The 144,179-nt window shown below is 37.7% G+C and overlaps 1 protein-coding gene across 1 annotated transcript; it reads left to right on the forward strand.

The window, feature by feature from the left end:
- Window positions 1-12,023: 12,023 nt before the first annotated feature.
- On the forward strand, window positions 12,024-82,838 carry SH2D4B (SH2 domain containing 4B). Its single transcript, XM_026080448.1, has 8 exons — window positions 12,024-12,303; window positions 25,820-25,979; window positions 27,073-27,220; window positions 37,762-37,906; window positions 46,501-46,708; window positions 49,992-50,119; window positions 78,083-78,303; window positions 81,194-82,838. The coding sequence occupies exons 1-8, from the start codon at window positions 12,120-12,122 to the stop codon at window positions 81,284-81,286; spliced, it is 1,287 nt and encodes a 428-aa protein (XP_025936233.1). The 5' UTR covers window positions 12,024-12,119; the 3' UTR covers window positions 81,287-82,838.
- Window positions 82,839-144,179: the final 61,341 nt, after the last annotated feature.

Genomic DNA, 144,179 nt, shown 5'->3' on the forward strand with positions numbered 1-144,179 from the left:
AAAGGAGTTGCTTGTGTTTCTAAGACATAACTGGGTAGTTCACCAGCCAGTGGTTCAGCTGAAACTCCCAGAGGTATTAAAGTTTGAGTCCCTTTCCCTAGTAAATAAATCACATTTTAATCAGTCAAATCAGAGGGACCAGGTCTATCTCTGTAGTCATTCCTAAGCTCTCCATATAGTTAGCATAGCAAACTGCCTTCTGGATCTGAGGCTAAACTAAGTCCCCTGATGCCTTATGCTTGCTTCCATGAACTGATCTACTTGTTTGCTCACATGAGGAATAAAGGATCTCTTCCACCTAACAGGCTTAGTCAGGAGATAGTGGCATGCCAAAAGGAAGACCAAGCCCATCTTCCATGGAAAGACCAGCCTTGTGGGTAACATGGAGAACTGTGCTGCTGACTTCAGAGGCACACAGAGAATGGTCGTAGCCAGCCTGTCCTGGATATCAGAGTTGTGAGAAAAGGACTGGAAGAGAGACAAGGGAAAAACAGTGAGTTTCTTTGTAATCTGAAGCAGAAGAGTTAACTGGGATCTCTGAAGTTTGTGACAGTGTGAGTAGAGGAGGTCTCTGAGCTATTCAGTGGTGCAGTTAGGGCAAGTGGATGAACAGACAGGACCTATTAGATCTACTAGATAACTACTAGTTTGGGGTCTAGCAAGTAGACTGTGGTGTGAGGTATCAGAAGTCTGAAAATGTCACTGGAGCTGAACCAGTGATGTGCTAACAAACTATGAGGAGCTCCAGTCATTCCAGCTGTAATGGGAATGTACCTGCAGGCAATTGCAGGCAACCATGAGTGACCTTGAACTGGAGACTAACCATTACAGGCCTAAGAGTGACCAGAAGAACATGAGTGTGCCCATGACTGGAGCACATCTTGATAACTGAGGTGCAGCATCTAATAGTGCTGCTCTCCTGATTTCCAGGGACAGCTGAGAGCAATCTGTCATTCAACACTTTGCAGAGAATGAGAGATCTGTCCTGCAGGTGATGCATGCAGGTGGCAGTGAGAGAGGAGGGAAATGTGAAACAGTGCTAGTACTTTGTCTCCCATGTGGATGGCAGACTTGCTGCCCAATAGTAAGATGAAGAAGTACTGATAGATATCTAAAATGAGCATGTGAAAATAATCTTGTTTGACAACTGAAGATAACGTTATTTTGGGGAATCCCAGAATATTCCCTTGAGGGCATGTAGGTGACTTCCTGCTTGAATCCATTGTTACTCGAGAATGGCTAGAAAATTTGGCCAAAATACAGTAGGCATCTCTTGGCAGGAACTAGCTGGGGATTTTGCAGAGCAAGAGTCTCTGTAGGAAGGAATTTCTCAATCACATGAGTAGTTTAACCATTTTGTGGCTATGTAATGTAGTATTTTACCTGTGATATCTGAGTCATGTGGAATACAGAGCAGGCTTGTCTCACAGTTGGGAGAGAGGAAATGTGGGGTGCTGCAGTGATAGTACAATCCTCTGTTGCCGTGAGAGAAGTGGGGAAGAATCTAATTGAGCTGCACCTCTTTCTCAGCAGGTAGATGTGCCAAGTGGGTGGAGCAGTAGCTTGTGTTTCTAAGACGTTTCTAAGATGTAACTGTGCAGGAGCTTAGCACAGGAAGCAGCAGTAGAAACTTTGCAGAAGCTTAGAAGAAAGGGAAAAATAAGAGCTTGAAGCACAGCATTGAGTGGAACTTGTTGGAAAAGAATGAGGAGTTGACTGTTATTGTTGAGGATACGGTGAGAGAAGAGAGGATGAGGAGAAATAGAGCTCTTCTTACCTCTCATGTCCATCATAAGGGAGTGGCACATTCATATTGTGAAACTTGGATCTCTCATAGTTTCACACATAGCTCTGAAGAGTATATTTTCTTTGTCATGTGAATGGAAGACAGCTGTGAATGCCAAAGCTGCTAAGGCTTGTGTTGTGAAAATGAGTCAGCAGGCTTAATCCAGGTCTTGTGGGTTGGAACTGTGAAGATTAGAGTCAAAAAAACAAGTCAGTTTAGGCAATGTCCTGGGCTGTTCTTTGTCCCGTGGTCTCTGACAGGAATGAAGATCTCAAAAAGGCTATGAAGTAAAGGATGTCCAGAATATTTCAGGTACTAGCTTTTAACACTTTGAACAGCACCTCAGTGTCAAGACACAGAAGGTGCTGAATATGACCTGCAGCAGAAAGCTAGGGATCTTTTGTGGCAGAAGTTTTGCCACCTTAGGGAATGGGCAGCAAGTAAGGCTGAAAATTACAAAGGACTTTAAAGAACAAAGTGATACCAGAATGTCTGTGGATTTATCTGCCTGGCTCTTAACAACAAGAAAAGATTTTTATGGCTTTTTATGGTGAAATATAAAAAGCCAGAAATCATCCAAAGCCTATTGTTACAATTCAAAATGGCAACTAGCTTTGTCTAGCTGGATTGCTGATCCAATCCTGTTTAAAAAAAAAAGTACTGTCATCAAAAAAAAGTCTTGCACAGCATGCATGCAGAATAGGCTCTGCCTTTTGTAAATCTGTAGGATTTTATTGTGCACCAAGATGACAAGAATAAGAAGTGGCTCAAATGGGCAAAATGCTATACTTTGAAAGAAAATCACTTGCATGATGCCACTAAAACAAGAGATTTTGTACATAAAGCTGATGAGTCATTTAAATGATTAACAATTTTCCTATCACTGGCCTTCAATTACACCAGTAATCAATTTAGCTGCCATAATGCAGTGTCTGATATGATGTGAAGTTGATATGATATGACTGCTGCATTATGCATAATGCAGCTAAATTGTACCAGGGAGTATATTAAAGAAGATTAGCTCTCACATGATACTTTTTGATGCATTTACAGTGAGATGGAAGAAGGTGAATCTACTGAGCATAAGTTAATATATATCTGAGAAAAGAAACTCACATAATTTAGAGTGTGATATCTCTTGGGTAGCTTATTGTAATGAATTTCATTGAAAATATACCCAACTCTGGAATTACTTCCTGTAGCAATTAGGTCATGGAATCCAAAGGACTCTTGAGCTTTGCAGATACACAAAAGGAATAATTCACGTAAAGAGGAATATTAAATTCCTGCTAGTAGATACATATCTGGTAATTTTATGCAGACAGCTGGGTCTTGGAAAAAGTATATGCTGAGGGGCAGGGGAGAGAAGAGCTGACTATGCCAGGATTTTGATAATCTTAAATTCTGAGGTAGCCGTATGTACTTAACAGTTTCATCCTAGGTTAACAGGTCATTATAAAGATCAATTAGGGAGGGTGGATAAGTAAATCAATAAAAAGATATGTAGAGCCTTAAGAAAAGCCTATTGATCAGGAATTGAAAGGCAACCAATACTGATTTGAAGAGCCATGGATGGCATCTCTCAGCTACAGAGACTTCTGCCAAGAAACAGATGGGCTGATGTATTTTGTACTTAGGCAGCATGAAGCTGAACTGCAGCGTTCCAAGTAAGCACATGCTGCGATTAGTACAGTGAGGCATAACACCAGGATCTGACAGGAGAAAGAAAGTGTAAATAGGAGAAAAGGGGCAGTATATTCTGCATATCTTTGAACTAAGAAGTTCCTTGGTGACTGTTGCCAGTGGGCCTTTTAGTCTATGTTAAGGCTAGAACAGATCCCTGCAGACACTTAGGGAGCTATAATTGCTTCCTGAATAGAGCCTGCTGTCTGCCAACCAAGTACACCCCATTCTTAGCTGAAGGTCTGACCTGAAGAGCTTTGTTAATGCTTTGTAAATGAGATATAACTCCAAAGATGCAATTGAATTAGACAGCACAATCCAAGTGAGAGGACTGTGGAGCACTGAGAGCTCTGTTCCAGTTAACTGCAGTGTGAGTCTTTCCTTCCTTTTTTTGCCCTTCTCCTGTGAGGTATACTTTTGCAATGCTAGTATTCTGGAAAGCTAGTTGTTGCTTGCAGCCCTATGTAACATGTTTTTGCAAAGTAACTGCTCAAGGAGTCTTGACTTTCTTCTGTTTGGTTTACTTAACTAGCTTCACCCTGAATTATTTTTTTATGGTGACTATTTCATTCCGTATAGGAAAAATATATTATGTGACTTGCCAGCTCTTTGATGCATCTTGCTATTGTGAGTGAGTGTTTTAATAGCAGTAAGTATTAAGTATGTAATGTTCTAGTTTGGATTACATCCATGCTACAGAAAGACTGAAATTAAAACAAGTCTGTGAACTGGACTTAAGAAACAAACTTGTATTAACCTCAGACTTTTGTAATGTAGGTCAGAATTTCAAATATCCACTACCATTTGGAAGAAAAATTGGAGTGCTGCCCTTTCTACCCAGCTTCTCAAATCTTTGATAAACTGTGCTGAACCATGAAGACATCTACAGGCTCTAGTGTAATCATGTGTACAACAGCTGTAGCACAAAACACAAAGGGATAGACCTAAAGTAATCTTGCTGGGTGGAATTGCCACTCTGCTAAGCAAAAATAATCACTGATGTGACTTCTTCCGAAGGGCAAGTAGTGTTACAAAGTACAGAAATAACCTTAGGGTAGTAGGATAATGACAGATCACTCTATAGTTTGCAGTCCTTGACTTTAAATACAACTTTTTTGGGATTAGTTCCCATCCCTTTTCTTTCCCTATTGTCAGCACTACCTATCTTTGGACTTGCCTAATTTTTTTTGGGGGGGGGGGGCGGGGGAGGGAAATGCGGAGTAGGGGAGACTTAAATTTTGAAAAAAACAGCTATCTGATGAGATTCTTGTCAGTGTAAAACAGCATTTCACCATTTAGATCCCAGCTTGAGATCACTTCACTTACAGCTATATGACTGACAGTATGATAAGACATCTTTTCTCATTAATTGGTTTGTAGCTCTTCTGCTGCAATTTGTTTCTTTAAGTTAAGAATTTTTAATCTCTATTTCATTCCTATTTTACCATACAGAACTCGAGTTTTCTTAACTTTTTGGATTACGGCAATGCCTAGAAACATCAGTCCTGAACTAGTATGGACAAGAGGACAAACATGCAAAGGCAGTCCATACTCCAAAGTATTTCACAGTCTGATTACTGATACTAGCCCCATATGGAAAAGGAAGTCCTGGAAAATCATATCCACATCCCTGCTCGATTTGATGCTTTGTAATGGAATTGCAGCTTCAGGGGAAAGATCTGCTTGTCATTCTGATCCCTCTGCAGATTGTGCTGTCTACTTTTAGCCAGCATTTTGAGCTTGTCCTGAGTCCAAGCTCATTTTAGCCCTTAGAGGGAGCCACAGACTTGACTATGGAACTGGAGGAAAAATGGGCAGGCTTTTTTGCACCCTATGTAAGAGAGAGGAAGTGGGGAGGGAATGGTTCTGAGTTGTTTTTTTCCCATTTTTCTAATTGACAGCAACGCACAGATCAGACGCAAGACTGGTTTGTTGTGGTGAGTGCTCTAAAATATTTGCTTTTCTAGTGACAGATCTGTGTATTTGTCTGTGTTTAGAAGGCCTTGAACATCGTCAGCTCCCTCCTGCACCATTCAGTTGCAGATTCCACTGTTCTCATTTTGTTGCTGACACAGCAGGACTTGAAAAATTACAGATACTGTAAACACCCCTCCCTTTTGGGAAAAATAAAAAAAATAAAAAAAGATTAAAAAAACCACACAGAAAATGATTGAGGCTATAGAGTGCACAGTCTGAAAGAGATACAAGATTGCCATGTTTTCTGTTTATTATTTCTCTCTTAATTTCATCCCCTCCTTTAGGGAGAGAGGTATATTCTCTCTCTCCCCTCCCTCCCACCCCATTATGTAGGTTGTAGCAGAATATTTTTATGTAAATGACACAGATAAAGTAGGTTATATGGCTGTGTCATAAAATCTGAAGGGAAATGCAGTTCTGCCGGTTCAGCATTGCCAGTGAGCTATTCAGTTTGGGGAGGGGAGGATGTGCATGCTCGAAAGAAAGCAGATGAGGAAATGAGCAAACCTTGGCCAATTAAGCACTTTCCCCTTGTCTTAAAAATGGAACTAAAACGGTTTCCCTTGTTTTTCCTTCCCTCCTGTTCCTCTTTCCCTTCTCCAGTAGATGGATTCTAGTGACAGTGCTGAGGACTGCTTGCCCGGAAAGTTGCTGTAGTGGAGACTAGGACAGAGTGTGTCTAGACCCAGAAGACCCTGTTAAAGATTAAAGGAAACTCCAGTCTTAAATTTTAGACAGTTTTGAGCTCCTTGCTGAGAAGACTACTAATCAGAGAATCAAGTTGTGTGGCAGTTGTTGTGAGGTGACAACTGCCAACCAAAAATGGCACTAACAGTAGTCTTTATTTTGTGCATAGGGTCTTGAGATGCAATGTCTTGCAGTAATGTCTTCAGCTCAGTTTGAACTGGTGAACCAGTGTAACTAAGATGGAAGGGCAACAGATAGCAATGGAGCATTCATTGTCCTTCTCCTAAACAACTCAAAATACTTCCCTGAAAGACTGGGAAGACAAAGAATGTCCACAATCTGGAAGTGGGCACCCTTACTTCAAATTTCCCTACTCTAGGGAGTTGTTAATTCATCCCTATCTTAATCAGGTCTGAGAAAGGAAAGGAAGAGAGAATTCTATTTTGCAAAAGAAAGTTTGCTTTCTGACTTTTGGACCTCATGGGTTTTCCAAACTTTCTCAGAAACCAAGAGAGTTAGACAGTTTCTTCATGATAACTCAGACTCTGTATATTCATTTGGAGTATTTAAGAAAAGGTGAACTGTGATGAGAATGAGTCCAGTTGGAGAGGCTGAAAATCCAGTCATGGATTTGCCTAGGATGCCACTGGTAAGACTTCATATAGACAATGGGATCACTGAGATAGCCAAGAGAAGAACAGCTATTTTATCTCCGTAACAGGACCATGTTTTCAATGAGGAGAAAAACTCATATTTTAATAGACTCTTTCTCTCTCTCTAACAGGATAGGCTTAGAATCAGAAATTCTGTTCTCAGTTATGCAAGAAAATCTGTAACCTCTCCTCATTCTTTTTTGACTTTATGGTGAATTAAAGGAGTTTCTTTGAATATTTGGCTGTCAGATGTGTCTCTTATATCAAAATCTGTTAATTATTACCCTGAGTCATTATAGAGATCCTCCTTCATAGAGGATTCAGGGGTCTAGCTTTCTCTCAGTGAAGAGGGTGAACAGGAAGCAAGGCTGTATAGATGCCTGTCTCGCTGCTCATCTTCACACTCTTATGTGTGTTCGAGGTTAAAGTATAGGTGTGAAAACAGTCTACTTCTAAAGATCACTAAAGGTCAAACGTGAGGAGGGCATTATCATCTAAAATGATGCCTCCCACAGGGCGACAAATGCGATGTGGAAAGTAGATGTTTTTACACAGTTATTCCTTCATGCTGGATAAAGAGTCATAGCTAGTCAGGAAGGCTTTTACATTTGATGTGCCAACTGAGAAAACTGGCTTCTCAAGAAGCTTCATCGCAGAGGGCAGGAAAGCAAGTGGAGAGGCTTGGAAATAAGCTGGTGTGGCAAAATGAACCAGAGGGAGAATTTTCCTGCAGTCCATCCACCCATGAGGGTTATGACAAGGGGGCAGAAGACTGTTCTGTGTAATCAGGTTTTTCATTTCTTGCAGTGTACAGTCTGCCAATATGAGTGAGGTCATTTGGTTGTTTTCTAATAATTTTTCAGAGTATTTTTTCAGAGAAGTGCGCTTCTGAAAGATTTGTCAGATTCATCAGAGGTTTGAGATATTGCAGTGGTGGTTGCTGACTACACTTCAGCTGAACCGAATCATCTGACGTGAGTCAAGGTTTCAGAGGTGCATATCTCTGTCACAAGGCAGGATTGGTGCATGGTGAGTGCTGTTAATATCTATTGCCCCTTAACACTTTGAGTGAGGGTATGGGGAAGGTGGAGCTGCTGTCACATTCTTTCCAGTCCTGCAGGGTGCTCAGCATAGATGCATTGGGTGTTGTCAGCTCCTTATGAAGCCAACAGGCTAGGTCTAGTTACCCAGATATTTCATTGGCCCAAAATAGTCAAAGTTCATACTTCTGGGAACACTGTCTGTCTTTGCTGATAAGTGGAATGTCAAATGGCTTCTCAAGCATTCCTACTGCTTACTAACATGACTGAGGGTTTTCTATACGTTTGGGACAGCAGCTAGGTAACCTTGTGCTCCTTCCTTTTAATCCATTCCCAAACTGTTATCAAATCAAATGTTATTTAGCAAGGAAAGGACTAGTGAAAACACTTTGTTCTTCCCATTGGTCCTCTGATTTTTTCCACATCATAAAGAAACATAGGCTTAGAGCAAACTTAGCTAACAGGGAAAGCAAAGGGAGAAAGTTGAATAATGGCTGCCACCCATGTGGGAGTTCAAAGTCCCATTGTTCTGTGGCAGAATATCTTTATCCTGGACAAGAAACCAATGGCAGATTTTATGGGTCCTTCTACTTCTGTTGGATTTTGGCTTATGTCAGAAAGACGACTACTTTATCTTCCTTATTTCTCCTTTGCTACTTCCCACCTTTTTATTTTCTGGTTAATATTTTTTGTTACAATCCAAAGTAGGAAGGCTACAACAGAGCAAATTGATTAAAATCATTCCTGTGATTAGATGGTATCAATCCAATGTTTTTTAACAAATGATTTTTTTCATAAATTCTGCTTTATCCCTTGGTTACCTTTTTCAGATATTTTGGGTGAATAATCTTCTAGTCATGGGTTATTCATAAACTATTCATTTCATCTCCTTGTTCCTGCTATTTTTGTTGTGTGATTATTCACCAAACATTACCAGTAGTTGCCTGAAAAATTGTTTATATGCTGTCTTGTATTTAGGGTCTCCTTCCTGAGCTACTTCTGCAGCTAAATGCAGCTCAGTTGGCTCTTGCCTCTTGTCATGCTTAAATGCACATAATCCTTGATGAAGAGTTTGTTCTTTGCACTGTGATAGCTTGTGATCAGGATTTGATTTCTGTTCTGTGAAGTCAAATAAAATAAGAAAGATGACAAATGGGTAGAACAGCAAAACTGCTTGCCCTGAAGCCTTTGCAAAGGCGAGTCTTTTTCAATTAGTGCCAAAATGTGAAGCCACAGTTCTAATATAATTGCATAAAAGGAGAGAAGCAAAGGCCAAATCCCCCAGGCTCTCCTCTTTCTATACCTGACCAAGTAAAATAGAAGAAAGGAAGAGTAGTAAAGTCTTCCTTCCCCTAGGTGTTCCTTGCCACACTTTCTTTTAAAAAAGGTGGGGGGAGGGGAATTAAAGCATTTTGTTTTAGGAGACAAAACCTCTACATAAAAGAGACCCTGAACTGCAGAGCGTGCATGTGAACCTAACTCTGTAAAGCCCAAGTATGATGGGATCTGAAATTCTGTTTTGGCTGAACTGGAAGGGGCTGTAGGCATCATTCAAGTAGAATCTTTGGATTCATGCTTCCAGGTGACAGAGACTTCTCCTGAATTTTAGTTTAGGTCAGAGTTATTTTCTGCTTAAATTAAGGTGATAGGAGATGCAAAAAGCAATCAAGTTCCTTTTAAATGAATGTGTGGGTTTACATAAAACAAGAATAGACAGTTTAGGGCAGAGTGTTGGCAGAGTTGAACTCATCATCCTGCTTTGCTCTATGCTTCCGTGTTCTTGGTTGGTTCACTTAATTTTTGGGTCAGTTTTCCTATATGGACAGGCAATGGAGATGATAATATTTCACTTTTTTCAAAATAATGTTATTGGAAGAGATGCATTAATAGGATATGTTTTTGAATATGAGGATCATGGAACTCATAGAAGAATTTAAGACACATACATATCCATAAAACAGGTTTATTCTGTGGAAAAGTCCTATCGTGCAATTGTAGGATGGTGTTGTAACAAGCATGCAAATGGTCTGTATGGAGCTGATACACAAAATATATATATGGCAATTCCTACTTTCAGTTTTTTGTCTGACTTTAGAATTAAAGTAAACTCTTGTTAGCAAAGCCTGTAACCTCTTAGATTTTGGGGAGGGAAGGTTGGGAGTTGGTTGGGTGGGTAGGGCTGCTTTTTTTTTTTTTTTTTTTAACTGTAGCATTCATGTCATTCAGTCACACGCAGGAGACTGATACTCCAGTTTGTTGAATAGGCTGCCACCACCTGAGCTGGGGAATTAACTACATAAGCTAGTGGTGGAAGAAACCTGTTACCTACTGGCTAAATGTGGTTATTAGGTCAAGTGTTCAGATTTGTATGTCTGTGTGTTCTTGCCCTCTTCTCCTTCCATCCTTTTCCTAGAGGAAGGAGAGCACGCAGAGTCCTAGGAAGAGGGGTCCTCGATTTGTGTGCGTCTGTGCTCAGGAGCTGGGATGAGGCCTGGGGACAGAACTCTCTGTGGAGGCAGCTGCATGTTAACTGCCCTGATTTATTTCTCTCTGCAGTAAAAATGTATTGTTTTAGATTATATACTATTGCCCTAAATACTGCCATTTAAAGGATAGTTATGCGTACAACTTTTCAGCTTTAGAACTTTTCATTTCTGGTCTCAATGTGGGCATGCAGCAGGAAGAAACAATATTGTACTAGTAATGCAATACTAGTCCATTAAGTGAACGGGCTTCTCACCTGTCATATGCACATTGGTAAGGTACTGTTGCTGGTGAAGGATGAGGATGAGTATATTAGTAAATTGCAATACCTTATGTGAAAAATGATATAGGTGAATGATGGATGGACCATCTGTTTTCACATTCTCTGACAGAGAATTTTGTGCTACTACAGAGATCACAGGTGAGCTATCTTCTTCCTGTTTCTGAAAACTATTAGCTACAAAGGAGGGGAAAGAGGGTGACTCTACTTTTTATTCTGCTCCACTGCCCTCCTGTAGTCTTGCTTTGAAGGGCCTGGAAGTGGCGCTCTGATCCCTCTAACCACACCATGCATTTTCTCCATATACAGCCAACCCCACCTTCCAGTGCCAGAAATGAGTGTAGAAGAGGTAAGTTGTGTAAACATCACACAGTGGGATACAGCTCAGCTTGCAAATGTATGTTTTCTTAAAGCTCAGAGTGGCCACATCTCTATTCTCCTCAGAAGATGGCCCACTTCCCACAAAGTGACACTGCTTCCTTGAGAAGCTGGGCACATGCCGAGAGAAAGCTGGCTCTGGAATCCAGCAGATTTTTTTTCCCCCCACATAATTAAGTGGCTGTTGGCTCTGGTGGTGAAATAATACTATTTTACTGAGTTCAGTAAAACTCTATTAAATAGTGAAAGGTCACAATTTGCTTGAAGAGCAACATTGTGTCTTTCTCCAATCAAAGTGGAAAATGAATTAACAGCAGGACTTATAGTCCACATGAACTGCTGAGAACAAACTCTTGTTTAATTAATATTAATTTACTATTTATAAAGTGATAATGAGATTCTTGTGGTTTTTGTTGCATCTGCTTTTAATTTTAAAGGCATTTTAATCAGTTTGCTGAATGACCATATTTGTAAGCACCAAGTAAGTATGACCTCTGATATGACCTACCCTGTTGAAACTAGTTAACAGATTAGATTGGGAAACTACTTTCTCTCTCTTTCACTGCAAACTACTTTCTCCTCTCTCATCAGAAGAGATCAGTTCTCAAAGTGACATAGATATTGTTGGTATAGATGATACTTTTAACCATGACATCACTTCAAACCCCAGGACAACACTTACACCCTTGGGAGTGCATTAGCACTGAAGGGGAACCATTTCAGCTGAAAGTGTGAGACTTTCTTTGCATTGAATTTTCTTCTACTCAAGGGAACAAAGATGATGGGTTCTATCAAGAATTCCCTATTTTTACCTGCTTGCAGTCAGGAGGAGTCAAGTGACCTATCATTTTTTTTCTCCTGGCCTTTTCAGGTTTTTCTCCTTATCCTTCCCCTTTCCTCCCCCCTCCTTTCACTTGACACCTGCTGCTACCTTTGGTGGATGAGATAAGCAGAGAACTCTGTCACTGTAAGACAAGAGGAGCAGACAATGCCCGTGAGAAGAGAGACGGAGCAAGAAGAATCAAACCTCTACTGGGCAGGCAGGCGTGGGAGAGCTTCTTTGCAGGTTGCTTTGTGGAGTGCTGTAGGTGGGATTTTATCACTGTAGCAAGCATAGTTGGGAGTGGGCTTATCTCTTTTTTGGAGTCACCATGCTGCAGCAAATTTTGCGCGATATGTACATTGACCCAGAGCTCCTGGCAGAGCTGAATGAAGAGCAAAAGCAGATCTTGTTTTACAAAATGAGAGAAGAGCAGCTGAGGCGCTGGAAGGAGAGGGAAGAGAAAGCACGAATGGAGGAGGCTATGCTGAGAAAGACAGCGAGGCGCAAACAAAGTAAGCTTTGTGATCTCCTTCTGTACTTAATTCAGGAGCTAGGGGAGATGGGCATGCAACTGGCTGTGATGCAACATGCATCTGGAAGAGGGAAGGGTGCCAGCTGTCCCCAAAGGCAAAAGAGTTTGAGACAGCAAAAGCATTATGTTCCTGCTCCTTCTCTCTCCAGAACCAGGCTGTTTTTTTCTCTGGGGGAGTATTTAATGTGGGAATAAGGATAACAGGTTTTTGAAGGGACTCTTTCAGACAGGAGTTGCTGTTCCTATTCTCTCAGTGGCAGCAGATCCACAAAGCCCAGTTCTCCCCTCCACCCCTAAAGCTTTTCTCTTCACCTGTCTTCCCCACTCACGCACCTCAGGCAAAAAACCAGTCCTGCTTATGCTGTTGAGGTTCCTTAAATTAGTACTAAACATTTCCAACTGGCTCGAGCAGAAGATGAATTTCAAGACACCTGGGTTTATTTCCTGATTCTGTCACTGCCTCTCTATGTGATCATGAAATTGGGTTTGTTGTGAAGGGCTGGTTGTAAGACATACATAAGAACAGCCATACAATGTGAGACTAAATGTCCAACTGTTGTAGTATATATGCTCCAAAAGAGGATGTCTAGGGAATGGGATAAGAGCAGGGCAAGCATGTAAAAACAAAGAGCGAGTTGGGTTTTCAGGCAACATGTAATAAATGTAATTATGGAACTCATTCCATAGGATGTTATGGATGCTAAATATTTGTGTGGGCTTAAAAAGCAAATAAGCAAAATCATGGAAGAAAGCATCAAAGAACTTCTCCCAATATCATCACCAAGCATCTGGTCTTGGGTCCTAGTGGCTTTGACTAAACAGAAATATTTATTTCCTTGCTTACTGTCACCTCTTAGTAAGTGATTTCCTTGGGCTGAAGTTGTTAGGCTGATGCAGGATAGGAAACAGTTTATCATGGCTATGTAGTTGCAATGATTCCTCACTCAACAAGGAAATGTCGCAGAGATATGTCAAACAGTCCTTTCCCTGTGAAGTACCAAAGATCTTATCCTATCTTTAAATCTACTCAAGCCTGAAAATTAAAACTGACTAATAATTTTGGGTAACTGATTTTGAGAAAGTGCCCTAACAGCTGTGTGATTCTGAAGTCAGTACATAAAGTGTTGCTCATATTAAGGCACAACCACAGTAAGAGAGTTTACTTGGAGCACCTCAGTAAAGATGGATTACTGGACTCAACTGAGGATTGCCAGACTACTTCTAAAGTTTAGAGCCTGTGAGCCTTACAAGGTGCCAAGTATATTCCATTAGGTAATTAACGATTCAAGGACTATGATTAAACAAACATGTCTTTCAAAGCAAAACTAGGCTTCAAGACTCGCTTGAAGCAAGAGCCTTTGTGAAATGACTCTAGAGTAAGCTACAAGGGTAGCCTTGATATAAAGGGGAAAGTTTAGAACAGTCTGGTTAGCAGTAATAGGAGCTGCAACTGTCCCCTCACAGATGGCAATGCAGAAGCAGAAAACCTGATTCTGTTTAATTTCTATTTTCTTCATGGTAGTTTTTGCTGTGAATGGCTCTCTCCTAAGAAGGATCGTGTCAATATTGCTTCTCTCATGCAACGCAAAAACCTTGTTCATTTTGATTGATTTGTAGCTGAGAGAAAATTAAAAATGCAGTTCAGATCCACATACCAAAACAACATTACAGTGCTGAGGTCTGTATTATGCTCATTCTTTGAGGAAGACAGATGCAGAAGAATCTAACTGCAAAAATATTTGTGACAATTTGTCACAGTGTTGACATCTAAATTTCCATATATAAATTATACATTAAACCTGTTCAGCTTCCCAGTACAGGAGACCATTTCCTGGGTAATTAATTTTCTGATTTATAAAAAATAAGAAAAAGAGAAGAGCAGCAGGGTAACCTATAGATTATATTTGCTCTGACATAAGTACTCCTACATACACAGGGAGTAAAACTACACAATGGCCAATTTCGATTTTACATTTTCCCTTCTTAAATTGCTAATTTAAGGTACCCTTTAGGATTGACTTTTGTCCACTGCTAAAAACTTTCCACTTTCTTCAGAACTGTATTAAAGAATGGATCTTAAAGAGTTTTTTTCTTAGAACTATTGTAATTAAATTTGAAAGTTAGGCATTTGATTTCACTGCAAATATATTTTGACTTTCATGGTTTGACATGGGCCATTGTTACAAAAGATAACTTCCATCTTTTAGGCATGCTGGTCATTAACTGTATAGATACACGTGACTGATTTCTGTTATGCAGTTCTGTAATATAACAGTAAATGGTTTCACCTTGAAGCTAGTTTCATGTAAAAAAAAAAATGTATTGTAAGTCAACCAGAAATGATGGGTGTAATGCAGGAAAATGTGCAAAATTCTGTAGTCTATATGATTCAAAGGGTCAAAGTAGATGATTGTAACAGCCCTTCCTTATCTTAAAATATATGATTTTTTTTCCTAAAAGGAATTTGCATCAACATTTTTTGGAACTTGGTTGGAATTGTTTACAGTCTGTATTTTCCATTGGTGCATGAAGCAAGTTTTTAACCATTCTCACACTTCTGCATAGCATAGAATATGGTGTATTTTTCTTCCTGTCCAAAATTATTGCCTATCAGGAAATCTGGAATAATCATAATTATATGTTCTTTATTCCTTTGAGTCTAAGGGTTTGGGGCAGTTTCATCTGCAACTTGTTGGTTTTGACTCTCTACTTTGTGACACAGGTTTTATGTTGGTGTTATTTTGTTGAAGTCAAGAATTGCACTGACTTTATAGAAGTGTTACAAAGCAGAGAATTAAAGGTTTGATGCTTTGTAGCCTGACATGTAGGAGAAAATAGAAGTGAGGCTTTAATACCTAGTCCTAAGTGTGCTGAGAGTCAGGATTAACCAAGCATAGATACCTGCTGGCTTAGTATATAATTTTTCCAGTTTACAGAATGTATATGGTGTGTGATTATGACGTAACAAACAGGTAAACTGATTTTTTAGTAATTTAATCTCAATTAGTGCTATAGACCTATCTTTCATATCCTTCCATTTTCCTCATGTTTTGAATAGCTGCTTAATCAAATTCCATTTTTCAGTCTTCGCCCCATGACTTTGGGATGAGAGAGGGGGAGATGCCATAGAACCAGAGGGATTGGTGATAATGGGCATTCCTCCAATAAAAAAATGCTCCAAGGAGTGCTTGGGCCCATTCTGGGGTCATATACCCCGAACCAATACTGGCATAACTCTCCACCAATTCGAGAGTGCACCCGGTGCTGCTCGTGCCAACCCAGTGGCAAAGCAGAAGGGGTAGATTCTCACGTGTTGCAGTGAGCATGAGTCCAGCTGTGATTTCCTGCAGTGACTTGAGGATGAAGGCTCCAAAATCACATAAGTTCTTTTGAGAGTTTTCCATGAAACCAGTGCCCAAATCGTTCAGACTCTCAGTTGGGGTAAATCAGTGAAAACAACTGTGTGAGGCGAGGAGCAGTCACGCGTACTGGAGAGGCTTCTCAGCACTGTCCATCAGAGTGGAGCCTGCGTGGGCTGGAGAAGAGCTTTGAGCCGGAGAGGACTTGGCTACTGCAGACCGTCGGACTGCCCCTTGCAGGGTCCCTGTGTGCGTCTCACCAGGGTGAAGTACTCCCGTGTCATCTGTAGCTTGAGAAGCCTTCTGATCTAAACAAAGCAAGCTACGTTGAATGACTAACTTCCACGTGCAAGGTTTAGATGTGTTGTCTCATAGAAACCACAAGTGCGGAGTTGCGGGGGAGAGTGGCATTCATAGGTCAGATAGAAGGAGTGGCCTTGTTTTGGATTTGAAAATATCAGTAGGTTTAGGGAATGTCTCTCTGCGATACTTTTTTTTAATTGTTTAGAAACTAACTTACGAAGACCTCAAATCTACAGTGATTTTATAGAAGTGCCACTGAACGCAGATTGTCTGTGAATGTCCTATTAAAAACAATGATATTTGCTTTTTAGAAAATAAAAACAAGCCCAAAACATGAAATACAAAGATTTAAGTGGGTGAGAATGTTTAGCCAGTCAAATAGTGTAACAGTCTATGTAATTAGTTTTATTTTTCATTAAAAAAAAAAAATCATATTAGCCTTTTTCAGTAGTTGCTAAATTGGGCTTGCTTTTACATTTGGATTGTTGGGTTTGTGTTTTGAGCAAAGGTCAAAATTGAAATTTGTCAGGTTTAGCACCACTCAGTGCTAAAAAATTATTTCAGTTTGGGGAAAATGAAATGTTTCCAGATTATTCAACAATTTTAATTTCCTTCCCTTCTTAAAAACACAAATCAGTATCCAAAAGGGAACAATATATCAACAACATTTCTTCAGAATGAAAAGTTTCCTTTAGAAAATGTTGAATGAGCTCCTCTGGCATTTGTCATTTGTTCCTATCCTACATTTTTGGCTGAAAATGTTAGTAGCACTTGAGTGTTGTGTCCTCCCAAAACTGCAGTTTTTAGTGAATTTGTTCAAAGTTAAAAAGTATTTCCTAGCTTTAATTAAATCATGACTACTAACTTGTACTGAAGTGAATAGAGTTCTTAGAAGTTAGATTTCTGTCTCCAGTTCATTTACAAATGACTCCTTGGGCAGGTCTTTCAGGGGCATATTTTCATTTTAATATACCAGGTTGCCTTTTCCTATTGTGCTAGAATCACTAAGGGAGGTCTCCAAACTTCATGATCCTTTTGGGATTTGCTCAGAGTTCACTGACAGACAGCTTTGCAATTTGCAAAGAAACATATTTATTTGATTAGGCAGGAGCCCTTTAACCAGTATGGCTGAGCTGGAACTAAGTGAAGGACCCTGCCAGTTTGGATTTTGACTCTTGCACAGCAACCAGAACTGTCAGAATACCCAAAATGAGATTTCAAAAACTATTGAGCATTAGGTAGCTGAAGCACAGTGTTGTGGGAGGGAAGACGATGTTGATCTGCTGCTACTTATCCTGACATTTATTCTTTGGGAACTGCAGCTCATGAAGTTCAGACAGGAACTCTTTGTAACAGTTGCACGCTTATTCACCTGTCCTTAACAAGTGTAGCTGGGAGAAAATTAGGTAGGTTTATCACAGCATGGCTAGCAAGTAATTTCTTTAAATGACATTCATGTTAGAAAATCGTTAGAGAATAGATGAAGCTACTTGAAGGCTAACAAACATCTCAGCTATCACAAGTGGATAGTTGGAGGTTGCATCGCTGTTACATGGGAAAGCTAGTGTTTGTGTGTAAGGGTAGGTGAGTGTACCTGCAGTGACAGTGTTTTCACTCGTCTACATTTTTGAACACAAAAATGTATTTTCTATTTACACTAAAGCCTCTCCATTCCCTGGTAACACTTACCTAAGGTTTTATCTCCTGCAGCGACATCTGCTCTTGCAATTGCCCACTGTCTCTTTCTCTGTATCATTGCAGATGGGTCAAAACAAAAACGTCATGCTTGAGTATTTCCAAAATTTCTGTCTGAATTTGGTCTTGAATTCTGCAGAGACCCATCTTTTGTTTCCAAATCAGATACATCTGAAAATGTAATGAAGAGAATATTAGGAAGTTTTTAATAATTTTTATTAGGGGACTGAGCCAACTATTTTGAAGTCATTGGAAAGTTTTAATGTAACATTCACAACCTATATAGCAGCTTGTGATACTATGCAGTTTTGTTAGGACTATAAATACCTTGGGGCCAGAACTCAGCTGCTCGGAGTTCATGTTTCGTGCAGCTGTGGACTGAGGTATGCTTAAACGGTAGCTTCTAAACTGCCTTTTCACTCCTCTGAACCTGGGGCTAGAAAGAGCCCCCCAACCACCATATGACCTAAATACATGCCAGATGGAACAAATCCAGGAGGACTTTTCTGCCTTCCTAGGATTAACCATAAGTCTGTGTTTTTTAGTGTAATACCGTGCCCTGCAGCTGACTTCTCTTTTCCGCAGAAAAGCGAGAGTGGAATATTGCTGGCTACCTGGGCCTTACTTCACCCGAGGTTGCTCTCGCACATGCGTGGTCTGTAGTGCTCCTGTTGCCTGCGGCACCGGGCATCGGCCGCTTCCTGAGGAGGCTCGGGGCCCCTCGAATGAAGGGGTTTCTGTGTTTCTTTGCTATGTTGTGTTGCTGAGCCTGTCTAAACACAGTAGCGTTAGGTAGGCTTTCTTCTGCATGCCAATGCTCTAGCCGGAAACCCTCTGGTAATGATACGAGGTTGTGATTATTTGCAAGTTCATGAATACTTGATATGGAAAGACAGCAGTACTGCAGCTGAGGACAGAATGGGATTTGCTCAAGCTAATTCAATATTTCTTGGCCAGTTTTGCTGGTTTTTCACATAAATGACCAAAACATTCAAAGACAGAGGCACTGGGTTTTGCTAGCAGGATTTGGAAGATATGGGAAAACTCAGCATATTCAAGTAAGCAGTGGATTTAGCAAGGCACTGAAGATGGTTTGTTAACCTTCAACTTCCACTCCTGTGCTGTGGTGCTGGAGTATTTCCTTGCAGTGGTATAGTTCTCCCTGCCTTGGTGGTCCTGTGTGCCAGATAAAAGAAGCAAGCGCAAATCTGCCTTAGGGAGTCTGGTGCAGGAAGGGATCTATAGTTACCTGTATCATTCTGTGACAGAGAGCCCTTATCCTTTTCTTTTGAGTTTCCATCTATCCCTAAAGTGGCCATGCAGACTTGTTTTTGTTCTTTCTTCAACACTGGGAAAAAGCTGGATGCTTTGTGATAGCGCTGTGTGAGAAACCAAGCCTCGTATATAGGTTTTACTCTTTGTGAAAGACTATTGGAATTGGGAATCAGAAACCATAGTGATATGTTCTTGGGTGGGGTGTTTTGTTTTTTTTTGTTTTTTTTGGATAAAGGGAAAAAGATTCGAACGGTACTGAGATGAATGAATTCACAACGTTGCACTTTGATCTGATACGTACCTGCAGTCTTTTACAGTGAAAGGGAAATTAAAGTGGACAGACAAGAGACTACCTCCAGACTGTGGGTCATGGATTTAGTACAGTCTCTTTAAGAATAAATTCTGGATATTATCTCCCAGTTGAAAGTGGGAAAATTATAAAATTGATATTAATTGCAGTTTACCTTGGCCAGAGAGCCAAGAAAATATTTGGGGCATATTAGATGGAGACCAAATGAACGCTACTTTATTTTTGTGTTTCTGTTTTTTCCCTCTTTTGTTTGCAATCTGCAAACCTTGAAAAAGTACCATGTGATACTGCAAACGTACTTACCTTTGTGTGTTAGGTACAGTTATCTTTGCCATGTTTGTTAATTACCATAGTCTTATTTGAATAACTGTTTCCTCCCTTAATGTTTCTTCTCTTGCAGTCACTCTTTTATTTGATCCTGCAGGGGTATATTGCAGCATAATTATTTCCATGGTAACAGACTGTAATTCCATAAACATAAGATTGAATTCATTATATGATCAGGAAGCAGCTGAAGAGCTGTGAAGGCTGATTTTTTCAGCAATGCTGCGATCCCATAACACTTACTGATAATTAATGCAGCTGAATTTCTCCCTCTGTGAATGCTCCTTTAAATAAAAAGGCATGCAACACAGTGTTGAAATCACATGATGCATAAATGGAAATTTTGGGGGAGTGAAATGTTGGGGGACTGTTTGACACATTTAGAATTTTTCCCTATTGCAGTTTGTTTTAAGGATTGGTTTGAAGTTAGTGATTTTTTGGAATGTATTCTTGGAAGAGGTGGGTTTATGGTCCTCTGACTATTAGCAGGGGCAGACCACAGAATTAATTATAGTGAATCTTCAGTTTATTGTGGGATTATGCTACTTTCCACAAGCATATCATCATCACCTAATTATTCTATATAAATTTTAATGGAGTTACAGAAGTTAATGTTATGAAAAGTGCATTCTGCCCTTTTAATGGTTTCAGAAATGTTCACAGAAACATTTCCTAGGTTTTGCTCCTTATAAAGAAGTGAAATTGTGTATGTTTATAGTTTAACAAAAGATATTAAATAAAATGTATATGCAGACTTGTACTGGGTAAGTCCAAGCAGCTGAGAGCAACCTAAAGCTCACAACATCCTCATTTCTGTCCTAATCAATGTGCTTCCAGTGCATGTCCTGCAGCTAGTGAAACTCTGAATGGAACCTCTTCTATCCTGCAGACTATCAAAATCCAAGCTTCAACTTGAAAGAAGACACAAAAATCATTCGTTTGGAAAGTCAAAGATAAAATCTCATGCAAGACACATTGTGTTTAGACCAAAGTATACCAGATATGCAAACTCCAAAAGAACAAAAAAGTCCCCCAGAAGCTACGGCTTATCTCTGGATGACAAAGGATGATCAGCTTGTTGTCGTGATAGTGAATGCTGATACAGCCTATTTCAAATGCAGAATAAATTTCAGGAGCCTTCTAGTGCAGAGGAAAAAAAAGAAGAGGAATATTTTCTAAAGAAAGGGTCAAACGATATTTGTAAGACTATGGAGCTTTCCAGCTAGTAAGGAAGGAGAGTCAACTGCTGTTGCAGAAGTCTGTAGCCTCCAAGTGAGACAACTGTGTTGGGAAGCCCAAACCTCAGGGTAACAAGATTATTCATGGAATTAGCAGACTTTTTTGAGAAAGTTTAAGCACACTGAATGCCATTCCATGTTTCTGAGACTATAAATCAGTGATCTTTTAATTTTCTCAATTAACACTTGAAATAACCTCTATTATTCCCTGTGATACAAAGGCAGTGGGGGTTATCAGCGCTCACTGATGTTTTGGCTGGACTAAGCAGGCAAACTGTGGCACAGCTGGGAGGCTTGACACCAAATCCGGCCTCTAATGGTGCTTGGAGTAGTTCCCTTGCAAACGCTGGAGATGGATAACAAATGGGAATTGTCAGGGATGCTCTGGCTGTTAAAGCAGTGACGAATGAGCCTGGAGGAAGGAAGCTGACTCCAGCAATATTCCATTTGCTGCTGTTACTGTTATTTTTAAACCACTTTTAATTAGGAACATGTGTGAAAATGAAGCCAGATAAAACTCTCATAAAAAGAAAACTGTGGTTCTCCTCCTCTGTCCTGATCAGCAGAGGCACTGACAGGCCTAGATTTTTTTTTGTGTGTAATTCCATTCCATTGTATAATTTCCATTCCTAGTCACAGTGTGGAAATTTGAGCTGATTAAGGTTGAGGCCTGACTTAGCTTAGGCATTGAATACAGGCAGGATTCCCCCTTCCCATGCACCTTCAGATGGTGGTCTTCTTTCTTCTGAGGCGGCTGGTGGGCGCTCATATTTTCTGGCAGTGTTCAGCTGCAGCAGTGAGGATACGCTGTCTACATGAGGGCTTTCCTCAGGGTAGCTCAAAGGCAAAGAGCAGCCTGTGGTGCCCTACAGCACAACTAAGGGTTGTACTCCAGGTCGGTGTGTGTTTGTGCGTGTGTATGAGACTGGCAGGACCACTGGTAGAGATTAATTCTTATGGGTGGGAGCCTTGATTTCACTATTGCTCTATACAGCCTTGTTTTATATTTTCATTGCTGTTACAGAACTGCCCGTATAAATACAAATAAGTAGAAAACATGATTTGGTGTTGGTATTATTTTTGATTGCGTGTGTCTTTGTCTGTATGTGCAATTTTGCATTACTGTTACTTCAAGCTGTAGATGCCCAAGAAAATTTTTACTGTGATCCCTTTGTGCTGTGAATTTTGGATGCTTCATTTTGTATTTGTCTGGTACCAGGAGAAGTATCCAATTTACTGACCTCAAAGCAGTATAGATATGGTAGGATTTGGGGGAACTTGGTGAAAGATACTTGTTCATAGAGGTGAAGAGAATTGAATCTGGCAGAAATAATGTTGCCTTCTTGTGATGCTGCAGAGTTGTTTTAGATAAATAACTGGTAGAATACTACAGCTGAAAATTATTGGTCTGTAGAGATAGAAAAGATGTGGTAAATTCTTTAGTATATTTTCCTGCTAAAAAGAGGTTTGTTTCTAGAACACATTTATTTCAGCTTGTCCATCCGGACTAATTTTGGTGTCCGCTACTTTCTAGTAGCAATTACTCATAGCCTGCCACAGTCTATCCAGGAAAATAAAAGTAGTTTTGTGGTCAAGGCACTAGATTGGGATTCAGAAGATTTGATTTTATTTCCTGACTCTGTATTAGGTTTTGTGAATAGGCTCAGAAGCCTGCTTCTGAAAAAGAAAAATGAGGTTCCCTTGCCTCTGTTTCACCTAGATTTCAAGTTTGTTTAGTCAGGACCTGTCTCTTCTTTGAGACTTAGTTGAATTTTTCTAATTCAAAATTGTTTTATTTAGAAATAAGACTTTAACAAAATATCTGATTTTGCAGAAAAATGTAGTGCCTGAGAGGCATCTTAAAACATAAACTATTATAATCACCACTCACAGGTAATTATTTTATGCTTGAAAAGCAGACAACATGAGCATATGAATAGAACAATATTAAGAAAATGATTTTTCTGTACCCTCAGCTCAGTTCTTGCAATTGGTTCTACACTTTGAAAACGCGAGTCCAGTAACATTAGCCTAAAAGACCTGACGCTGACCACTGTGAACTTGATTTCTGCAGGCTGTAAGTAGTTTTGTGGCAGGAATTCCATTTTCAGTGTCAGATTCTCTCTCTGGGTTATTTCTTTTCCTGTCCACTCATCAATTTTTGGATATTATTCTTTGCTAAGAAACTACCCAGTTTTTTGATCACATTGTACAGTAAAGCCCATCTCCAGCTTTATGGGGAGTCTTAATGATGTAGGTTTAGGGGAAATTTTGCATGGGAGCCTTGAAATAAAACAGAAATGGTGGTTGGATGTGGAAAAGCATTTCTCTTGTTCTAAAGAAAGAAAATGAATAAGGGCATATGTGCTCAGGTTGAACTGGTTTAAAATTGGACATGTGGAGAGTCTGCATGTTTAATGATGAGGCTTCACATTGCCAGATTGTTTGACAGTGCTATTATCTTTCAACTTGAATTATGGATATTTATATAGTAGTGTACTATACTGTAGTGCACAGTAGTTAGTGCTGAACCAACAATGTACTATACTAGTATTTTCAAAAAAATTTATATATCTAGTGTCTATGGGTTTAGAAGAGAGATCCATTGTTTTTTTAAAAAAGAGAACAATTTCTCCTGATGTGTTGTCTAAAAATGAACTATTTGTTCACAAATAGTTCACAAATACAGGCTGGGTAGTAATAGATAAGTTGGGTTTCTGAGAAACATATTCATAACCCTTTGGTACAGAAGACCTGGGTGGGGGGGGGAGATGAAAGTTGTATGCTCACTTGAAAAGGGTGTTTTTCATTCAGTCTGGTAAGTTCACAGATGAGCAGAAGTGGTGAACGTATCTCAGAACAATAGAAATAATTTGTATCTTCAAATTATGATACAAATAAATTAACATGAGGCATGTTGTTCACAATTATTTCTTTAATTATTAATTATTTAAAGAATTAAATAAGAGAGTGACTAGGATATGCAGATTCCTCCCAGGAATGGGCTCTCAGTCCACCTTTAAAACAATAGTTGCCTTTGCTCAGGTGAGGACAGGCATCCTTGGGAAATAATCCTCTACTTCTCTAGAGACTTTACCATGAAGTGCAATGGGTGAAAACCTTGGCAGCATATAGCACTGAGGCCGGTCAGTTCTTGGCAGACTGTCTTCAAATGCCGTATCTGAAAAACAGCGTGAATGTTGTGCTAAGGCAGGAACACAGAAACATACAGAAAAGAGCAATAAAATGCATTCAGATATATATCCCAAGCCATAATCTGATAGTCTGTGAAAGTCAGAGTAAATGCTTTTGAGAGTTATTAAAGAAAAACATAATTAGCTTAAACTTTCTCCCCTTGAAGTCAGTACCATTAGGTCAGCACTGGGAATTCTTAAAAATCACATTTTCAAATATGATGTAGAATATTATCTTTCACTGGGAAATCTGATATGTTTGTTGCCTTCAGTTCATATTGCCAACACTTGTGAGTGTGGGTTGGCACTGGCCACCCCTGCTGTCAACAGCCCTGCTCTGTTCCCTTCTGTTGTTTCCTCTTTTCAGTCTGGAATGTCAAAAATGCCTTATTGATTGTACATCAGGAAACTTGATCTGGTTAAATGGATATTGTCCTATTCCAGAACAACGGATAGTTGAAGATGAGAGTAGCTGAGCTGATGGTAGCAGAGGAAGATACAAAGAGCCTGGAAGCAAAGACTAGCCATTCAAATAGGAACAGGTTTCTTTTAACTCTTAGAGCAACATCCAGCTACAGAGAAAACTACCTAGGAATCTCTCAATGTCTTCAAATGAGACATGATGCCTTTTAGGAAGATAAATTGCGGCCATGCACAATTTATGGGCCTCAATATTAGGGTAAGAGGGTGAAATCCAATGGTTTGTGAAATACAGGGAGTTAGATGACCAGCTGATCCTTTGTGGCCTTTAAAATGTGTTCTATAAAATAAATTCATCGTCTATCTTGTCAATAGTCTTTGTGGTGGAATCTCTTTTTGTGAAGAACAGTTTTAACAAATAAGCAAAAAAAAACGTTAAAAATGAAGGCAAAATGGGTATTTATACTGATTCCTCCTTATGATTCTCTAAAATGCATAAAAGTATCTGTGAGTTATATATATAAAAGCAGAAGGAAAAGACCAAGCCACACGAAAGGTTAAGTAGAGTATATGACTATTTAAATGTGTTCACATAGGATCTAATCTAGTGCCCTTTGTAGTCAGCAAGAATCCTTTAGTTGTGCCTTGGAAATGAAGGGCTCATAGCTCACCAAACATAGGCTATTTTGTAAAGAGCACACAAGCTTTTTGGTGTTTTGAAAATCACTCTGTCAACACAGTAACCATAGATTTTTTTTTTTGCATGGTTTCTTTCATGAAAACTGAATCGGAAACTTTATCTGTATCAGTTGCCTACTTGGACAGAAAAGCTTCCACAGGGTGAGTGGTTTGCTCTGAATACAGAGGCTTTCTGAAACCCCTTCTTCACAGAACAGGAGCAGGGATTTCCTGCATTATTTGGTGGTGGTTAACGTGAAGTCTCTGTGCTTGATACACTACATTCTCTGTGCTGAGGCATTGCTGGTCCCATAATGTTGCTGTCTCTTGTTTTTCCATCTCTTTTCCCTCCTTATTGCTGAATCAAGCAGGAAAAATGCACTTACAACAACGAAAAAAGGTTGTAATACCTGAACTCCAGGTAATGCTTGTCAGAACGAATAATTCCTTCGTGTATTCTTGTGGGGCAATGACTCTCTGAAGACTGTAGGATCTACAGCTTACAAACCTTTTTTCCACTGCCAGCATGGTGGATTGGTCAAATCTGAAGACTTCATCCTAGCTCTTAGTCCTGTTTTACTCTGAATTTTAAATTACAGGCAAAATGCTTCTAATATTGCAAATCTCCAGCCAGTTCATCTGTACTTCTGTGAGAATTTGATCTAGTACCTAAGGCTTGTTGTTTTGGTGTTTGTTGCAGGTAATGGCAAACATGTGCAGTGGCTACATGGGAAGGATGGTGAGGTCTGGGTCTGGGTTATGGGAGAAGCCCCAGGTGACAAGCCGTATGAACAGATATCTGAGGAGCTAATAGCAGAGCGAGCCAGGCAACAAGCACAGAAGGAGGCAGAAGAACTATGGTGAGGATTTAAGAATCTGAATTCAGGGTCCACTTGGCATAATGGGAGACATGACCTTGTAGAAAGGTGGCAGGTAATGGTGGGTAAACTGGTAAGTATATTTTGTGAACATTTGCTTTCACTTGTTTTGGACATTTTTCAGCACATGAAAAATCAGAAAGCCTCTTTCACAAAAAAAAGTGATGCAAACACTCTTCTTTTGGGGAGTTTTACTAAACTGTTGACCAGTTTGTAAATAAATAAAAATGAAGCAATCTGGGTTTTAGCTGACTAAATTAGCAATACTTGTTCTGTCACATATCTATACCCACAATGGGGATCTTCTACATAAAATCCTTTTTGCAATTGGTTTTGTTTGCATGTTGTTTGTATTAATTCTTATCCCAGCAGTTCAGAAGCTGATTACAAAAACTGCTGTGCTGGTGTTTCGAGCAGGGCCTCTTACAGCTCTGGGAGAGATTCAGAAGCGTTTTGGTGCTTGATATTGTTGAGAAGTAGGCCACCTGCCTGCTGCACTGCCTTTTGTAGTACAGCACTGAAAAGTGGCAGTTTAAGTGACAGTTTATTCTGTATTATTCCTTTTCCTATCAGGTGCTGCTTGCTTTTAGTGTTTACATATTTAAGCTGGGATTAAACACTTCAGCCTGTATTCTGTGTTCCTCTTATGTCAGGGTTAATAAACAATCTACTGTTAGAATTTAGCAGACGTTTTCACTGATATTTGAAACACAATAGATTCCTGTTCATGCTTTGCCAGGTGGACAGAAAAATCTGTTTTCAGGCCGGGAAGTAAATATATAGGGTATGGCTCAAAGACATCCCAGAAGTACTTCTCTAATTTTTGCTCAGTCATTAGTGCTATTTTAATTAGTCATTTTCCAAAAATTGAAAATGTTTGCTTTCTGGATAGTTTCGTCAAACCTGATTTGTGTAGTTCACTTGTTAAATACGTTTTAATTCTTTCATTGTATATTTCCATGAAGTTATGTTATTAGTTGCAATCAGTACTTGTGCACTGACTAAAGATTAATTCTCTTTTTTAAAAGAATATCAATTTCTACAATTATATTTATTTTCAAATCCTTTTCTGAAGGAGGCAAAAGGAGGCAGAAATTACAAAAAAATTCCGGGATGCTATGGCTCAAGAAAAAGCCAGAATAGTGGCAGAAAAATGGAAAGTAGAAATAGAAGATCGGAAAGCAGCCAAATTGGTGGAGGAAAAAATTCAGGAGGAACTGAAGGTATGTGCAGAATCATACTTAGGTTTTTCAATAGTGTTTTTGTATGGATTCTAAGTTCTTGTAACCTGCAGTGTACATTTATTAATAAGCATTAAAAAACAGTGTTGTAAATTTTTTTTATCCTGGAATATACAAATAGCTACATTGTGTTCACCAGTACAGCTGGGTGAATGATGTGAAAAAATCACATATCTCATTCAAAAGTGTCAGGACAATCAAATTGGTTATTCAACTAACACATTAACAGAATTGTTCAGTCAGCTGTACTGAATGAATCATACTGGGGAAAAATGTACAATTGTGAAATGTGTCTTTTTAGGTCAGTTTACTTGAAAATATTTAGTGTGTTTTGGATGAGCTGTTCATGTATTTAATTTTATATTTCTGTCACTACTTCCTTTAATATAATGAAGGGCAGATCCTTCTCTTATTCAACATATGAGAAAAGTCGAGCTGGCTTTGCTAGAAGTTCATTTGCCTGATTTTTGTCAGCTTATGAATTTTTCATGAGCTCGCAGTACTTTAACGTTTATGTTCTTACAGCATGTTCAAATGTACTTATTTGAAATAAGGTTTCTTCGCATGCTCTTGTTGAAAATAACAATTTGAAAACAAAACAAGAAAGGAAGGCCTCGGCGTCTTCCATTTTCATATTACTTTATGAAGATAAATTATTTAAAATTCATAAGACAAAATATAATTGTTTTAATGTGTAGAGAAGTTATCATAGTCTTCTGAGCCTGGGAGGTGCACTGTGGTTCTGCACAAGATTGGTGCATCTGGATTCCCATGGAGAAAGCCTGTAGCAAAGTGTGACTCGGAGGAGATGTGCGTGCAGTAGCTTCCCCCGCGTGCCTCTCCCCCGCTGGCGGGTTGCTGTGTGGTTCCTGCCTTCCCGGGCTGGTGATTCAAGGTGTGGGAGCCGCCGAGAGAATCCCCCCATCCTTCCGTGGTGGGAGCAATGCTGAAAACCGCAGTGCTAATTTATGTAGGACTTGATTACCAGCTAGAGTCAGCAAGTTGCTTGTCGTTGTATACACTGTGGGACTGGGATTTTGAGGGTGGTTAGGCAGCACAAAGCAAGGGCAGTTCCTGTAGCCTCTTCTGCACAGAGCTGTTGATTTCCCTGTGTGCAATTAATCTGAATTCATAGGAGAGAACAGGGCCCTTGAAATTTGATGTCAATGAGTAATGAAACTATAGCTTTCAAGTGGTTGTATTAATATATGAATAATGAGTGGAGCAACTAATTAAACTCTCCTTCCTCTGCTATCCAGAAAGCAAAGTCCTCTTGAACAAAGACCTGTACAGGCCTGCTCACTCGTACCCCTGGGTGATTTACAGTTGATTTACACTCGATGGGGTAAATGTCCACAAGTTCACTGTCGCTCTTGTGTTCCAAAGAGACTTTTTCAAAAAGCAGAGCGACTAACTTTTAGTCACCAGCAGTCAGTGCTATTTCAGTTAAGGAAGGCTAGTTATTCAGTTGTTGATACAATTTGAAAGGAATGGCATCAAATTCTGCCCATTTTTTATATTGACGGAAAGGTAAAATAATAGTAATCTCTGTTCCCACTGTTGATCTGGGACTGAGGAGGTATCTTCTACCAGTTGTGTGCAGGATAGGAGCTAGACTCACACTGCTGTAAGTAGGGTGAGAATTTGGCTCAGTTTATATTTTAAATTTAAAATACTAAGCTTTGGCCAGCTCTTCTGTAGCCCTATTCAGAATGTTGCCAACATTTTTATTTTACAAAAGAAGTAGAGAGAAATTTTCTTCTGTTATTTCTTATAAATCAAACATTTGAAGAGAATATTTCTAAAAACTTAAATGGACCAAATTTTTTTAAGACAAGACCCAATGGAAATTAACTCTACAGCCCCAAAGATGAATTTAGAGACATTATGCAGCAAGAATATATATGTATATTTTTTAGAATATTCCTTTATTGAGTGTGCTGCCAGAACTTACTGTGTTAATAGAATGACATCCTCTAATTAAATGAATTTCTGTCCCTGAGTCTGCAATTAAGTCTATACTTTGGGCTCTGTTAGGAAGGACTTGGACTGACTTAGGAGCCCACCAGCACAGATCCAAATACAGGACTGGTCCCCAATACTATACCACCACACCTTTGCTACTCAGAAAAGAAGCTTATCTATTACTTGGTCTGAAAGAGACAGGGCTGTAGAGTTACTTAAAAACAATAATGGGATTTGAAAGACAAGTGACTCTCAAAGGCTAATACAGGGGAGTTGTTAACCTCTCTGTCCACTGGCTTATTTAAGGCTCACTTGGCTTTGCTCTTCTGGCCCCTTCCCTCCCCTGCCTTTACTCCTTTTATAACTTCTATTGTGTAATGGAAGAAGTACATGAAATATTTATAAGCTGAGTGAGTGGAAAGGTACCCAGACAGGAAGAAAGGAAAGTTATACTTCTGGCATCTACCTCCAAGTACAAAAAGTGTACAAAAAGAACTAAGATGTAGGGAAAAAGGTGAATTGGTGAATCTACGCATGTGTGACTGCAGTCGTTGAAATCTTGAAGAAATGTGCCTTTCATGAATGATTCAGGGTGTGGAATGAGATGCAGATCAGTTAGCAAGCCCACTTTAACAGGTTTAAAATATTTAATGCATTGGTAATCATCCTTCTGTGATGATGACCAGACTATATTTAAAGCAGCCTCCAAATTGGGAAATGAAAAGCTCAGTCTTTGCTTATGCTTCATCCTCTTGAAGCATTTTGACTTGGAGATGAAAAGTCTGTATCCATTCTGCTGATGTGTTTAATTTCCAACCATATTGTATCACAGATGCTCCTTTTTAAACCCCTCTTATTCCTCTTGACCTATCATGGGACTTTAAGGCTGTCTGCACTAGATAAATAATATCTCACATATCAGAGTGAATGATGATCTCTGTTTCCTTTCCTATACTATTGGAAAAGTATTGCATTCCTTGATATATCTTAAGCAGAAATGCCTTTAATTTTTATGATGCTAGAATATGAATGTTGATTGCTCTATTTTTGCAGTTTAAGGACAGCTATTCTTTTATGCATCTATTGCAAAGGACAAATAAGAGAGCCAATTACTGTCATTAATCTTTTTGCTAATTCACAAAGGCTATGGGATCTATGGGATCATAGACATCATTTCCTGCTGTTATCAGTTGCTGTCGTTAAGAGTCTTAATGTGCAGAGCTAGGGCACATTAAAGGTGTGAGCGTCAGCCTGCCAGGGGAGGATGGTATCCTTCAGCTACAATTAGAAATAACAGAGAGATAATCTCTCAGCTCTCACTTCGTGTGTTCGCCTTATAGCAAGAAAATATTAATAGTAAAGAACTGTCTGCATGACAACTTCAGATACCTGCCAAGTTTAATTATATAAGCACAGTTGACAGTAAGGCTAGATTGTTTCTTAAAACCTTGTTTGAGAAATGCAATATATGTTAACCAAAAACTTCATAACAACTTTTAAAGGCATTGTTTTTCTTCATGCATCAAAAATATTTAGTGGGAGTTTTAATGCCAGTGATGCTAAGGAGAAATAATCCTTATTACCTTGATAAGCAACGAGAGAGTGACAGAGCATTACAATTTCCTTCCACAATTTTTTTGGATGCAAGTTTATGGCCTTTATTCCCAACTGGGATGGTGATGAGCGGGGGTAAGCTTTCTTAAGGTATAGTTCTAAGAGTTTCTATGTCCTAGCTGTTTAAGGTCTCATCAATGAAGACAGGATTAGAAACAATCTTTGCAGAGCAGAGTAATTAGTGCTCCAGTTCAGGAAATCATCTCTAATAAGGACAGCTTATGTCTAACACTAAGAACACTCTTCAGTCCCATTGATCTGAATGAGCTTTCAACACATGCCTGAGTGCTTTCCTGTGCATGACAGTGCTGTGGACCTGATTCTTCAGACAATTGCTGCCAGCTGTAAAGTTAAGGAATACAGTAAAATGTTAGCATTACCACTTACAGTACTGTGGGCTTCTTATGATAAAGCAGTGAGCATTCTGTCCTGATCTGGCAAAAACCCTTGTCTCCAACTGAATGTCAAGCACTTGAGTGGGCCTGTTGTTATCTTTAAGCGCAAATAAGTTGTAAGTTCAGATCTGTGCTTTGCTGTGCCAAGAAAACACTGAATTCTCTCCCAAGGACAGCATATTCACAATCCTAGAATATGACAATAGCTTCTTGCTGGGATTCTGCACCAAATCCATTCCAGCAGTTCATCAGTTGGGTCCGTTCTGTTGCAATTGCAGTAGTTCAGTAATATTTCATTTTGTGTTCTTTTGGGAGATCATAGTTCAGAAGTTTTTTTAAAGGAATTTTCTTTTTAATGATGTTGGAAGTGAGGCAGCTGTTTATTTTCTGCTGGGAATTAGGTGTTAAGATTTTCCTATCCTACATGTAAGGAACTGTGATACCAATTTTAAGGCAAAATCTTTTTCCCAGTGACATTGTTAATGATTACGCTGCTGAAGTTATTGTCCTTATTCTGGATCTCTAGTAAAAGCTACTAAAGCTCTGACATTTTTCATGGGGAAGTGGGAACATCTGAGCCACTAATGAGGATAGTTTACATTTCAGGTATCCTAACTGTGAAAAGTTCCTAAAATTCAGAGACAAACTCTGAGGTGAGTAAGAGCAAGTTAGATCTTCACTGAGTTATGGCAAGTTTCCCAAGTCTGCTCCAGCACATAATAAATCTCAGATCTCTCCCAATCAGTAATAGCTCCTACCTTTGTTTTGTGTCTCATCTAAAAGAGGGTCTTTGTGAACCAGATTGTGATGTTACTTGCCTATCTGAGCCATGGGTGAATAGCATGTTTTGGGGCGTATCTGTGACTGAAACGTGACTTCTGCAGGAAGCATGACTCTTCCTTTTGAGACACTGGTAGAAGAGATAATAATAATATCTCTGCAAACACTTTTCATTCTGAGGCAAGTGAGAATTTTCTCAGGAAAAGGGTGGAAAGGGGTTGGATGTATTTCTGCTGATATTCACACTCACAGCTCTGTTGGAAATTGTCAAGTGGGTTTGTGGAGAAGTTGATCTCTGAAGTCTGTCCTGCTGTGTCAGCCTTGCTGAGAGCAGGCTGTCTGAGAGCCAGGGAACCTGGGATTTCCAGATTCCCTTTTTCAGAGCCGGAAGTCCTGAGACTTGGATCAGAAGACAAGCTGTGCTCTCAGGTCTGTGACCCGTAGCGTGATGTCCACCCTGGCTCAAAGGTGATTGCTGATGGATCTCAGGAGGTTCACAGTAGATACGACACAGCAGACTAGCATCAGCTCTCAGGGGTACCAAAGACATTTGACAAAAGACCAAGATGCCTGACAGCCTGCTGAGGTGTGGAGGGAATCCTAGACATCCTTTTCTTCGGAGACTGGTAACAAATATGTTGTGTAGGTTTTGCCCTAAGCAGGGTGTCAGTCATGCAGTTGCCCCCCATCCTGTAAGACTCCCCAAAGGATCCCCAAGAGCCATGGCAGCCAGAAGCTCTGTTTTCTATTGGAAAAAAATGAGCTATATTTTGGCTTTTCCCCAGTGCATTTTTAAATTTTTTGTGGCAAATTCTGAACACTGACCTATTCTCTCATTTACATTGGACTGAAACATTAGAAACTAACCATAGCTAAGATTAAATATTATTTAGAAATGGCTATAGCAGAGCTAGCAAACATTGTAAGACCCATTTACAGTAACAAGTTTGTGGTAAATGTTCAACTGCCAGAGGCTAGATAAGATCGTTTAGCATGTTTGAATTCTCCAGTGGAATTAAAGCTGGAGAGGATTACTGCTGCCTACTGAACTGCCAGTGTAATTTGTTGCAGCAGGTTGGTATTTCTTGGCAATTTGCAGCCAAGTACTGAATTGTCATCTTCCTAATTTTTCCAGAAGACCTGAAAGGGTCATGGCATATGGTACGATCTCTCTCAACTGTCAGGCAGAAGGTGATATTTGTGGATTATTATAGCTTTTTGCTTTCAACTCTGATGTGCAGGATTGGGTTCGTATGGAGAAGGAGATAAACTAATTGCTATTATTTTTCCAGGGCAGTAAATATAGAAAGTTCAATTGTTCGTTTTAAATACAAGCACACCCTTTTGGTACCCCTTTTGGTATCCCTTTTTAGTGTTGCACAATATACTTGGACATACATCCATGCACTAATCTGAATAAATATAATTTGCTTTCCTTTTTAAAGCAAAAATAATATAAAAAATCGCAAATTCAGATCACCACCAATGTGGAGTGGTGGTTATTTTTTAGTTATTTCTTCTTTGATTTAAAGCTCCTTGTTCCCTCTAACAAAAAAAAGATACAATTTTCTTACTAGGCATTACTGCTTTCCTTTAAGAACTCAAATTCTGCCTGAATTCTATTTTTTCTTTTAGACACTTGCACCTTTTTACTACAAATGCTTCAACAACAGCTGTTTTACAAAACAAACCTGTGACAAATTTCTTGTGTAATTCAGGAAAGCTGTTGTCAGGGTGTAGGGTTTTTTGTTTTTGTTTTTTGCATATTAAATTTACCCTAGTAGTTTAAGATGTTGAATAGAAAACATTTTGATAACCTGGGATTACCCCTATGCCTGCCTGTTCTCCTGAAGGGATGGCCTAGATGTATTTGATTTGTAGGCAGCGAAGCTGCCTCAGAAAATGTTCTTCCCATAAGAATAAAGAATAGCTAATATCTTTGTCCAAGCTGCTTGGAACAGAGTAAAGCCATTTACTAACAACTGAAGTATGGAATCCCTAATTCAGTATGGAATATGTAAAAAGAGAATTTAAAGCTTTTTTTATTATTATTCTGAAGAAGTTGCTCATTTTGAAAACAGTGCTTTCTAAAAGCAGTGACATTTCAAAAATAATGAATGGTTCACTCAACTAATCTTTCTAGGACTCAAGAGATAATAATGAGAGGATGACGTTAGAAATAATCAAAGGATACTAGCATTATAACATGAAAAATTGACTGAAGAACAATGCTAGGCTTTTCTTTCTCGGAAATAATAAGAGCAGCCTAATTTATTTTTCATCATGTGTGTTATGGAACTATTATTCACTACACAGGCACATCATTATTAATATCCAATATTTCAGGTCTTTTGATTTCATTTCATTATGATTAAGGAGATGGATCCTCTGCTGGTGTAAATTGGTGGAACTCAGCTGAGCTAAATGGAGAAATGTTGATTCATGTTGCTGAAAGAAATGGAAAAACAGTTGAATTCTTGCTTAGGGTGGAGATTAGCATTTGTTCCATTTTCTCACTCTGAAGGTGGTGATTGCTTGTAATTAGTAAATTGCTTCTTTTCGATCTTTTTGAAATATCAGTGGACAAAAGTACTTAGAGTAGTGTCAGCTGGCTGGCTGGCTGATACTAAGCAAACCATCCCTGTGAAACTCAAGGCATCTGTCCTTGTTTATTCACACTCAAATTTAAACTTCTATTTCCACATTCTTGCGAATAAAAGTTGTCATTCTTCCTTAAACATGCCATTGTGTGATCCATGACCAGAACAGCAAAACAGTCCTGATTGCTGCTGCAGCTTCTGGCCCTCACTGAATTACTAGGGGTCACAAATGACGTACAGCAATATTCTTGGGAAAGCTGTCTTCTGAAAAGAATTAAAATTGTCATCTTTTTAGTTGCAAAACAGAGGCTAATGACAGATGACTTTTGCAGAGCTGGAGAGAATTAAAAAAAAACCCTTCCTTTCCTACAGTGGAGAATAAGTTGTTTCTGTTTCCCAGGCAGGCATTCCAGACACCTGTTTCTCCCCTGGGAAAATGTGTATACAAGTCCCTGTTATGGCTGCTAAATGACAAAATCATTGTTTGGAGATTTGTATTATTTCACTGGAGTTGCTTTTGGTATTTGTCTCCAGGCAGGTGTTAAAATAGGACACACAACCTTCAAATGAGTACTTTTCCAATGTATTACAAAATGAAGCTATTTACTTGAGGGAAGGGTTAATCAATTAATATATACCTTTTAATTAATATAGATTTTAGAGTAGTTCAGCACTTTTCAGCCTAAGATCAGGTGGCCAAGTTATAACAAATGTTTTTACATAGCGTGAACTTTCATGTAAGCAGCATCTTCAAGTACTGAACAGGAATCTGCATGTGTAAAATTAGGAATGTGAGTTTCTTTTTGCAGGTTTATCATCAGGAAAACTCAGTGCTGAAACAGGAAATTTTGCAACCCTATCTGTAAACAGTAATTATGGTTAAATTTCTATCAGTTCATAATAAAGCTATGTCTTGCTTGGAATTACTCTGGAAATTTTGTGAATGCAGATGGCAAATGTGTGTGGTGTTCCTGTCTGTCTTCATGTTCCATAATCACACTGCTTAAGGTTTTTTCCACAATACAGACAATTTTTGCCTGTAGGTGAATGCCAACATGGCACAGCAGAGCCTCAGATATGTCCAGATTGAGAATAATCCAAAGGCCACATCACAAAATATATCACCCTGCCTTTCTCTCACTTGCTTTAAAATTTCTCATCTGAATCTATGTAAATAAAATATTTTGTATTCTTCTTGAGCCTGATTCTGCATTGCTTTCCAACATTAATAACACTATTGAAGGGTACAAAGCAGAGCTAAAGTATTGCCAGATCAAAATTATAGCAGTTTATAGTCAGCTAGTAATTGTGTAGATTAGAAAACATGACTGAATGTAATGGAAGGTAGGTCCTGAGAATCGTTACATGATTAGCTACTGATATTTTAAATGCATCATAAGAAAAACTTGGCAGGTTTTACCATATGATTTGTTGTGGATCTCCTGAACCTGCAGACTGAGTTTTAGAAAATACCAAATACTAGAAGTCAGTCCCATTTTTAAAACCGCTCCAGTCATTTGCAGTACTTAATAAAATAGACTGTGTATTGCTTTGGTAATTCTGTCAATCCTGCTGTGATGGAAATTACAAAGATGTCTAGTAAGTTACATTTATTTTCAAATTTATAAAGTATTCCCTTCCAAAAGTTCAGAGTGCATGAATATGATATAATAAAAAGGAAGCTAAATATGTCTAATTCCCATTTGAAAGAAGGAGTAATCTTATCTGAAAATAATTTTCAGTCTTTACCTTACACCACATTTTAAGAAAAAAAATTACTTGTGCAAAGTCTGTAGTTAAGAATCATTTATTTGCTCAAATATTAGCTCAGCTGATTGATAGGACATGTTGGTACATTTGAGCAAATTGTTTTCCAATTTAGTCAGGGTTTTTTCTCTGTGCTGAGCTAATGCTGGTCCCACTGCAATGAAACATTAAAATCCCTTCCAAAAGGAGAAAAGTTAGGACAGTGCAAAGATCTTTTGAAATCCCACCTTTGGCCTTTAACAGACAAGAGCTATTTAAGGAAGACAAAAATATCTCCCACTAAACTGCTAATGCAAAAAGGAAAATGTCACCAGATTTTATTTGCCTGGATGTCAGTTGCTTGACCCTAGAAATTTGTTAGGATTAACATTTTACAACAGCTCACATCTACTATGGGCTTTGGTTACTTGTTAGTTTAGGTTAGATAACTAGGTTTGTAATTCAGGATAATTTTATTTGGCGACTTATGACAAAATTCATATGAAGTTTGTTATCCAAAAGGGTATAGTGGTAGTTTCATTATAAAAGGAATATAGTTATTAGTGAAATCTCTTTCATAAAAATGTTCGCACTGCAATACTCTTGAACATTGCATGGAATTCAGTTTTGTGGTCTTTTCAGTTAAACTGAACAATTAAATAAATTTGCTTCTCTCCTGCCTAAGGAAAATGGAAAATTTTAATAGAAAATCAGATATGAATTGCTATTCCTGCCCTAATCCAGCTCTTGTGTTATTGAAGGCCAGCTGTAGAGGCCATCTTTATCAGACTTCCATCTCCATTAAGGTTTTATCAGAGGGGAACTTTTTTGTTTGCTCTTTTGGCTATGTTTTGTAAAGTGATCAGTATGTACTGAAGGATCTGGCTTTTCTTCCAGAATGTAACGATCTTGATATTTGGAAAACATTATTCTCTTTGTTGGCTATGATGACACATGGGCGACAGTTGCTAAACTAAGAACACCAATAAAGCAGTTACTGAGTTCACAGAGCCTTTAGAAGATATGTGTAATATTTGAGTGAGAGCAGTATCTCCAGTGGGGAGCACACATGGGCTGAAAACAAGAGCACTGCTTACAGACTGTAGGGTAGCACCAGCTCTGGTACCACATAAATAAAATATATTTTCCTTATAAACTTCAGGTCTTAGATACTTATGTGTCCCTTATCCTCTGATATCTGTGCATCTCACAACATGTGGAATACCTTCCTCAAAAATTCCTGAAGAGGTAGGGAACTTCTCTTCAGTCTATCTGTGACAGGTAAAAAACACAAAGCCAAAAGAGACAGTGATTTGTCCAAGGTCACATAGCTGCTCTATGAGGGAAAACAGCTAAAGCAATGTCCTAACCTTTGGCCCATTCTTCCACTTTAGTTACCTCTGTTTTACTTCATTTTGCTTAGAAAAGAGAGGAAGAGGAAAGACAAAAAGGTGAAGAGCAAATACGGCAGCAGGAGGAAATCCGAGCAAGAGAGTTGTATTTGAGCCTCAAGCAAGCTCAGCAGCATAGTCAACACAGTGACGATGACCAGGAGTGGGAAGAACAGTGTAAGTAAAATTACCTCCACAGTATTGACATATTTTGAAAAGCAAATAAAAGGAGACCTATAGAGTGGAAAGGGGTGTTGGCACAAATGTCTTCTACCCAGAACAGTGAAAAATGATATATTATTTTGCAGGAAATTACTAGTTTGCTCATACAACTGGAAGTTGCTGTAAGTTTACCAATTTTACTTTCTTTTCTGAATAAGAATCTATGCTGATGCCTTAGAAGATTTTCCATGTACCAGTGATAGTGACTGAGTTTATTACTTTTTGTCTAATTTAAGTTGTTAGGTTTTGGCTTAGCAATAATAATTTTGGACACACTTGTTTGGACAGCTTGTCCTTAGCTATCTCTGAAGAGGTAAAATCTGTCTTTATCTGTATTTTAATTACCTCTATATGGTGATGTGACCAAGCTATAATATCACTACTCAGATAAACTCCCTTCATTTCAAAGGATTACTTAGACTGTTGCCCTGAAAAAGTCTTTATAATGATACTCTCTGTGCAGGTTCTGTTCCTTTTTAGCCACCCTGAAATTCTGTATTAATATCACTATTGTGATTAATTTAAAAATACATTAGTCATCTTCCAAAGCACATAAGGAGCACAAAAATATATGTGTGTGTGTATATATATATATATATATATATATATATATATACACACATACACACACACACACACACACACATACATACTGCAGATAAGTAAGGGTCCACCTACCTTATTAGTAAATAAGGTTTACGTAGGTTACTGTATAAAATGCGAGTCTACTCCATCTGGAGTCTACTGTATAGTTGACTTTAAAGGTATGAAATTTCTGTTAGGAAAAAGAATTGTGCAGTTTTGCTGAGAGAAGAGTATGTTTTATATACCTCATCTATATTGATTTGATTACTCTGCAGAAAAAGGAAATATAATGTTTGGAAAGCTTTAGCTCATGTGGGGATATTGTGTTAATTATATATAACAGAGGTTAATCAACTAACACTAAAAATGGAGTTTTAGGGAGCTGACATTAGTACCTGTGTTGCATGAGATACCTCATGAAGCAGGAAAAAATCTTGCTGTAGTGTTGCTTCTTTCCTGACAGAAGTAGAAGAAATGCATCAGGATATGTGATGAGTTTATTTTATAGCTTTAGTCATCACTTCAGGAGTTCCTGAAGACTAATTACTGAAGTCCTATTACCTGCCATTGATGTGGTAGTGAATCATTCAGTACAAAATGAATTATATCTGTATAAGATACACTGTGGCCGTTTCACAAGCTGATAGCAGGCTACACACATTTTTGATCAATAAAGCCTCTGTATATTACATTGTCAGTAAAGGGAAGGTAATTATTCCCTGGAGAATTATCTAAATCCAGGTGTACCTGTTTATTCTGAAAGAAAAAGTGTAGATTTCTGTAGTTCAGATGTTTAAAAGCAGAGTGGGTTGAGGGAAAAAATAGCCATTTAGTTTTATAGAAAATGAGGCTTTGTCAATTAACATCAGCTGGCAACCTGACACAGAGGATTGTATGATGTACTTTAGCATTTTTCAGATGGTAGCTAAAGAAAGAAAATGCATTTGTAACTATGATATAAAAAAAATCCGCCCTATCTTTATACAGAAATCGGTAACAAATTCCATAAACTTTACTAAAAATACCATAAACAGCTGTCATTTTCATACTTTAGCAATTATTTTTCTTTCACACGTTGAAGAGGTAACTGAGGTTTTAAAACTGTTTTCTCAGTTTTTTCAAGGAGTGCTGGTTGTAAAGGACAGATAAGAGAAATGCAGTAGCAGTATTGTGGGAGGAGTCAGAGAGAAAAGCAACAAGATATGAAAGGTTTTGACCATGATTTCTGCAATGGCATTCTTGGTCTGTCAAAACACTTTCAACTATATCATCTGCTGACAGGTATCATCTACAACCATTAATTTTTCTTGTGTACACATTTTTTGGACGACTTTGTGCTCTTTGAAGGAATTCTAAGCCACGGCCTCATGTTCTGTCAGCCACAGTCTGTGTGCTTCACTGCCTATAGACATGTCTGCTTGTCGTCAAAAGGGTGACTGGCTGGCACTCATGTAATTCTGAGCTATCTAGCCGGGGCACTATTAATAGTGCTGCTGTGGCAAAACAAGCTCAGCACTTTCTAGCTGGCTGAGACACGGCTGGGTTTTGCAGCCTGCTGTAAGTTCTGTGCTGTCAGGGTTTATGCTGTTATCAGTAATTGATTTAGCATTAAACTATCTGCAGACTAATAGCTAGAGTGTATCACATCCTTGCTCTTGTGCTCATCTCAGTGTCTCAATTTATCCCAGTTGGTCTGAGGGCTTAGAGTGGTTTTCCGTTAGTAAATGGGTGTGACAGTTTAAGATATGAAGATGAAGCGTTTCATGCCTTAGCTCAGACCAGTTCCTGCACCGGTTTAGACTATGCCATCAGACTTCGCACTGAACTTCTTGAGCCATGTTCACAGCTTCCTCAGTATCCTTAAGTTAGCTGAACAAGCCAGAACCGCCAGCAGACAGGCAATAATGAATACCTGGAAGTGGGAACATCTTAAACTGCTATGAAGTGAACGAGGATCTTAGGTTCACCAGACTTTTCACTTTTGAATTCAGTTCCAGATGGTTATTTTTTTCTCCTTTTTAAGGCAGTCTTTTCATTTTGTCTTCAAATATTCCTTTGGAACGCTGAGAGGAAGTTTAGTCAAGATAGGCAGAGCTGTCAATTCATCATTTTTTCCAAGCAGTAAATAGATGCATGAATACATAAGAGAGGTACAAGCAGATGTAATATTAACATCTTTGTCTCTACACACCTGCGATGAAAACCATATTGCACATTAGGAACAAGGCCAGGCTCCTTTGTGTCTTACCTCCTTGAAGTCAGCCCTTCATATTCAACAGTGCTGGGGTCAGTACTGAAGAGGAACAGCAGTGCTGGAGTAGCTATTGTGGAGAGCAAATGTGGCAATGATATTGATGACACTACTAATTTATTTAGTAGATGGAATTTAGAATGTGATGAGGGTTCATCTCTCCTCATCACGTTATCCCTCAGCTGTTTATTGCCAAGGCAATAAGCAGAGCGTTGCTAATATTAGTTTGTGTTGTTCAGTTCAGTTTGCTTCTGCGGCTTGCCTGATTGTGCCAAATAACAATAAAAGCCCTTAGAACTGCTGTGTTAATTGAAATACACAATTTTAGTGCTTTTTAATATACTGAATGACAAACATGGAATAACTTGAGTAATCAGTACTACAAGGAAAAAATTGATGCTGGAAGAGTAATTATACACTTAGATTTCACATACTGGATATATGATAGGGTGTTTTAGAGGGCAGTTATGAGTTAATATGTGGAGCAAGTATATTTGTTGGCAAATGAGAAGATGAACAGTGGAAAAGATTGATTCAAAAAGTCCACTGTTCAAAGCTCTTATTCTGTGAAACTGAGAAGTGAGAGCTAAGGCTAAACTTGGACAGAGGAGGGCATATATTTTGCTTAGTTTTGGACCTTTCTACAAGTTGTTCCATTTTGCAGGTTTCTAGAGCATTCAGTAAACAATACCAAATGCCACAGTGTCTACGTGTGACCTCCCTCCTTTGTATGAGAGCAGAAGAGGGATTTGCAAAACCTAAGGGGAAAAACTGTAGCATAGCTATTCATCTGTTTGAATATTGCAAAAGGCATTTTGTTAGTACACTCACAAATCCCTGCAAACTGTATCAAGCAGTGAAGTGCTCAGATACCATCTGATCAGCTGTACTCATCTCCAGACAGTCTTCATTCCAGTAAAAATATAAACAGAGTTGAGTGACTTGCTCTATTCTTGCATGTTTTCTTAAGCACCCATTTTTGGTCTCTGTTGGAGGTAGGATGCCAGGCTGACCTGTTATAGCTTCTCTTATATTATATTTATATTCTACTACAGCTGTGCCTATGAATTTGTTTTTGTCTGAATTTCAGAGGATTTACATTCTTTTGGTACTTGCCTTCCACGGAAATTCAAGTGAGTGAGTTTACTGGCAGGAGCATTTGATGAAATACTGAAATTTAAAGTGAATAGTCCCCAGTTCAGCTATGCATTAAATAAGGAAATGCTCAACCTTAAGTATGTGCTCATTGACTTCAGTGGATCTCAGAGTGCTTTGTTGAATAGGGATGGGATTATTCAGATGCTTTCAGATAAGAAGATTGCTGAACAGGAGCCATATTGCAGAATATCTGTGGGAAGTTATTTTCCAATTAGGGAATAGAAAAACACCATGTGATTTGTATGTGCACTCAAAAAATTTGAAGATTGAATTTTATCTATTAAGTAGTCATTTTGAATTGCTCATAAATAAGCTTCAGATCAAGAATTATTAACAAGGGTAAAGCTGAAGCAAAATCATTTAAAATTGAGGACATATATTCATGGGGCATGGGTTTTTTTCTGCATCCACCCAGCTCTGACCGTAACACTCAGCTCTTCAAAAGCACAAAATAGGTTATAAAAAATGGACAGCTCCTAATCTTTCACAAATGATGTGACTCATTCAAGTTCAGTCCCAGCACAGCATGATTTAATCCACATCTGTGTCAAATGATTTGGTATTAGACCCCTGCCAGGACTGCAAATAGAGATTTCCCAATCCTAAATGGAAATATAGAAGGCAAACTTGCACTTTCACTCAAAAGATAGAAGTAGATATAGAAAAAATAGTAGAGCCTCATAAACTGTCCAGGATAAACAAACAAACTCAAATTAAGACATGTAGGATCAGAACAGCTATTGCATACACAAGCTTTGTAGTTTCTTCTGTGTTGTTAAGAGTACGTTCACATTTTAGGTCTTGTAGACATATCGAAGCTAGCTTAAAACTAGTCATCTCTAGTAATGATAACAGTATGATCATGACAGCACAGGACTCAGTCTGGATGCTTTTACCAGCTTTCCAGGAGGATTTTCCAACCCATTTTTAGGCCTGCTCTAATGTAGCTACAATCTTATTGGTACCTAACTGATAAAAATAAAATTAGGCCAGGCATTTCTACCCGAGTTACAGTGCCTTCGGGCAGAAATGTGCTTAACTGTACCAGAGCTAAAGTAGGATGTACCTGCTTGGTATGACCATATTTGAAGAAAAGACTGGTCATGAATATGGATTCATGAAAAGGGGCTGAACTGTGAATTTCCTATGTGAGCTTAGTAAATCAATGAAATTCCTCATTTCTAAGTCTTGACAGTCTTTTATCTTCCTTTTGCATTAGGACAGAATGTCAAGATAATATAAAGTATTATTTATAGTAATTCTTGGTGCTAGATAGATGGACCTATGGTAATGATTCATATATTTTAAGGACAGCAATAATATTCAGTTATCTAATCTCCCTACTGGTAGCATTGACTAAAATTTGATGCTTTGCACAGGGGTTGTGCCAGAAATACACTTCCTGTAAAATAGGGTATCTTCTGGCAGCCAGTCAAGAAAAATAATCTGTTCCTACTTCAAATAGTACTAGAAGCCCTAACTACTACTGCTTTCCTATTGTGAGAAAGGCTACAATATATCCTGAAATATAACAGTAAGTGCAGAATTAGTGATTTATTTGGTCTTAGAATATTTGTGCTAGACTTGATCCAAACATAAAGGTCTTCTTTCTAGAGAAATGGCTCAGAGTCTGAGAGAGAAAAGTAAGTATTCACTAAATTCCCTTGTAAGAAAAAACTGCTAGAGAAATATCTCCCAATTTACTTTTAGAGTTCAACGAGCGGCTGTCTCAATACCTATGAATGTGTGTGAGGTGCAGGTATAGGAGACTGTCCACATGACACCCATCATCTTGCCTGGAGTGCAATGGAAAACTTTTTGTAAATTCTTGACAGCAACGACCGGGTGAATCTTTATCCGCAATACTACTTCCAGTCACCAAACCCAGTTATTGATGTCGGGGACTTTGATTTGTTACCTCATATGAAATCCTTCAACCAGAGAGGTTTGAAAGAGAGTCAGCTTGGGATACCGTGGCAACACTGATCCACAGTGTGAGCAATACTAGGCATCTCCTAAAGACAGAAGAATGTAAGGAAAGAGAGAGGTTTCTGGCAATAACTATAAGGAGTGGCAAAGGCCCCCTATTAATCGAAAACTAGATTGAGAGACCCTATATATCCCTATGGTCAATGATGTGATTCTTCAGTCACTTCAGTTAAAGAATTTTAATAAAAATTCTTCATAACATGAAAGAAATAAATGTATGCGTATACACATATGTATATGCATATCTAAGGCATGCAGCCTTTCCTAGCCCTACATACACACATGTACATATATATATATAAATATGTGTGTGTGTATATATATATATGTAGGGATAAGGAAAGCTGTATGTCATAGATCCTTTCAAAAATTTTCTGAATACTAATATTTGACAGTTCCAAACTATACTACCCCTCCCCCCCATTATTTTGTGATACATATAGCAACTCTAATGTTAACAGAAATATTCAAATTTGATACCGGTTGGGAAAACATATAGATTTATTAGCTAACAAAAAGACAGTAGGTATGTGTGTCTGTAAGGGTATCCATTGCTGAGAAAAGTTGGGCATGAGGACATCTTTCCTGTTTTCTTACCAGTAAGGCTGTACATCAGGAGAAAAGAATCGCAGAGCGCCCCAGGCCGGCGGTCTGTCCTGGGTCTGCGGAGCCGGACTGAGGCAAACAAAGACCGGTGTCTGTCTGTCTGTCTCACCCAGCTGCAGGGCTCATCTTCCTTGCTGTCTCTAGCATTGCTGCAAACAGAAAGTCCGTATTGAGAGCAGTTATTATTGAATGGCTTTTCATTCGCAAAGGGTAGATCAGGGACATCTTGTAAGTAATACTCTTGACCCATCGAAGTAACATATTTGGATGAGATAATCTACCTCTAAAAATAATGACCTCTGAGACAAACAGTGTTTCTCAGTTTTCTCATGCATTTAGCATGCTTGTTATTGGATTTAGCTAAAACTGCAGGGTAAATGTTTAGTAAGTGGAACTGAAATTCTACCACTTGTATATATTAGAAACATCTATGACTCATTTATTCCAATATCCTGATTGGTTTTTAGTCCTGTATACCTTCCTACCTGTAACATTACTATGTATCTCCAGACTTCAAGGGCTTTCCTCATTCCCTCACTTGCCTAGAGCATTTTATTTTGTTTCGTTTTGTTTTAAGCTCTGTTATTTCTTGATTCCATTAAACCTTTCCATAATTTGGATAAATCCATTTATGCTTTTGCTTGCTTTAACTCAGGAGGGTAAACCAGAGGCATGCAAACAGCCTAATGAAATGTAGCTGTCTGGTATTATATCATGCATTTCTACTCACAGGTACAATCACAGTAGAAGGAGAAATAGTGTGTGCGCAGTATGAATTGGATATGATCTGAGCCAGGATAGTCTTGGCAGGATTGATAATTGCTACTGGAGGCAATAGCTTGTTTCTTTAATATTTGCTTCACTGGATGTTAAAGGTTTGTTTTGCACTGGAATAATTTGCCTGCCTGAAGTTGTTTATGTCTCAAAAAATCATCAAAATGGGGCTTGAGGCACCAGAAAAGAGCTGATAGATGACAAATATTTGCAGCACAATTCTTGGTGCATTTAAGTTATAACATTTTGAAGTCAGGATTTTTAGTACATTAGTTTTCAAATGAAGAAGCTTTAGTGAAAGATGCCTGACCCATGGTGGCCAAAGTAGCAGTCTCATTATTTTGGGTTATGGAAATTAGGTTTGATTTACTTATGCAAATCTGTGGTCAGTGCCAATGATGAGTGTGTATTAAATCTTCCAGTACAGATTCTGGTTCTTTATATCCAATTTTGGAGACTCACATGTAGTACAACCCCATCCATAACACCAGCTTGCCCTTTCTAATGGCTGTTCATTTGTCTATCGTTACTGAACCCTTTTTTAGATAATTTTCAAAATGGAGTCTTTTGTGACTTTATTTTAAATACTCTAGCACAGATAGTACCTGCCCTTACCAAAAAAAAAAAAAAAAAAAAATTAACAACCAAAACCACAACCTAAATGTTAGTTTTTGTAACTATATATTTTGGAAATAGCTCCTGCAATTCTAGTTATATGCATAGTTGCAATGAATTCTGCTAAGCACAGGCTTAAAATTAAGCAACAGTTCATATTCTCTTCTAAAACATAAAACTTGGTGCACCTCCAGTGGAAAAGATGTCCTGAAGCAAAATTTCTCTTAATAGAGCCAAAGCAAGTGTCAGATCTAATTGCAATATGTAGGGGCTCAGTGCTGTTTACTTATCTATATTACATCCAGTCTCTGTTATTGCCAGTACTGATCAGACCGTTGATAGTTCAAGTCTGGTTTGCTTTTTCTAGTGCTAGGCCTGTATATGAAGCACCAGGGAAGTTATCCAGTTCTCCATCTCTTTGATGGTGCACTATAGTTTGAATGTTCTTAATATCAAGTAATAGAGGGAACGAAGATAATGAATTGTTCTGCAAGGAAAGGGGTAAACAGCCATCTGCATTTCTAAAGTCTCCTCTTCTCCCCTGCCCTCCCTTCCCCTTCATTCCCCTCAGTGCGCCGCTCCAAAGCTGCAGATGAGGAAAGGAGCCACAAAGCACGCAGGGCCCGGGACGAATACCGGCGACAATCCTTGCGAGCCATCCAGAAAGGAAGAGTGGCTGGTCTGAGTAATTTGTTCAAGGGGACGAGTCTGAATAATGATCAGGAGACGAAACTGAATGACAGTCCAAGCCCTTTGCTGTCTCTCACTGCTCCATCCAGGTTGGTTTGTTACAAGTGTGACTTGGAAATACAGTTTTCTATTGAATTGCTCTCACTCCAGTCCTCACCATTTCAACAAGTTGTTCTTCAGTTGTTGCAAATTCTCAGTCTTGGTCTTTGACTATGACCAGAATGTGAATGTTTAAAAAACAAACAAACAAACAAAAAAAAACAGATTGAATGCTTAATGTAAACCAGATTGAATGCTTAATGTAAACCAAATGCCATTTATTTTTCAGATAAATTTCTTAGAGGTCACACAAAGAGATATGAGTCCTTAAAAAGTCAGTCATTAGCAAGGCTGTGATATGGAGAAAGTGAAAGGGACAAAGTCTTAGGCAAGTCTTAACCCTCAAGCCTAAAACTAGCTGCTGCTTAACTGCTCATTGAAACATTTTACAGAGAGCTGTCAAACTCCTAAGTCTCGAGGGCTTTTTGAGTTTTCTTCAGGCAAAATCAAGTGTCTTTGGTATTTTTTGTCTACTGATCTTTCATCAGACTATGTAGGGAGCCCCATGGATTCCAGAGGAGTAAAAAAATCCAACCTGGCAAATGGGGTGCTACAAAGTTAATCAGTCACTCTTTCTGGGTTTTCCTGGTTACATCTCATACCATTAATTTGGCTTCATGTGGTGTTAAAGGCAGTGTGAACACTGTCAGGGTGGTACCATTAAATATTAAAAAAAATCCCAACAACAAATATCTGTGCTCAGAAATTAAAGAGTCCCTTTACATCAAGTTTGTTTTCCTTTTCTTTACCAGTCAGTGGAGCACCAGGGAGAGTCAGTCCCTTCATGTTTGGAAGTGTGTTCTGGGGCCAAAGCTCCCAGTTTGAGGAGGAATCAAAATTTCATTCTCTGAAAGACAGCAGGATCTTGAAAGGATCTTACCACCAAATCACTTGTCAAAGGAATGTTCTCATTATTTTTCCAAGCTACTTAAATCAAAGCTGTCTTTGAAATAAAGTAATAAAAACAATAATAAAGGTGGCAAATTTTGAAAAAAGAAGTTCCATAACTTCAACCTAAGGTTCTGAGCTTCTGAAATGACATTATTTACTATAGAATTTGGTAGTGCTAAATGTGAATGTTTTCAAAAAAGGGCTGAAAAAAGCTGAAGTATGTTCTGATCATTACCCAGCTCACATTCAGAACTGCTTATGTTTCCAAGTTATGTCTTTGGTTAAAATAGGTGCTATTTATTTTTCTTATCTCTTAAGGCTTCTCTTTGTCAATGAGCATGACTTGATTATCACAGAATCAAGAAGAATGGAAGTAACTTAAAATTTATACTCTGATAGTGCATATATGTAAATGTATGTAATTCAATTTCTCCCACTTAAAACTGGTTTGGTGAGGCAAGAGAAGATATGTATCTAAAATTTTACGTTGCCAGTGGCCTGGGAAGTCAAGGAGGAGATGTACAGTATGTGGTTATTTGCCACTAGCATGAGACAGATCTTTAGCCTCTTAGAACAAGGGGTTTGGGGTTCAGCATAACACTTCTATATAGCTTAAAAACCTTCCATTCCTTCCTTCCTTCCTTCTTCATCTTCCTTATTTTGCTGATTGTTCGCCTACTGATGCTTCTCTGTTTGGCCTGCTTATTTGTTTTATTTCCTTTTGCTCACTGTGTTTTTTTGTCTTTACTTCTGTGTTTGTATTTCTGTCCTGCTGCTCTTACTGGACTTGCTTGTCTACCATAGCTCTATAGGAACTGACTGAGAGTAATTCTTAGATTTAGCCTAGGACAGAAAAAATGGTGGTTTTGACAAGTCTTCCAAAATCAAAGAGAATTAGAGAGAAAAATGAGCTGAGAAATGAGAATGGACTGTAGGGCCCTAGCACTCAAAGGGTTACTTGTTTCTTTATTGAGGAAAAATCTTCAAAAACATAAATAACAAAATACGTATATAGCATGCTTTTCTATGTGCATCTATAGCTAAATCCTTTCTTTCTCCCCTCACTCATCTTTGTATCTTCAGATTTTATGATAAATATAGGTCATATCTACTCTGACATAGATGTGCAATTTAGCAATAATTTAGACTTGTTATATAACTTTATATTATATTGACTGAGATCGTCATTACTTGATATCAACAGAATCAATCACTAATTTTAGTAATAGTAAGACAGAAGCTGAAAGGAGGACTCATTTGCATGTCGCCAGGAAGACAGCTTCTATCTTTTTACTTTTATTCATTTCTAAAGACAAGCTTGCTGTCATTAACTGCAGAATATTGATAGGTTTTGAGGGTTCTTGATTATCTGGGAAATCAGTTTAGTGCCATTTAGTTCCTTATGAGCTGACATTTAAATTTTAGTTTTAGTTCGGTGTTATATTGTCTGGGAATATGCAACATTGAATGGCAGCTCCATGGCAGGTGGAGTAGGAAAGCGAGAAATACATAGCCAGCTATTCTGCTGGGCACTGTGAAGAATGTGTGTGTCTCATCAAATGAAAGTGGAATTGTAGCACAAGTAGACATACCACGCTAGCCTTCGTCTACTTCATCTGAAGAACAGCAGTGAAGATTTGGTAATTTGGCCTAACAACCTGAGTCCCCAGAAACCCATGGGATCTTAAACTGTACAGAAATCCATTCTAAAACCTCCCTTTTACGACTGTTATCAGTGTAAATGAGCTTGTGTAAGCAAGAAGCATTGTTAGCTGGGGTAGCTGGATGCATATTTTGCCTGCTGTGCCTCCTACTAGGTAAAAGAAACTAAAATGAATAGAAAGTAGTAGAAGCAGTAAGGGAGGCTCACAAATAGAGAATGCAAAAGCAGTATGAGACAGTTTAGACAAAACCCTCTATCATGTTCTGTGGTTTAGATACATATAGCTGATTCGAGTGCAGAATTCCTTGCCAGTGCAAAGGAGTATGCCCTAAGAAAAAATACACTTTGTTGGTCAGTTAGTAAATTGGAATAAAAATGAGGTGGAATAGGAAAGCTGACTGAAATGTCCATTGTGTATTTTGTGGTAAATTGTTTTTCAATTATAATTCTCTGCTTAAGAAAATATTTAATGTTCCGTTGCAAATGTAAAACCAAAATATTCTGGTTTTCATTCAAAAGAATGTTAAAAAATGTTTTTAAAGGTTAAAATTGTTCAATGAACTATACCGAACAGCTGTTACAATGAATATCCTTTATTTTGTAACTGTAAGTTTTGTAAATATATACAATATAGATTTATTTTTATACTGTCCCTTGATTTCATACACTGCTAATTCTCTATATGACTGTATTCTGTAATTATTTCCCTTTTAATATAGTAAAATTTGGGAGCGTCCTTCTAGACCCTTTTCCCGAGAAGTCATCATTCACTGGTTCAAAGAAGAACAGCTTCCTCGACGTGCTGGGTTTGAGAGGAACACCAACAGGGTTGCTCCATGGTTTCATGGTAATACTGATCTTTATTTTCTCATATAATAGAGCTGGGAGCAGACTTTCAGGAAGTTAAATCTTACTGACTTTCCTCACAGAAAGGAATGTCTATTGGGGTCGTGAGGTCTAGTGTCTCATAAAGCAACATTTTTGCATCATTTTTATTATTAGCATATGATTTTCCTATTTCTGATTAAGTAGTTTATTTTGTGACTCACATCACCAAAGTTTTACAGGAGTATTTTCACCAAAAATTTGCTTGCTGTAAAATAACAAGTCAGGCAGGAAGAATGTGACTAATATAGGGTGAAGAGCACTCCAAAATACCCTGGCAAATAGTAGAGTGATATGGGATATGGAGAACTGAAGTTCAAGTCTCTGCTTTACGTGATTTGCAAGAAGGACTTGAACTCATGTCTATTTAATCCCTGTTGCGCTTTCTAAACACTGGGGTTTTAAGGGTGGCTTTTTTTTTTCTTTCTCTTTTGAAAACAAAAATTTCTGAAAGATCTTGAATTTGTTTCAGAATGGCTTGGAAGCGTATGATTTTTAGCAGTTTTCATGGGATGGGAAAACCAGTTCCTCAGATCCATTAGCTACTGTCATATTTTCTGGAGTTCTTAGCATCTCAGGAGTTTTTGGTCTGTGTAGTATCTGCTATGCAGCTAAATCTTTGGTATCAAGTTCATAGGTAAGACGTCTCATTTTCATATGTGTTGGCAATGATCTTTATATTTGTTAAACATGAAGAAAAGAACTCTCGCTTAACAGCTGACATAATTTAGGGACTGAAAAGATTTTAAAGCTAAATCCCAATGTTCTTTCATTGCTGTTTTCAGTGAATTTGCTATTTCTTTGCTGCAAGTACTAATCTGGCCTTGAACCTGGCCTGATTCTCAACATATAAGATCAAGATGTGTGGAGATTCCAAACTGAACCAAGCAAGAAAGGTTTCTGACCAAGTTTAGTCTTTCATATATTTCAAATTTCTTTTTATGATCTACAAACTGTTATGTCTTAGAAGAAATCAGCAAGCTGCTATTTTCACTGGCTTAATTAGTCAAGGACACTGAAGTCAGTCATGAATAGCTTGTAAATGCTTTAATATTTCCATTTCTTACAAAAAATGACGCAGACAGAAAAGAAAAAAATTAGGTATTTGGTTTGATTTCTATTAGAGAGGTAAACTGATTAAATTTTCAGCTGTGGTCACTTCTCAAAAGTATTTTCAACCATACTCTATATGATCTTTGGAGGTGGTCCAATGACAAAAGTTTTCCCCACTCATATTTCTGGGAAGTTCACATCCGTATAAATTGACATCAGTAGTTAAGAGCATAATTCACACCTTAAATTAAAAAGGCATCTGGGCTTGAGCTAAAGTCTGTGCAGTCTTTTTGCTGACTTCAGTGGCTTTTGGATTTGTCCCTTAATCACTGCAAGAACTGTGGAATTCATTTTTTTCCTTAAGTTCATTAGATCAGTCTGTTCACATCTGAACATTTGTAAAAGTGAGCAAAGTACCTCCTTTGTCCTCCTTCCACTCAAGAAGGCTTACAAAGATAGTTAAGACAGTTTCTCTATACAAAGCTCAGTAGTTTTCTTTGCCAAGAGCCACAGAAACACTGCTTTGGTACCTATTTGCTGGTTCCAACTCAAGTCTGCTCAAGTTATCGTGCATACTTTTAGCTGGCTTAGCTGTCATGTGTAACGCTGGTCAGAGCCACCATCATCAAAGCTAAACATCAAGTTGTTACAGGTGCAGCAGTGAGTATTTTGTAGTAGTTAGAAATGCAGATAAATTCTGAAACAAAGACCCAAAATATTAGAAAACATCGATACTCTTTTTCAGCAAAAACTCTTCAGAGAATTGGCCTCCAGTTTGGAGAGAAAAAAAAAAAAAAAAGAAAAGAAAAAAGTGGTCTTGCCAAATTTTTACTCTGCTTTCTGTTAAAAGACTTACTGTGACTTTTATTGTATAGGCCTATTTGGGGATCTTCTATTTATTGTTGATTTGTACTGTGTTCAGAGAAGCAGGGCATTACATATGTTTTTTATGTATAAACAAAATTACAGCAGAACATATCTGACTTGAATAAGAAATGGGCAATACAAATGAAAGCCATTCCACAAAGTCCAGAATTATGGCTAACCACTTGAGACAAAGGGACAATAAAATAATCATCATTTGGATAAGTGGATGTTTCTGTGGAAGGAACTGCTGCATAGTATTTAATATTGTCTAGTATAATGATGACAGGTCTGTACAATCTCAGTCTCTCAAAACAGGTATAATCAGATCCATCACATCCTTGAACTTCTTCTGTATCTTATATCCTAGTTCTGGACTGTAAATAGGAAGATAATATTCTGCCTCGTGTTCAGGGCTCTTTGGATGCAATGTGCTAAGAGATCTGTTATAGCAGTACTGAAAAAGTGGATACTAAGTTATTACAGAATAACATATTTTTGCTGAAGTCAATAGATATTTGCTTGCTTACTCTGACTGATGAGTCCTTCAGCTTTTTAAACAAAATAAAGCATTAGCTTAGTCACTATCTTCAAATTCTGCTATAAATGCATGTTATTTTCTAACTAGCCAGAAATGAAGGTTTTCAGATAGATGTACTATCTTGGGATATGAGGTAATTGGTGCCTATAGGTTTTGTACAAAACCCAGCCATTTCTTTTATATATTGTAATAGTCACCTTATATTTGGATGAAGTATTCAATTCTTTGAATATGGAAAAAGAGGAAATTGGTCTAAATTTAGCTAAAGCTAAATTTTGGTCATTTTGATAAGCAGGAAATTAATAAGCAGATCCTGAATTCTTACCTGCTAATTGATGAATATGAGCAGATGATACAATGTTAGGATCCCTTTGTAAGTTAAAATTCAAGATATAGGAAACTTTTTTTATAAATCTAAATTCAGATCATGTTTTGCCAAGATCTTGAGTTGCTGATGCACTTTGAAAGACAGGAAGTGATTTAGTCTTCAGGATAGGAAGTCTGTCTCTCCAAAGGGTGAGAAAGGGAGACAGGCTGGTTATTTTGGCCAAGTTTTGCTTTGAACTGGAGTTTTCTTTTCAAACCTCTGTTCAAGCCATGCCAAGTAAAATGAAAGTAACTGGTCTTCCCCATATGTTGAAGAATTTTGCCAAACTCTATCACAGACATCAGCAAACAACCATAGTTTTCAGATTACTGCAGACATATGGCATTGGGAATAGAATTCCTTTTGGCAATGAAAATATAGACCTAGTCTTTCCTTAAGTCTCTTTCTGTGCTATAACAAAGGATGCTGGAGGCCAAAACAGGTGATAGTATTTCCATTTGTTTGCTCTGTTTTCCTTTGTCCTTTAACCTTTCTCTTTTGCTTGAAATCTGCTTTAACATGTAGTGTTTTTTTTTTCCATTCCCACTGGTTTGTAAGCTGTTACTTTGAAAGAAACTTCAGATATGTCAGACCTTCCACTCTCATGTAATTGTGTTCTGCATTTGGTTATTTTCCATTCAGAATGTAGGAGAGTGTCAATGTTTGCACAGGAGATCTGAACTGTAAATATTTTCCCAGGCTTAGTTAAGACTAAAATTTTATGATTGTTGATGTTATTTATCCACATGATATCAATGGAATCTCTCAGATATATAGTAAGAATAATACTATATGACAAAATGAGGAATTTATGCATTGGCTCTCTGCATGGTGGTTCTATGCATATTTGCTAAGCGTTTGCTGTAACACTATCACATCTCTACTTGCCTTCTGGTTGAAAGGAGAGTCCAGACGCTGACATCACAGATACAGAAACATGAAATAGTTGCCCTAAAGGTTGTACCTTTAAAATATAATTGCAGTAGTGCAGTTCCTACTGAGAACTACTTTATTAGAGAAAGTCAGGGTGGCAGTGCAGCTAAGGGAGTGCCAAGCTGTGAGGGAGCTGATCAGAGCAAATTGAAAGGTGGACTGAAAAATGCTGAGAAGCAGAAGCTGAGTGAGCTCTGAGGCCAGGGGAGCCAGGGAAGAAAATTTTCAGTTCAGCAGTATCATGTTGCAAATGTTTGGAGACCAAGGTTTTATTTCCAATAGCTAATACTGTTTTCAAGAAGAAACTTTTTTTTCAGGAAGAAACTCTGGCAGACTTAAATGGTGAGAATGGTTCTACAAAGCAGATGCTGTCAATACAGGATTTAAGATTTAATATTCCCCAAAGTCTACTATCTTTGAGCCCTTGAGTCTTCTGTCTTTGAGTTTGCCAACAGCAACAACACTGGGCATATGGGTATAGCTGAACTGTAGGAGATGCAGCTTGTAAAATATAGCTTGTATGCAGTATTTGCTGAGGGAAGCAGGTATGGCAGCGGTTTGGTTTGAAAAACACCTAAAAGTCAATAGTTTGCTGTTTTGAATATAAAAGCACACTTTCTTCTGCTCTTGAAAAAAACCTCTCAATCATTGAATAAATGCACATTAGGAAGATGTGAAGCAAGTGTTGTACTAAATCCAGCAGAAGTACAGCCTTTTTGATATTAATGATCTATTTTCCAATTCATTACTTCATCATTATGTAGCTTTTACTTCTGTTTGAGAAAGTGCACAGATAAATTCTCTGCCTGTATAAATTGAGCCCCAGGGGTCTGGGATTTTACCTCCCTTCCAGAACTGTTGTTGAGAGGTACTTTATGGGGAAAAAGATAAAAGATCTTGTAAAAAATCCTCTGAATTTAGTGAGAGCTTTTCTACTTTCTTCCACAGGCCTTGAAAGAGGCATCTAATAGCTATATGCAAAGCTTGGTATCTAAAGCATCTTGTCGTCCAGAAACATCTGGAAAGGAATCAGAGAATACCTAAATCAAATGATAAAAGCAGCTAAAATAAAACTTCTCAATTACAATGTACCTGTTAGCTTGCACGCATTTGCAGGACAGTTCTGGGTCTCTGTTTTATGCAAGTAAATAAAGAAATAAAGTGGAAGATTAAGAAAAAAAGTAATAGTAAAATAATAAGATTTATTTTGAACAATTGTCTGGGAACAGATAAAAAAATGGTTTTTGAGATGACAAATATAGAACAGACTATGTCTTACTATCTTTATCAAAACAATAGATTTCAATGTCTACTGTCTACTCTGCCAGCCTGTTCTCAAAGAGAAAGAGCTAATACAGTCCTGGCCAACAGTTCAGAATATCCATAGACTTGATGGCTTGTGACTACTGGTGGGATAGACCCAGATCAACACAGCTTGATAGTTTTTGCCACCTGGCTGATTTTGTGTAACACAAGTAACACACAGGTTATCTTCAGTATTAGTTATCATTCCTGTTCCATATGGATTTCTCAAAAAATGTTGTCACCTTTGCTGGGAATCTTAGCAGGAAGAACAGATACAGAACAAGTCTGGACACCAACTTATGCTCATCGCATAACTTTGTGTTAGAAAATGGATTTGAGGCCTACTGTTAGGCATGAGTGGGGAAGCATGCACTGCTGTCCCAATTCTGTGGCTAAGCAGAATGCATTAATTTGCAAGGCTGCCAGTCCTGTGCTTTTCATCCTTGCTGAATTCAGACACAGAGATGAACAATGTTCCTATCACAATAGTTGCCTAGGATGAATATGAGCCCTCTGTTGCACCATAAAGTGGTTGCTATACACCAAATGAGACAAATTGGGCTGGAAAATCTAGGTTTCTAGCACTTGAAGGACAGATGACAGGCTCAGTCTATTTTTGCACCGCAGCCTTGAAATAGTAATCATACTATAATTGTAAGTAATTATAAAGTAGTAATGTGAATACACATATACACATAGTTTTTATTGGAGTAGTATAGAAGAACCAGTTTGTGCTTGCAGAGTTTTATATATATTCTATATGGGTGGATTTACATATAGTTATTAAGGACTTGAGCAGTTGTTTATTTGCTGTGAGATGATATACTGTATTTTACACTGCCAAAACAGATCCCTATCAGACAGCTACTAGACCATCTGATAGTATTTTTCAAAGCAGCACAGTATTTGGAGTTAAATGTTTGGATCCTATGGTGGATGCCAGTATTTGATTATGGATGTCTCAAGTCAAGTCAGACTCGCAACATAAGATGAAACCCAAATGCTTCATCAGGTCTAATTCAGTTCTCAACTTCTCCCCTAAGAAATGAGAGGTGTTTTGCTGTGTTCTGAGAAATAAGATGATCCTTCATGTACTAGGTCACTCCACTTAGCTTATAATGATTGTTTTAGTCTGTCAGTTCTTTTGAAGGCTTTGGAATTGTTTTTCTAGTGCCATTACAATTCCAAAGTGTCTACACAGACAGGTTATTAGCAAACAAAATAAATGTTTTAGACTCATGGCTCCCCTTGGAAGGGAGCAGAGTATCAAAGTGAGGTAATGTGAGCTGCAGCGTGTAGCAAGGAGAAAGGAAGCACAAAAGAACAGCAGGGAAATTGTAGAATGAGGCAATTGAATAATTAATGTAAATAGGCTAATTGCTAATGTGAAATGAGCTTTCTTATTCTTTTACAATACATTGTCCTTGTCTGCTCTTTAACTGGAAGCTATATTCTAAAGATGTAGGTGAGATAGAAACACAAAATATTTCTAAACGGATCTTATAGACACTAAAAATGAGAGATTATAAAAAGTGTGTGACCACAAAAGTGGAAACAAGTTTGATAAAGTGTTAGAAGTTCCAAGGATACAAATAGGTCAGGTGCAGGGTCTGTATATTGCACTGTTAGTCAAAGATTAAAAAAACAAAACCCCAAACCCCCCAAATAGGAAAGAATTTGTGTTCTTTCAAATTCAAGCTTGTGCCAGACTATTCTTTGTATTTGTGAAAAATATGCTGCAACTTTTTCATAGATTTTACTTCCAGGTGAACTCACTAATCTCGTAAAAGAAAATAGTTTGCTATTAAAACTAAAATTGATTTTCATTCTGGTAACTCCTTGCCCCCTTTATTTAAAACACTTTTAAAGATTTATTTTTCCTTTTTGTGCTCCTATTAAAGCAAGACATAGTAAACAATTATGATTTCATTTAATAGGCATAGTGGTAGCTTAGTCTATTTACCTGTAAATTTACATTACCATTCTGTGTTTTGTCCCCTTATTGAACTGGACTGTAGGTGACTAATTATTGCTGCAGTGCTTTCAACCAGCCTTTCTTTTTCACATTACCTAAAATGAAAAGAAGAGGTATTCCTGAGCTGAAAGCTCTGCTGTTCATGTTTGTAAATGCAAAATCATTTATAAAAACAGAATGATATATTATAGGAACATGAGTTATTTAGAAGAAATCATATGTAAAGACTTAAAACACATACATTTTAGAGAAAATAAGGCAGATTAGCTGTAAGTAGAAAGACCTAACATCTACAAAGGTTGGTTGTCCTGTGGCTGGAAGAAATTATGATGACTGTTTATGGTGACCAAAGAAAATGCAGAATGGTTTATCTGTCCAACAGCCTGAATTTGAGCTGTGCATCCCTTTTACATATATTGTAGTCCATTCCTCAGACCCTGGATCGTGGTTTCTTCTTTTAATTTCTATCATGTATTTTTTTAATTGATTAGTTTATCCATGCCCAAATTGCACTTATGTTATTAGCTGTACAAGATGTTCAGCTCATACTGCATTTTTTTAAATGCTGTATGTGGATGTTTCTCAATCTGCACATCAACCCATGTAGCATACTACAGGTGTCCTGTGGAGAACCTTGTTAGTCTTGGATGAACTGCAGACATCCTGCTTATTATGAGTCCATATCTAACTATTTATCAGGCATGCCTCCAGCTCTTGTTACTTTGGCTTGCACAGTTACAGTAATAGACTTCATATTTTCCAGGCTTCCATATCTTTTCTTCAGCTTACACCAGGCTAAGTTACCTGCAGTATTTTCTGTTTAAAGCACAGCAAATACTTGCATAGAGTCAAGGTCAGAAAATTTCACTGATCTTCCAGCAGACGGCTGCCTCACTGATCCTTCTATCTTACTATGCAAAGTATTGAAACCACAGTCCTATTGATCCAGCCTCCAGTCAAAAGCTGACAAGTTATTAGTTCAACAGCTCCTTTGAAACAATGCTATTCTCCTGCTAAGCAAAACCAACTTTCTCAAACAGGGTATCAGCAGGTATGGCGTGTAGTCATGCAGAGGGGAAAAGGACATGACTGCGCAAAATTATGTTGCTGGTTTGGCTTAACAACTCCAGTTCACCCAGGTAGCAGCAGATTGTTACACTTAAACTGCTTTCACCACAGGAGATAAACAGTAGGAGATGATATGAAAACAAAGGGAAGAGACTTCTGTGAGTCTGTTGGCAACTAACCTTTTTGTGCAGCTTGTCCATGTGATGCTGGCACAGAGGCAGAATGAAGTTGAGTGTGGGGAAAAATAAATTTGCCCATCGTTTGCTAAAGTTAAAGGAGTGACAGCTCCCTTCCTTTCCTCTTGGACTTCAGAAAGGCCAGTTGTTCCTTCTGCGGGCTGTTCAGTGAATGGGACTGTCATATCAAACTCATGGAGGTCTAGTCTTTAAGAGGTACAACTCCAAAAGAGCTATACAATTTAACACACTGAGAAGCATTGGCTCTGACTGGATCACAGCTTACTTTTGCAGCCCAGATTAGCATCTATAATTAGCCTTAATCCATGAAATAGAGGAGGCAAATTTAATTTATATATAATTGCATGGAATATTCTCACACTGACGTTACCACTACTTCTCACAATTAAATGCAGCAGGAATCTTGAGTGAAGGTGGCTTCTGTAAAACTCTTCCAGTGTGTTTGATTAAAAATGGAACAGTTGCAACTATGCATGTGTCCTTTGAAGAACCCTTTGGTTTATAGATATTTCAGTCCAAGATACAAAAAAGTAATGGTTCATCAGCCACACAACACATATCCCTCTCCTGTTTTCTCCCTTAACCATGCTACTGTTGGCAGAGTGGGGGCTTTAAGAGAGCCTAAGATGGTAGTAGCAACAAACAAACAATTCTGCACGGTTGCAGACTGTGTCCAGATCTTCTTATCATGTAAACTGGAATAGTCCCATTGATGAGACTTAGGATAAATGAAGGATTTTTAATGCTAGGCTTTATATTAGAAATTAAGTAAAAAATTTCTGTTTGCTTCTCTCTAACTTTTTCAGAACCTCAAAGGAAGTTGGTGTCTCTGCTGAAGCCATTTCTGCTTACCGAGTAGTGGCTTCAAAGACCTAATTCAGATCATCCTGCTGTCAGTCTGAGCCTAGCTGCTAGCTCATTTACCTTATTTACAGTATTGGCAGGAAATGCAGCCATTTAGTGACCATTTTTAGTGGCTTAATTGAGAACTGGGTCAAACCCCAGAGGAGATCCAGAACTGGATCATCATAAGAGCTGCACATGGTGGTTATACTGCCACTCATTAGGTGTGAAGTTTTTACCATCCCTTAATGTTATTTTCATTCGACTTTCAACAGTGCCTGTGTCTGGTTCACTTTATTGAGTGATTAAAGCTAACTTTTTCCCCTGAGGAAAAGTACACTAAATCAATGTGTAAGAATGTTGCAAGCAGATAGAAAGCACTGTAACTAACAGAGTTAGCTTAAAGTTCTCAAATCTAGCCAAGTGTGTGAAAAGAAAAATCAGTTACCCATATTATCCCTGAATTATTTTTCTTTGAGCTGGAAAGAGAAGTATAGTTTCTTAACTATATACAGAAAACACAATCAAACTTCTTTGTAGAAATCTATCTGGAGCTGCTATTTTAGTTTGTATATGGGAAAATACTCTAAACACAGCATGATTTAAATTTGAATCCCTTTTTAGCAGTAAAGTCTGAGTGATTACTTAATAAGTGTGTAGAAAGATTTCTCCAAAGTCCAGTGAAGTCATTTGAAAGATTCCTACAGATGTCAATAGATTTCAGAATAGACTGATACTGTACCTAGAAAATATATCCATTCTTAAACCTTATATAAATGGAATATACTTGACCAAGGCAAAAGCATTTTCTTTCACCTATGAAAAAGAAGGATGAAAATTAAAGAACACTATATTTTCGGGGCAGTTACCTGTTATAAGTCCAGTTGTAAAATTTGAATTCCAGGGCTCCATGTAACTGTGACTTTTTTTTCCTCCTCACATTGAGTGAGCTCTTCTGTCACTATGATTTACTATCACAGAGGTTATCATTGAGATTTACAGAAAGAAAATGTATCTTGATAGTTTCTTCAACATCTATGAGATGTAATGTTCTATGTAAGCTGTAAAATACATGCATTTTTTTTAAGACCATCATGGGCATACACATATATTTGTATACATATGAAGTTTTCCTTCTTTTTGGATCTATTCATTTATTTATAAAAAGGAGAGGGATCAGCTGGTTATATTGGAGTGCAGGACATATTTTTGTTAACAACCAAGGATTTTTTTATTATTTAAAAACAAACTGAGAATGCATTCAACTACTTTTGTTCTATGTCTAATTTGCAACCAAAAATGTTATCATTAAAGTTTGATGAAAAGTTTTTATTTACATTAAGCTCACAAATACTTGTGGTGGTTGCAAAGTCAAGTGAGTTATGTAATTGCCATTATCAGCTGATCTTACTCAGTGTATTCACAACAGTGCATCAGATTGGCTAAATTTTGTGGACCCAATTTATAACAATAGTCTAGGTTCTTTCTGAAATTAATAGTTTCATACTGGGAGGCTACAGTGACTGTCAGCTATGTCATAAGGTACAAGGCAACACATCATGGGGAGGGAGAGGCTGGAGCTTGCGGCATCCTATTGACTGTGCCAGTGTGGTCCCTGCCGCCCTGGGTGAATCCTTGGCTGTGACCAGGGCTGCCTTCCCAGGGCAGCTGCGGGATGGAGCACGGACTCAAAAAGACGACTTTTGTTCCTTGTGGAGCTAGAGGCTGAACGAGAGGCTTAATGAGTCTTGTTGGGGGCAATGAAGAATCAAAATCTAACTTTCATATTCTCACATAAAAAGCAAATTAAACTTAAAATAGCATAGGTACATGAATATAAAAGGGCTTGGGGAAAACATTAACAACTCCAGCAAATTAGCAACTTGTCAGAGGCTGTAATTCAATATTTTGTTGCTACTCAATTAACTTCTAGACATTTCAGTGTCCATTCATTGGGCAAATGTTCCTACAGTGAAACCACTGAATTAATGAAATTATATTCGTAATGCACTCCCAGTGTGTTGAATGACAAATCAATACTAGAATGAAATAAAGCAAGTTAAGCTAGCAATATACCAGGAAGACTCCACCAGAAGGCTCTGAACATTACTAATTCTCAAAAATATGATCAACCTAGATCTCACCTATTTGTAGTTAATTAGTAGAATTACAAAACCTTTCCCAAACAACTTTTTATTTTTGTAAGATATGCTGTATTACACTATTCAAGATGTTTGTTCACAGAATTTTTGACATTTGCATAATAGTTACTATGTATGGATGTGTATGGAGAGATTTAGTTTTCATTTTACATACAAGCAGATTCTGAATCTCTAAACAGTCCTTAGGTTAAAATCTCTGTTTCACAGTAGTAATTATGAAGCTTAATGTTTTGTAAAATGCTTTCAGATAGAACTGCAAATTAATTTCCTTTATGGAAAGTATTTTTACTAACTAAGTATTCATTCTATATTATTTTTGCTACAGAAATGCATCATGTAGAAAAATACTTGGACCCATAGAAATATCAGTGATATCTACTAATCTGTCCCATCACTGCCAATTTTGGTAAAGTCAATCCAGTTGTTTTCCCTTTTACACCACTAGCAGGATCACTGCTCCTCAGATGTTCTAAAAATGTGCTTTTATTCAGTACATGCTGTTTATTTATTCAGTTTTATTCTAAATAGGATTAGGGCTCTACTTCCTGCTTGCTTGAAGCTGTAATCTATATTGTTGTTTACTATATTGCACCCAAATAAAGTGTGTCAGTCCTCTAAGAAAAGATAGTTCAGTTTCTAAGCCCAAATTTAAAATGTTGGGTTTTACCCTAATTCACCAAAACTGGGAAAAACTTGAGCATGCATTGAAGTTGTTCTCAAACATACTTTGGTCTCATAATGAAGCAATGATACTGTTTTTATACATGACATATACTGACAAATGTCATAGCAATATGATGAGGTGAAGTGGGAAATAATGCCTGAGGATGACAACATTTTTTTAGTACTAGGGGATGAACTTGAGAAAGTGGCACTGGTAGTTTTGTCTCTCAAAGTTTTAACCATTAAAAATTGCAGGCTTTTTATAATTTAGCACATGACTGATGGGACTGTTTTTCCTCCTGGGTTTCTTGTATGGTTCTTGGAGATGCTCTGATAAGGGCAGGAGTGCCCCATAAAATATAGGTAGGTCTGCTTTGTTTTTGTTTGTCTTTTTGTAGTCAATCTCTGCATCATGCAGCCTCCAGCGCAATTAACTCATGATTAAAGTTTCCTCGTATTGTTCATTTTGCTACTTCTCAGTTGGCTTAATGAAGTTTGCCAGTACCTTCCTATTATCTAAGTAATTTGTTCTTTCTCTTCATTTAGTAAATCTGGTGGATATGTTTTGTAGGTATTTACAGCTATGGAAATAGTGGCACAGGAAAACTGCACTAGGGCTTAATGTTAGTGTCTGTCTTGTTCCTTTTGATATAAAATCATACCACATCACAATTCTCAGTAATTCATTATTATTATTGGGAAGATTTTTTGCAGTCTATATGAAATCAGATTGGTTGTCTCAGTCCAGGCTGTGTGGACAAGGGCCTGATTCTTCATTGCTCTCTGTTTTCTATAGTCAATTATATGATAGAAAAATGGGTAGAATGCTTCACGAAACTGCCCCAGAACAAATGACTGCATAAGATACAAGGCAAAAGCAAATTGGACTACTCTGCCAGAGTTTACACTGATTTATTAAGTCATTTATTCAGTATAATGTCACAGCCACAGCCTAGACATCAAGCCTAGTGAATTAAATCCCCCGTTTTCTTCTAGAAGTAGTATGTACATGATAGCACACATAAGTGGTGGGCTTTTCTTAATGAGAATGCATTATTGCTCTCTGCTCTTTACAACCTTAAATGTGGCCACATTATTAGAAGAGGGGCTGATTATAGAAAGGACTGAATCTGCAGTCTGCATTTGCAAGCTTAAATGATTTTCTCCAAGCATCCATGTATTCACACTTCAGAAGTATCAAAAAAGATATGTATATCATTTGATTTTTGATTTTACTTTAAGGCTGTTAGTGAAACCATATGTAATTGATTTTAGCATATTGTCTTTTTCTTATGTCAAAATAATTTGAGGGTAGAGTTTATTCTTGCTCGTGGAAGAAGTGTCTTACTCCTTAAGCAATATGTTAAAATGTGTAGTATAGAAGCAGAATCTGGTGCTAAAATAAAGAAATGTATCATTTTTAAATCTCAGCATTTATTTTTTAACCGGTGATTATGGAATTACATGTTTTGTAAAGTATTCACACTCTGTCAGTAATACTTATTTCAGAGCTAGTAATATATATATATTGTTTTTAAGGAATTGAGTGGTTTATCCTCCTAGGTAGAAGTTGTGTGCTTGACCTGTGTTTCTTGTTGAGACTAAACACCCGTTAATTTGCAAGTACAAGTATTTCTTCTGTTACTGTTTTTCAAAGAAAGACTTGGTGGTTAAATGTACATATGTAGTTGAGTGAAGGGAGGAAAGGCAAGCTCATAAAATCCAGTTTGTGCCAAAACTGAGAGAAACCCTCTGAAGAAAGAATGGAGCATAATAAAATAAAATGGCAGAAATGCTACTATGCAGGTTCATTTTTCTGGAGATGGTTTCTGACATCTTCATGGAAAGCATAATAGGAACTATCATAAATGAGATGTTATCTTTACTGAGACAGATAACACACTGTTCACAATAGGGCACAGATGTTTCAAGTTAATAGCTGTTTTCACACTTAAAGAGCTGGAAGTGAAGCACAACTTTGGTATGTTTAACATATTGCTCTGAACATACCAACAAATGAATCTGTTGCGGAGCATTTAATTCCCTTAGTTTGATTTAGGATATCCTGGATTTTATGCTCAATGTAGAGTGTTTGATTTTGGTTTCTTTTCTATTTTAAACCTTTTTTTCCTTCTCCAGTGCCACAATGGTACTTGACATCTCTTGCTTCTAGCAAGGATTCCAATTAAGCAACTCATGTGCGTAAGCAACATAAGCACTGTTTCCCTCCCAGCAGCATGGGCTGCAGAGGCTGCCATACTCCTTTCCATACCCCTCTACTCTCTTGCTTTCATAATGTATCTCAGATTTAAATTAACTGTAAGTACAATCTCACCTCCCTTTAAACATTTGTTGTTTTAATATTCAGCAAAGTACAATATCCTAAGTTCTAAGTATATAGAAAATCTTTAAAAATTTAACCTTCAGTTTCCTAGGTACCTGATGATGTTTATGAAGGTCCTCATTCCTTTCAGAGAGGTTTTTAGTGCTTTACCAACTGCACAAATTTCAATGCATTCAATTTTCCATACTGACAACTTTCCACTGAATCACTTGAGTGGAGCAAAACCTCTAAGACAAGCATAAAACAAAATGTAAATATTGACAGATGCTCTTAGTACCGGTTAGCTACATGTCACTTAACTAGCATGTAGAACCTGTATCACGAGAGTTATTTAACCAAAGTTTGAAAACTTAGATATTTTCACTGGTAGTCTGTTATACACAACACAGTGACACATCTGCATGTGACATGTTATGAATATAATGCAGCAAAAGATAAAAAGTATGTTATCAAATGCTACTGGACAACTTCCCATGGAAGTTATTGCAGTGCTTTCTTGTCTGTGGATATGATACTTGAGAAATCTATTATAGCCATTAGTATTACTGTTAATGTTATCTTGTTCCCAAAATATGCTTGCAGTGTTCTCAAAGGTGGTACCTGGGAATGCAAAATTTAGGTCTATGAAGGAATACCTTTTGAGAGTCATTCTCAGAAGCTATTTAACCACTCAGGACTCTCTCACTGAAGTTCATTGGGATGTGAGTTCCAAAATACATTTCCACCTAGGCATTACATGCTTGGACCACTTAAGCACTTCAGACTTGTAATGAAGAACTCATAAGTCCTAACCCCGCTTCTGCCCCTCGCTTGCAGTTCCTTGCTTTTTCATCTCCTACTTAATTTCCACAGAAAGTCCCATGGTAGTAAACATATCTACATGCTTATATTAGACAGGAGTTTGTTCATGTCAAAAGAACAAGTCTTTTTTCCTGGTTAGATGATTGGTAGATTTATCTGCAGATTTTCTGGTGAAACACTTTTATTTTGAAAAATTTTTATTGAAATTGGGACTGTTAATCACAAATTGTGTTTGTGGTGGTTTTTGTGATGAAGCTCCTGTTCTGGAAATGCTATGAAAGTATTTGAAAGGAAAAAAAAAAAAAGGTTTTAAGAAATCCTAAAAAAAAAAAAAAAAAAAAAACAAAAAAAAAAAAAAAAAAAAAAAAAAGGAAAATTCCTAGAAAGCAAAAAGATGGGATGAATTCCTAGAAAGCAAAAAGAAAAGAAAAAAAAACCCTTTGCCAGTTTTTAACCAAAAACCTGTCCTTTTGAATGGCAAACTTTTACTCTGAAATTTCAGTTAACTTATAATTAAAAAAGGTTTAAAATAAAGAGGCTGAAGCAAAAATATTTTAAGAATATTACAGAAGTGAAATATTTTCACTGACTAAATGCAAAATTTATTTGGATCATCAATCTGTATTTTTTTTTTTAAGACTAACATTTGAGTTTTTCTTGGGATAAAAACAAATAAATTATTCAGCTGTTAGGTGACAGGATGTCCATTTTTTTCTGTTTTAACAACTGTAATGCTTGAAATCACATTCTAAAGGAAGAATTTAAATAGCTGGCTTCTTGAGTAGTAAGCCTGGCATCATTTATAAACACTATCTTTGCTATAACTCAAGGAAATAAGGCTGAAGTATGCTTCCAGAAAGTCTTGTAGACACTTTTTCATTAATTGAATGATGAGAGACATTTTTTTTCAAAAGCATTCTCTAAGACTGACAGTACAGTTGAAATGCCTGTGATTTTTCATATTCATCGTCTTCCACTTACAGAAACTGGGAAATGGTAGCATTTAAACACACTAAGCAAGTGAGTAGGTGTCTACAGTTTTAAGTTCCCAAATGCAGCTTGCATGTCAAATCAAAGTTGTATGCAATTCTAAATATGCCTTCAACATGTAAAGTGTCTGCAGTGACTGAAAATTTTAAATTGTAAATCATTTCTACTTTTATATGAAAAATTCTTTAAATTATTTTAAATTATTTAAAATTTTGTTTTAAAGGAACCGTTGATTCAAGAAAGAATGCCTGCCAATCCTTGACACTTTCCTAAATGTTCTGTGTGCTCAGAACTGTACCTCCCAACTTTCCTTCAGTGCCTATGCATTAGCCATTAACAGGTTCGTGGAAAGCATGTCTCTGCAGGAATATCATCCCAGCCAAGACCGTTTAGCAATGCTATTCCATGCTCTATTCCTATTTTGGGTCCACATAGACAAGCTGAAGTGCGATCTGGCAGTGATGCTTCAGAATGGGTTGTAAGAAGGCAGGAAAGGGCTACAAAGAGCTTTAACTAACACTGAACTCTGCTTCACCTTTTTACAGAAATCTAAAGTGAATAAAATCTCACTGTGGACTTTTTTTCGTTTTGTTAATTGGTTTGGTAAAAGCTCAGTCTTCCAAGTTTCCCCACGTTCGTGCTGCCCTCAGAAGTATTTACAAGGAACACAAGGACTTAGGATGGCTGGAGTTATGAGAACATAAATATATCCCAGAAGGAGGGCTCTTGCTTTCTCATCCTCACCTCTCACAGATCAGCTTTCTCATCTTTTTCCTTGATTCAGATCTCAGTTGCATAGTAGAAGATTTTCTCTTTCATTTTCAAATTCAGCAAAATTTGGGGATTTAAATGAGAAGTAGTAAGGTGAGTAATGTAAATGAGTGACATGATTGAGAGAGAGGGCTTGCAAATGATACCCACAAGCTAGAATTTCCCTTTTTCCTCTGTGGCTTGCAAGACCAAGACTAAATGATACAAGTATTTTGTCTGCCTGGAGAAAGGATGGTGAATATTGGCCACTAACCTTCTAAAAAACTACCAAGCTTTTCAATTTCACACAAAACGATATCAGAGACTACTGTACCAGAACAGATTTATTTCTTGATTGCTGGGCCAGGATCTGAGCTTAAATCAGCTTCTTCGCTCTGCAGCATTTTTGTATTACTTCACTGTACTGTTTCTAGCCTTGTCAGGCTGCTTTAGTGAGGTATTTCTGTGTGCTTCACTCATTAAGCGTATTGTAGTGTTTCAGAAGATGCTGTAAGGTCTTAATATCTACTTTGTCACATCATGAACATATCACAAAAGTTTATGAACAGTCTGTATAGTTGGTTTTCTCACACATAATAGAAATAAAAGTTCACTTGCATATTTATCATAAGGAAGTGAACATATCCTACAGGAATATTATTTGTGCAAAGTTCCCTATTAGGATTAGTGCACAGATGTTTCTTCAAAGCATGTTCATCTCATTTGGAGTTTGAGGACATCCCCATGAATATGTTCATTTTCCATGTTTTTTGCAGGAAATGTCAGCTATCCACAACAGCATCTACGATGCTTATACAGACCCAGAAGTATTACTGATTTTTTTTTTAACTTTCATTTCTAATTTTTCAGTCATCTAATCAGCAAAGAGAAAAACATCATTATCAAGAATATTTGCACTGTTTATGCAAGGCATCCTATTTAGGTGCTTGGAACCTCCCTGTTGTTGATCTTCAATTGACTTTACAAGAATGTAGGCTTCTAACTTTGGTCAGTGGGAGAAAAGATGGGAGAAAACAAAAATTAATGGAAGATAGCTGAGATGTAATGGAGGAATTTCAGTTCAGAAGAGCCCATTTCCAAAGAAAAATGCAAGACATTATGTATGTGAGAAAAACTGGGAGGCATAAAAGGTAAAAGATCTCTGTTTTACCTGTATTTCTCTGATAGGCAACAAGTAGTATTGCACAAAGAGAAAAGCTGTTTTGAATTTTTTTTTTCCTCCTGGTTAATGCATTCTATAGTCTGATCTGGAAGGAAGGAAAGAAAGAAACCAACACTATGCTTTGAGGAGACATTAATAGACAAATTTATAGCTCTATTATACCAGTGGTGTATTCAGACAAGTAATGCAAGTGCCTGTCTTTTATGTGCTGCAGTGCTTGTTAGTGAATATGGTGTAAATATTTTGACAGTGAGTACAAGGGAGTTTACAGTATTTGATAGCTGGGATATAGAATGAATTTCAAGGAAACAATTAAGGGGTATGTTTTCAGCAGAGTGCATAAGGAATTAACTGTGAGCCATACTGGCAACAATGGATGTAGCACATCTGATTTCCTGTAAATCTGAAGGAAAATACCTATTATAACTGCGTTACTCAGATAGGGTTTTCAAAGATCTCCAGGGGAATAAGGCACCCATCCCCTTCTGAATTTCAGTAGGTTTTTAATTGCTTTAAGGAATCTCAGCCTTAGGGAATTAAGAATAAAGAAAGCTTCTGAGGTCTGACTTTTCTTTATTCTAAGACTGCTTTATCTGGACTGAACAGAGAGATGAATCCATATTATAAAAAGAAATCAGGCCTATATATTATTTTTACATGATTCTTTTCCTTGGTGAATTTCTCCCATGTATGGATGCTCAGGATAGTCCTGTGCACAATATAAGACTTCAAGAAGAGCTTATTTAGGGCATGCTGCATTATCAATATTTCTCATCCTTGCCTGAAGGGATCTCTTGCCATCAGAAAAACATTATTCCTCTGGGCCTTGATTTTTCTATACATAGCTGTATGTAGCCCAGAGCATATTTTCCATGCTGAGCCAGGCCCACTGGGGAAGTAGCTGAGATTCACAGATGTGTTGTTTCCCAGTTCCATGTATATCTTAAATCTACCAGGATGGTTATAAAGGAGAGGAATGATGAAGAAGAATGGGTAATGGACTCCTGCTCATCTTTCCACAGCATAGATTTATCTCTATCCCAGATGTGCTGCTCCGTGCATTGCTGCTGAGCTTGTGCAGAAAAATGGTGGTGTATCTATAACACAGAAAAGGTTTCTCCAGAGGTTCACTAACCAGTATAATTTCACTTTGCCAGTGTAGCTTAGAGAAGGAGGCAGCCCCTTACTGATCCCTGAGTACTCAGATAACCTGTCTGTGAAATGGACACTCTACTTCAGATGTCCAGTCTACCTCTTGATTTCTTAATGCATCCCAGCTTTGCCTCTCATTGCAGTTCTACACAAACAGGAAGGTTTTAGTTTCTTTACCTGCATTTTAGGGTTGTCTTTTTGTGATCTATTGCACATCTTTTCTCCATTATCAGCACAGAGAATGTCTATAGCCTCTATAGCCCCTTTAGTAAGGGTTATGGACACTGTGCTATTTACTAACGACTTAAATCAGATTACCAACATGCAGCACAGCATGAAATGTTTGCATTCTCACCAGCTGCAAGTAGGAAAAGCACTTCATAGAACCTCAGCACCCTTTGGTTCTTGTTGCAACACTTGTGCACTTGTGGCCAGATTTTGAAAAAAAATCAACACACTGTGATTGTGCTTTTTTTTTTTTTTTTTTAAACTGGTCATTTATTTTGCTGCCTAAATGCGAACAGAGCTCTTCTGAAGATCTAGTCCCATGTGAGTTTATCCTGCATTAACAGCAGATGGTGAGTAGCTTCAACAGCTTTGTTTCTATTACCAGACGTCTTTGATTTACTCCCTTGCTTTGCTTTTCAGTCTTTATTTCTTCTATTCTGAAATAGCAGAGGCAGAGCTATTGTTATCTTTTGGCCATAGTTTTTCCTCACACAATACTATTGATCTCTTCTTTCACTATTGGTTTTCTTGCACCATCTGAAAAAAAAGCACCGTGACCTTAAAAGGAAGGAGAGGGAGAGGATGAAATCTTTTTAATAGGGTGACACACCATAAGATCCTATTGCTGCAAATACTTGAGCATGTATTTAATTGTGCATACTACTCCTACTGTAATGCTGGAGAAATTACAAAGTATGACCTAGGTTTGGTACATTACCCTTTAGCTACTTCAGTTGCAGATCAGTCTATAAGCTACCTTAGCTGATAACAAAGTTATTTAAATTTGTGTGTGACACTTGTAGTCTCAGGGATAACACAAAGATTTCATTCCAGACATCATAGTTTTCCCAGATGATTTGTGACCTCCTCAGTGAACACCCATAGCTTTGTTCAGTCAACTTAAGAGTTCACATGTAGACTTGCCCCTGTGGGAGAGAACTGGAAAAGTCAATCCGAGGACATTATTACTTCCAGAAATGTAGACTGCTCTTCTTGAGAGCATAAGCTATAGCTGCTGTGGTTCTCATGCTGCAGAGAAGCAATCACTTCACCTTCCTTGTTTTAGGCTTTTGAAATTTTTGATTGGTTGAAGGAGCTAGATTTTTCTCCTTTTCCTAGGCCAGATTTGGATGCCAGTGTTGTGCATTTTAACATTAGTTTCAAGCCTTTACCCTCTCACTTTATTATAGGACCTAAAAAGGTGAGATTTATTCTAGACCTTTGTTTCCCAGCTTCAGTTTTTACCTTAGCTAGTGTTTGTTCCTCATATATACGTTCCTTTATTGTGGCTCAGAAATCTATGACTCCCTCCATTAGATTCATATACTAGTGTTCTTGCAAACTGCTCTTGTACTTCCTGATACTGGTGTATATGTTAGTGCTGGGATACTAAGGCTGACAGACAACTTTACCCAGACTGAACTCTCCTGTAGAGAGAGCAAGAGATTCTTCTGGAGAACCAAGTCCCCATTCTAACATTGGTTCCAAGTAAAAAAGATAGAGTGGTTGTGACAGTTTTGGCTGTAGAATACTTTAGGTTTCTTTTGTGGCCCTAAGTGTATATGGAGAACACATACTGACCATTTCCTATGCCTGAAAGGAGGGAGGTTACACTGCTAAGGGTTTTATTAAATCTTTTTTTTTTTTAATCCTTAAACTTTCTGGTGTCGCTGCTGTGCTCTGACATTGCTGCATTTTAGCCTAGTAATAGATTTCAGTGCTTAAACTTTGGTACAACCACAGTTTGCTTTATGTTTTCATACTTCCTTTTAATGCCTACTGTAGGCTCAAGTACTGGTTATTTCCCTTTTACTGTTACATTTAAAGCACAACAGTGATTTTTATGATATTATCAAGTTGAAGTAATTTTTTTAAATTATTTGTTTATTATTTTTAGGTTCATGAATGGAATGGGGTTATTCTCTTTCTTGGAATATCAGTATAGGACAGACTTCCCATTTTTTTTCAGCTTTTGTGGTTTCTTGCTTGCTAGAGGGGACCTTTATTTATCATCACGGAACACAGAAAGTACCTATCACAGGCGCTTGCTAAAATATCCTAGGCCTTTCAAAAGAATCTGGAAGGGACCTACTAAAATACTTTAGATAAGCTGTATAAGGTACATAGTAGTTTGAAGTAAAAAAATGAAATTAATTCTTGCAAAGTATTTGTCAATGTTATCTCCCTTTCTCTGCATTTTCTTTGAATTGCAGTCTGTCAAGCTTTGTGAAAGAAAGTTTATTTCTTTTTCTAATATTCAGAAATTGGATGAAGACAATATTTTGATGAATCCATCCTTGAAAACAGATGTTTATGATGAATTTATCAACATATGCTGTATAAAAATGAAGGGTGGTAATAAGGAAGAGCCAAGTAAGGAACATATAAAACCATGTGAAACTAATACAAAACAAAAAATATTGCTAATAAGCATGTAATATTTGCAAGAAGTCTAAGAGTTGAGAATTCTGTTTTTCAAACAATTCCCTTGCAAACTTGTATTTTCATTTTATGTATGCTGCTATATTTTCACTAAAATTTTTGAACAAATGGACCTGTGTAGGCTTATCTAAAACTACACTGGCTACAGTTGAATTCATCCCTTCTGAATTTCTGTTTACTCCTCTCATGACTTCTTTCAAAACTACTTGCCTTCATCCGTATTTTTGCTGCTGAGTAGCTTGGGTCTGTACTTCCAGTCTATGAGGTATTTTCCTCCCCTTAAACTAGAACTTTTCTGTTTTGATTAAAAACATCCTAGACCCCTCAATCTGTTTCATACAAATTTATTTTCAGGTTTTATAGTGTTTAATCTGAAATTATTTCAGCTGTTACGCGAGGTGAGGGGTGATCCAGCCTTTGAATCTCAAATGAAGCCTCAAATGGAATGGATTTGGAAAATTTTGAAAAAATCTGCATTAGTGTTCTTGTTTATTTCCCTTTGGGAAACATTATATTTCAAGTGGTATAGTTCTAGCAGTATATCTCTCCAGCTCAGTTTTTCAGTTCCAAAAAAGGAAGATTGGCAAGTGCTTAGCACATTGCTCCTTCTAACCCTTATGCCATTTTATCACTGTCTTTCAAATTACAGATTAGACCTGGCTGTAGAATTGGACAAATATACTCCTTAACATTATTCTGGAGTTATTTGCTAATTCCTCATAATTCCTTGTGTTTACTCATTTATTTACTGTTTACACTTGCTCCAAGCATAATGTGTCTGTACAAAGTTTAGCCTCTGAATTGTTCATGTAATGACAGCCAGGATTATTTTATACTCATGTGGGCCTTGATTCAATCCCATTTAAGACAACAGAAATATTACTATTGGCTTTTCTGTATTTTGGATCTTGCTCCTAATTTTGATTGGTCTCCTAAATCACATGTTTCCCTGGTTAGATGTCTTAAGATACATAAACAGGATGAGTCCTCCTTCCTATTCATTGATTACCTGTGAACATTCATAACTGTTCAACAAATCAATTTTGCATGAAATAAAAAGCTTTTCATAATGGTTGCAAAAGTACTTTCAGCATGAATGTTTCCATTAATATTTATTCATGCCAATATTTGAGACTTGCTCTGTGAGTGAAACCTCACGCACTGCAGTGTTTGGGATCAAGCTAAAAAATAGGAAGAAGGGGAGAAAGCGTCAGCTAAGCAAATAGATTCTATGATGGGGGGATTAATGATTGCTTCTGGGCTGTGTTTATCTCTGCTGTCCTTAAAATCTCAGTCAACATCTTTGCACATATAAAAGCATATATACATATGAGTTATTTTTTATACATTGACATTGTTTGTACACGATACATTAGATCACTTATAGATCTAGACAATGTAAAGGACGTGGCTTAACTTTGCCTATATAATCAAATTATTTTAGACTTCTAGTACATCCTTTTGCCTTCTTGGCAAAGTTTATCAGCTTTTCTAGTTTGGATTCAGGCTTGTTACGGCATTATCTTAATAAATATTTATGTATTTCATCTCCTGCGTTTCACCCAAGGATGAATGTAGAAAAATGCTGAGAGAAGGGTGGCAAACTGGAGTGTCACTGCATAGTATTTCAAAACAGTATTCTCTTACTACTCAGACTGCTGTAAATGTGAAGGCAGCATCAAGATTTTTCAGCTGTGCCCATTAAATTCACAATGGACTCCGCAGCTGCCATATGATCCTAGTGTACTATAAAGATTAGGATGTTCTTTTCTTTTTTTGGAAGATTGATGGCATTAAAAAGAACATAATTGCAACAAAAATGTTAAGACTTGTCTATCATCTATGAATTGTCTTTACAGGCACTGTACTTAAAAAGGAAGCCCTTAATTAGGAACAGATCAGATGATGAATAACTCCCTTTCCTATGATTTGAAATAATTGTCTTTAAAGATTTTATTCTCTGCCCAAGAAACCAAAATATCCATTTATATTCCTAATAATCCATTTATGTTGTTATTACTTATACTATAATACATTTAGATTTCTAAGTATTGCAACACCAGAATGTTTAAAGTGGATATGTAGATAATTATGACTTGTGGGGTATGTAATGTGATGGATGCATACAGGGAATTTGGGGGACAGGGATATAAAAATCAAGCACTTAATCAAGCCTTAATGATAGTGCTTCTGTGCTTTCAAGAGGAGTTAATTACACCTTTGGTCCTCTCCCAAGTAAAACCTGGTCTTTAACAGTTTGTTTCAGACAACAGTAGTATGTTTTCTCTGTGATGATTTATTTGGCATGGCAGGTAGAAGATGCAAGTAGATACTTAAGCAAGTTTCAGTGGGGTAGGAAACCGATATTCAAATACACTATTATGTATTTGGTCATGTGAAGAGTTAAAATGATGATACTGGTGATAGATTGAATAATGATGAAGTATTTATTTACATGATTCCTTTTTTTTGCAAAGTTGCCCTTACCTGAAAAGACTGCTGCTTTTGATACTGTGGGACAGATCCTCAGCTGGCATAAATAAATGTAGCTCTTTAAAGTCATTTGCAACAGCTTGAAGTCAATAGAGCAGTGCAGATTTACACCAACTGAAGATTTTTTTTTTTTTAAGAGATTAGTAAGAGTTAGAGAGGAGAAAAATTAGCTTTCAAAGCATCAAAGGTTTCTTTTCCAGATAATATTTCTGATTAATAACCTAACTAGCACAAATAAGAGAATCGGTGATTCTAAACCTCTTACCAGAGCCTTGGGAAACCAAAGTTTCTTGACTTCAGTTCAAACAATTTTAAATGTTCATGTAGGGGTTTCACAGATGTTGTTTATTTCTCCACAACCGTCTCAGGAGTGAGCGTTGCCACTCTTTTTCTAGTTGCCTTGAGAATAGTATCACGTTTTGAAAGGGTGGAGGGAGACTTTCATTGCTGCAATCACCACCCGCTGAAGAACTGAACCGGAGAAAAATTAAATAAAACTGGGAGATAAAGGGAGGGAGGAGGAGGGGAAGAAAGAGATGGTGTTCTCATGAGCTGTTAACAGTATCAAGAGAGAAAAAGGGAAGAAAGCAGCTGGCTGATAATTTATTACACCATCTTTCGAGGCAAGAGAATTGAAACAAAAAGAACTTGGCCGTGAGCAATGTAGCATTTCTCACCTACTCAATGACATAAAGCGCCTAGGAACAAAAATAAGCTCTGGCAAAGAAGAAAACATCATTTGGAAGCCTGCACTGTTTTAGCTGCACTGGTGGGAGTTGAGAGCAGGTGAACAGATTGTTTTGCATTAAACTAATCGATGCTAAATGTATTTGGTATTATATGCCTGATAGTGATGGTCATTCAAAGCCTGGAAATATCCTAAGCATAATGTTCACCATATAAACTTTCTTTTCTTCCAAACCCTCTGTTTTGATAGCTGTCAAATTGTCTAGGCCATTTCATTCCCCAGAATTGCAGAACAGTTCTGACCTCACTCAGAGAATGGGTAGATGTAACAGCCTGCAGGTCCTAGCCAAAAAGTTATCAGCATGTTTTAATCTACAGTTACGGTATAAATACAGATGATTGGAATTAATGAAGTGTTTGCTGGTGATGGAACTAAGTGTTTATCCTTTTCTGGACTGTTGCTTGCCATGAGCTTGTTACAACATACCTCATCTAAGTTTATTTCTAGCAGAGATTTGTCAAGGAAGAAGGCATTGTATCACTACTAAACCCTTTTGTTGTATATTCAAATTAGGGCAATTTGAGAGAAGACTAGATTTGATTTCAGAAACAATGCACATGGCACCTGGTATTGGCATTTAATGATACTGCTTCACATAATATGCTTTATCATATGGATTAATACTAGTACTGTCTTTCATTTGAACAAGAGCTATTTTTGACAATTCATCTTGAAATTCTTCCAGTAAATGTTTTTGGTTTGCAAAATGCAGTAATTGACATTGTCATCTGAACAGCTGCATGCTGTTTCTAAACACATGCATATGTTTGCATGTTTACTACCTGTTTTGCATGTCTGGTGCAGAGCTGATATAATACCCTCCAGAAAATAGAACTGTGCCTCACTGCATGGCCTTAATTAGCAGAGCATTTATGTGTACATTTTACCTTAGCCCTGATGCTCGCATTTCACTAGGGGACACTGAGCCCCACTGGAATCAAGTCCCCCTCAGGCTCATCATTGCACCAACATACAGTGTGAAAAAAATTCATTGCCTCAAAATAGACAACAAGTGAAAGAGGGAGATGCTTTTCTAACATCACATAGTCCTTGCTTTTAGGATCCAGATCTCCTTAGTCCCTTAGCATGTCTCCTAGAGGCACAATTTTCCATAAGGACTTAATCAGAGCATCCCACAGTTTGGTCTTTCAGGTAGGCCTTTCTTTGTACTAATTGGTAATCCCTGGGATATGGTTATTATTACACTAAAACAATGTGGTTTTCAGGACTTGGACTCCATGGAATGTTCACTAGGATATGTGTAGGGTTCTGCAATGACAAATGGTTCCATTAAATATTACATGTGTTGTTTTGAGAAAGTTTAGCTTCACAGAGAGCAACTTTGGAACATGTACATATATTATTTATTGACACTTGTTCCATGTGCACATCCAGGATGGCCTAATTCAACATCTGCTCCTGATTAAAGTGAGCATCTGGTATTTTACAGGTAATTATGAGACATAAGCTTATTGTCCTCTAGGCCTACCAGACAAATTGGAACCAAGCTCTCTAAGTGGGTAGCAAGACATAGTTCAGTGCTGGATGCAATTCTTATCACACCTTTTGCTTGGTACTTCAGCATTTATGTTATATGCTGTTTGCAAGCAGAAGTCCCAGTGCCAGTTCCAGTATTGTGCCCTAGAATCAGAAAGGAAAGAAAGATCTTTCCAACACAGAAGACTAAAATGGGAAATTTGAAAGCTCCATTCCTGTTAGACTTTATCCCTTGCTTGCTCTGAACATCTGAATTTGTGATCTTTCTTTTGCCCTGAGAAATAAAGTTGTCATACAGCAAAGAAATGAATTCACCTATAAAACAACTGTTCAGTGATTAGGGTATGGGGAGAGAGAGTTTGTTCCCTGATATATTGTCCGGAGAGGTAGGCTGGTTCAGAGGATATCATCAGATCACAGGATGACAGCTACGTACTGCAAGAAGCCCCAGTGACTCTTGCCTTCTCTTGTCCTGGAGCAAAGAGCATAACTCATTATTGTTCATCATGAACTGTAAAGACTAGCTCACTTCTGGTCAACAAATACAATATCCAATCCTTTTTTTTTTTTTGTTAGTACTTTGTTAGTTCATGGCTACAGTGATTTTAACTACAGGAGGCTATTACTCTGAGATCCAGTCTAAAAGATCCCAAAGGAAAAGGACTGTGATCTTTGTTTCTTGTTTTACTCTGTAACAATATTCCCTAGAATTGCAAGCCAGTGAATAGATAATCCACCATATTCATCTCTGTTAGCAACTCTATTAGTTGCAGGATTTGATTTTTTTGTGCTCCAATATATCTACATGCATCTATGCATGTGTGTGTGTACCTATGTACAAAAACAGACAAATGCCTGGCACTGGCTTTACATTCCTTCCTTAGGATGTGTAAAACAGCTGTAAAACAACTTAGTCAGAAGTACTGCAATATAATTGCAAATATCAGCCAGGTATTGCAAATTCAAATTGTAATGCCAAACCATGCTAGTACTGCTAAATGATCACTTGTACAGAAGTCACTTGTCTGATTGGTCAGTAGTGTTTATGCACTCTTCTGAAAAAGTGGAAAGGTGAGGAAAAAGCGATTCTTAATCAGATAATTTAAAAGTGTATCCCACAGCACTCCATCAAAACTCTTACAGCTTTTCTTCAAAACTGGGTAGTAATTATGTGGTCTCTGTAGCTGTAACTCCTCCTATAAGCATTGGAATGTTTAAGAAGCTATGCAATTTTAGTTTCACCTCTGCTCTGTGTTTATTTTGCTTTAGTTACTAAACTCTGCCAGATCTGTTATCCATGTAACTGTAGGTTTTTTTCCTTGCCAGGTATTATCAGCCGCCAGGAGGCAGAAGAGTTGTTGATAAATAAGTCTGAAGGAACATTCCTGGTGCGAGTCAGTGAGAAAATCTGGGGCTATGCGTTGTCTTACCGCCAACAAAGTGGGTTCAAACACTTTCTGGTTGATGCTTCGGGGGATTTCTACAGCTTCTTGGGGGTAGATCCAAACCGACATGCAACACTCACAGATCTTATTGATTTTCACAAGGTAACACTTGCTGGCAGAGATCAATAGATGACTGGAGTAGATTAATAATTTAAAGAGGAACCATGTAATCGGAAACCAAACTGGAAAGTAGAAGTAACTATAGTGGGGAGAAAATGTGTGTATCTGTTTATATATATGTATATGTATCCTATAATAAGCCTAGCTGAAACATTTAGAGCTTGTTTCTTTTGCTGCAGTGAAGCAGAAAGCTTCTCCCATTCTTTCAGAATCTTCAGCATGTATTTGTGTACCCTTCTTGCCAGATTTTTACGCAATGCCTGCTTTATTGGACTAAAAATGGACCAAGAGCTGACAGAGCTAAAAATTTTTGAGCCTCTTATCTCTGCAAAATTGGACTGGAAATACTATAAGAAAGATCTTTTAATGATATTTCAGCATTTTTCAGCCTTTGATGTGAGGGCTGTAACATGCAAAAGCATAGGAGTGAGGCACAATAATAAAAAAGGGAACATGGAAGGGTTCTTTTTTAGGGATGTGCAAAGAGTCATTCCTTATTACCCAAAACTATCTTATGGGAATGATTTACTTCGAGTCTTCAGTGACCTTAGATGGGTTTAAATTACTTTACCTCTAACTCGTGTTTCCTATTTGCCAGACTGTGACTAAAAAGCAGCACTGTTTCTGATAGTGTAGGTTGTTTCCATCTTATATCTCCTTCTCCATCTTTTTCATGTTTTAATCCTGCTTTTCTTTGTCACCTATAAAATTTTTCTTCCCCATTTCTTTTCTGGAGTTTCTAGAGAGGCATAAGCCTTTCCTGTTTTTACACTTTTTTTTTACTGTTGCTCCATACTAATTCTGTGAAGTTTTTGCTCTTCCCTCTCTTCAGAGCATTTAATTTTTTTCAATATTCAGTATCACAGACAATAAGCACAGATTGTTCTTCTTCTAATTTCCTTTCTCTTCTTTCACTTCAGTTAGTTTGCAACATCTCTTCAGTCACAGCTACTCCTATTTCTTTCATCTGTAATCCTTACATTACAATTGTTATTAGCAGTACAGGAGACTTAGGAGTCAATTATTTTGTCTTTTACTGGCTTAAGAGAAAGAAGTTGAGTGTCTCAGAATTTATATTTCATGAAGAAACAGGGGTTATAATGGGATATTCTTCATAAAAACATAGAATTGTATTTTTCTTTGGTGAGCAAACCAAAAAAAAGAAAAAGAGTGAAAAACCCCAAACTCATTCAGGTTGGCTGAAAATTTTGTTTTATTCAGTTAGGTTTTGGTTGGCCTCTTCTCCCCCACCTCCTTTCTCCCATCTTACCCACTGGCATGTGTGCACACAGAGTTCTTTTTCTTTCTTTTCTTTTTTTTCTTTTTTTTCTTTTTTCTTTCTTTTTTCTTTTCTTTTCTTTTCTTTTTCTTTTCTTTTTTAAGATCAAATTAAAAAATGAAAAGTAAAGACAAATGAGTTTTGCTGTAGTGTTTCCTCCTGCCTCCTGATTTCTCCTCCACTGAAAGAATTTGATCTGGCTCAGCTAAAAAATGGGGTCACTATGAAATTATATTTCCACACAGGTACCATATTTGACCAAAAAGCCTCCTTCCTCAATTTGAACAAATTTTCTTCTTTTCTTAAAAAAAAAAAAAAAAAAAAAAAGCTCATGAGGCAGTGTGAAGGTAGATAAGCCTAAGAAGAACTTTAAGATCCTTAAAATATTCTTAAATAGTTTAATAATATTGACTCTGCTGAGGATTAAGCTTGTTATATAACAGAAATCATCAGTAAATATGTTAAATATTCAACCTAGGCACATTCATTTTGATTTGAAAAATCAAAATAGTAGACTACCTTTTCAAAATGCATGTTTGTGCATCTCCTAAAGCAATGAACATCATCTGCATTAGTGTACTGAAAAGAGAAGGTCTAACCAGAGCCTTGTCGGGGAAAGAAAAACATATGTACCACTCTAACTCAGTTGCAGATTATCAGGCATTGGATGTAAGAGCTCTGGATAAAGTGGTATCCTCCCTGTTCCTGGGGTGGGGTGAAAAACTGAATTTCAACCATGCAACCCATTCCAACCATCTTCCTGCCACATTCCTATGTTTTCCTTGCATCCTTGCTCATCCTAGGTGATGACTGTGCTAGAAACCTATCTATTTACAGACAGCAGTATGGCATGTGTCAGAAGCAGAATGGGTTTTAGTTCCTGACATTAAAAAAAAAAAAAAAAAAAAAAAAAAAAAAAAAAAAAAAGTTTTCTTAGGTATCCCCTGATGATGAAAGTCAATAGTTCTCCCTAAAGTGAGATTATCAGAGAAACTGCTTCACCTTTAATGTCACCACACAGTTCTCTTTTAACCATCTAGCTTAACAGCTACATTAAATTTGGTCTCTTCAGTGATCAGTTCAGTAGGCACCATTTCTTGTCTCTAGCATGGTTTTCTCTGAAGCTTTTCTCCCTGCCCTTACTGATGAAGTACATTGTCAAGTGAGCCCACGACCTTTTGATAAGTAGCTATGCAATTTGTATGTAAATGGTTGCAATGTGGACATACTTCCTGTTCCAGCTATTGCAATATTGTTTGGAAAAGTTACTGCTTGTTCTTTACTATTTTCTGTAAGTAGCATAGCAACCTGCAAGTAGTTCAAATCACAACATTTTTGCGCATCAATGTATTTGAATCCACTAATACTAGCACAAATTATCAATGGCACAAGTACAAAATAAGCAGATCATAAAGAAAATGAATAGTTGATAGGATCCTTTTACTGCTCTGTACATTTTATCAAGCATTTATTGTAATTGGTTACCTGTTACAGTTGAGTTACGGTCTTCATTGCTATCAGTTGCTTTTCTTAGAAGACAGACAAAGGCTTAGACGTCTATGAATCATATTTTAATTGGTTTTATCTTTCTAGGAGGAAATCATCACATCTTCAGGTGGGGAGTTACTATTGGAGCCATGCGGACAGCAGAAGAACCCACCAGACTACAGCCCTTTATTTGAATAACTGATCCAGGACTAATAGGAATACATTTTGGATAGCTGCAGTAATAGATAGGTACAAAAGTAAATGCAAATTACAAAAGTAAATGAACTTTCAAAGCCACTCGTCTTGTGGCCAAAACTATTCTTTTAGCAGGTCCAAAATATTTCTATTTCATATCTGAAGATGATAAATTGCTGGCAGATTACAAATGGGAAGTATTCCCAGAAATTCTTTCAGGGCTTATGGACAGTTGCATTGAAAGCTAAGGTCCTATCTTAATTTTCACCTAATGTCTAAAATTGAAAATGCAAAATTACATACTTTTAACAGCAAGAACTATGGGAAATATTCATAGAGTACTGTATGAAGTATCAACATTGTTGAACAGTATTTTTTTTCCAAAGCAAGGTTTCTCAGTTTCCATTAACAATCTCATCACTCAGTGGTGCACTTACGGTAACAAGGAACGCAGTCATAAAATGTTGCTTGGTAGTTTGTGATTGCTTAAATGGTTAGGTATAGCTGGAAACTTGCTATCCTACTTTTGAATTCAGGCCTACAAAGTTCACTACAGTATAGTTAGTCAGAACAAGGTCATTTCCCTTTTGTTTAAGAGTTCATGCAGCCCAGCTGCCTTGAAATAATTTTACTCCTGTAGAGAAAGTGGTTAGTTTATTCTGAACTAGTTATCCTAACAGAAGCAGTTGCTAAGAACAACAAAAAGTTTACAAATCACTCAGTGGTGGAAATATAGTTTTCCTGAATGGGAGTAAATTTGAAGTTTAAAGTAGTGCATTAAAGATGTGCAGTTCATTCTGGTTTGATTTGTACCAACAATCACAACTCGCACTGACCTTGATATGTTCTGAGCTTTCTGATGTGCCAGATGTATGCTCGAGATTCCTGGTTTTACTTTGCTGTAGTTCCGAATACTTTTCTTAGCTGAGCTACCAGTAAAGGAGGGGGTGTGACATGCATCCCTAGAAAAGGTACAAGTAATAACATCGGTTTCATGCTATTTCATCTTTTAAAAAATGCAGTGTGTTCTTGATGCATTTGTTATACTTCTACATACTAAAAACCACAAGACTAGATCTGTAGGCTGTAGATCTATAGAGTAGCTGCTTAGTGTTTGGACTATAAAAAATCAGTTAATTTGCCCTCCTGAAATGTGTGACTTAGCATGTGGCAGCCCGGAGCTCAGTGAGTGCTATACATGTAATCCTGCATTGTTTCATTGGTAAGCTGGGTGCTACTGAGATAGCCAATTCATGAAATATAAATAGTGAAATAGTTACAGAACAGTTACTACTACCTTTCTGTGCATCTTGCTCCATTCCCATGAATGCCCAGATAGAAACGCTGGGTATACAAGTGTTCCTTTCAGCTCCAAACATTTATCATGCAGGGCAATATTTAAAAAAACTGTTGTGACAGTTTTGTACATAACTGATTTGTTTCAAGAGTGAAGTAGTTGTGTGCCCATTGGTTAGTCTCATAGTCATGCCTTTAATAGGCAGTTTCTTGGTACTATTTTCAGATGTGTGAGATGAATTTGATATGTAGTAAAGTGGACCAAAGTCCTTATGTGTCATCTTACTTCCATGGTTAATCTTTTCCTGGGAATCTCTGAATGCATATAGGAAGGTACATATAGTGTGTTTCCATATGCTACCCCACTGCTTCTGGCATTCTCTGAATTTGTATGTGCTCCTCTTCCAAATCCCAGTGTAGCCTTCTCTCCCCAACCCCATGTGTAATCCATCTCCCCTCAAATAGTCATTTCTCTTGACTCAATGTTATCTTCTGTACTTTGATTGACATAGATGGTAATCTCATCTAAGAAAGGAAACTTGTCCATTAAATTAATTTTGCCTTTAGCCCCTATTAAAGTAAGAATTTTTGCACACAGACTGCAATGTTGTACAGGAAAATTCTCTTTTGTTAACATTGCTTTTTCTGAGATTTAATCTATCTATGTTTGTGACACATGAAAAGTAAATTCTAGTGAACTTTCCACAGAGAGAAAATTAGCTGGACAGTTTCTGTATGAATCACTTGGGGCACTGGTTCAAGACATTTTAAATGGTTACTGTAACAGCTCATAACAAAGAAAGTCAGGAGACAGAGCAAATTAGCAATGTTTATTAGCTGGAGCAGCTGTTCTTAGTGTGAAATGCTCATCTGGGCTTTTCATACCAAGTAGGTTTACTGAAATAGGACATTCTTCAGCTTTGTGTCCGGTATCTTGAGAAGCAAAGTGACCCAGCAGCTGGATAAAGGGTCAAGATATCTAAGTTGCCTTGGAATTTTGTTAAACTGTGGTCTTCTGGAGATTACCTGGGGCTGGATCTTCAAACTGAAATACAGCTCTGCAATTCTGAACATAGTAACACATATTTAGGCCTCTAGTAATATCTATAGCCTCTGTTAAACACATAGACTCCTTCCTAAAGTGAAACCTCCTAAAGAGATATGTCTGATCTGGGATTGCAGTATACCTAGTACAGGTATATACAAACACTTGAATCCAGCTACCAGAAAGTGGAGTTTAGCACAGAGTAATTCACTGTAGTTTTCAGACATGGAATCTGTAAAATCCATCACAGGGAATGAGAAAGTTGCTTTTTCTAATAGAACATTTACCAAGTGCTAGCTGCACCCCCCACACCCCAAAGAGCCCCAGTATCTATCTGCCAGCCACTTTCTCCAAGAAGCTAGCTCTCTGCTTGATCCCGCTCCACAGGAATCTCAAGAACCACCTCAACCTCTTATTGGGTTATTCACAGCTGCACCTGTTTCATCACAGAAGAACTGGACCCTTACTTTAAAGAAGGGAAAGGGACCTTTAAGTACTTAACATCTTTTAAAGGTAAAAAGTGTAAGTATCCATAGATTTATCTCTGAGGCCAGACAGCAGCAGCTAAATGTGGAGGTGAATGGGGACTCAGGGTCTAAAGACAGTACTGAGTAATTAAGGTGGTTTTTAGACACCTAGACATCTTTGCAGACTGGTATTTTGCCTTTATGAACTCTAAAAAAGGCAAAGTGCCTTCTCCTCTTTGGAAGATTATTCAAGTTACTGTACGCAATTTCAGGAATGTTTATAGACAAAATATTGAAGAGCTTTTTCCATATGGAATCCACATTCATAGAGAGTGATAATAATACAGCTTTTTATATCTAGTGATACATTCTCAGCAACTGCCTGCATTTTGTTTATTGGATAAGAAGGCTTGGAAATACAGCTCTTTAGCTAGTGTGTCCTGCTGTGATTTAATTAACATGTATAAGGCAATAGCATCGTTTTCTCTTCATAGTACCTTTCCTACTTTTAATTTCCTAAATTTTTCTGTCTGTATTCCATTCATTTCTCATTCCAGGTTTTACCTGGTTTTAAAATAAATTCCTTGTAAGTTCCCCTGCAAATGAAATTACTGTCTGGAAAACCGCAATTTCATTTTGAGAGTTTTATTATGCTAATAAATGTCAGGATTCTCAAATAAAAGAATTGCTTTTTTTCCAGAGCCCCACAGAAATAATGAAAAACAGCTAGCCAATTCATAGAGTACCAGCAAAGAAAAACTCAACAATATATAACCAGAAGCAGCAGCAATAAAATACAGTGCAACTTAACTGAAGATAAATTTCAAAGGAAACAAAAGGAGATCATGGCAGGCAGAAATTAAGAACAGAAGCTTTCCTTGGTAGAGATGTGCAGCTGCTGCCAATACATTGGAGGACAGTGGGGAAAGTACAAGTGTGGAGGCAATGTCTTCTAAGCTAACAAATGCTTCTTGTTGCCTTCCAGAAAATAAATGGACTATGAAAAGATAACCAATTAGTAAGAGGAAGAAAGGGAAAGGGGAGAGGGAGTAAATATGGAAAATGAAGAAAATGAAGAAGGGAAAATGTGCTTATTCCATCATTTTGAAAGCAATTTGCTTGGTTTTTGCTGCTCTGGGAGGAAGACTGGACACTACTCAGAGATTTCAACTGTAAAATGAGCTTGAGCTCAGTCTAGCTTGGAGCTAGATTTCACACACTCAGTCTAGAACAGTTGGGTTGGTCCATATTTCAGCCCTGAATGCTGGATCTGTTCACCCTGTCTGCCTCTAATGTTTAGTGCTGTCTGAAGCTGTTATCTCTGCATATATTCTTTGTGGTGCAGCTGTTCTGTTGTCTGGAACAGCCAGCTTTTATTCCTCTATTACACAGTGACCTTCAAATTTTGCTTTCTGATCTGTTTTTCTAGTGGTAGCTATTGTTGAGTCAGAAGATGTGCAGGTTATGGATTTTCATTATAAGATTTTCTGAGAATATTTCTTGTCAATGAGACCACCAGGAATAGAATGAGACACCTATTATGGTAACTCCATTTCACAGGGAAACAAGCTACAGCAATAAGAAGAACTTTTAAATTCTGAAATGAATTGTACCTTTCTTTACATTTATTTTACATCTACTTTTTAACATAATTGGGTAGCTGTGTTGTTTGTGGATTCTTATGTGCTATAAAAATTATGTTGAAAAGTTAATCACGCTTTATGTGGTAAGCAGAGTTCATCCTCTTGTAGGAAATGCTGTCAATAGTATAAACAAGAAAATGTCTTCTCACCTAGAAGTTTAAACTTAATAAGGGACTTAATTATAGAAAATCATTTCAGAGAGGTCTGTGCATTCCACTTAGTGATAACCTGTTACCCTCGTATTTGTTCTTGCTCTCAAACCACTGTTGCTTGCGATAGCCTGGCACTAATAAATATGTTTTCAGTAAAAACAATAATTCAAATTGTACTTTATGGAAGAGTTAGTAATGTGTATGACTATCATTGTGATTTTTGCCATGAATGCTTTCACAGAATCACAGGGTTTGGAAGGGAACTCTGAAGATCATCTGGTCCAAGCCCCCTGCTCAAGCAGGGCCACCTAGAGCAGGCTGCCAGGGACCATGTCCAATCAGGTGTTGAATCTCTCCAAGGATGGAGGCTCTACAACCTCTCTGGGCAACCTGTTCTAGTGTTCAACCACCCTCACAGTGAAGAAGTGTTTTCTTATGTTCAAGTGGAATTTCCTGTGTTTGTTTCCCTCAGAGAATCCCAGGGAAAAAAAAAAATCTAGGAGCAATGACTAAATGCATCCAGTTCTGGTCTGACTGCCAGATAATATTTTGTTACCTCTTCTGTGCTGTATTCACAGCACACTGGTGCATCCATTTTAAATTTCAGTGTATTATTTGCTACACTGGAACCCACCTATGTTTTTAAACAACACAGTAATGGAAAGCTGTGCATAGGAATGGACTGTTCTATGGTTTGAAAATGTCCACCCAATTCTAATGCTGAGCCCCCACAACATCGACTGAAGTTCATATGGCACTCAAAACTAGTCCTCGGCTGATAAATGAGAGAATTATTTATAAGAACTGTCATTTGAAATCACTTTTCCCTTCTATCAGAAGGGAATTGAGCTGTTCTAAAAACCTTCTATTGACTTTTTAATGGAAAAAATGCCCTGTTTTCAAAATACAAGATTCCTTTAAAAGGTTTCAATTTTTAGAATTAAAAAATTTAAAGTATCCGAAGGCATTTTTAATTGCAGAAAATATGAAAAATATGCAGAAATTTATCAAAAAAATTCCCACTTTTAAGTCAGCCCTAAAAGCAAATGTGCCACATTTTGTCTGCTGGCTCCAAAGCCAATACAGATATTCAAGGTTTTTGACATTTCATTAGGTATCCATTCTCTCTGTTAATGCTATCTGTTGTTTAAGGAAGAATGTAAATACCCAGGGAATAATTATTCAAAATGTCAAGCCCATTAAGAATCTGGTTTGACAACTGAAATAAATTTATGAAGGTTTAAATAAGACCCCAGATAATGTTTTCTCTGGAGGAAGAAGAAAAAAAGAAAAAAAAAAAATCAAGCTAGCAAGGTGGGTGAGTTCAGAAAAAAGAACCGATGAGTATTGTTCATCATTTTGAATATGGATTTGTGTTATGTATTTGGATTCTCTCAGTCTGATTTGCATTTATATTCTACTAAAAAGTTTGAGTGCTGAAAATTAATTTAAAGGGAATAATAAAAAAATATACTTGAAAAGAAATCTGCTATTCTAGTTTCTCTGAAAAAGGCTGCTTTATTTCTAACTACCCTGTGCTTATGTAAAAGGCTAAGTCTGTTCATGAACCTTTTTTAAGCAAAAGTCTAATTTTCAAAGTTTTCATTGTGACTAATCACAACAGAAATCTCCTCCTGAATGAGGATCACTAAGAAATGCAAAGCTCTGACTAAATGTTCAAATACTAAATTGAAACATTTGTAATAAACTAGTTGCATGCAGATGAGAAATACTAAAAACAAACAAACCTAAATCACAGAAATTTTTTACATCCAGGCTATATTAGTAATTTTTGACTGAGATTTTGCATGTAATTTTTATGTATACACACACTGTATACAGCCCACAGAATAGCCATTGGTATGTAGAAAAAAATGAATAGCTTGGGCTCCAGTTTTTCACCATAAGCCAGACTTGAAGTTCAACTTCATCCAAAGTTCCAGGTAAATGTACTAAGAGTAGCTATATCTACTCCTCTGTCAAAGATCACCGATTCTTTGAGGAGATGTGGTGTCAGGGGAGAGTGTGAGAACTTTTGAGAAAACTTTTGAAACCTTGAAATATTTCCATGATAGGAAGAAAATTATTCCCCTCACACCCGGCTAGATAAGAGTCAGTTTACAGAGGAAAGAAAAGGAGGCTTTAGGAAACTGTTGCAGCCGTCTTTCTCCTAATGGTATGCAGGTATTTGCAGAGTTTGTTGAAGTCAACAAGAAGTAAATTAGGATCAAGAATTTCACAGCTGTTTTTTCTTTTTTTTTTTCTTTTTTTCATTCTGTTCTACAGCACCACACATACAGTCATGAATGGCTAACCCATGTGTTCTCGGAAGTTGTTCAAAATCCAATGGACTAAAAATATTCTGTCTGCCAAGGAGACAGTCAAGGTGATTTTAAAAGGCTTGGATGCTTTTACTTTGGGCCACAGTCTGCAGATAAATTAAGAGGCATCAGGGCTTTTTTTCCCCCCTCCTCCTTCTCCCCCAGACCTATTAATAATGAACCAAATTCACAACAATCAAGGAGAAACCTGCCTGCTGGCTAATATTCTGTTTGTAATATTGTGTCTGCACCTGCCCATGGTGCTAAAATTCATTTCAAGCTACACTTTAGTAATTGATGATCACTTGCCATATCCCTTTATAAAGCTTTTTTATCAATGTCTTTGGTGGTTCATTTTATATCAGCAGCAAATCAATGAAATTTTAATGGAACAGAGTGCTCTACTTCAGACTGAATTAATGTTGCTTTACCTCTTTCAATATCAAGTGAAGTTTTCAAAGTCTAGAAGGATAACAGGTCTTCAGATTTTTGCTTTGATAGCTTTGTTTCTGCACAATGGTGGCATCCTTGTGATCAGCTGTAACAAAAATTAAATGCATTAATAAACTTAGTTTAACAGTAGTAATGTGCTGTGAGAGACAATGGAAAAAAAGTGTGGTTTGGAGCCCATAGCTGGATCCATGATCAAGTAAAATGTAAATGTCACAGAGATGTTACAGAGAATGCATTAACTGCTAGAATACTAGATGGAGAGTCAGGGAAGGAGAAAGTCTTAATTGGTTTAAAAATTTCCAGAGTAATGCAGTAATTAACCATGCACAGGGAAGTACCATAAGGTACTGAGTTCCCCTCTTTAAAGCTACAGAAGGAACCTGCAGTGTAATCAGCATAATGCCACTGCACAACAGCAATAGTATCAACCAGTGCATCCAAAACATAAAAGCCTGTGAAGTATAGAGCTCATGTCTGTGAACTCAGCACAGAGGGAGTACTAGGGCTTTCAGTGCATAAATCCTGCCATTCTGTCTATTCAGCAGAAGATGAGGAACTTAAGGATCTTGAGAAGTTCCAACAACTCTTCACATTGTCTTGAAGTCATCTGTTCAGCAAAGTAATTGAACTATTTTATTCCCTTGTAGAAGGGATTTCGTCATAGTCCTCTAAGTCATATGGACTAATTTCAGTGGTATTTCATGCTATTTTTTACTACTATAAGTGACTAAAAAGTATAGGGCAAAAGAGAATTATTTCTACTCTAGCCTAAACAGACTAGGAAGAAATTGAGGCCTTCTCCTGACAATTTTGCTCAAGGCTTGTGTTTTGAGTAGCACAATGTCATGCATAGCTAGAACTGAGGCTGGCTGTTGTCTTTGTTATTTGGTGTACACGGTAGAACCAGGTGTTCCTGCTGACAAGAAGATAGTAAAAGTGAGTCACAACATCAGATGTAGGCTTACAAACTGGGGAAACTCTGTGTATGTATAAAATGTGAGATCAAAATCAAAACCTGTGTATGCACACATGCCAGTTGCCAGGGAATTCTTAATAGGACACAGATGTTTGGAGAGGGAAATCTTAAAAAATCCCTTAACTGAGACACTGTTAAAGTTTTTAGCTTTCTGAGGGCAAAAATATGTCTGTAATCAAGATACATTCTATCTGGTTGCATTCTGCTATATTTTTGTGTTTGTAAATTTTGCTTGTGTAGTCTTAGGTTCTCTATTTCCTTCTCACCTACTGTCCGTGAAATTAACCTTCCCTTTTGGTCTGAAGCTTGGTGTTGAGCAAAGGCTGCCTGTCAGAATCAGGTCTGAAAAGCTGCAAATGAAGTTTTGATCACACTGCCCTGGACACCTGCTTTGTGTCTAGCAGAACTCTTTAGCTCGGTTATGATCGGCCCAAAATGAACATTGTGATTTGTGTTCTCCTGCTGTTTTGTACAATACTTGTGTATCAGCAAGCTGTGGGTGACAGTAAAATGAATAGACTCTAGTTTCTGATTTTGGAAAGACTTAAATCTTTATCAGCTACTTATAATCACCAAATTCACCTTTTTTCCTCCCTCTGTCCCCATCTCCCTTCTTTTCTAAGTTATTAATGAAAACAAGAATTTAATTCCAAATGAAATAGGCATTTCTGTGATATTATGATGATTACCTTTGGATAAAACAATCGTTATAGATATTTTCTTAAAGTTATACCTTACCAAGAGTTAGTTCTTTCAGCAGTTTTAAGAAGTCCTCTGAGTATTTTTTAGAAAAACTAGTTTTCATTTGTTACCATTTTTGCTTGGTCAAACTCATACCAAGATTGAAGAGCTAAAGAACAGTTGGACTTGGAATCTGTAGGTTCAGTTCCTGTTCCCCCCCCCCCTTTTTTTTCCTCCAGATTTCTGGAGAGCTAATTTCCTGTGTCCTAGTTCTTCATCTGTCCAGTGGGGAAATATTATGTTTTGACAAGTTTTTTTCTAACATTTGCCTATTTAGACTGTAAGGCCTTTGAAATAAAGACCTCCTCTCACTAAGGGTTTAAGAATGTTGATAAACAGTAATAATTAAAAATAACACTAAAGTAAAAACTGTTGCATCGTATTTGGTCTAACAAGAAAAAAACGCAAGAAAAAAGATCACAAGTTATTCTAGAATTTAGTAGACATTCTTCAGCCCAAGAAATTTCCAAAACATTCACATTTAGAAATCAATTTTCCAAACACTGAGATTAATGCAACTGCTGCTCATTTTCTCTAGGAGCTAGAATGATGCTTGCCTCAGACTTTTTCAAACTACTACAATCTCTGTCCTCCTTCTTTTCACAGTCATTTTGTGAACCAAGATTTAAATTTATTGGTGACATTCCTGCAGCTAATAGGCTCTTGGAGATGACAAAACTCATTTAACAAAGTCCCGGTGATCTTTCTATTATAGCAAAGCAATAAATATATTGTTTTATTATGATCACATTCAAGTTCTAAAGTGAATGAAAATATATAAAACCTTTAATTAAAATTATTCATAAGCCATATGGGACTTGATAAGAAATGATTTATTCCTGTACTGTTTATTTCACTGTTTTTTTCTCTCCGATTTTGAAAAAAGCATAATTACAATTACAGCTGGATGATTTTTTTTTTCTTGGCAATTGGTGAAGTTGAAAGTAGAGTTTTGGGGAGATCAAAACTATCTACAAAATGTAGTAATGAACAGAATCATAGAATCATGCTTTAGGTTGGAAGAGACCTCCAGAGGTCATCTAGTCCAACTCCTTACTTAAAACAGGTCTGATTAGATCAGGTTCTTCTAGGCCATGTCCAGTAGTCTTCTACACAACTCCAGGCATGGAGACTCTACAGTCTCACTGGGCAAACTGTATCAGTATTTAAGCATCCTCATAATAAAAAATTCTTTTCCTAATATTTAATCAGAATTTCCCATGTTCCAACTTGTGTTTGTTACCTCTGGTCCTGTCACGATGCACCTCTGAGAAAAGTCAGACTCCACCATCTCTGTATCTTCTGATCAGGCAGTTGTAGACAGCAGTAAGGTCTCCCTGAGCCTTCCCTTCTCCAGGCCTAGCAGGGCCCAGTTTTCACAGACTCGCCTCATGTATCACGTTTTCCTGCCCGCTGACCATCATCATGGCCCTCCCACGGGCTCACTCCGGTACGTCAATGCTCTTCTTGTACTGGGGAACCCAGAACTGGGCACAGCACTCCAGATGCGGTCTAACGAGTGCCAAATACAGGGGAAGGATCACCTCTGTGGACCAGCTAGCTATACTCTTACTGATAAAGCCCAGGATGGCAGTGCTAGGCCACTCTGTGCTAGCTGCTGTGGCAACTCCTACGTCTCCGGCTGCTGCTCTCTGCGAGCTTGACCCCCCACTCCCCAGTCAGGAGTCAGCCTTTCCCAGCAGCGGCTGCACCCGAAGGGGCTCCTGCGACAGCTGGGAGCAGCGCCCGGGGCTGCTAGGCAAACCGACAGCACCGCTCGCGGACGGCAGCAACCGCCGCGCGCGCCTCTCCCAGCCGCCGCGCCCCTCCCAACGGCCGCCTCTGAACGGCCCCGCCCCGCCTCTCCTAACGCCCCGCCAACGGCCGGCTCGACGTTCGCAGCGCCGAGCCGAGCCGAGCCGAGCCGAGCCGGGCGAGGCGAGCGGCCCCGCCCCGCCGCGGCTTGTCTCGCGAGACTAGGAGCCCGCCCAAGCGCCTCGCGGCCGCGGCGCCGCCGCCGCCGGCGCCATTTGCACGCGGCCGGGAGAAAGGAAGCGAGCGGGGCGGTGTTTGGAAATGCGGCTTCATTTCAGTTTTCGCTACGTGAGACTGTTCGAATTTACGTTTCAAAACTGGTATGTTCTTTAACCGGTCGAGAAAAACGTGCAGGGAGGAGGGCGCAGGAAGGAGCTCGTGACCTCTGTGTGGCTTCGCGTTCATATCTCGCGTTTCTGCTCCGCAGCAGCTTTCAGTAGCAGTGTTCATCTGCAGAAGGCCTCCTATTTACTGGGTCCTGTCTGAAATAGGGCTCGAGTGCAGGCCTAATAAAACTTTTTCGTGATTTATTACTGTCAGTTCCTGGACTGATTCCTCTCAGGCTGATGGTACCATATAACTTACAATTTCACAGAATATAAGTGGCAGTAGGAAATTTGTGGGGACGCACTGCACTGCTGCGCTTTAAGGATTCTTCATTTGCTGAAAAGGACTAACTTGGTTGTGCTACTTTTGGCTGGGCAGTAGAAATACAAAGGAGTATAAGAAAACTGCTATGTTGCCTCCAAAGACAACTGGGAGGAGTGTTGTTCTTCTCTAGTAAAAGTCATCTAATGAAGACTGGTAGGTAAGATGCATTTTTTTTGATATTTGGCTTAGCTGCCTAGAATTGCCAAGGTAAGGTGATGGCATTTAGAAAAGATACTGGCTGGTATTTAAGATAGGAAGGCCCTAGTTCAAATCTGATCTAGAAGAAATCTAAGGAAAAAATGTCCAGCATGTTTGCTTGTCCATTAGTCACTGAAGGCAAATCAAATATTATTTATCAAGGATATTTAAAAAAAAGTGTTTGAGTCTTCCATTGATTCCAGTAGGCTTTGGATCAGCATGGTGGGAAAGGAGGACAAAATCTGCCTTCTCATCCTCACAGTAACAATTGGAGCACGTTATCAGGGAAGTTTGTGTTTCCCTTAACGAAACTATTTTTATTAAATGAAATAAAGGATCTCAGCCTCTAAAATTGTAAATTTAAATCCAACACCTTTCTCCACGCAACCTTAAACACACAATTTTGTATACATGAGAGGGAAAACTGTCTGAAGTCTTAGAAATGTCAAAAATAGAATTGATGTGGTATAGAAACGGGGGTGGCAAACTGTTGACTGTGTTCTGGTTGATTTGATGTGATTTGCTTCAAAACAGTCCATACATTTTAGAAAACTGGGCCTACTTAATGCATACTGAAATAATGCTCAAAAATGTAAGAAATGTTGTAAATAGATATCATTGTGTTCTTGATAGCTGTTTTTCACAATGAAATTATTATTATTTTTTGCGATAATCTCATTATACATCCTTTCAAAACAGGCAAACATGTTAGACGACATTTGAATGAAGTTAATATTTTCTAGAATAGTTCAAATGACATGTTTCTGCTTCTTTAATGTTTTGTGGGTATTTTTTATGGTAATTTATTTTTCAGTGGGCGAAGGAGTCCAACAGAGAAAATGTAGTCATACGATACAGCAATTTTAGGTGATTAGAAACAGTAGGTAAAAGATGAAGAAAGCCCCGCTCTCATTCTCTTTTGCTCTAAACTGACCAGTGAAGGGGCTGTTAGTACTGCACAGCACAGCTAGGGTTAAAAAGTTGCTTCATGTCATAAAAGAAAGGAAGCCCTTTTAAGCTCAGACAGAAAGAATAGAATAATAGAATAATTTGGTTGTGGGGGGGTCTCTGGAGGTCATCTTTATACCAATATTTTTGGAAAGCTTTCCTGTGACGTGTGAAGCTTGCCCCCTTTTCTTTAATCTTTCAAGCATTCTTTGTTTTTTCCTTCCTTTTCACCTTGCCCTCTGGAGGAACCATAGTTGATTGATTGGTCCAACTAGCAGATCTGTCTGTATTATGTTACAAATTTCTTTCAAATTGTCATTCCTGGGGTTGTGGGACAGCTCATCTTTCAGCAAAATTTTTGGCATATGCTCATTTTTGTTAAGCTTAGATTGCAGCAACATCTCATGCACACAGAGATGCTGGGATATATAATGTGTGAATACAGGCAAAAGCTCTACTGAAAGAGGCCCAGAAGTGCAATTTCCGGAAGCCAGTTGGGGAATCTTGCCCATGTTTCTTTTTAGCAGTATTAAAGTTCTTAATATGTATGTATTAGAGCAGTAGAGTCTTTCTTTTGAACTGTTTGATGGGAAACCAGGGGTTTTGTTAGATGTTTCATTTTAGCCTAGAAAGTCCCCTTGGACATGAATCCATTGCTGGACTTTTTTCTTTAAGCTTGATATTTTACAGTGACTGCATGTCTGATAGAAGCCCTGCTGCTATGAATTCTGTAACAGCTACAGGTATGACTGAGAAACTGTGCCTGGAGTGCTGGGAAGTATATAAGACAAACAAAAAGATGCAGTCCATTTCTAACCAAAGAATGCAAAGGAAACAATTTGTCACTATTGACAGCAGGAAAACGAATAAATATTGCAATAGATATACTTCTACCCAATGAATTTATATTAGCATCTGAGTGCTGTCCTGTCTCAGGAAGGCTAGTAGACCAATGTTATTAACTTCCTTGATGAAGATCTTTCCTTTCAGGCAGTGAATCTGTGGTGTGAAATCACCGTCTTGTTTATTTATTTATTTTATTCTTTTACTTCCTAAAGGAGTGTGTTTATCATTATATTATGTTATGCTAAAAAAAAAAAAAAGTAAAATAGCCATAGTTTTCAGATTTGTTTGTCCAAAGTCAGGCTTCTAAATTCACATTTTTGCACCAAAATAAAAATGGTGAAACACTGTGATTTAATGTAAGTTTAAAAAAAAAAAGGTAAAAAAAAATGCAGAGCTTATGTTGAGATGAAGTTTGACAGCTCTTGTTAATCCATTCAGACACACATTATGAGAGTCCCTCACCAATAGTAATGGTAAAGCTATGGAAGGAGAAAATGGGTCATATTTGCTGGAACAACAAACAGGTAATTTTAGCACCACTCAGCCTATTGACTGCTCCATTGTTCCTGCTTGATTCTTCTTGTTGCACACTTTTTCAGCTCCAGGATATTCTGCTTCTGTTCCAAGAGGTCTATGTCTTCCCCTTTTTGATTCCTCACTCCTGTTTTTTTACAGTCAAGAAAGCAAAAGTGTTGGCCAGTAGGTTGTAGTTCCTCAAATGCACTTCTGAAGTGGGCTTGAAACCTTTCTTTGGCAACCACAGTGGAATAATTTAAAATTAAAATTGTTGTGGAAAAAGCAGGGAAGAAAAACTCCTCAATAAATAATTTAGTTATACAAAGGAAAACAATTTCAGGGAAACTGAATTCATTCCCTTTTTATACTTAATAATACCAAACTCTTTTGAAGTTTAAGAAAAGCTCAATACCTTCCTTTCCAGTCTCCCCTTAGGCTCCTGTAAGTTCCTTAGTTTTACTTAGTTTTGAACTGAGGGTGCTAAAAGAATGCCCTTCTACTGCCTGCCTGCCTGATCCAGAAACATATGTAAATCTATAGAAGTCTGCTTTTATCTTCATTTTTCAACTTTTCTTGTTAAATGTCTGATACAAGAAGATATATGAAGAATAGGAAATCTCAAAAGAAGATTTATTTTTCCTGTGAATAAATCTGATTGGCCCAAAAGACCTAAATTCCTTGAAACAGTTTCAGATGAATGTCTGAACTCTTGTTTTTTATATATAAACTTCCGAACTTCTTGAGAACAGGCAGTCTCTAATGAAAATGTCCTTATGTATTTTTTAATCTACCCTGCTACTTTGGATGATAAGTCCTTTAATGACTCTTTGGAATACATCAAAATGTCACATTGTGCTGAAAGCCTACTTTTTTCCTCACAGTTTAAAAATGAATGCTGTACAGTAGAAGATCATTTTGGATTACAGAACAACTTCTCAAAATGTCAGTGGTAAATAGTCAGCAAATCCCTCATTATCAATAAAATGGCACTGAAATATAATAAAAAGTCATTTGTAATACTTTCAAATCCATATCCTCACAAACCTTTTAGCTTGTAGCAGTCCCATCAGCACCAAGCAAAATACAGTTTAATGCAAGAGGGATCTTTGTTTTTTTGCATGCGTAATGAATTTGAGTAAAGGTTTTAGAAACTCCTGTTGGACAATGGAGTTTGATTTTAATAGTGTTTTGAATGAAACCTTTTGAGGATCTTTTTAATCTGCCAACTTTCATAATCATAAAAAATATTATAAAATCCTTTGGTATGTGTTCAAATATCATTCATTTTATGAATAGGAGTACATTATTGTTTATGAAACTGTCCCCTTGCTCAGAATACTAGCAGACATCCAATAGTTACTGCTTCAATGTCCCTGTACTCTAACTTGTGTTCAGTTACCTTATTCATTTATACATGTTCCTTTAAAGATCTGCATCTTGTGTGGACTAAAAGCAACAGCATTCTAATATTATTTGTGTGGAAGTTGTAACTCAATAGACCCAAAGCAGGTATTTCTTCCATGTAAGTCAACTGTAAAATTCCCATTGACTTTGTTGGTAGAGGAGTTAGACCCATATCAGAAGCAGGGAGAGAAAGCAAGTTGATAGAAAAAACGCAATGAATATTTTATGCCCCCAGAGAACATACATTGGTAGTCAAGACAAAATTTGAGTGTAGCAGTAGGCATTGGTATCAGACTAAGAGCACAAGATTCTTCTGTCTGCAGTGCTGGACTTTCAGCACTATTTTACTGCACAGTTCATCTTGGTTCTGTAGATTTTAAAGACTGAGGGTGAGTTTGACTCTATGCTTTTGGCTTCTCTGCTGAGGTTTTCTGGCTGCGGATTAGATAGCTGTGTACTGGGAATCCCATTAATGTAAGACAGCTCATCTTATATTAGCTTCTATAAGACATCACACTGAACTGAGCTGTCCTTGAATAAATGACTTAGAAAGACAAGTCTAGGTATCTGTTTGCCACCTGCTAGCCAAACACATGTGAAGTATTATGAGAGCTCTTGAAATATAACTCATAAAAAAATAAGTTTACCAGGAGATAAATGGATCTGTAAAATCCTTGCCAAAAGAATAATAGTAAAAATGATCTTATAAAATACATCTGCTGCACCTTAAATGTTGCTCTTACAAGAAAACATTCTTTCAGTAATGTGCAGTACCAGGCCTTAAAATATGGATGTTTTTGAATGAAGAAAGCTCTTAAACTTCTGAATAAAACTTGGCTAAAGTTGACTTCCAGAAATGATCCAGAGGAAGAAACAGTAAGGAATTTCACTGCCACAAGTGTACGTCAAATTCACTGTCAAATACCAAACCATTTTAAAATCAGGTTCATGAACAGTAGTTATGTTTTAAATATATATATTTTTTTATAACACAGACTAAAATATATTTATTCTTTGTTACAAAACAGAAGACTACCTAGCTGTTGTCATTGTCATTATGTGTTATTTTTACAGTAGTGTGACCTCCATTGTTTGTGCAGTGTGAGATGAAAAAGTCCCTGTGTTTTGTTCCTGACACGCTTGCAACAAGAGTTTGTAGACCTCCCATTGACTTCACTAGGGCATGGACTTCACCTATAGCCTTTCTTCAATGTCAGACTTGTAGTTTCAGAAAGTATTTTATGATTCTTCCTCTAGCCTCTTTTTTTTTTTTTTCTTCCATATTGCCAAAAGTAGTCTGTTACTGAGTAGTCAGGGAAGTTCAGCAGGCTGAGAGTTATTGGATTTTGGTTGGTGGTGTTGCCTGTGCAGCTGTCACCACATTGGCAGTTCTGTGCGCATCTTAGATCTTGAAGCACTTTCTACTAGGAGTACAGATTAGACTACTGCAGTGGTATGCCTCGTTTAATGCTTGAATGGAGTTGGGAACAGCTATGACTAAACTTATTAATAGCTCCAGCCAAAAGGGAGAGGGAGCAAGCAAGCTCCAGAGGATAATCTAGACACGCTTGAAGATATAGGAAGCAGAGTGGCTCCAGGGCTTGGTAATTATCACAACAGCCCTTCTAAGGTAAAAGTGGATACATCAAACTCTGAAAGAGTCTGTGCCTTGGGTGTTATGACTCTAAAGAACATAATCCTCAGCTTCAATTTATCCCCTACATGGGGATTTAGATGATTTTCTTCCCCTGACATTGTCTATTTCTCTTGTCCTACCAGAAAAAAATTTAATCCTATTCAGAAGACTAGCATCTGGCCAAAACAGTTCTTAAGTTTTGTTTTGAAACTCCTGAGTGGCTCCGCAACAGGACTTAGCTTAGGGGGAAAACTGTAGAGGTCTCTCACCATGAAGATTGTGTTTCCATGGCCTGTAGAACATGCAGTGAGATGTAGGTTGGAACCTGTGCTGTGGGAAGAGCATATGCTACAGTATGGGATACGTTCCAGTGAAGGCCCACCACAGCAAAATGTTAATGATGGAACAACTTAAAGCCAAGCACTAAATACTTTAATACAAAATGTTAAATGCCAATTGCTTTGCTGAAGAAAGGTGCTATGTAATGTTACACAAACAATACATAGAGTTTGTGATAAGGTATGCACTGCACAAGGAAGAGAAGGGTAATTAAAACTTCATTAAACTGATGTAAATAGAAGGGCCTTGAAAGACCAGTTCTGGCAGAAGTTCCGCTTACCTGATGTCATTCCTTTCAAGCCTAGCGTACAGAATTTGAAAATAGAGTATAGTCTACACATTCTTACTTGCGCAGGTATGAGTGAGCACTTTTGTGCATGTTCATGCTGCAAGCAGATATGAATGTGTTCCTCCTGTGCTTAGATTTAAAGCCAATAAGCATAGGGCCAAGCTCAAACGCATAAACCCTGAACAGAGTGAGTGTATATTAATACTCAGCTCCGACTGTGCAGATCTTTAAGCCTCACTCATCACTTTTGGTGCCTGACTTGATCATCTATAACTGGTAGTACTGGAGTCAGGAAACTCCTGACGGGCCAAATCTAAATGGCTGAGAAGAAAGAAAGGGGGCAAGAGATCTTGCCAGAGTTGTTCGATTTTTACTTTCGCTTTCTCTGTCAAAAATGCATCAACATGCTACTTGTTTTTCTTTAACTTGAATAATTCAAGTGATAGTTATTCTCACCTCTCTATTACCATATTTCTTGTAAGCATTAGCCTTCTTCTGAAAAATATTTTTGTGTATGATGGTATTTATTTGAATGTTCAAGAGGTATATTCAGTAGGACAAGCCTGCTGGATTGGGATTGTCCTGTTCACACAATCCCAGTACTTTGGCTGGTTGCCTCATCTTTTAAAACAGTATTTTACTGAGTCAGGCTGACAGTTCAATTTTTTCTTGTTTGTTCTTGGTATAATATAGGGCATCTTTCAGTGACTATAGCATCCGAGACCCTTTGCAGCTGGCTTAGCTTTGTAAAATATATATTTTGGAATAGATCCTTTCTTCCTTATAAGACAAGGAACCCCCTGCTATAAAATGGTGCCATATTCTGCCAAGATTTGACAAGTGTGCATAACTCTCCATAAATATATAATGAGAACAGTTCTGACAGGCATTAAGTAGGTTGCATTCCTTCTTTGTCTGAGCATTCACAATTTGACCCTTCTCAGGGTTTGGCAGACACATTTAACTTAAAATGTTTCAGCTTGCACTAAACAGGCACAGAATCCTTCTTAGCTAGCATGTCACTGTCACTGTGAAAGGCCTGAGTACTGAAATGTTAGTGAATTCACTTTCTCATCACCTGTCTACTAGGAAGACAAGTAGGCAGTAAGCACATTATTTTAAAATAAACATTTGAATAATATTAGCTACTTTGACTTTTGTGTGGTGTGTCTTTGGAATTAAAGCCCGAGAACAATACAGAAATTGACTTGTTTTGTAGTCACAGTAGCCATTTATGAACTAGGATGAAAATATGTTCTTCCAAGAAATATAGAAACAGGTACAGCATATTTCAAGCACTGTTGGTTGGGAACATACTGTAGTCCAATTTTTCAAATGTGATGAGTGGTTTTGCATATCTTTGATTACTCTAGTTAGAGGCATTTTGTAAGGGTTTGTAGTACTTTGAAGAGCAAATCTTTTCAGAGCAACTCAGGTGAATAATTGAGGCATCCAAAATCTTTAGTTGTTTTTGAACAATATTTCTTTCCTTGTTATTTGATCAAATGTTTCTCAACAGTTCTTGATAAGAGCTTCCAAGGGAAATCAAGGTCCAAAATATGGATACCGCCAAGAATGCTCTATTCATAGTCTCCATTTTGATGGATTACTTCTTAAGCATGTTAAATACACTACACATGCAATGGTGTAAGCCAGTCTAATCCAGTAGATGGCTTTAGAGAGAGTCCAGCTGCTCTCTGGCCCAACACCATCTTTTTGAGAAGATACAGGGATAGGTTGCCCAAGCAATAAATGCTGCTTGTGATCCAGTGATGCACAGAAAAGAGGCTGTTTATGCAGGAGCAGAAGTGGGTTTGCCTACAGAGGAGAGGAGTGCTAAGAAACATATCAGCCTTTTTGGCTGATTCACCCTCAACTGGATGTGGAGCAATTGGAGGATAACAGCTCCTAGAGCCCTGGTACCAAGGTGAGAGGGATGACAGTACCATATTGCCCCTCCACACAAGCGTATTATCTCCACTGGCTAATGCCTCTCCACATTATCTCCCTCCTGAGTCTGGGAAAGCCATGGGAAACTTCAGTGTAATGTCAAGAGCCTCCCGGACTGAGAGAAAGTGGAAAGAAAATCAATCCCTGCTGGCAAGTTGCTAGGCAGTAACTTTTCCCGGAGTTGGGCTAAAATTCTGGTCCCTTTTTCATGACTTGCTGCTATTGCTTCTTCTCTTATACCCTATCACTACAAAGAGATGTTCTTTCAGCTGTGTAAGTTTTTAAGGTCTCCAGTTAACTCTTATTAGGAAAACTATTTCTTATTTTCATGGACTAAAAATGTGATTTTATGCTGATATGTCAAATTAATTCAATATTTGAAAATTTTCATAGAAAATGTGTGAGGCAAAGGATTACTCGGAGTACCAGTATTCTGATGATTACTGATAACTTCAACTTCATGAGAACCACTGAGAGCTGGATTAAAACAAAGTCTTGAATTTGGATCTGCTACATCAGGTTGTTGCTTTAATAACTATCAGGCTTTTGACTGTTCAGGACAAGTGCTTTTTCTCCTTTTCTCCCTTCTTTTCCTTCACTTCTATATTAAGAGAAACTGAATTTATGTAATGACCTCATCTTCTTAACCCAACCTGTAGCTTTCTGGCTCTGCTATCAGTACTGGACAGGCTACAATGTCATTTGAAATAGATATGTTGTTTGAATTTTCTTTTTTTTTCCATTGTATGTTCTGACTTTCTTCCTCTCACACCTTTGAGCAAGAGATTCCTAACTGAGAAAGACTGGGCTCATCAAGTTAATCGAGGGAGTAACTGGAGGCTGATTGGCAGCGCAGGGAGAAAAAAGTGCATCTGTCCTGCATTATAATAGAATACATTCATCATGTGGTCAAGGGAAGGCAGGTGTATACATTTGTATGCTTGTTGGCTTCTCTTAAGCATATACTTGTGAGGACAGTGAGATTGCCAAGCAATCATAAATTTTGATAGTGTGTTTTTACGATACATCACAGCACTACCAGGGCTAAATTACAGACATAGTGGCGTGAATAGCATAGCCTTATTAATCACATTTGCCAATTAGGAAAATTGCACTATTCCCCAAGTATCATTACAGACAAATTATACACTATTGACTTTTCCATGAAAAACCACCATTAAAAACAGTTTTTGTCTCAAAATACAAGTAATTAAATAAGGAGAAACCAACATCAGCATTTGATTTCAGACACCTAATAGTAATTTACATTGTGAATCACTGGATTAAAAAGAAATTGACTTCTGAGAAAGTTTGTAATTTTTTTACAACATTCACCTATAGAACACCCCACAGATTTAAACTATTTCTTTTAAATAACAGAAAATGGCTGAGCTGTTACTCAGAACTCTTTATGGCTTTATTTAAGCTAAAAAGCAAGCAAAAACAAGCTTCTTGTTGTCAAAATTTCTGTTCAGGAGTGACGTATGCATTAACCAGTCAGATAATACTTATTACCTATCATTCTTGCTGTAAAGCTGCATTAATGTGTATAGTGTTCACAGTTTAAAGGTGCAAAAAAATGTAGTCTGTATGCAGAATAGGTGATGATCAGTACAATTTAAGCACTTGACCAGCCGGGATTTCAAGTTTTTTTTGTTTCTGTTTTTGTTTTTAAGATGGAGGTACAATTGGTTGATATATGTTCACTGCAAAACTGCATATACCAGTATCGTACAATATTTTTCAGTACTTAGTTCTTTATCTTTTAGTGAAACAATGCATACAAATGTTAGAAATGTAAAACTAGAAAAAGACCTCAAAGGATTATCTAGCTCTTGTCCTTTTAGTGAGGTAGAATTAATGACAGATATTTTTCTTTCATTGTCCTAATTAGTCAGAGAACTTCCCTGGCTGCTCTAATTCAGGGTTTTTCAGTGTTTATCATTAGAGAATGTCTTCCAATATGTAACTGAAACCTCTACTGCTAGCAAAGTATGTTTCTCTTTTTGCTTCTGGCAGTGAGACTGGAGAACAATGTATCACTATAGCATTTTTCCCAACCATCAACACCTCGGAGAGCTGTTGTCACGTAACAGTAGGATTTCTCTTTTCTAGACTAAGCAAGCCTACTGAAATCTTGCTGCTTTTCCTTTTAAGTCACATTTTAAAAACCCATTATTACTCCTAATGCTCTCCTCAGGACTCTGTAATTTGCTTTTGTTTGCCTTAAGCAGACTGCCCCAACTGCAGTCAGTGTTCTAGCTGAGCTCTCACCAGGACTATGCAGAGCAATTTGCTGCGTGTCAGATATACGATACTCATGTTAGTACAGCTCAGAATAAGTGCCTTTTATGGATGACTCATATTCAGGTTTAATCTTAACACCCAGACTCTTTCCTGACATAATCTAATTAGCTGTTTGTTTCCTTTCTCTGTATTTATGCTGTTTATTTCCTCTTCCTATAGATAGTGCTTTGCAAGGGTCTTGGCTGAATTTATCTCACTCTCCTTAGATCATCTTTCTAACCTACCAGCATCATTTTGAATGCTTGTTAATTCTCCTAGTATGATGTCGTGTGCAAATTTTGTGTATCTTATTTCACTGTGCAAATAATTTACAGAAATTATGACTTATTCTCAGAACGTTTAGTAACTCTTCCAGTGTCTTCTCAGGCGTTTGGTAAGACTGTGGGATCGGTGATTTTCAGGTACTGCTTTACCCTTTTCAAAATAGATATCAGTTTGGCTTTTTCAACCTCAGTTATACTCTTCTCTAGAATTCAGGATCAGTTCTTGATCTTGAGGCACAAGTGTATACACCCATTTTGGGGGGAACTCGTTCCAGCTGTAGTTTTATTTACCACGCAGACTCATTGCATTTCTCACCTAGCTGTTACTAGGTAGACACGCGTGCATGTATTCAAACACCTACAGAAATGCTTATATGGAAGAACTGACTTCAGAAAAAGGAGGATACAGCCCATGGAATAATATAGTATTTTCAAAATTTTTTTTTAATATGTAGAAGACAATTTAATTAGAGATGGAAATGAGGTGGGTGAGATACTTGATAAGATTCTACACAATACATGGATGTAAGTGAATATGGAAGATACAGAACACTGAACAATTATTTTCATTTCCACACCCTAAACTTATGAAGGAAGCAAACAAAAGTATCTCAGAAAAATGTGAGCTATGACTGTGATTACCAGATATTGAGAGCTCCTTCTCAGGGTAAGAGTGTGCAGAAAATATTGAAAGCTGTTAGCCTAGGAAAATCATAGTGTCAGCCTGAATTATCTGAATACAGTAATAGAAGGATTTTTGCTATTAAACAAAACCAAAACAGTTTGTATAGTTTGTATAAACTGTCAAAGGAGTACAAACAAAAAAACTCAATGATCAACCAACTATATACCTGTTCTGTAATTTTTTTTCTGCATTTTTATCTGATACTGTGCACTTGGTGTAGTCTACCTATAGACCATAATCATAAAAAAGTGGGTAAATTAAGATGTCTTTAATGAAATAGATGTTACAAGAAGTCCCCAGTTCAATAAGCTGATGGAAGGTGACATTAAAATAATAAAGCATGACCTAAGAAGGTTGCAAAAGCTGATTCTGATCCATATTTTGTGCTATTAAATTAACAAAGCATCAACATTGCTGCCTGGGTTATTTGCTAGTATTTACTCAAAAATTAAAATAAGAATGCTCACATTGTTAGAGCCCAACCACTGTCACTGGGTCTGTGCAGGCAAATAAAGTGACAGAAGTGGCAGAAGAAAATGCTCAGTACATTTGAGCCCTGCGCACTGCAATTATTTGGTGAAAATGATTCAGAGAGCGTCTAAGTCCTCAGGAGTGGTCATGGGGAAACATGTGGATTTGACACAAAAAGCATATATCTGAATTCCATGCTAGAACAAGATCAAATAAAGGTCTTGCATAAGATGGCCTCAAGTAAGCAATATGGCAGATTGACACCAGTCAGCCAGGATTACCATCTCAAAATGCTGTTTCTGATTTTTCCTCCTTCTGGCACGGGTTAACTCAAAGACCAGTTGAATGTAGGAGGATTTTTACGTATGCTAAAACTGCATATAATGCCAGTTAATGTCGTTATGTTGGAATGGTGAGAACATACGCCCTTAATAAGCTCCTACAAGAATCATGCGGCTTGGTTATCGCATGTGAAACATGCCTCAGTTGCAAATGAATGGAGCAGACCTTTGTCAATGTATTTTTTTTCAGAGATCTCCTTGAGCACTGCCTCACTTCCTGTGAGAATCTGGGTGGGAAGCTGAGGCTGATACAAGGTTAGACAAAAGAAAAGACTCTAAAGACAGGATTTACTTTGCAGTAACTAATTTGAATGGTTAATTAGGTAATCCATATACAGCTTGGAACAAAGGCACCTGAAAATAGGCACTCTGTTGTTTAGAGTCTTACTATGGACCATAATTTTACGCATTCTCCTAATGAAATGTCAGGTCTTCACTGTAATTTCCCAACTTCTCTACAATCAGTTGAATTGTATCAGTGTATGCCAACTGAAAATTTATTCCATGGAGTCATAGCAACATAAACATGCACAGTAAGGTAAACAAAATTGATGTGATAGTTTTCATTTTTGGAAACTACAGTTTATCTGGGAATTAAGCATTAGCATTATAGGAGAAAAAAGCCTTTTAAATAAGAAAATAATTAGTGAACATTAAGCAGCAATTAAAGCAAACTTAAGAATGGGGTAATGATGCCATTCACTAGTAGTTCAGATATAATGAATTACCATTTTTGTTTCAGAATACTCAGTCAAAATGATTGAATTAAAAAAAGAAAGCAAGATAATAAATCTTCTACTTTAATGGTAAATACTGATTTCTACATCAAAGGTTCAATTTCTACTTTTAATACTAAGCAGAGAATGTTTTGAGGAATGAATATTTCTTCACAAGTTTGTCTGTTTTTGAACTCCATCATCCTGAAACTAATTCCTCTCTTCCCAACATGTGGTCTTGCATCACACTGTTAACTTTGAGAAAAGTCTTTCCAACATTTTAGAAATTCTTTAATAGAACAAATGGGTAGAGCTGTAATAACTAGTTCTTCTAGCCCACGGGGGTTTATGTTTCTGACAGTTTAGTCTGACATCTTTTTATATGTTGAAAGAGGAGAATGACACATTCAAGCTGTGATACATTTTATTGCCTGAGACTTCATCATGTTCATTAGATCTTGAAATTAAAGTTTCTTGTAAAAGTGAATATGCTACCACTAAAATTTGCCTGGGTAGATGTAAAAGCATAGTTGTACTGAAGACAGAACACACTTTTTATACCATGGAAATTCATGGAGCTACAAGGCTCATGGAGCTTTTTTTTTTTTTTTTTAAATGTTATCCAAGACACTGGATCAAAAGCTACTGTTCTCTGAAATCTTAACGTGGTTTTGGGGATGGTAGATCAATAGGATCACTAATTTTTCCTGTGATTACTAGAGGGCCTTCTCCATGCTGGAAGTGTGGGGCAGAAAGCTTTATTATGTGCGTTTATTACAGCTCCTAAAAGAAATCTCATGACTGTGATTTTACAGCATGACTTATCCTCCTCATAACAACGTGGAGAATGAGATCTGAAAAGGAGCTGATGCCATTTTTCCACAATATCTATGTCTGAATCAACCAAGGTCTTTACAAGTCCTTTTATTATTTCAATAATTTGTCTATCAACGTGTATTAACAGGCTGACTTGATGACCTAACATTGTGAAAGGCCTTCAAAAAATCTTCATATTATTGTTGTAATTGCTGTTGATATTAAGACATTTTTTACTTTTCTGATTGACACAATTTTCCGAACTTTGAATCTAACTATCCCTAAGTGGGTATTATTGCCATGTCCTTTTATACCTCATTTGATGCTTCCAACAAAACCTGTGATTTTTGTGAGAAATTGCTGTTGACTTTGTAAAGCATGTGAGATGAAGAAAAGGGGAAAAAAAAGATTTCAAAAAAAGCTATATCAAATCTTTTATTTTTAAATAAAAAGTATAGGATTTTTCCATGGCAGCAAAGTAACTTTTTCTCTGTAGTTTTGAATTGGTTTTGAACTACAAATAATAGCTTAGAAAGGAATAGCATTATAGCAACAGAGGACCATTTTGGGCTACCAGTATAGCATTTAGCTAAATCAAGAGCCTTTCTAATCCCCAGTGATTTGATGGAACACCAAAATTTTCTGTGTTGCCATCGCTTAGAATATGCCACCATCACTTTCCACTAAACATTGTGTGTATATGTATGTGTATAAAATCTGCTGTGACAACTGTGGTGCATGTCAGAGACATGCATGTGAAACTAAGTCATTCTGTTTGTTCTCAATCTAGAATCTCTGTTAGCCTATAAGAAGAAGGTACATTACCTAAGCCTCAGAATGAAATTGGTGTCCCTTATTCGTAAAATTAACTAGAGGGGAATGCTCAACCTAGAGAATGGTGTTGGTGCTTAATACGGAAAAGAAATGGTGCATGTACAACAGTCCCGGTATTAATATAAAAATAGCAGTTCTTCAGATTAGTCAAGCTTCAGACTTTTTCTTTCTTACACCTTGCTAAGCATTCATTCACTGTGAACCAAATGAGTACTCATTCAGAATGATACCTATAGACCAATAACATTCAACAGATTTTTGGCTAATTTTGTGGTTAGTGAGTTGGGAAATTGTAGAGATGTACCATGAAAATACTAAAAATGAGTAAGTTCTGCTAGGCTCAGCTGATTATTAAAGCATTGAAATGAAATCTTATGTTACTTAGAAGGAGACCTTATTAGGAGCTCAGCATATTTTTCTTACAAAGTCATTATGAATGGTAACTGCCTAGGATGCTCCTAGCACCATGCAGATGTTAGTACTTGAAGTATGTATATTGGAACCTGGGTATTTTTTATCCGCATATTCTTGGAGCATGCCTACAAACAACTATTTTAAAGGTGTATTTTATACTACAGTGGCACAGTCGCTATATAGAGAGATGGCTTTGTGCTGCTTCTGCTGGGGCTAGAACTTGAGTGGAGTAATCAAGCTGTTTTTCTCTATTTCATCTAGCTCTAATACCATGGTTAAGGGTCAAGACCCTTAATCAATTCTCTAGGAGTGCTGTATATCTGATTTCATGCTGGGATGAGCCTTCTCATAGTGAATTCTTGCAATTTTTGGTGTACTGCTGTTGCCATCAAGAACTTCTGTTGGTACGTGGCAAAATGAGGTTAGCAGTTTTGAAAGCAAATCAGGAAAAATCTTGTGCATTTTAGGTAATCTCTGTTGTAATTCAGTGAATACCTTGCAGGCACACAGAAGAAACAGCCTGAAGGTCAGTTAGATCATTTATTTCAGCAGCTCAACAAAAACAAAGTTATAATATTGGAAAAATGATATAGCAAACAATTAACATATGTCAGGACCAATACAGAAAAAGCCTCCATGGTAGTTTGATTTCTCAAGATTTGGAGGAAAAAAAAAAGAACAGAAGAACACCAAACCTCAGTGAGATTTGGGAAACTGAGGAAAGCATATGACGAGATCAGGAATGGAGAAACCCAAACCAAGCCAGAAATCCCAAATGAAGAGTCAACAATATCTCAAAGGATGAAATGTTGGACTATTTAGTATGTCCCTGAGATATTGCTCCTTTTTCTTACCTCTGGTATGCAAAGGATAATCCATCTTGTAACATTAACTTTTCATTTTTTGCATTACCTGGCTTTGTAGGCATTATTATCTGTAGCTGTAATTTCAAACAGTTTCCAGTTCCTTCTGGTCTTTGCTGGAGGTCCATAATTTTCTGACTTGGTATGATATAGCATTATAATATTTGTAAGGTAAAAGCCTCTTTTACACAGTGCCAGTGCAATTGGACTATGAAGGTGTTGAGCCATTGTGGAAACGTCCATTTCCACATTTGGGCAGATTGTTGGTCTGTCAAAACAGTAGATTATGTGGCCACGGAAACGGTGGTAGCAGTGTTGATAACTAATGAAGTTATAACAGAAGTACATTGACTTTTTTTTTTTTTTTTGGTTGTATATGAAATTCCTAGGAAATGTGTATTCCCGGTCAGGTTCCTTAGGAGTTTCTGGTCTAGAAAGACCTATAAACTAGGAAAACAATTGTTGTTGTTCTCCTCCCTTAGCATGAGCGGGTGAGCAGAAGCACTGAGTCTTCATGACTACAGATTACACTGCTCTTATCTTGTCTCATTCAATCTCCACATTTAATAATCTTTACTGCTGTTTTATATACCTCTTTCCTAGTATACAGTGCATAATGGAGGCCCATCCTTCATGGTGAGTTCTTATGAGAACACGAGAACACCTGGCTCCCTCCCATCAAACATTCATTTCACCTACCCAGCACAGTGTTGAAATCTGTATTCTGGTCCAGTATTATTCAGGACATTTTAATATAAACCTGGAGAATAGGACACAAAATAGAACTTTAATGAGTTTTCCTGTTGTAAAGAATTTTGGATTGGGTCTGTTTTTTTTGTAATTGGTATCTATCTTTACATGTATACAAGAACAGGCCTGACTTGCTGTTGTTTTCCAGACCCTTCAGTAGTTTTGGTCTCTTCAGTCATTGTCATTCAAATACAGTAGTAATTTTTTTTGTTTCCCGTGAAATTACTGTCGGATCAGAAGCAGACATTCAACGCTGTCAGATGGTCCCAAAGGAAAGTGTGATAGGTGAATTTTTAAAAAGATTTGGTCTGGAACTGGATTAGCACTTATAACCATGACTTGTGTCATCTTGGCCTGATTTGGGATAATAATGAAGGACTACAGGCCAAAATAATCTTTTGGGAACACTTCACCTAATAATTGCATTGTGCCAATAACATGATGGGGGATCAGTCATCCTCTGACAGGTAGTGGAGGCAGTTTTCTTTAAAGCAGGCACAGAATTTCCTCAAAAGAGGCATCTTTGCCCAGATGCAACTGAAATGCGTGAGATGTAGGTGATGAAATCTAACTGGAGTCTAATTTAGTAATCTCAGCCTTTGCTTAAGGCATAATCAAAGGTTTGATTCCTGTGCCAAATCACTCGGGTACTGTGCCTCAGTCCTGTTTGTAGAGTGGGAATAATACTAACAGATAGCATGTGCTATGGAAGGACAGGATACCGATACTGAAGTCTCTGCGGACAACCACCTATGCATAGTCCTTTTGCCTATTAACATGATCAGTAGTGCTATTCTGCATTAGAACATCTGTCTGCATTTTATGGCAGTATGTTATATAAATAGCTTTGGCCTCCCTTGTGTATGTTTTTCATTTTCTCTTGAAAGTCTAAATAAGTTAAAGCTGTTAATAAGAACAGACACTTCCATGACTCTGTTCATCAGGCTGCTCACATGCCTCACCAGCACGGAGAGCTAAAATCCCTTAGAGAGAAGCATTTTATTCCTTCTGCCAGCACCATCCAGAGGCAAAAATGTTATCTTGAAAAATGAGTGAGTTTTTTCTTTGTTAATGTCATGTAAGTTACTATCAGCAGAAAATTCTTTCCAAAAGGCAAAAGCTTAAAACATTCACTCTGCCAGTGTTTTGCCAATTATTGAGGCCCGAAGTTTCAACAAAGTTGAACTCAAAACAAATCATATTATTCCCTTTAGAAGTGTAAAGAAAAACAAACTAATGGATAAAAGAGGTGATTGGGGAATTATTTTCTATGATTATCTGTTTAAGATTATTCTGTCTACACTTATTGTTTTGGATGTGATTCCCTTATTTCTCTCCTCCATTTCTGACTGAATCCTACCATGCAACTCTGAAGATCTTATAAAGTGCAGAAAAAAGCAAGTTCAAGTAAACTGATGAGGCCACTATTTTACTGTCTTAGGTATGCAGCTGACCTATAGAGGCAGTCTAAATAGTCTCAGGAAAATTAACACTGACTTGAAGTTAAGCCAAAGTCTGAGTGTGGTTTTTTTTTTTTTTTTTTTTTTGATTGAAGTGCTTCAGGTAACTTTCACACATGCCAGTTCACTTATAGTCTGTAGAATTCACTAATTTGCTCTAGCTGCCTCTAATGTGGAACTAAACAGATTCATTAGTTTATTCTTTAAGGTAACATCTCATAGAAATAAGTATATAGAAATCAGTGGTTACATGCCTAGCTGGTCACTTCAATGCATGTATTCCTTATTCACCTGTATATGCACATTTGCATGTGCAAGGCTGAAATAAATTGACAGTGTCTTCCTGGTGATAATTACAAGAAAATTTCCTCCTTATATGGCACTAAAAGGGAAATTATATTTTGACAGAATACTTACAAATTAGGATTAGTTCAGATTGAAACATGTCTGGGGATTAAGTGTGTGCATCTGACAAATACCTCATCTTTTTGCGAAATAACATTGCATTTGCTTGCATGTGGTTAAAGAAATCAGGAGACACATGATAAAATAGGGTATTTCTCTCCTTCAGAGGAATGTGCTTGTAGCAGAGGACTTTTTTATGTGGCATCCCAGAGATTATAAAATGCAAAATACTTGTGAAAATAGTTGTGCACATCAGATTTTAAAGCTCTGACACAGAGTGTTCCTGGATGTACCCTGTCCTTCCTAGATCACTTAAAGTTCATATCAGAATTATACAAGGAAAGAAATTTGGAAGGAAGACTAGGATAATACTGTGAAGCTAAATGATACTCTGTCTGTGACTTGATATAGATAGCTAACACACTGATGGGATCTGCTCTTCAGAATGAAATTCATTCTTCATCACAGGAAAAGAGAGTTTTTTTCCCCATGAAATGTTTAGCAAGTAAAGGGGTGGCCGAAGCTACTGCACCCTCCTGTGGATAGGTCACTTAGGAACCTGTAGGCACCATCTGTGCAGATGACTGCCACTTAAGAGCTCTAATTTTAAGGGAAAAATCTGTTTTTCTTCTCTGAATAGAGTAGTAAATTACCTCAATTTAAAAATACCACAGTGGGGAAGGGATCCAAGCATTTCTGGTGTGATTTTGGAATGTAGTATCTGAAAGCCAAAAAAACACAGAAATGCCTATATTAGAGAGCTCGAGTTAGCATTCTGTTTTCATTTATCCAGAGATAGTGTGTTAGAACTGAAAATTCAGATAAAACCAGTGAGAGTGGATGCAAGCACCAGTGACTACTTAATTTTGTTATTTAACAATTCTTTTTAAACTGTTTTAAATTACGGTAGACTTCTTGCATTGAATGCAACTAATATCTTGTGTAATGAAAACGTATGAGTGGCAAAGTAACCCTTACAACGTGGGCTTTAATTCTTAGGATTCTCTCCTTTTCTTCAAGTACAAAGACTTCAGGGAGAATCCTTAGATCTGGTATACTGTGGGAGAATCTGGGTGCTTTCTTCTGGTTTCTGTTACATAATAGGTATTGCCATAGACTTTTGACTGAGTTTACTTGTTTCAGTTTAAAATCTGTGGATCATGATGTCCTTCCTTGTTGTACCTCTAGAGGCTGTATACTGTAGACTTAGAGCTGCACTTGATTTTTCTCTTCAGAACATTTCCTGAATTAGACATGCTAACAGGTTTTTCATATAGGCTTCATTTCCACACTAGGAAGCACAGTTTGCAAACTGTAACAAAGATCACCTTGTCTGTGGTCTTGTCCTTGTTTATGGTTCCATTACTTTAAAAGGAGATGTGCAAATTGTGTTTTCTTCCTATTGTTTTACTTTTGATGTTGCAGGGAAGAAAAAGCAAAGTTTCTGTGTGTCAGGGGTCCTGAACCATCCCTTGGTTCCAGGACAGTGTATGTCAAGGGTAATGCAATGCACGCACACACACAGCCTGGCTGCTAGTAGTCCACATCTTCTGGAGATAGGCAAGGTTTTAGGTAGTTGGGTTCCTTTCTAGTGCTAGAAAACATCCTCCCCTGTTTCTGTGTGGGCATGGTTTAAAAAAAAAAAAAAAAGTTGCTTTAGCCTTTTCCCTCTGCTCATCCAACCAAAACCAGGGTTTAGGTCTTCAACTCGGTATTTGCCCTCTGCCAGTGCATGACCTTGAATGTAAGAGTTTTGTCCTGAGGATTAACAGGAAGGCTGTGTTAACTGGCCCGGAAGCTGAGTGGTGTTTTAAAGGTTGAGATCTTTTGATATGAAAACAGAAACATTCGCCTACTGGGGGAGATCTTTTATTCAGTATGTACTGTAGTCTCGTCAGTTTTCTGAGCTTGACAGTGGAAACTGTATGCTTTGTGTCTGCTTCCCTTCCCCTCCCTGCCTTCATATGTACTGTGGTTGCATCTCCCCCTGAAATAACTTGGCTCTGTTAGCCGGAGCAAAGGAAGGGAGAACCTACTACTTGAGCTACTAGCATTTACTAATACAGGTTTGCAGAAGCCTGATTAAGCTAAGAAAGGAGGCCATATTAAGAATAAATAAAGAATGATTTGAAGATACACAGATCATTTAAACCTGCTGCTGTAATGTGAGGAAGAAGCAGATGGATGATACGCCACCTTCTAAACCCACAGCTCTTCTGCACCTCAGCCACAACTGATTTCTAGGCAACTGCCAGACAGATGCTGTCCTAGTTTGTGTTTGTCCTCTTGCACCTCTAAAATAGGATGAAACCTGGCCAGGAGAAGGGAGCCTTACTGCGGAATGTTATGCAAAGCAGGACTGTGAAAAGATCCAATCATGAACAGTGCAAACTGTAAAATGAGATGTGCTGTATGAATGAACTACTTTACTTCCCTTGGAGGAACAAGTGCCTTGATTTTTTGTTCAGCAGGTGGCACTATTGAGCTTATCATCTTGGCAGAGCTGTTTCCCTGCTAGATGTCTTCCCCCCTTCTGCTTTTTCTTTTTAAATTATTTTATTTTAATATCACAGTGATGCATTCTACATGTCTCTCAAACTGCAAGTCATTACTGGATGCTGCTGTACCACTTTAAGAGCTGAGGGCAACAGAAGCGCTGTACAGGAACAAGGAGGTCTGTTTCTTTCTGCTACCAGAATAAAAACCTTCCTGATTTTCAGTGGAACCTCTTTTTATTGTATTTTTAATGACTAATGCTATTGCTTATTTGAAAGAAATTTCATGCATATAAATAGAATACATAATGGCATAGTGAAAAAAGCTATGGATGGAGTTTGGGTGGCTAAAGACCTCACAGCATCTTACCCTGTGCTCTAGATGTGAGATGCATCCTACAGAGGGGAGCCACGCTCTCTTCACTAGTGTCAGCCCAAACCTTGTAGGTAGTTGCCTCCTGAGCAGTCTATTGCCAAGACTTTTGGTGTCACTGTGCAAAAATACTAATGTGTGAAATACTTTGGGAACTGGGACCATTGTGGTTATTTTGCTTCTTCCCTTGCACCAGTCAAACCAGTTTTCAATGGTTGAATGCTCACATTTCACCCCTGCTGGCTCACAAGGTATGAGACCTTAGAGTTGTCGTTGATGTAAAACTGAGTGTGTAATGAAGGTCTAATCTGCTAAAGCTAGTTATGGCTACAGCAAGATTTGGGTTTAAACCATGTAACTGTTCTTGATTCATTCTTATGTGGATACTCTCTGAATTAGCTTCTTTTATTTTTGAAGAAGTATAAGCTAACTCAGATTTGTGTACTTTTTTATTTGAAAAGAGCAGGGCCAAAGGCAGATGATGGATAAGAATAATCAGGAATAACAACTAAGAATAATTACCCCTGCAAACAATTCCTCGGTGTAATTTGTAGGAGATAATCTACATTTAGATGCGAGAGGAAAAAGAAAGAATAAAGCCAGTCTCTTGAAAATGCTCACAACTGGAATGTTAGTATTTCTAGCAGGTAAACAATAACATCTTTCTTACATCTTCATTTATGTATATAGCACTACATAAGTAAAATATAGGCTCCACAATGCAATTAAATGTGTCTGTGTTCAGTGTTTCCACTCAGGGGTTACCTCAATTGTTTTTTATGTAGATCACATCCACTCCGGGATAAACTGTGCCCATGGCACAATATAACGCAGATGTGTCTAAGTTACACCTGTGCATGGATTTTGATGTCGTGCTCATTATTTTTAATATCTTTTTTCTGCAAATGTCTGCTATATTCCTATACTTAATAACCTGAAGCAAGAATACATTGTATATTATGTGTTCAATTGTGCTTCACTTTGCATGAATAAATAGGAAGTGAAAGGTTAATAAGAAGTATACTGCTTGTGGTTATGACTATGGTCCATCCCGAGCTGCTTGAAAACACTGATGTGGCTATGATATATTAAAAATGTAGTATGGAGAGCTGGAATAATCATGGTCGCTTTTAACAAGGATCTTGATATTTCATTCAGAAACTATCTCTTGACACTGAGCTATTTACCAGTTACTGTCTAGGTTTTTCACTTCATGAAAAAGTGTTTATTTATTCCTCACTTCTGAGAGACCAGCAGCTTTTTGGCCAGTTATTCAGGATTGTGAGTGATTTCCTTCTAATTGGAGATTCAAAAGATCTAGATATTTTGGAGCAGATGTTTCAGCAGCATTTAATATGGCCGATCATGGGCAATTTCTTCAGCATCTAAGAGATGCTGCAGGTATATCAGAACTTACTCCATCTTAAGGACAGTAAAAAATAGTCAAACTGCAGAGATAGTGCCTAGAGATATGAAACATGACATCTTTCAAAGATCTACCTCCAGATCTTTGTTGTTCAAAGCACATGTGAAGCCTCTACACAAAACTGTTTCCTAACACAGCATAGAACAACATCAGCACTCTCGTAATGCACAGCTGTGTATCTTTTACCCTATGGAGTTTAGTCTCTGCTCTGGAGAATTGCTTACATGACATTGCCATCTGTATGCATACAAATTATTTTGTTCTTACCTTCATGAAAACGTTAGCCTTGCTGCCAAGGGGAGGTCATTCAGAGTGTCTTGCTCAACATGTACATAAACACGTGTTCCCTGCCCAGACAAACCTACAGTGTGGTGTTGCAAGGACACACGAGCTGCGTGGTGCAAACAATTGTGCTCTAGGTATGTAAAGAGGGTAGTAGTTTACGTACAGTGTTTTGCTAGTGAACACTACCATTGCAGCTGTCCTTTTCTAGTTGGTCTGCCACTTGCTGCAAAGTCAGATTTGGGTCTGGTAACCACATCTGTTCTGTGGAAAGCCCAGTTTGCTGGATGTGGTGTGAAAATGTCTCAGGCTGTACATCTTGGTCGTCTTGTGCTCATTTATCCAAGGCTGACCTTGCAACCGCAAGACATGCTCCCCATAAGCACAGCAATTCCCTTTCAGTCAGGCTTCCAGCAGAGTAGCTGCTGTGTTTATGCTTGTTCAGAGCTCAGAGGCGTATTTACTGTCTGGTTTTGAACAATCCTGAGCAGATTACACCTCTTGTGTCTTCTTTACATTGGCTGCCTGCAAGTTAGAAAACTGACTGTAACAAGTAGAAATGAGAGAGAATTCCAAACAAATGATTTTATCCAAAGCCTTTTTTTCCCCCCCTTTAGAGGGCAGCTCATTTTGCCCCCCCCCTTTTTTTTTGGCCAGGTCTATTCAACTGTTAATGAAGAAGAGTCTTTAAATAGAAATGTATCAAGACATGTTCGTATGTGCAAAGCACACCTCAGGAATTTGGCAGGTTGTGCGGATATGCTGAGATATGCTGTTAGCCACTGTTGGAACAGAAATTGTGTTCTACTGTGTTACTGATGGTCAATGAGGAGAGGGTCTTTGCCACCTTAATTCCTTTTGTTCACAGTTGGTTTTTTTTTCCCAAACAGTTTTTTTCCCCAAACAGTTAAAATAGCACTGCTGTGACATATGCAGGCTGGGATTTCAAATTCCTTTTGAAAAAAATCTCAATTTAAAACTTCAGAGCATGTCATACTCATTAGCTGTGTCATCCTGACATCTGCTCTTGGCAATATGTTAATCCCATTTTACACTCAGAGAAACTGAGGCACGAATAGGCCATACTCTTGGTTATTGTAGTGTAAAGGTAGATTGACTGTGCTAAGTCTAGATTGTACCAGAAAGCTACAACTTCACTACAGCTGTCTGAGCTGAGGTTTTGGAATGTGTCAAAGTAGAAATTTCTTTCAGACCTGTGATTTGCCTGCAATTATGTAGAACCATAGAAATTCTCTCTGGAAGGGATCTCTGGTGATCATCTTGTCCAAGTCTGTGCTCAAAACAGGACTTTTGTCAACACCAGATTAGGTCAGTTGTGGTTTTGTCTAGCTGAGTCTCAAAAAACCTCCAAAGCTGGAAGTTCTTCAGCCTCTCTGGTTACCTGTTCCAATGCTGCACCCTCCTCCTACTGAAAATGTTTTTCTTTGGTATGCACTTGCTGATCTGCAATTTGCAACTGTACTCAGAGAATCCAGAATGGGATGATGTGGTATTTTGCCTGGGCAGAGGACAGCCTGTTCTGTGGTATACAGCTGTTTTTTGGCCCTCCTACCTCAGAGGAAGAAATTCCAAAAGAACTACCTCTCCTTTGGTCACTGAAAAGGGTACACAAAAATTCACAGTTGCTTACGCTTAGACAGTTCTTTTATTCTTCCCAATCTGGTGGGAAAGTTAACAGACAAGTTGGCTGCTTGTGGAACAAAGATTGAAATATCAGGAGAAAGTATGGAAAAACTGTTTCTCCATTGTGCAGTCTCAAAATAGTCTGCTAGAACACTGAAGTCAGATTAGTTATGTCAGTTTGTCTCCTTGTGAGATCTGCTGGATGAATACTTAGTTACTAGTAGATGGTGGTTGTTGTTCCTGCTGTCCCTGACAGTCACTTTCACGCAGAAATTTCTGTGAAGTCATCTTACCTGTCTTGCCAGACAGCAGCAAAGCCCGATCCTGTCCTTGCGTAACAGAAGGTAAAAGAATCAGGCCAAGAATCATGGGGAGTAGTAGGAACTGTTGGCTTATCTAGTATTCGTAACACCAGGTGATTACATGTTCATAGGGCTCTGAGAATGTTTAAATTCTTGCAGGTTAGAAGCATGGATTCCTTCCTTGCTATGATGAAGGTGTATGCTCATGACAGATGTGGTATGGCAAACAAGATAGGAAAGAGGAGGAGGAAATATACAGATGAATAAACAAGGAATGGGGGAAAAACAAAAGCTGGTTTGGTAACATCGTATTGAGAATCCCACCAGGAAACCAGTGAACTCCTCTTTTTCATACTCTATACTTTCCACAATGACCTGGTGAACTTTCAGCCAGCCTGTAATCTCACTGTATGCAACAAACCCAGACAAAGCATTTGGCAGACCTTTTGTCCTGACAGTAACGCTTCTCAGACCGTGATGTCATTATCCATCCTGACTGCAGAAACTTCCAGGTCCAAGGAGGTCACAGTCCTTCACCTCTCTTCTTCTTACCTCATCTTGAAGAACATCATTCACAGCTTCCAGGAAGAAGACTGGATGGCATGGTGGTGTTGGAGAGAACCTGTTGATCTGTCTCTTGTCTCTGTTCAGTTCTTCTAGATAAGATGTTACTTGTTCAGCAAATGCCAGGGGACCAAATACTACGAGGACCCTTCTGGACTATATTCTCCTTCTACCTACTGAAGGCTCAAGAGTTTAATCTGGGCTGTTGTGAACCTTGATACAAGGGGAAGAAGATCCCCTTCCTTATGTCTTACCTCTAGGATAAATGTACCTCAAGTTACCTGTAGCCTTTGCTGCTAGGTTTTCTCCCTCCTGTAAATGTATCAACAAATGGCGGAGGGGAAAAAAAAAAAGAGGTTGTTCCTTTGTCAAAACCTTTGATATATGAAATTATTTTACTTTCCTTTTGAGTTTGCTTTCTTTTTGTCTTGATAATAAAAAGGCTATCCTGTTTGATCATCCATACTTTGTAAATAAGATGAATATTTTATGCTTGTCTCTTAGTATCATTTACTATTTATTTTTCATGATGATCTAACTCTTCAAATGTCAAATGCTGAGTCCACTGCAGACCCTATTTATTGGACCATTGCCCATCTGAAGAAGTTAGTGGCTAAAAAGCTGATACGTTCAAATATGACACTATTTATGTATTCAGCAGCTCCAATGAGGAATACTCTGTTGAGCTTAGTACGGCAGCTGCAAAACCGTCTGATGGCAAAACAGAGCAATCACGATCATGTGGAAATGACCCAGAGGCATGCTACCTACAACATAGACTCTCCATGTTACTGAAGAGGTGGACATGTATCAGATCTGGACAATTAGCTGCGGCAGTAGAATTAGTATGATTAAAATAAGTACTCTTACAAAAAAGAAGAAATAAAGCAAAATATTTCTCAAGTCGATCTCATGTTTGAGTCATTTTTAGCTGTTACCACAGCAACTCGGCAGCACTATGCATTGCATATTTCCCTCACAGTTCTCTGCTTCATAGTAGTTAACTGCTGAGGTCTACTTGAACATTAAATGATTCCACCCTGAGCTCAGATTAAGGCTTAAACTCTTGAAACTTTGACAGCAACACATGACAAGTTATGAAATGGAGCCAGTCTATGGTCTTTTATCTAGAATATAATAATTGAGAGAGATGATGGATTTTGGGGACCCAGGTGACCTTTTGGAGGCAGATAAAGGAATACTGAAGCCCCCTTGCTATTCTAAGTTTGTCAAAATAATACAGAACAGGAGAAATGCCTATAAAAAGATATCCGACAGTGTTTAGTCCCTTGTTCCACAGAGTAATTTCATGGGTGATTCCAGCAAGCTATATCAAGCTGGTGGTGTCTCTTAAGTAAGCCACTACCAGTGAGAACTATTCAAGGCTCGTTCTTGCCCAGGCCTCTTTTAGTTAAGCTAGTTTGGATCCTCTCAGAAAGAGGTAGCAAGCAAATACAGTTGCTATTAAAATATGGTACTCATTTCTTTCTTGCTTTGCAGGGAAATAAGTTACCCAAGCTGTTCTCCTCACCCATCTGAGTTCTCTGTACTGACACAGCTTTTCTGCCCAGTATAACCCAGTCCTTAGTTCTCTTTATAGAAGCGCACTGAATTCTCTTTTCATCAGAGTCTATGAAAGAAAATTGCCTAAGCTGAGGTCTAAGCAGGAAAGCTTTTTTTGGCAGGCTTGTGATAGAGCCCTTTATTAGCACTTCTGTCATCACTCCTTCCTTCCCTCTCTCCCTGGTTTATTAACATGTTGACTTCTAGAAGATATGGCTGCCGGGAGTGTTTTATGGCGCTGAAGAAAAGTTACTGGAAGATACTAAGCAGTCTCAACTCTAGCCCTTTTGATCAGTATTTACCTAAACTACACTGGATTGTTCTGTCCCTGATTGGACAAATGATTTGATTAGTTTATTTGGTGTGGATGGCGAATATTAACTCCATGTAGAGTCTTTCTGGTTTTGGTGGGGACTGTCTAAAAAGCAGATATTGTGTAAGAAACAGATGTCAGTGGGGATAGACAGTACGAGCTTCCAGGACAGAGCTATAGCAAGAAATTTAAGGGAGTCCTTGACTGTTTACAGAGGAGAGCAGTGAGAAGGAAAGGACTTTCATCTTTGTCATGGGTAAGAGTGATAGTGAAATTCTGTGTGAGGTTCCAGTACTCGTATTTTTCAAAAGAATGTTGAAAATTTTTTGATGGTGCAAAAATGACTCAAAAAATTATGTATGTGAATTGGAGAATATTATTTATGGAGAATGACAAAAGAGGTCAGCTTGATTAGTTGAGTTGCAGGAAAGACTGAGAGGTGGCATTTTTTACAATGTATGAGGATTTTTAAAAGAAAAAAATATTGGGTATGGAAAAGGCAGTTTAGTGGAGAATGACCTAATGAAGTTGGATGGCAGGAAGCGGAATAACCCTAAAATACTAACTTCTAACTTTGAGGTTATCTTTTGCTGTCCTTATATCAGCACCCAATATGTTTTGCTAACCAAGTTAACTGACCCAGAACAGAGGGAAATTTAGTATAATCACCTTTTAAAAAGAGGGGGCATAGCAGACAATTCACCAGGGTTTTCGGTATTCAGCTGTACAACATATGCATTACATAATTTTAGGTGCATGTCACGGGGCATGTACAGTTTCTATCAGTTAAATTTCATAGCTTTTTTTTTTTTTTTTTACATAACTGAGAAAATGGGACTTTTCTGTTTGACATTAATGAGCACTGACTCTGCTCAGCCTTTCTCATTCCCGTTTACCTTCTAATACAGTAAAGTTAAAATACTGGAAGGTTGAGATTTGGAGGGATTTATTGCTGACTTCTGGCTTGTTTGTCCATGGAAACTGAACCAAGATCTCCGGGTCTAAACCAACAGAGGTCTGTGAAGGACACACCTTATTAGTCTGAAGACAGTACAGGGTCACCAGACCCTAACAAGAATGCACACTTACTTCAGCATTTTGACACTACAAAATAATTCCATTTACATGACTGTCTTCTCTGATTTCTACCGACAGTGCACAATAAATCACCTAAATTGTATCTAGGGAGTCTCACTACTCTGTAATTGCTGTAATAGGCTGTTCTGTATGTTATGGTTGCCCTCTACTATGCTTTACTTTCACTTGGAGACATCAAACTTCTTATCCAAACAGATTTTTACCCTGCACTGTGTTTCCTAGGCTACGAAGTAGACAGTGCTTTTAAAAGAGGGGGGAAGAGGGGGGATGAGGGGAGGGTAGGAAAGAGAAAAGGTGAATACTGAGAAGCACCGAAATATATTACATCATCAAGAATAAAGCAGTAATATTTTGAGCAATAGTTGGGATTTTTATGATGATTTCTTTCCTGTTCTTCCTATGAATTCTAGACCAGCATGCAAGGTGAAAGCTTAACTACAGTGCTTTACTTCAGAGATGCTCACAGGCAGCGGAGCATGCCAGACTGTATTGGAATTTGGAACTCTGCCGTTGATGGCATTTTCTGATGCTCATCCTATTCAAACAGTAAATTTACTATCTAATCACAAGTTGCCATGTCAGTCTAAACAGAGTAATGCAAGGCTTCAAGCAATGCAAAAGATAATCCAACAAGAATGACAGCCAGTAAAATTACTCTATGTTTGCTTTTTCATTATGCAGGCAGCCTTTGATCCTTCAGAATTAGTGGCCTTATCTCCTGTGGGGCTTCTTAGAGGTGTGTGAGCCTAAAATATGCACCGCAATCAGAAAGGTGGTCAGCTACCACTTTCTAGGGCTAAACAGTTGAATCAGACATTGGCTAAAAAGTAAAATAAACTATTATGATCACTTTGTACTTCATCAGAGGCAGTAGGCCTCAGTTTCCACTCCCTTTCACTTTGGGTAGTGGCTTGCAAAGAGTCTGTAATTCACCTGGGCAAAGAGTTCATGATCCCAGTGAGGATTCTCTACTTGTTGATGCCCAGTGTGTCATTTTGTATTCTCTTGGCACAGGTTTAAGCAGACATAGAAGATTCACAGCCCTGAAGAATCGGGCCCGTGGTGTTGCTGAAAGCCATTGCTGACCTTTTAATTTTGTGCATTATGCACCCTCTGTACACCCCTCCCTCCCTCCCCCAGGGCAATACTATTTTTAAATGATGTTCATATTTTGACATAAAAAACTGACAAGGACACTAATACAAACTTAAATCAGAGGTGTTAGAGTTTATTCACAGCCAGTTGCAGAAGGCGTGTGCCTAAATCTAGCTCGGTTCCAGAGGCTATGTACTTTTCTGTTGTGTGTATTTTTCTTTTGGGAGGGCTGGCCTCAAACTTAACATTACTGAAGTAATTTATGAATTCTAATGATTTACACAAATATTTAGTGGGAACAGCAAGTGTGATAGATAAAAGTGAATTCTGCTGAGAGATGTAACTTTGAATTGGCCAATCCTCGTACCTGTTACTTGTTATTTTGATTCCTCAGGGATGAGGAGTGCACTCATCTGAATGTTGTATAAGTGGCCCAGTAGACTGGACACTATAATCTATGGTAATCTAGTAGTCTATTCAGTTAACTGGGAGCCAGGAACTCCACATTGTTTTCCCATTTCAGACACAGCCTTGACAGGTGACTTGACTTGGGTCACTTAATCTTGTCTGGTATTTTTGTGTTACTGATGTAAAACCTTCACCAGACACAAAAGAAATACCGTGGAATAGGAAGGACCAGGGATAAGTTTCGTTTTACATGTTTCGTGTATTTGTCATGGTGCTTTCTTGATGTACCCCCCAAATATGTATGTTTATAGAGGACTATTGGTCTCCATCCTGGAGGGCACACCTCCCTGGCATATTGCCATGTAGAAGTACCTATCTGAACCATTGCAAACACTACTGAGTCAGCACAGCTGTGGCTGCACAAGGTACTGGGCTAAGGACAAGTAAGCTTCTGGAAACCGAGGTTTTCCATGGTTAGGTGTCAAGCACAACACATTTAGGAAGCTTGTATTTCCACTGTCTATGCTACACCTATCCTGCGATGTCCAAAGAATTCATGCTGTTCATGTGGCACTTTTCATCCAGAAATGCATTCACCTATCGTGGAGACACTCCTAGTCACAAGGAAGGAAGCAGTTTTCTGGGGTAGCACATTACAAACAAAATAGCAATGGTGCCACTGCCTGTTTTGTCTATATCCAGTCCTTGAGAAGTGGGTCTTGCTATTCCCTCTGTTAAGCTGCTGCTGCTACTGCCACTGGGTCAGTGAGGTTTTGGACTGATTACAACTACTGACTACTATTGCCCCTTGCAATATCAGTCACTAGCTGCAACAAGCTCAGCTCTTTGTTTTTTTCCCCTGCCACCTAGCTCTCAGTTCAGCCCTGCCCTTTCTCTCTGTTTTTCTTAATCCCTCATCACCGTGGTAGCTAACTTCGGTGTCACCTTCAAGGTCTAGAGGCCCTGAGTTTCCTTCCATCCATTCATTGTGGTTTAATCTGAACGCTTTTCAGAAGTACCTCATTCACCTGAAAACCCTATGAAATGATTATTTTAATGAACAGAAAATATAATTATATAGAATTTTTTAAAGATAATAATGCAATAAAGGCTAGGATATTTTTGAGCCTTCAATTGTCCTAAACTTTAAGAAAATTGCATAATAAATTAGGGAGATTGTTAAGCGTGTGTCAACTTTTAATACAATAAGTTACTCTCTTTTCCTTGGAATACATCAAGGCTGTATCAAAGATGCACAGGCTGACATTTCCTACAAGACTAATGTTTGCATGACAAGAATCAGCTGCAGTGACAAAAATAAACACCACTGGAAAACTGATTTGTGAGACCTATTTTTAAATCTGCCCAAATTATATTAGCCTAAATCTTTTACTCAAAAGCTGTTACCTGAATCTGTTACCTTAAAACTAATTGGAGAGAAGGATAAATCCTTCAGTGTCAGACTATAGACATTTATATAGCTGTGCTTAAGTACAGCAACAGGGTTTTGATTTATTTGACAGAAAAATAAACCCATTACCTAAGAAACCTAGAAAGAGGGGTCCAGGTTAAGAGGTAAGGCACTATTTTATACTGTTCCTAACTGGTCAGGTGAAGCTCTAAGAAAATAATCTGTCCTATAGTAAATGGCATGAAAGATCTAACTTTAAACCAAAAAAGCCCAAGCAATCCACACTTAATTTATGTCATTATGAGAAAAAGAACAAAATGTAACAGTACAAGTCACTTTACACTTTATTCTTGACTCTGAATTTCTCTGCATTTTTTAAATTGAATGTGAGTTGAAATCATTGTCTTTTTGTGCCATTAATACTTAAAATATAAAACTCCAAAGAACAGATGAAAGAATCCATTTTGTAACCTAGGAGAACTGGCATAGTAGACTGTAGCAGCTTGTTTGGACCCATTATCATCTGGTTTGCAAATATATAATTATGGACTTTTAACATCTCATATTATTTTTGTGTGACTTTTTTATCTAGCAACAGAATTAGAGTTATTTAAGCCAGGTGTTACTCAATAGCTGAAAAGGTCCTTGAAAGGATATTGTTATGCACCACTGTGTAATTAATAAGTTTTGCAGAATGGGTGTTTTTTACTCTAACATCCATTATGGTCCTTTTAAAGCAGACATGCACTGTTGGATGAAGGCCTTATGTATTCTGGCAGTTTTTGCTTTCCAGACTTGTGGACTATGTGATCTTTCATATTACTTCTCTGAACTGGCTTACCAAGTTGAACAACAATAAAAGGTATAAGTGGCATAATTGGCATATATAACAAATATTGACAAGGTATGGAGTTCATATTCAGGCAAAACCCAAATAAACTTAATTGAGCAAAGTATTTAAAAATAAATCTTAGAAATGGATCTACAGTTCATTGCTAAATTTCCATTGATCCTATGTTGAGTGTGTATTTCCATTGATCCATATGAGGAGAGAGCCATATGCCTTTATGCAAATTACTGATTTGTAAGAAAACTGGTCATAGCAAAGAAGAGAGAACCTTGTCTGTGTGAGTTCCTTTAAGCCTAGGCTTGGTCTGAACAGTTTAGAGTTGGAGTGCGTGACTGTATGGGCGTTGATACTTTTCCCGTCCAGAACAGGACTAATATTTGGGCCAATTTAATATTATAATGCTTTAACATCTCTCATCCAAGATTCCTTAAGTGCTTATGTTAACCAAACCAGTTATTCTGTGCATACCTTGGGAGCAACGTTCATATGGATGTTATGTTTATATAAATTTTAGCAATGACTAAGGCTACAAAATGCAAAATGTTATCACTTTTAGCACTGTTTCCACTGAGACCATAAAGAATGCTATGAAAAAGGTGGTGTAAGATTTATTGTATGCAATATTGTTGCATGATAAGATTTGCTGTTGGGAAAACAGACACCTCCATTCTTTATTTAAAGTCAGATTTTCCAGATGATTTATGTCTGCAGTAATCCACTGCAGCTTCTCCTTAGACTGAATGGCAGGATAATTTGCAAGAGTCATGGAATTATCTCAAATTTGTGATTTCTTGACTTCCGTACTCATGTGACAAAAGAGTAACCTTACTGTGGTATATAAATTGAGGTGCAGAGTTTTAAGTGACTTCTTAGAGGTTTTCCTGTGCTGCTAATCTACTTGCACAAGTGTGAAATATAAAATACGTTTTCATAACAGGCAGTGGTGAGTGACAGCTGAAGTCATTTAAAAGAACTACACAAATACTGATCTCCTCCATTGGAGACACTGTGACAGGATCCATTCAAATTGTCTACCTGACATTAACTATTTCCATTTTTTGTTGTGGTTTTTATTCGCCTAATAATAGCATCAATTACATGGCTAAAACGATCAACTATCTTGAGTACATGCAGGAAGCCTGCTTTTCAAACAATTCCTCTTTGATTTGCTGTCATTGATCCAGTTTTATGGGATATTCAATATAGGAGAAGCAAAGAAACCATGCAGTTTTTTGTACTCCAAAATGAGTGACATTATTAAAGGCTGGCTTTTACTTGCTAGCCACTGTTTGGGTTTTCTGTCACTGTCTGGTGACTTCGTATAGATTGGCACAGCACGATTCCTTTCCCATACTCCGATTGCTTAAGGGTCAAAATAACTCCTTTAACTAATCACAGAACATTAAAATGTCTCAGTGTAATTCAGTGCACCTAAATATCCTGCCCTGTGCCATTTACAATTTGTCTAAGTGGCCAAAACTCTAACGCATGACAAATTGACCACTTGCCAGCTTCTCTTTGCTTTGTAATGCAGTATATAGTGTCTAATATTGTCAAACTTTAATGCTTGTTTCCAAACATTTTTGCCCTTTTTATCGCATCAAGGAACGTGCTTTGAGTGCTCATTCCTCCTCAGAGTAGAGTCATAGGAATGGAAGTTCAGCAATACTAGGCTCTAAATGGGGTGATGACTCGTGTTAATTATTTATAGATTAATTGTGTGGAAAAGAAGGTAATACCACTGGTAGAAAGCAGTATGTCTCATCCTTATGCAGACACAGTAATAGCAGTGGCATTTGGAAATAGAGCCATTAGGTTCAATGGTATAAAGATATGTGGCTTAACAGTTATTTAGGGTTCAAGAATATTCAAGCCACTTCACTGAATGACAGCAGCCTAATGCAACACTGTTCATGATCAGGTGCTTTTTACTTTTAGTCAAGACAACTGAAAAGTCTACCCAGGTCAGACTGAGAAAAAAGTAAAAAAAAAAAAAAAAAAAAGAGGAAAGAGGACTATGAGAAGTCACCCTGTACTTAAAGACTGTTCTTCTACAACATGAAATAATACTGGAATAAACATTTTCCATCTGGATGAGATCTGGGGAAAAAGTAAAAAAAAAAAAAAAAAAAAAAAAGGCTGAGATTCTCATGTAATCACTTGTCTCAAGATGGAGGGACATAAGAACATCATTCAGGTGCTATCTGCCTCTCCTTCACTTTACTGGTGTAAATCAGGTGTGAATTTGAGAGAGTTCAGACCACTGCTTTTTACAGAATCACTTCAGTCATTTCAATAACAGCTAACTCTTTTGGTATTCAAGCAAATACTATGCATAATTCCACTGCAGTTACGGGATAATCTGTCACTAGAAATAAATGTCCACCTATATAGCATTAAAAAGTATAGTCTAGGGGTTTTCTTAATCTTTGAGAAACACAAAGACTCCATATCTGCATGAGAGTGCTAAATACATGTAGACAATCGTAAACACCTGTATTTAATGCATCCCGTATAATTCGAAGAAAATATTTATTTATACTGGATAGTCGTAAAATTATTTGAACAGTTGCTGCTAATGCATGAACAATGACTACTGTCCTAAACACTAGTGAAAATAAAAACAATTCACCATATGTTAAAAAAAAAAAAAAAAAAATGAAAGAATCTCACCAGGTTTGCTGTTTTTCAGTTTCAGGAACACAAAGTGCTATATTAACTTCCTTGGACCAGACTGTAGCCTGTCTAGCATGCCTTTGTTAAGGGATTGAGGAGAAATAAGTCATCTCCTTATTTGCCTGTGACAGCTAGCAATATTTATGGTGTATCTGCATAGCTGCTGCTTTTCCTTTAGATAAATCTTACTAGTTGCAAACATTCAAAATATTTTTTGAACAAATGACGGATGTAGGTTTCTTTTTATTTATTTATTCTTTCCTAAAACCTTTAGTGTTTTAAAGGTTTCTCTACCATCTTGAAACCTGACTTTGTTTTTTTATTGACATTCTCTCAGAAATACATGTTTCAAAGACTTGGTGCTTTCAGGGAAACATACCTAACATTGCAGGGCCTGGATAAGAGGTATGACACACTGTCATGCAGGAAGGCAAGGAGTGAATGGACAAAAACAGGCACTTCCCACTAACATGCCAAGCAAAGCAGGTACTGTAGAAAATTGTGTTGCGTTAGGCCTATACAGTATATCCCCACAAGAACAAGGAGGCAGGCTGTGACTGTCCCAGATTTATTTTTCAGTCTCCTCTTAAAATGCTGAGTCCACATATAGGATTTGTAGGGAATCAAACAGCAGTTCAGTCCTTGGAGAAAGCTATGAAAATAATTTTAATTGAAGCCACTGGACAGGGGAAGGAAATGAAGAGGTGGTACACTCGTGTGCCTGTCAGAGGGTGGGAAAAAATGAGACTGGGAGAATCTCAAAAACTTCTCATTAAAGCTGGAAAAAATGCCGGCGCTCTGTGCCATGGACATCAGGCAGGAAATGTCAGAAACTTACAGAACTGGCCCAGATTTGTTTACTTGCCTAGTTAATGTCCGAGTGTTTATATGAGCACATTTTTAGTTGTGAAGGAACAGTGAAAACAGGATATTTTCTTTAACCTGTCAGTGCTGTTTTTGAGAAGGGTGTTCTTACCAACTTTTTTTCTTCTTTCTTCCTAAGAACTGACATGAAACAGGTGTCTGGGGCACAGATCCTCCTGTTTCTTCTGTCTCTCTGTTTCTTTGGAGATGCACTAATTTCAGTGGGCAGGGATATACCTTTGGGAAGCCTTCTGGGGTTCAGGTTTTTCATTTGGTTGAAGATTTTCTTTTTTTATGCGGTTGAATTTTTTTATTGACATGTTTTTTCCTATTTGTTTGACTTTCATTTTTGGGGCTATTTATTTGGATTTTAAGCTTCCTTTCCGTCCCACCTCAACTTCCTACAGAATATCCCTTTGTGATTAATTTAGCTTAATAACTAGCCATTTATGCTGCTGTGGACTGACTTCTGGCAAACAGTGAGGGGTTAATTTCAGGTTACTTGTCAACATATCCACACTTGGGAGTTGAATTAATCTATTTTATCTTTTGTGTATTGTCTCCTAAATAACAGGCTCTGTGGGTGGTTTATTTTTATTGTTACTTCCCATTTGAGTGTTAAGCATCTCACTCATTAATAGAAATTATTTCGGGGTATACTTGACTGCTTTTCTTCACAGCACATTGTGGAGTTTCTGCCTGCGTGATTTTATTGATGTGAAGTGCTTTCTGTGGTACACCTGGGTTAGTAGGGTAGTGGAGCATGCTGATATTTGATTTGATGTGGAGGAGGGGGTGTGAAGTAGATAAAGGAGAGTTGAGAGGTGGGTAGGAGTGGCTGTGATCATGGAGTGCTGAAATAAAAGCACTGAGGTGTAGGGGAGGGGAAAATGAAGTTAGTGCCTTTGAATTGCTTTGAAACTGCTTGACTAATAACCAACTCAATTTATAAGGCTGTGGTGTCAGTTTAGTATGAGTGAACAGAAACCGTTTCAGGCTCATGAGGGAAGAGAGGTTTCTATTGTCTTCAGTACAATCAGAGATCTTATGTTGATAACTTACATTTATAGTGTAAATGTACACACACATGTACGTACATACATACATATACATATATATGTGTGTGTGTGTGTATCTGTATATCTATATCTTCAGTGTTTGCCCATATTAAATTAAATTCTTTTTCTAAGAAGACTCTGAAATATTTGGACCACACTGAAGAACTTCCAGCTTCTGACAATGAAGCTAGCTATTGACAATATTCTAAATGAAATTCTCTACTCTCCTTTTTAGTTGGCACATTTTTACCCATCTTAAAAGGCAAGTACCGTAGAATTAGGACTGAAGGTTGCTATAGTATAAAATAAATGATCATGACTGGAAAAATGAAAATGTTTCATGTGAGATGAATAAAGACCCAAAGCCTGATTTCAGCTTTAGCATTGCTTACCCCCCTGCTACCAAACCCCTGGCAAATAAGGAGTAGTGAATATGAATCTGTAACTTTAACTTACCAGTTATAACGTGTTTCTGTATGATGTGTATTCAGGCCCTTTATCTAGTAGCAATAGCACTCTATAGATGAACATAACATAGAATATACTGTGGCAAAAAAAAATGTAAAAATGGTAACAAACATAGATTACGTATGATCCAAAGTACTGAGCATTTTAGAAATGAACTGTCCATGAAATGTTCAAATGGTTGTCTCCAGTTACGTCACAGAGATGTGTAAGGTTGGAGAGAAAAAGGAATTCCCATTCTTCCCATGGCTTCAGCACTTTTCATCTAACACTGGAATCTTTCATTCATACATTGCAATTAAAAATCAATTATTATTATTAAAAACTAATTTCTTTCAACCGGATAAAATCCTGGCCTCACATGATTGAAAATATTTATATTAGAGAAATYGGATAAAAGCTCTTATGGAGTTTTATTATCTCACTTATCCCCTGGTGGCCAGAAAATGCAAAGCAATACAAAAGCATTACTATTATTTATTTTTATTCAAGTTTATTTTCAAGTTTAAACATGGGGGTTGGGAAAAGGAGAGTCCACATTGTCAACAATACACGCATGTCTGTTTCCTTAGGTCAGGGTACAGGGAAAGACCTCTCCATAGACAACTGGGGAGAGAATATGAAAGAAGTCTGTAAAGTCTTAAATGACTTCCCATTTTCAGAGAATATCAGCAACAGTTGGGCTGTCATGGGCATAAACGCCCTGAACTGGTTAAGACTGTAGAACCAGATTATAGTCTTCCAAGAGTACCACAGAATTAACATTTGTAGATTATTAGAGTAATACTGTTACACTGTCACCATTTCTGTTTTCTCTCACTGTTCTTCTTTTCATGAGACAAATTAGATTCACATGTGCCATTTCTCATGCACTTTCAGATATTTGCACTCAGAATAATGTCCTCCAAAATTTGCCTTGTGTTTGGCCCACGAAAGGTATCATAAAACTTGACAGCCTATTTCATTCTATAATTTCATTGTCTGTCCTTTTCCTCTGTTTAAAATTACACAATAATTATCTTGTGAAGAAAAGGTAGAGTGGCCATCCAGTAAAACCATAGAGTTGCTTCGAAAAAAAGCCTATTTCTGGTTGGATTCATTGATGTCCAGACTGGATTTCAGGGAATGAAAAACAGATACGGTAAGGTCAGCTAATAACAAAGTCTTTATGGAGCCATGTAAAACCTACTCTTCTCTTCTGTAGTTAAGTTAGATTCCAAATTTTCCTCCCACCACTTCTTGTCAGGAGCTTTTTATCCTTTCTAATGACTGCAGCAATTTTGAGGTTTTGGAAACTGTACACCAGAGAACCCAAAGTATTAGAAGATCAAAAATGGTGTCTGAAACAGGCTTGAGAAATATTACCTTGTGTTTGCACAACTGTGTATTTCATTCTTTCTTGAATAACTCACAGCTCTTTGAAGCTCTGCTGTTTATGGACAGGTGTATTTTCCGCTTCAGCTGTCCTAATCTGTGCTGTAATTCTTTTCAGTTTTGAACAGATGCTCCTCAACTTTCATTTCATGTGGCAGGAATGACTTTCCTTAGGATGTCCACAAAATATGCTGAACTTGTTTTATTTGATGACATCACTGAGTCAGGATTTTTAACTTGAGGCCCAAGAGGGCAAAGTTTTCCTAATTATTCACTGTGCCCCTTGCTGAAACACTAACTGGAAAATGTCTGCTTATCAACCTGCTAAATGATTAGGACTAAATGATTATATTTATATGTGTAATTAGTCTGTAACCTTTTCACAGCTTTCCTGTGCGTTGCATTCCTGATATCTTTTTCAGATGTCATTCTGAAAATGTCATCGCAGATCCTTCAGTAAGGATGGAATATAGAACAAACCTGACTTGTTATGATTTTAAGATTGATTTTGTTGAGGTGTGACTCTTCCTATTTCCAAAATGTGGCCTCCTAATCTGCATAACGCATTTCTTTTTGCTTTGCTTCATCATATTTGAACCTAGAGTGAAAATTCTCCTAGCTAGTGAGAAGGAACTCTTCTTGCATAACAACCAACCTATTTCCTTCAATAAGGGGTGAATGGCAGCTATGGATTTACATGACACTTTCAGGGAAATACTTCCTTATTTTTCCTCCAGTTACATCTACAGTGATAAAATGCCACAGGAAGGAAATAAATTTGTAACTCTGGTTTATGTTTATTCATATTTTACCAATTGCTCCATCAGGCCCTTGAAAATGTTTCCTCTCAGAATCATGTTTTTGAAATAGCCAAACTGAATTTCAAACAATTCTTTTTATAAAGCATGTTAATAACAGACTAAAGGTAGCTGCTGTTAGCTAGTGTGATTGTTCCTATCAGTGGTAGAAAAACTACCACTGTCACTTGTGTTATTGTGATATTGGAAACACTGGAGTCTTGACTGTATATCCCAAGAAGAAATCTTGGGTACCCAGGGAAAGCTATGTTTGGATTGAGGAACTGCAGATAACAGCATCAATTAGTCTATAACTGATGCTTGTTTAGATATTATTGGTTTCATTGACTGTTACAGCACAATAATTATAAAGCATGTTCTAGATATTTAGTCATCAGTTGTCATAACTGTCACTTTCACAAAGGAAAGTGCCATTGTAAGCATAAAATGTCCACACGGAAACTAAACACAAGGAGAACCTTGGGGTGTTATACTGTTCAGTATCTGTGAAAAGCAAGAATTCTTCTTACATTATTCATTTATTTATAAAGTGCAACTGGTCTGCTTCTATTTACAAGTCCTCTGACACTTGCCCTAAGAATGTCAGACTCAGTCTCCATTATAATAACTCTGGCTGCATAGTTAATTCTTGTCCACTTACCTATCCAGGCACTTGGAAAGGTGGTGACAAAAGTGCTTCTTACCAAGCACAAGTTACCAAGGGAGATAACCTTGAGTCAGTCCTTTCCAGAACCAAGCCATTACAATGTTTTATTTCTGAAAGCTTTCAAGTGCACCTTGCTGCTTGTATTCCAGCCTGAACCCAGGACTGTGTACCACAATCAGCCTCCTCGTCCTGGTTTCAGGAAAGGACTCTCTTCTGCTAATGGTGGCTTCTGGCAGCTCGGACTTCTGTGGAAGTGTGATAGCCAATAATCCAGTTTAGTTCTTTCCTTAGAAGATAGGAGAATCTGTGTGAGATAGAATATAAATGGGAAAATTAAGGCAGCCTATGGCTGCTCTCTAACTCTGTGACCACACTCAGTGGATTTAATGAGACAGAGAGGTGGTGTGATCCCTGATTAAGGAGATGAAAGGTCATAACGCTAAGCTCTGGTTGAAACTGTGCACTTCTGTGTTTTCCTGCCTTATGACCATTATGCAGTGTGATAGAGGGGTGTCCCTCACGACCTCTCTGCATTTGTGGATGAGAGATTACAGAGGGTCACTTCGAAACCTCCCTTGGTCGATGGCCTACAACTGCCAAATTAACCAAAATTGTCCTGTCATATAAGTATATGATCCAATATTCTAATAAAATCGTAAAGTTACTTATTAGTTTAATTCTTTGTCTTTCAGTGTGCCTATTTAAAATCCTTTCTCTGGAAGGGGTTATAAAATTTCTGTTTGAAACAGCTGAGGGAATGCAAAAGATTTTTTTTCCAGCAAATTCAACTCTGCTAGTATTGGTGTGAAATTAATTCATTTGGATTTAATCACAATGAAGTTTTGTTTATACAGCTATAAGCAGTGTAGCAGTTAATTACAGCAACACTCAAATAATAATGACAGAAGCAGTATAAGATGGAAGAATAGTAACCTAGTGGGCCAACAAGAAAAAATTAAACCAAAGCCCACTTCCACCCTCCTCCCCAAAAGAACTTCTCTTCCACTCTTTCAAGGATACGTTCTTTCCATTCCCCCTCTTCCCCAAGTAAACCTGGCTAGAAGAGAGGGTGATGTTCAGATATATAAATGAAAGGGGCATTTTGTAAGCTTTTACGTATGAATTGCATCACTAATCACATCAGTGAAACATACAGTGGACAAATTGCCAAAGGGACGTGCATAAAATGAGTAGATTGTGAGCAAGTTTTGGATTGCTCTCTGTAAAATCATGTGCCAAAAGCTTTTAACAATGAACAGATCTCCAGCCCAGTCAAACCCTACCCGTTTTATTTGAAAGGTATTCTTGAGGCCCTCTGAGGCCAAAAAGATTTGATCACGTGGCTTATGATTTCCCAGCCAGGGTCAAAAGACATATAGTTCACAGTGGTGACAAAGGGTTAAATGTGTTGACATAATTTTTCATTATGCAAAGTTTACACAGTTGCATGTGGGATGAGGACGATGAAAGGTCTTTGCTACTGCAGAACCAGCTTAGACAAAGTACCAATACCAAAGCTGCTTTTTCCATGACATTTTCATCAGATTTGTGAAACTCATAAGCAATAAAAGAATTTAAATTTTGTCCTATTCTAAAATATGTCCACTTCTACACAGCTGTTGATTTTGTAAGTAGGAATGAATATGTTTTAAGATGACAGATTCAGAGCTGTGTGCAACTATCAAATTTAATGCAATTTCTGCCTATACAAATCTGACAGTTTCATGATTTTTTGTAGAAATTTTACAGCTTTGCCATGTATGCAGAGTGAAAACAACTCTTAAAGGTTTTACTAGCCAAGCCTACCTTTTATTTTTAGAAGTAAACAGTGAAAAATACCCAAAGCAAATAGAATTTTCCTTCTGGTTTTCCCATCAGAGTGATTTTTTTTCACAGTGTTTATGAAATGTACCACTTGATTGTTCCATGCTTTGAAGCTGCAATTTACTTTCAGTGCTAATTAACAAAGAATGCTTAATTAGGATAACAATGGATATCCAACTTGATTCTCTTTCTTGCCTGATGCAGGTTGCAAGCTTTATTTTAAAGGCCTGTTAAAAACACATCAAAAGTCTCTCTTTACTGTGTCCTGTACAGCCACAGTGCCATAGCTAACCGAGTTTTAAGCCATAGTATGACAAACATACACAGATTTTTCATAACTCTGTACACCCATTTTGAAACTCCAGTCCATAGTGCTATGACGAAAGGGACTATTAGGTGCTGCCACTATGTACAGCCTTTCATTTGTGTATGCATGTTTCAGAAAATGTTGAGTTTTGGGAAAATAAGTTGTGACATTAATTTTTTGTAATATGCTCTGCTGAATGGAAGATATATTCTGTGGAAAGAAGTAACAAAAAAAATTAACCACTGATTTGATCATTAATTCCAGTGAGTTCTTAGGGAAGAGTTATATCAGAGGAATGATTGTTGTCTTTTGCTGGAACCCCACCAGAAATATTGGCCTTGAATTACGTTTGTTCTTTTCCCTGCAGTTGGATCATGTTATGAATTACTCAGTTTTCTGCCAGAGCTGAAATAAAAGACCTCAGCTATGGGCTATGAGAGGAGATTGGATGCTAGATGAGAAGACGACACTTGGTATCAGAAAAGAGATGACAAGAGGACAGAATAGAAATATGAAATGTCAGATTCTCCAAGTTAGTTTGTAATATGTAACTGTTTCACTTTCAACTGGCTGCCTCAGGCCTCAAAGTGCCGGAGAAAATCAGATATTCAGCACCACCAGCAAGAGGCAATTTCAAAGAGCAAAAAGCAGTATGCAGCATAATGTCTTAAAGGAAGATTCCAACAGAGGCTAAAACATGAGTGCAGAGCTTATGGCATCTGTACTGTACAGCAGGTGACTGCAAGGAAATCAGGTTTTTTGAATCTTTGGTTAGAATGTCCTCAAAGTGTTAAAAACTGGTATATTCACTGAAGAATATTGTTCATAGGATATTAATAGTAATTTTTAATGATATTGATTGATTTTGGAATCTGAATGCTTTATTTGTGTGCTTCAATGAGAGTTCTTCAGTGATGATCTATTCTTAAAACCTTACCTTTGTTTCTCAGCCACAATTATGTTCCCTGTTCAATTAGAAAGTCAGGTAAATCAGAAATAAAACGAATACAATGACAATTGCCAACTTAAGATTTGAGACCCAAAGATTCTCATAAAAAAAGAAAGCCACTTTTAGTGTCTGCTGTATACAGTAGCACAAAGGCCACACAACAGACTGAGAACCAGTGAAGGATATTGCCGTGATACTGAAAAATACCTCTGTAGCCAACAGTTAGCAAGATTTGTTACCAGGAGATGAATGTTAATTACCATGGCATTGATTTTTTCTTCTTCTTCCAACTTTGGCAGAAAAATATAAATAATAAAACATAAATTACAATCTAATTAAAAAGGAAAGCACAACACTGTTCCCTGTTATATCAGCTCCCATAGGAGAGTCAGAGGAGAAAGTCAAGATCCCAGTCAGTGATAAGTAGTGGATTGCTCCCACAAGATACTAGAAGTTTAATGAACACTAACACTCCCCTTATAATGAATTCAATTAAGTTGTGAAATAATGCACGTTACTTGGGTCACAGTGGGAAGAGTTTTAGCAACTTCACAAGTCACACCAGCACCAGAAAGCTAAGGAAGCAGAAGCAGGACAAACACAATAGATCATTAAAGTCAGTCTCCAGAGCCACAGACTAACCACTAACATCATTGGCTACCCACATTTACATGAAGTTCAGTGTAAAGTTCAGCTCGAAGAATGTGGCAAGAGATGAAGGTTGATGCATCATCTCAGGTATTGTGCTAAAATCCTATAATTTCAGAAGGGTTTGAAGTAAAGAACACAGGAACAGTAATGACTGCCTCTCAAAAACCTGACAGTAGATACTGATTTGAGTTCCACCGTTATTCGTCCAGTCTTTATCTTGTCAACTTTCTCATCCACCGGTAGTGGGATAGAGCTGCCATTAAATACAAGGAAGGATGGGTGGTTTGCAGCTTGGTTTCTGTTGTCTGCTTATTCACATGGAGTTGTAGCTTGCTACATGCCTTTTGTTAGAAACAACATAGATAAAATAACACTTTACTGGCTTTGATGAAACTCTCTCTATTTAGTGAAGATAGTTCTTGACACTGTAAATAAAAGAAAGGTAATCACAAAGATGACAAGCCTTTTCGATTAAAGAATAGTTTGCCAGATGGAAGGCATGAAGTTCAATATGAGCAGCGATAGGCACAGTCCAGTGAAATTCATACTGTAAGGTGTTATGCCAAGCCAGTGACCATTTGGTATTGTAACTGTATACCAGAAAGTGGATTCTTCAGTTACCTTGTATAAGCAGTGAATAGACAGGGTTTGCTTTTAAACTTGACAAAAGTATTACGTAAAACCATTATCTTCTCTTAGAATGTGAGATTAATCAAGCTGTTTTCCTTAAGATGATTATTGCATACTATTGATCTAGTTATTATATACCAAACACATAATCTGTTAGAGGGAAAAATCAAACAAAAAATCAAAGCAAAAGGTGAACATTTCCACTGTGAACATACATGTGAAGCACACTAAATTGTTTGAGAAAAAGAGAGATAATTGGAATAGTCTGCTATATCTCTGTGTTTCCCAGGGGAAGCAATCTGGTGTTAATGAAGTCAGTGGGAATTTTACCATTTAGTAAGGCTGGGATTTCATATCAAGTTTTGTTCCATCAGAGTATCCTGAATTGTGGATAGGAATGTGTGAATATAGGAAAGTTAACTGGTCCTTCAGAGGCTTTTGTTATCCAAGTGTAAAAAAAAAAAAAAAAAAAGATTTGCTTTGAACTACAAGAAAAATAAGGCTATAGACATAAGGTGAAAGGGTGTAATTCTCTTCAGTGCTAAAAGGAATCAGATATCCTTGCAGAGGAGGAGGAGAAACATTGCTGGGATAATGTAGTGTTAAGTAAGCGAATGTGACAAATGGCATAAAGGAAAATGATTTCTTCCTGGTGTCCCCTGTAACATGTAAAAGAAGGTGCTTACCTTGGTTCTAATTTACGTCATTTAAGCCGGGGGATTCCTCAGCTCAGAGAAGTTTGTAACTTTTAGGTAATTAGCTGGTCTCCAGTCTATCCTAGCCTGGCAACATGCGCAGACTTGTGTGGAAAAACAGCAAGGCACTGCTGTTCGGTTCTCAAAGGGCAGGTGCCAACACCGAGAGACTCACTGCCACAGCTGCCCTGCCAGCCTCCTCTGTGTTTTTAGCAGAGGCCAAGGATGAAATAGGGAAGGAGACAGAGCAGCTGGCACAAACCTAGTTTTGGTGACTTCAGGTCAGTGTGGCAGCGTGTTGCATTAGCACTGTTGTTACAGACTACCTTGTACCCTCTCCTTGCAGACTTTTTCCATTTTGTAAACAAATAAAGAGCTTTGATCATTGGAGCAAGGCCCCTGAAATGATAGCAGTCAGGCCTCTTCCTGCTTATGAGACAATTTAATAGTTCACGAGGATGAATGTCTTGAATGGCACTATAAACTACATAGTGATTTAAATTACTGTGCCAATAGTGTTGGAGTGGGATTAAGGAACTAGCTTTATCTGTTCACAATGGCTTCTTAAAAGGAAGTAATAGCTTCCTTGCATGATCTTGGGTCTTACTTCCCACATCTGTACTGTGACATATGGTTTTCAGTGTTAAGTGTATTGGTAAATACTGGTAAGAAGAGTCCTTTATTTTGGGTTCACTATGAGCTATATGTGGAAAACAAAAAAAGCTTCATATTTCTCTTCTGCAAATCTTTCTCTCTTTTTCTTAACCCAATACCTGTGTACCATACATGGAGGAGTGAATCTTTTTAAGTGTTACCAAGGTGGATGGTTAATGTTACGAATTTATGGTCACCTTATAAAAGACTTTGCTTGCTGTTCTGATGTGGGAAGATGGCGCAAAACCTGTAGAAAAAATACATTTCCACATCTCTAATCTTAATATGAGCATAAACCAGTGCTAAAGGGAGAGAACACTGTAAAATGAGTCCTTGAACAAAAGACAAACTGCAGTAACAGCTTCTCCAGGGTTTTTTACTGTTAATCCAATAAAGTAACTGAATAATGCTGTTGCAAGCTGAAACTCTCATTTGGAAATAAGTATCATACCAGGGAAGACTGTGTGATTAGGAGATCTTAGGGAACTAACTGCAATGCATGGTGAATGAAACATGTATATGAATCTTACATTTTCTGAAAGCAAAAGTGAGGTATAGTGGAAACCGATTGAAAAGCTTTGCTCAGAAAAGAAAAAGTCAGATTTCCCAAATCACTTTAAAATGTAACTTAAAGACAATTTAAAGTCCCACTGTGATTAAAGCAATTTATTGTTTGTTTTCCCAGACTAAAACAGATTATTTTCTTAAGCAGCTAAATTATATGAGAAACACATTATGTGAGAGGGAAATGTTTATGTGGAGGAGGAAGGCCATTATAAATAATTTCTGGCTGAATATTTGTAGCTGCAATGAGACTGATGCACAATGGATATTCTCAGGGTACTATGATTTTTATTCCCAAACCATAATGAGCTTCAGGTCAGGAAGAGAACAGGATTAAAAAAATTTGCAGTGTTTGGTCTATATGCTTTGGAAAAAAAGTGTGAGAATGAATACATTGTTTTCACTAATGGCATTTATGTTCAAATAATCAATATATTACCTATTCGTGAAAAAATCTTCTTCCTCCCTTTCCTTTTACTTTTATGTGTATCAATAGAGCACCAGAGCAGCAGAAGCAACTATATTTCAAATATGGGGAGCTGTGGCTGACAATGCAGTGAGCTGGTGGAAAGTGTCAGGATGATGAAGCAGCACTCTGCAGTGCTTCATTTGCAGAGTAGGAAGAAAGGGGGAAAGTCGGAATGAGCTATAAGTAGGGACAAAGGATCCCTATAGTCATAGATCATCTGCCAAATGCAATGTCATGGGGTGAATACCACCTTGAATCATTAGCAGTATCTCTCGTGCTTATTGCCGTCCTTTGTGATCTGTGAAAACATTATACTACCTTCAGTAACTTTGTAAAAATCCTGTTTAACTGGAATTTGCAGAGGGAAAGAGAGTCTAGAACACTAAGTTAATATCATATATGTGCAAAGGTAATGAGATATAGTAAATGTGACCCTATTATTAGATGGCAACCTTGTGTATTGTTCAGGGCGCTGCTTGGTATCATATTGCTCTTCATTGCTGTAATTATTACATATATAATAGAAAGTGAGAAAGGTTTCCTTTTTCTTCTCATTCTCTGTCAACAGGGAAATCAATAACAGATCTTGACAGATGAGGTTTAAGTTAATTATTGTCGTCTTTATAGTGGAGATACTGAATGAGTCAACAGTAGATAATATGGAGTGACCACAGTAGGATCTGTTGTTTCTTCTCTGAAACATACTCTGCCAAAGTGATAGATGCTGAATTGCAGTTAGACTTACCTCTTCCTGTGTTATTTACATACTATTTCAAAATCTGCATTTATTGAATAGCTTTGATATTATCTGTAGGACACCAGTGTGATATTAATTTCCTTCCTTCCAATTTTCTACCACAGATCACTCTGCTTTGCAAAGCTAATCATAATCAGTCCAGTGAACAAACTCTTTTCATTCAAACTTATTTTCTTATTTTATGATATTTTAAGATAGTGCATGAATAAGACACAATTTTCTCACTTGATTATTCTCCAAAGATACTGGAAGAGGTTCAGTTTTCAGATGCATAGTATGAGGTACAGATCACTTGTTGACCTGAATGATAAAGCAGCATCTGTAGGTGGTATTTCTGAGTTATGACATAAACTGTAATATATAGAATGGGTTAGAATTAGGACCAGTGATGTTTCAGACTCACTGTGGCCACTTTTAGATATTCATCTAAAATCACACACCACCTGAAAGCTAAGTAGTTAGACCCCTGGGATCTGCAAAATGGTACTGTAAATCTCACAAAAGTTTCTGTCACTTCCTATGTCAAAAAGACAAAAGAAATGTCAATCATTTAGTACTTCCAGTTCTGTTTCCAGCAGGGAATACTGCAAAATTCCGTTCTTAGCAATATCATGCTCTCTCTAGTCCAGTCTTGGTCAAGCCCAGCAGTATCAACTCCCAAATGAAGACAGGAAAATAGGACTTAAATCAGAATTTAGAACTCTCTCTTTGACTGAATATTGTTCAAGATAACATTAGGATGTGCCGGAGCCAGGGGGAAGGAAATTCTAGCCTTTGTTGTCAGAACTTGCTTGGGTAGGTTTGGCTAAGAATACTGCATGTTAATTAGGCCTACTGTTGATATATTTCTCAAATTGAGGTAATCACAATGTTTTCTTCTGAGAAGCACTGCATTGCAGAGATATGAGAATAAATACTTGTGGATGGTGATTTGTAGGTGTTATTAAATGGATCTGTTCTACACCTTGTCATTTTCATCTATGCCACCCGTTTCGAAAGTATTCCAGCTTCATAATATCTGTTCTATTAATACTCTACCGATCTGGGAAACACTGCCTTCTGAAAGCTCTTCTGTGCGAATGGTGTCAAAGGAAACCAGTTCCTACTAGTAGCTGTGATACTGAGTAATTAGCACATACCATATGTAGGTTTCTAGGCCTCCCTCTCTGCTTCATTTAAAGGAGGTAGGCATGAATGACAACCGTATGATGTGTTCTGGCCTTCATCTCTGCCAACTGTGTGAAAGTTTCAGCAATGTGAGATACAGTTCATTAAGAACATGCTGGGCTTACCAAATCTGTTATAATTAGGACTTCAAATCATAGGTGATGCTTGTTCCATCATCTAGAGTTCAGTAATCAGATCTGATATTTTGTATTGTAATTGTAGTATTCAGAAGCAGGTTTTGCCAACGTGTGGGAGAATTCTAATAGTAATTACTGTTTTAATTTCACGAGAACAGTGTGAAAAGATACAGTATGAGAAACACTCGTAACTGACAACTTGGCAGCTAGGAAAGCATTTTCACCTTTCAAAATACATAATTTTATTAGCTTCTGTTAAATGTAGCATGTAGTTGCACCTAAAATATATATCTGTCTCAGGAAATGTTAGGTCTGTGTTATACATATAAAAATGAAGGTCTGCATAAGACAAATTAGGGGGTAATGCTGAATAAATAATCCAAAGGAAACCGGCATTTTTTTTTTTTTTTTTCAGTTTTTTTTTTTATGCATCAGAGTCATGAAATAGCAGGGTATGGAACCTTGGGGAGATCTTGTGTTGCAGAGAGAAATACTATGTTTTGGTAGCACTTTCCTCTGCCAAATCCAAATTATAGTTGACTTTTTAAAATTTCGTATTTTAAGTCATCTTTTTATTATAAGTCTTTTTTTCCTTATGTAATGATTCATTTAAATATTACAGTTTTTAAAAAAAGATGTACAAATATTTGGAAATTTCAGGCATTTACATTGTTATTACAGAAAGGAGGCACCTAAGGTAGGATGGCTTACAGCAGTGCCTTCCCCACTGCTTGCCCTCCGTCCTCTCAGAATCCTGCACTGGGCGTATGGTTAGGTCAGCGGCTTATGAAGCAGAGCTCGAAACATCACGGTTTCAGAACACGGTGTGTTGAGGTAAACCAAAACTGCCCTTTGGTTTTCTATAATGCATCAGGCTGTAATTTGTGGTCATTCAGTAGCTGCCACACAAGTAGCTGAGTTTTCCCAGTGGATCTGCAGTAGCCAGCTGGAGCAGGGATTTCATGACTGCCATTGCAACACAAGCCATCCATGTTCATGAATCAGAGCCCTAAATCTTTTCAAAAGATAGGTATTAGCAATTTATTCTCATCACTCTTCTCTCCTGACTAGTTTTAACGAGTTCTGTGAACTAATTAATCAACCCAGTCACCAAATGTGGGAGTCAGCAAACTGATTGGCAGTTTTGGATTAAAGAGGGCAGCTAAGGAGTAGCTACTTTTGTGCTCTAGGTAATCAAGTATTATCGTGTCTTTCTCAGTGGTGGGGAAACTGAAATCAAGAAAGTTAAATTAGTTCACAGAAGACTGTAGTTAAGCAGGAATAGATTTTCCTTAGAGAGATTAAATAAATCTCTTGCAGAATTAGAGACAGGCCCCAGTTTCATGATCCTGGACTATTCTTCACCTAATTTTTCTGAATTCCCCACTGTGAATAGGGGTATTAAAGATATTTAAGTTTTTCTGGAAGTATTTGGGGTAATGGCTAAATATTTTGCATGGAATTGTGAAGGTGCAAAGTGCTGGTTATATGAGTGGCTGCAATGGATGGAGTTTAGGGATTTCTGGTTCTCAAATTTGAAAATATTCCTATGAATTGTACAGTATCTTGTGCATGAAAAATGCCCCTGTCAGCAGCTGAAATTTTTAAAGCTGGATGATACTCTCTTGGACAGTTTGGAGTTCATATATATAAAACTTTGCCCAGCTGAAACATTGGCAAGTGTGGTCATTCAGTAGCTGCCAAGATCTACAAGGATGGTCATTAAGTAGCTGCTAAGGGTGAACAGAGACTCCATTTCTGCATTTTATTTATTTTATCTGTAGGCCTTTAATGTGTTACCTGGAATAGAATTCAGGTATTATTTGCAGTGCCAGTAGTTTGTAGGACTGAACAAACTTCTCACGTTTACCACAAGGCTGAGCACATTCAACACTCATGACAGTGTTACAGCTAGAAAATATTACAACACCTCTCATGGGCTTCATGAGAGTCATTTGCACTGTTTCAGTGGAAGACTGAAAAATTGTGCCGGTAAAGACATAAGCTCCAAATTCATGTGAAAAGAGAGCAAAACAAAGTCATGGTGTATACAAACCAAAACAGTGATCTTTTCTCATCTCTACAGCAAAAGAAGCAGAAAATAAGAGGAATATATCTGTGGTGTGGAATAGAGGTTGAAGTACCTTGGGAATAGAGAAAATTGCTCTCTCCAATCCTGACAGAAGAGGGAATATTGACCCTTGCTGCAACAAGGTAAGTACTTTTTCCTCTTTCTTAGTGGTTGGGATTTTGTAACAATACGTATATCCTTGATAGAGAGTTGGTTGTGCTACCAGAGAAGATTCATGCCTTCTAGCAGGATGGATAACTTTCGGGCTGATTCATTGAAGGGGAG

The sequence above is a fragment of the Apteryx rowi genome, unplaced genomic scaffold (genome assembly GCF_003343035.1).
Source record: "Apteryx rowi isolate R43461 unplaced genomic scaffold, aptRow1 scaffold_52, whole genome shotgun sequence".
Lineage (NCBI taxonomy): Eukaryota > Metazoa > Chordata > Aves > Apterygiformes > Apterygidae > Apteryx > Apteryx rowi.

What these genes read in the sequence shown, in the direction of transcription:
- SH2D4B (XM_026080448.1), top strand. Translation starts at nt 12,120, where the DNA reads ATGCTGCAGCAAATTTTGCGCGATATGTACATTGACCCAGAGCTCCTG. An exon ending in TCTCTCACTGCTCCATCCAG is followed by an intron (nt 46,709 to 49,991) that starts GTTGGTTTGTTA and finishes CTTTTAATATAG; the next exon opens with TAAAATTTGGGAGCGTCCTT. An exon ending in ATCTTATTGATTTTCACAAG is followed by an intron (nt 78,304 to 81,193) that starts GTAACACTTGCT and finishes TTATCTTTCTAG; the next exon opens with GAGGAAATCATCACATCTTC.